Source organism: Malania oleifera, chromosome 6 (assembly GCF_029873635.1).
Source record: "Malania oleifera isolate guangnan ecotype guangnan chromosome 6, ASM2987363v1, whole genome shotgun sequence".
NCBI lineage: Eukaryota > Viridiplantae > Streptophyta > Magnoliopsida > Santalales > Ximeniaceae > Malania > Malania oleifera.
Genome location: NC_080422.1, coordinates 78,299,462 through 78,443,640, shown reverse-complemented (window position 1 = coordinate 78,443,640; position 144,179 = coordinate 78,299,462). Strand labels below are relative to the sequence as shown.

At 36.4% G+C, this 144,179-nt stretch overlaps 1 protein-coding gene and 1 non-coding gene across 13 annotated transcripts; both read right to left on the bottom strand.

The window, feature by feature from the left end:
* Positions 1-30,367: 30,367 nt before the first annotated feature.
* On the bottom strand, positions 30,368-117,916 carry LOC131157859 (uncharacterized). Of its 12 annotated transcripts, none has more exons than XM_058112279.1 (21): positions 117,840-117,901; positions 117,541-117,702; positions 111,908-112,239; positions 111,170-111,358; positions 110,828-110,911; positions 109,498-109,557; positions 106,960-107,004; positions 93,433-93,632; positions 84,663-84,922; positions 84,449-84,551; positions 76,337-76,463; positions 76,006-76,203; positions 75,710-75,799; positions 73,947-74,009; positions 73,448-73,522; positions 73,263-73,313; positions 69,796-69,873; positions 68,460-68,594; positions 67,867-67,974; positions 37,842-37,907; positions 32,318-32,520 (listed from the first exon to the last, which is right to left on the bottom strand). In XM_058112279.1, exons 3-21 carry the CDS (start codon positions 112,223-112,225, stop codon positions 32,452-32,454), a joined length of 2,319 nt encoding a protein of 772 aa, XP_057968262.1. In that variant the 5' UTR covers positions 112,226-112,239; positions 117,541-117,702; positions 117,840-117,901; the 3' UTR covers positions 32,318-32,451. The 12 variants fall into 12 exon arrangements, 10 of the variants coding, with proteins under 10 accessions (XP_057968255.1, XP_057968262.1, XP_057968263.1 ...); XM_058112280.1 differs by having other exon boundaries at positions 117,541-117,655; positions 117,802-117,876; XM_058112272.1 differs by adding an exon at positions 30,368-30,866 and having other exon boundaries at positions 32,438-32,520; positions 84,449-84,922; positions 117,541-117,879.
* Positions 117,917-129,924: 12,008 nt separating this feature from the next.
* LOC131158994 (small nucleolar RNA R71) lies at positions 129,925-130,030 on the bottom strand. The gene has a single exon (XR_009137609.1). It is a non-coding gene; the product is annotated as a small nucleolar RNA R71 (small nucleolar RNA).
* Positions 130,031-144,179: the final 14,149 nt, after the last annotated feature.

Here is a 144,179-nt window from a genome sequence, read left to right as displayed (position 1 = left end):
TGATTAATCGATCGCCAAGGGTGTCACTAGATGGGAGAGTTGTAGGAGATGCTCAGACAGGTTATGCGGTGGACCACTTTGGTTTGAGAATATTCGGAGGTCCAGTCATGCATGTTTATAGTGAGGTGAAATCTAATCTTGGTGTAATGTCTATACGACATATCTTTATGGGGTATAAGAAAGATAGGTTCAAGCTTTGTGATCTAATGGCAAATAGGGTGGTGATCGATGGATACATGCTTTTTGTTGTTAAAGTCATGGTGCAACGTACTCAGGTAGGTGAAGAGAAACGGCTATCGGAAAGCTACAACAATAACGTGCATGTTGTGCTGGTGGACTTAGAGACTTAGGGGAGAAGTGTAGGGAGCTTCAGCTCAAGAGACCAACAATATCATAGTATAAACTTGAACAGAAAGGAGATTATGATGCAGGTGGAGTTACAGACTCAGGGCAGAGATGGCATCGATCATAATGCAGGGAGTTCAAGCTCAGAAAACCAGCAGGATCACAATGGGCTCAGATGCACTATCAGGCCACCACCTAAGCATAAATTTGATGATCTAATGTCTTATGCATTCATTACTACTAGGAAGGATCCTACTAACTTTGAGGAGGTAGTGCATAGCCTAGAGAAGGGTAGGTATATAGGTGCCATGGTAGAGGAGATGGAGTTACTGTATAAGAATCAAATTGGGGGGGGGGGGTTAGTGGAGCTACTAGAGGGGGAGATGGAGATAGGATGCAAGTGGACAATTATTCTGTTGTTTTATGCAAGTAACAGACCAATTACTAGAAAGATTTTAACTGAGGTAAATCAATCAGAGACTCTGTTAAGAAAGGAATTTGACATGGAGGCTTTGGGTGTGACCAAAAGGATTCTTAGGTTGGAGATTCGCAAGTATAAAGCTACAGGGAGATTGGGATTATCTTAGGGTGGCTCTGTGGTCACAACCGCATGGAGATGGTGGTTATCTCAAGGTGGTACACTAGTAGCGAATCAATGTAAAATATCTGCCTCTCAATACTCAAAGATGGATAGTGATGAGTCCAATCTTGTTTTGATAATGACAAATCACTTGGTATTTGACCTGTGTACTTGAGTTTTTGAATAGAATTATGATTTAAAAGACACGAATGGTGAACTTATATGGAAGCCACGAGGAACCTAAAGTACATATCACTTGGTGCAATCCATGGAACTAGAGGGATGAAAGGATGATGAAGCAAGCTTCAAGTTCAAGATCTTCAATGAAGTGGGTATTTAGAATTGAATGTATTTACATATGTCATATGATATAACTCAAAGCTCAAATATACCCTAGACAGACCTTAGCACTGATGCATTTCATGAAAAATACATTTACATTAGTTCTAAGTTGAAAGAAATGTTTCGAGGTAAATTTTGGATGCCTCGTCAATGAACGTATGAAGGCCACTCGGCGACAAATGTTGTTGTCTTGTCGACGAAAAAATACCAAGAGCCCAAAAAGTTCAGACAATGCTCTCATTGACGAGCTCATGACCTCATCAACGAATGAGTGTTATACACTCGTCGACGAACTTACCCATTTGTTGACGAAAGTGATTTACATTTTAGCGTGGACACAAGTTGAAACTCTTATTTTTAAATAATCGAACAGCCAGGATTTAATCTAGGGCCGAGAACACTTATAAAAACAATCTCTAAACCCTAGAGCACCACCTTTTTGCCTATCTCTTGAGAGCCTTGAGCTTATTGCATCAATCTTTGGCATACCTTTAAGAAGCTTTGAACATATTGCTAAGAATTGTTGCCTGCACTACAAAGAAGTCACATTTGTCTAGGCATTCGCATATTCAAGATTTGACCAAATACACGCACAACTTCTGCTAAATCTGGTTTGATCTTTAGGTTTGGAAATATATTTAGTTGAACTTTCAAATTTTTTATTAATTAGTCATCTTCTCCATTATTCGTTTATTGAAAAATCTTTTTGGGAGCAAGAAACTAATTTTTCCATAGCTATTTATTTGAAAAATCTTATGGGAATAGTATTATAAAGTTTTGAATCCTTGTGATAATCAAAGTTATATTTTTATCCAAAGATATCTATCTTATTGATGCAAAAAGTATTTGAAAAATAGTGTCTTAAATCTTTTAAAAATATTCAAAGTTATATTCTTATTTAAGGATTTAATCTTACGAGTTATTTGATAGCAAGAACTTAGATCTGCTTAATATTCAAGGCTATTTTTTTTTAAAGATCTTATTGGTATTTTTGCATAAAGTGATTTGATTTCAAACCCTAAGTTCTCCAGAACATTTATTTATAAAAATTATTTTTGAGAGATATTGATAAAAAGGTAGATTGTTGAAGCATATCATTCTTCTTATGAAGATCATTTTATTACATACATACTGAGCTTCAAGTATTTATCATATGATTATGTGCTAGGATTTATCTTGTACTCACTATCTTCGTTAGAAGCATTTTGAGTTGTTGCAGAAATTGTAATCTTTATTTTATATACATGATTCGGGCTGTGTATACAAAATATAGTAGGATAGATATGCTGACTAGTGAATATGAAGCATTTAAAATGATTGCTAATGAGTTTATTGAATCGATGTACACTAGATTCACACACATCACGAATTCATTAAATGCTCTTGGTAAATCTTACCCTACTTATAAGTTGATCAGGAAAATCCTTGGGGGACTACCGCCAGTTTGGGAAGCTAAAGCTACTGCTATAGTGGAAGGAGGGAATCTGAAAGTGATGTCGGTTGATGAATTGATTGGTTCACTCATCACGCATGAGCTAGTAATAAACGAGAGGAAAAATGAGTAGAATAAAGAAAAGAGAGTTACAGCTATAAGGCATCATCTAGCAGCTCTAATGAAGGAAGTGACTCAGAATCAGAAGATGACATGGTCATGCTAACAAAGAAGTTTAGAAAGTTCTTAAAGAAGAATAAGAAGCTTAACAGAAAATTCTGAAACTCAAAATCAGAAAGAGGCGAGTCTAGCAAGAGGAAACAGAAGGAAGAGCCACCAACTTGTTACAACTGCCGAGAGGTTGGACACATCAAGCCTGAATGTCCTAAACTAATGAAAGTCTCAAAGAAAAAAGAAGAAGGCACTAAAAGTTGGTTGGGACACCCAAAGCACAAGCAGTTTTGACATTGAGTCCAGTGATGATCTAGTAGCCAATCTATGTCTAATGACACATGATGATATTAAGGTACAATCGTCTTTCTCGGCATCTTCTTATTATTCCAATGATTTCGAAAATGAAAATAGCATGTTTTCTTATAATGAACTGCAGCAAGAATACTTGTACACTCTTAAAATGCTTGAGAAGAAAATAAAGAAAATTTTGATTTGAAATGTTAAGTAAAAGAACTCTCAAAGCATATTGAAAAAACAGAATGAGTTCCATGCAATTGTGATAAAAGAAAAGGATTTAGAAATCGAGCAATTGGAAAAAAATTTGAAAGAAAATTCTAAAATTATTTATGAATTCACAGAGGGCCAGAGTAATTTTGAAAGACTTCTTGGGGCACCAAGAAATCACCTAGATAAAGAAGGACTTGGTTTTAATGGAAAGGAAAGTTTGAAACAAAAAGATCTTTACATTAGTTATTTTGTAAGAGAATCAAAAGCTTATGCTCTATCAAAAGACTCTTATAAATATACCACATGCTTTAAATGTAAAGGATGGATCATATAAAATTTGATTACCCTTTTAAGAAGATAGATGTTAAGATGAAAAAGGTATGGAGAATTAAAGGAGATTCAAGCACTAACCTCCATGGACCCAAGAAAAAATGGGTACCAAAAACAATTACTTAAATGTCTATTGCAGGTATGCTTGAGATCATCCCCCTCGAAAGATAGATGGTATATGGACAGCAGATGTTCATGTCATATGACTTGGGATAAAGCTAAAATTTGCATCCATCACACCAAAGGACGAAGGATTTGTCACTTTTGGGGATAATGCAAAAGGAAAGATCATAGGTGTAGGTAAAGTTGGTAATGATTCTTCACTCTTTATAGATGATGTTTTACTGGTTGATATTTTAAAACATAACTTATTAAGCATAAGTCAACTGTGCAATAAAGGTTATAAAGTATCTGTTAAACATGACAAGTGCATTGTTGGGCATAAAACTGGTAACAAAATTCTATTCACTGTTGTGCGTCATGAAAATGTATATACCACCAGCTTTGATAACTTAACTTCCTAACGTGTGACATGTTTCTCTTCTATGAATGAAATTAGTTGGATTTGGCATAAGAGACTAAGACACGCAAACATGGACTTAATATCTAAAGTAGTTAAGGGAGACTTAGTTAAGGGATTGCCTAAGACAAAATTCATGAAAGACAAAATCTGTGATGCATGTCAACTAGGAAAACAAGCAAGATCTAGTTTTAAGAAGAAGAAAATAATCTCTACTACTAGGCCACTCCAAATGTTATATTTAGATCTATTTGATCAAAACTCAATTCAAAGTTTAAGAGAAAAATCATACGCATTTGTTGTTATTGATGATTATTCTAGATTTACATGGGTACTATTTTTAGGTCACAAAAATGAAGCATGTGGACAATTTATTAAATTGTGCAAGAAAATTCAAAATGAAAAGGGATACACTATCACTAAAATCAGAAATGATAGGGGTAGAGAATTTAAAAATCAAGGTATGGAAGAATACTGTGATTCATTAAGAATATCTCATAATTTTTCAGCTACTAGAACACCGCAACAGAATAGTGTTGTTGAAAGAAAGAATAGGTATGTACAAGAAATGACCAGAACTATGCTTAACGAACATAAACTACCTAAGTACTTTTGGGCTGAGGCAATAAATACCACTTGTTATGTTCTAAATAGAGTCCTGATTAGACCATCTCTAATAATAAGACTCCATATGAATTATGGAATGGCCATATACCAAACATCTCATATTTCTATGTCTTTGGTTGCAAATGCTTTGTACTTAGAGACAATGAACATTTAGAAAAGTTTAATGTGAAATCTGACGAATTTTTTTTTTCTAGGATATGCCTTATATAGTAAAGCCTACAAGGTTTATAATAAATGAACCTTAACTGTTGTAGAATCCATTCACATTGTATTCAATGAATCTAATCCATTTGCTCAAAAGACTGATGAGGATGAATTTGAGATTAATAAGGAATTTGAAAAATTATCTATTGAAGATAATTCAAATAAGATTACTGAAGTTAAGGAAACATCCACTGAAGATATTCAAGTAGAAAAATAGATTAATGAACCACCTAGAGAATGGAAGTACATAAAGAATCATCCTATGGATCAAATTATAGGAGAACCATCTCGTGGAGTAACTACACGATCTTTAATTAGAAATATGATTAGTCATTTTGCCTTCTTATCACAAGAAGTACCAAAAAATGTGAGTGAAGCAATTGAGGATGAGTCATGGATTATATCTATACAAGAAGAATTAAATCATTTTGAGAGAAATAAAGTCTAGACATTAGTTCCTAAACCTGAGCATAAGACAGTCATTGGAACAAAATGGATATATAAGAACAAGAAAGATGAACATGGAGTAGTTGTTAGAAATAAGGCTAGACAAGTAGCTCAGGGATATAACCAGGAGGAAGTAATAGATTTTGAGGAAACCTTCACACCTGTAGCTAGAATGGAAGTCATTCAAATGCTGTAAGCTTATGCTACTTTTAAGGATTTCAAGCTGCATTAAATGGATGTCAAAAACGCATTTTTAAATGGCTACACAAGTGAAGAAGTATATGTAGAACAAACCTCGGGTTTTGAAAACCATAAGCATTCAAATCACGTTTATAGACTAACTAAAGCCTTGTATGGTTCGAAGCAAGCTCCTAGAGCTTGGTATGAAAGGTTAAGCAGTTTTCTATAAGAAAATGCATTTACTAGAGGAAAGATTGATACAACACTCTTCATAAAAGCTAAAAATGAAAATTTGCTCCTAGTACAAGCATACGTAGATGATATCATATTTGGAGCAAAAAATGAAGAGTTGTGCAATGATTTTACAAAGTGTATGCAAAAGGAATTTGAGATGAGCATAACAGGAGAACTTAACTTCTTCTTAGGACTTCAAATCAAACAAGGAAAACGTGGAATATTTATAAATCAATTGAAATATATTAGAGACTTGCTCAAAAGGTTTAATATGGAAGATGGTAAAATTCTAGGAACACCTATGAGCTCTTCTTTGAAATTAAACAAATACGAACAAGGTATACCAGTAGATGTCAAGCTCTATCGAGGGATGATTGGCAGCTTACTATATTTGACTGCCAGCAAGCTTGACATAATGTTTAGCGTATGTTTATATGCAAGATTTCAGGCTGCACCTAAAGAGTCCCATCTATTAGTTGTTAAAAGTATACTTAGATATCTGATTGGAACCATTGAAGTTAGATTATGGTATCCTAAGTATACCTCCTTTGTGATTATTAGCTATTTGGATGTTGATTTTGCCGATAGTAAAGTGGTTAGAAAAAGTACGAGCAGAACATGTCATTTCCTAGGACATTCATTAGTATCTTAGTTTTCAAAGAAGCAAAATTTAGTTGCACTATCCACAGTTGAGGCTGAATACATAGCCGCTGGAAGTTGTTGTGCTCAAACACTATACATGAAGCAACAACTTATGGATTTTGGATTACACTATGACATAGTTCTTATAAGATGCGACAATACTAGTGTAATAAACATCTCAAAGAATCCTATATCACATTCACGAACTAAACACATAGAAATAAGACATCATTTTCTTTGGGATCATGTGCAAAAAGGATATGTGACACTTGAATTTGTATGTACAAATGAACAATGGGTAGACATATTCACGAAAAACCACTTACAGAGGATAGGTTTATCCAAATTAGACGTGAACTAGTTCTAATGCATAGTCGAGAAGTTGCTTAGAATTACATTAGACTATCTAATTAAGGGGGAGCAACTTACATTAACATTAATATTTGGTTAAATATTTCACATTTGGCAAAAATTTTCTTACATTTGGTATTGAGTTTAAAGCAAGGTTATTGCATGTTAAATTTTTTTATACATGAAAAACGTTGATGCAAAGATATACATTAGAAAGGGGGAAAAGTAAATTACGTAACACAGTAAAATATTTTTTTTGATTGCTAAGATGAGATATATTTATGTCAGAACATTTTTTTTTATATGCCTTTTTGTTGATGCCAAAAAGGGGGAGAAATTTGTAAGCAAAAATGATAAAATGGTTTTTAGCAGAAGTTAGTGATTTTATGGGAGTACAGTATAGACATATATACTAGCAAAAATATTGTCTATTTTATGTCGTATATGAACTTTATTGTGTGTATTTTATATTGCTAAATTCTAAATTATGCATTATCTTAGGGGGAGCTTTGTTAGGCATAACCCATTTTTGCTCGTGTATTTGTCATCATCAAAAAGGGGGAGATTGTTGACTCTATGAGTCAAATCCTATTTTGATAATGATAAATCACTTGGTATTTGACCTCTGCAATTGAGTTTGTGAACAGGATTATGATTTAGAATGCATGAATGGTGAACTTGTATGGAAGCCACGAGGAACCTAACGTACATATCACTTGGCCCAATCCATGGAACTAGAGGGATGAAAGGATGATGCAGCAACCTTCAAGTTCAAGATCTTCAATGAAATGGGTATTTAGAATTGAATGTATTTACATATGTTATATGATATAACTCGAAGCTCAAATATACCCTCGACATACCTTAGGACTCATGCATTTCATGAAAAATACATTTACATTAGTTCTAAATTGAAAGAAATTTTTTGACGCAAATTTTAAAGATCTCGTTGATGAAACCAATGGCCTCATCGATGAACATATGAAGGCCACTCGGCGATGAATAGTGTTGTCTCATCGACGAACAAATACCGAGAACCCAAAAAGTTCAGACAATGCTCTTGTCAATGAATTCATGGCCTCGTCAATAAACGAGTGTCATACACTCGTTGACAAACTTACCCATTCGTCGATGAAGGTTAGGGCGCTGATTCACGTTTCAGCGCGGACACGGACTAAAACTCTTATTTTTAAATGATCAAATGGCCAAGATTTAATCTAGGGTCGAGAACACTTATAAAAACAATCTTTAAACCCTAGAACACACATTTTTGCCTATCTCTTGAGAGCCTTGAGCTTATTGCATCAATCTTTGGCATGCCTTTGAGAAGCTTTGAACATATTGCTAAGAATCGTTGCTTGCACTACAAAGAAGTCACATTTGTCTGGGCATTAGCATATTCAATATTTGAGCAAATACACGCACAACTTCTGCTGAATCTTGTTTGATCTTGAGGTTTGGAAAAATATTTTATTGAACTTTCAAATTTTTTATTAATCAGTCATCTTCTCCATTATTCGTTTATTGAAAAATATTTTTAGGAGCAAGAAACTAATTTTCCCATAGCTATTTATTTGGAAAATCTTTTGGAAATAGTATTCTAAAGTTTTGAAACCTTGTGATATTCAAAGTTATTTTTTTATCCAAAGAGATCTATCTTATTAGTACAAAAAGTATTTGAAAAATAATGTTTTAAATATTTGAAATATTCAAAGTTAATTTTTATTCAAGGATTTAATTTTACGAGTTATTTGATAGCAAGAACTTAGATCTGCATAATATTCAATACTATTTTTATAAGATCTTATTTGGTATTTTTGTATAAAGTGATTTGAACTCAAACCCTAAGTTCTCCAAAGCATTTATTTATAAAAATTATTTTTGAGAGATATTGATAAAAAAGGAAGATTTGTGAAGCATATCATTCTTCTTATAAAGATCATATTATTACATAAATACTGAGTTTCAAGTATTTATCATATGATTATATGCTTGAATTTATCTTGTACTCACTAGTTTGGTTAGAAGCATTTTGAATTGTTGCAGAAATTGTAATCTTTATTTTGTATACACAGTTTGGGCTATGAACCAGGATTGAGGAAGAAGCTACTTAGACTTCTCAACGGATGTTCGGCCAATCGGAAAATGGAAGGTACCGTTGGGTTCCTAACTTCACCACCGACATTTCTATTAGAGTGGATTTATCGTGGGAGCAGCATAGGCATCACTCCTGGGGAAAGGTATATTTCCTCTAAATCCTTAATTTCTCCTTAAATCTGCCATTAAATTGACAATCAGGCACCACCACGTGGTCTTAGCCGCGATTGTCGTCATTTTGGCCGGAGTATATTTCTAATTGGGGTTTTCTAGACCCCACTCTAAAGCGAGAGTGGAATTTGGAAAATTAGGTGAATTGGTTATATTTGAGGGTATAACTATTTATTTGGAATTTATGGCCCTAAGAAATATTAAAATAATATTTTATTTAGGATTAATTTAATAGAATTAGGATTTTTGATTCAGGACTAGGGTAAGCGCCGCAGGTATTTTTTAGGGTACCTATTGGCGTAATTCAAGAAACTAGGTAAGAGCGAAAATATATATTAAATCTAATTTTTATGAATTTAATGAAAAACAAATTGTGTTATATATACGTGTATATGTTTCGGTATGGATTTAAAATGCTAACCATTTAAATTATATTTTTTCGAGTTTAGGGCTGTTTATTGGATATGTATATGCGAAAATGGACTGATGAAAAATATTTTCAAGATAATTATGTAAGAAATGAAAGGTATTTTCAGTATATAAACATTAAATGTTGGTTGATTTATTTTACAGACAATTTATGAATTTTTATTACTAAATTGTGTGGCATGAGTAAATGTAAGTTCTGTGCAAATATATGTTAAATGTATGAGATACAGGTTAAGTAAGTAATTCATTGAGAATGAAGTATGATATGAACTATACTTCTTGTGTCTGTTAATGCAACCATGTAAATAGCTAAAAGATGTTGGGTAAAACAGCTGATAGATGTTGTGTAAAATAGCTGAAAGATGCTGGGTAAAACAACTGAAAGATCCTAAGTAAAACAACTGAAAGATGCTGGGTGTAACAACTGAAATATGCTGGGTATAACAACTGAAAGATGTTAGGTAAAACAATTGAAAAATGCTGGGTAAAACAAATGAAAGATGTTGAGTAAAACAGCTGAAAAATGGTAGGTAAAACAGTTGGAAGATGCTGGGTATGTAATGAAATGAAATGAAATGAAATGAAAAAAGAAATAAATGAAACGAAAATGAAGTGTGAAATGTAAACAATGTAAAATGGGAAAGATTCACTTAAAGTGAAATGAAATGAAATGTTAAAGTTATGAACATGAACATATGGGAATGGTTGAATAATGACAAAAAGAACAATGTATTGTGATACTAGAAGTATCTATGCTTGTAGAACATGTTACAATTGGGCGAGGCATACTCTTCGCCTGAGGGCTTGCTGAGAAAGGCAAGTGTGCTAGTAACTTCAGATATAACAGTAGCTGCATAATGTACTAGGGCAGAGGGAACCCACTTGTATGGGTGGGTATATTTTCCTATCCTTGGGGCCTTTGCTGGTAAACCTTTGTTTGAACTGTGTGAGTACGAGATCAATCTAATACTTGATGGTTTACTGAGTAAGGTGAGTGCCCTGGTATGCTTCAACAATGACCGTCGGGTTGCCAATGTATCAGAGTAGAGGGGTGCTACTTGTATGGGCGAGTAACCACCCCTATCCTTGGGTAATCTCGTGGGTTAAATTTTTTGCATGTGATTGATTAGGTTCAAAGAATGATTTCAGAAATTATGTTAACAATTTCCAAATGTTAAATAATATGTTGTTATATAAACTCATGTTAGTCACACACTGTTTTAATATATTGTTTCTTCCCTTACTGAGATGTGTCTCACCCGAATATGAATTTATCTTTTTCAGGATTTCCTCAAAATCGAGCTTAGAGAGCTCGAGGTCTCATAGCATTTTTGGGAAATAGAAAGAGAAAAGGATATTTTTTTTGTTAATTTTGAGATGTACATTTTATGTTTTATGTTTTATGTATTGAAGTGTTCATATAGATGAATAGTTATGAATACTGTTATTTGTGGATTATGTTTTCGAGACATGTATATATGTGATTATAGGGGGTGAATAGTTAATTTGGATTATGAATAAGGATAGTAAACTCTGGTATTATATTTGTGGAGATTATATTTATGTTTTTTACTATGTACATGATATTAGTATATGGATTATCAGGTAAATGAATGGATTAGCAGCACTCCGGGCCCACGTAGAGGGTCGGGGCATTACATGGCCGCTTTAGAAGTCAACCACACTTGGTCCCTCACTTCTCGTCCTCCTGGTAAGAAGTCTATTGGTTTTCGTTGGGTTTATAAAATCAAATGGTGCTCGTATGGCACTATCAAGCATTTCAAAGTCTGTTTGGTTGCGAAGGGTTACACACAACTTGAAGGTATATATTACCATGCCACTTTTCTCTCACTGCTAAAATGATTACTGTTCATTATTTATTGGCTTTAGCAGCTACCCACAATTGGTCTCTTCACCAACTTGATGTCAACAATGCTTTTCTTCTCTCCATGAAGAAATTTATGTCTCCACCTCCTGGTCTTCAACTTCAGAGGGAGAATCTAGTGTGTCGCCTTTACAAATCGTTATATGGCTTAAAGCAAGCTTCCTGAAAATGGTTTTCCAAGTTCTCTACATCTATCCAAACTATTGGATTTGTTCAATCCAAAGAAAATTACTCATTATTCGCATTTCGGAAAGGCAAATCTTTTACAACTTTGTTGATATATGTTGATGAGATTCTTATTACGGGCAATGATGTCAATGTCATATTAGCTCTCAAGAAATTTCTACATAGTCATTTTCAGATTAAAGATTTGGGTGATTTGAAGTATTCTTTGGGCATCAAAGTTTCTTGATCAAAGAAAGGTATTTCCATCTCACAACGAAAATATACTTTGGAAAATTTAAAAGATAGGAGATTTTTGGGTGCTAAACCTGTGAACTTTCCCATGGAGCAAAACATAAAGCAAGACCTCTTGGATTCAGGAGAATTGCTTAAAGATCGATCTCAGTATAGGCGAATTGTTGGATGCCTAATTTATTTTACTATTACTTAGCCAGATATCACCTATTCGGTCCATGTGTTAAGCAAGTTCATGCATGCACCATGCAAACCACACATGGAAGTTGTCTTGCGTGTGTTGCATTATTTGAAAAGCAGTCCAGGACAAGGCTTGTTTTTTCCTTCTCAGAATGATTTATCTTTGTGAGCTTTTTCTGATTCAGATTGGGCTTTTTTTCCAATATCTCGTAGATCCATACAGGTTAATGTGTTTTTCTAGATCTTCTTTTATTTCTTGGTGAACAAAGAGGCAAAAAATTTTATCCCTTTCCTCAGTAAAAGCCGACTATGGAGTCATGACAAGTACATGTTGTGAATTATCCTAGCTACGTTCATTATTGACAGATTTGAGAATATTGCATCTGAAGCCAGCATTGTTATATTGTGATAACACAACCGCCTTACATATAGCAATTAATCCCATTTTCCATGAAAGAACTAGACATATAGAGATGGATTCTCATTTTATTCGTGACAAAATACAAGATGATTCAATTGTAACCGAACATGTTGCTTCAATGAACCAGCTTGCGGATGTGTTCACTAAGCCATTGGAAAAAGAAAGATTTCTCAACTATGATGCACAAGTTGGGAGTTCTTGACATTCACTCTCCAACTTGAGGGGAGTGTTGAGAAGGTCAATGATATCTAGCCTATTTATTGACAAAATATCCATCCATTCATTGATAAATATATTGTATTAATTGTATATTTGTTTAGTTGTATTTTACACTTAGACTACATTAATAGATTAGCATGACTGAAAGAAATCTCTTATATAAAGCTACATCTCCCAATTCAATAAAATTATTCAAAGGCAAATATTTGTTTCCTTCTTTTACATAATATTGTGTGCTTCGTTTTATTGGAGGTAAACAATAGGAGAGCAGAAAACAGGAGGGCGAGCTGAAACAAGTGATGCAACATAGGAAACATTTTGAATGTGTAAATGTATGACTGTTAATTTTGTTTTATGTAGCATAGTATGTGTTCAGTTACGGGCATTAAATCAGGGGTTTAAATATGTTATTACAAATTTTGGGGTTAAGATTGCACAAGTTGGGAGGTATACTCTTACCATGTTGATTCAGTTGTGAGGACTGTTAATTATGCCAATATTTATTTTAGTTTCCATCTTCAATTTGTGGTTTTGAAAATACATATGAATTACTAATATGATTATGAATGCATATATCAGGATGTACAATTTGTTTCAAGTTGATTGTCGAGCTTTTTCATACTTATGATGGCATTTGATGAATTTAACATGTTTTGATTTTAACTAAGGATTTCCCCTTCTTTCATTTTTATTTTCTAGGGTGGGTGAGGGGCTAAGTAGTTGGGAGTTTTTCAAAGAAAGAATTTCTTTGGAACATCTGAAGATTTAACTGCTATGGTTGAGTGACTTGTTTACTCATATATTCCTAGAAACATGAGAAAATTTAAATTTTGCAGTTGTATTTATCATGTGTGTTGAGGATACTTCGCCTCAATCAAAGGCCTCCTATATGTGATATAGTTGACCATTAATGTTGGGGTTATCCCACATTGGTTGTGAAAGGAGCTAGTGGTCAGTTATTAAGTGTGAGAGAAAGTCTCACCCCATGAGCTAAGTTTTGGGGTTGAGAAGGCTCAAGACCACTCAACACTAGTATCAAAGCTGATGGTTCAACCTTCTCTCCGAGTTGCCGGGTACGTAGTGTTGCCGTTTGGAGCCCGATGTGTAAGGGGAGATTGTTGGAGTTATCTCACATCAGTTATGGAAGGGACTGGTGGTCAGTTATTAAGTGTGAGGGAAAGTCTCACCCCATGAGTTAACTTTTGGGGTTGAGAAGACCCAAAACGACCCAACAGTTAATTTTAGGAGATTGTCCCCATTAAATTTTGTATATTCTTTTCATTTCTATTGTAATCAAAGTTGATGTATACAAACTGTAAGTCATTATAAATAAAAAGTACTCACCACTCTAAACGTGTAGTGGTTTCATCAAACATTCTCATGGTAATTAGAGCCTACCTGGATTAAGATCCCTCGATGGCCTTCATGATCTCATCCAAGTCTTGTAGCGACTGGATGGTTTAAGACTTGTGTGTACCATTCATGATTATAATTATTATTTTTTGAAAAAAGAGTTATGATCTGTTAATCGGCCTACACTTTCAAAGTATGTATATATGTCCTTAATTCTTACATCTGCTTTCTAATTTGTTTTTATCTTCAGGAGCAATGGAAAAGTAACACTCCTGCTTCTAAGCGGAAGGAGAGGTCCCAGATTGAAGATGAGGAGGGTGGGCATGGTAAGAAGAGGAAGAGAAAAGTGGAAAGAGGAAAAGAAAGGGCAAGAACTCGGGTTCACATTATGAGACAGAGAATGAATGCAGAAGCTATGATGGAAGATCAGGAAGAAGTGGGAGATGAAGAAGTCAATATGAGCTATAGGGAGCCTTCTTAATCAGATGAATGATCGGGATGCTGGTGCTCAGGATGACGCTATCTTCTTGCAGTAGCCGGGCTGGAAAATTCAGATGTTGACGATGACATGGTAAGTTTCTTTGGCTGAAGATGCGTGTGTCTTAGGACTCCACATGTTTCAAAACAGGAACTCGTCCTTTCCATGGGGATTTGGGGAATGAATGGGTCTTTCAGAAGTAGCTGCATATACCTCTGAATCTTTAATGAACTAATAATCGAAGACTTCTACTTTATAGCAAGAACTTTTTAATAATATCAATTTATTATTATAAGCATATTAAAATAATTTCTATTATACGTATATTTTGCCCCCAAAAATATAATTTCCACCGGTTCTTTCCTAGGAATAATAAAATAACAATATTAGATTGTCGTTTCATCATCGTTTTCCAACTCCTGATCTGGTGTAACTTTGTTTTCTTACAGGGGTGATTGGCATTGCCTTTCTAACATCAATTTGTGAAGATTCCCCTTTTTTAGTGACGCCTTTGAAACTTGCTGGTGAAGTTGCTGGTGAAGGGTAACGCAACGGAAAAGGACATGGTTAGAACTTGATGTTGATGAGGCATTAGACAGGCCACAAGTGGCGAGTCCGATTAGGGAGAACTTCGCCGAGCTGCAAGAAAGTGATGGAGAAGCAGGGCAATAGGTACAAGCTGAATGGGGACGATGCTGCTACTGATGGTGATTGAGGTCAAATAATCCCCATGAATCCTTTCCAGTCCAACTATAGACAACTGCTTTCCCATTCCCTCTGTTTTTCCCCTCCTTTCTTTCATCGAGAGAGGGGAAGGGGGAAGAAGTACGTCTGGTAAGAAAAATTGTAAATCTTTTCCACATATTGATGAATAGAAACTTACAGTTACATTATGTTTGCGGGCTTTACTGTAGTCTGAGAATATCAAAATTTTGAAGCCTTAAACTTGGAAACATTGTTCAGTGATGCTGTTTGCACTTCTCTAAGTCCTGTTATACGTAACCTAATTTATTCTTTCTTATTTTGAATTCACTTCAATGAGAGCAACTTTCACGCCCATTATGTGTAATGTTGACTATGGTCAGTGTGGAGCCTTCGTTGATTCTCCCATCGTAGAGTTTTAAGGAATACAGTTGTTCTACGTATGCATGGCACTTGACACATAATTCCAAAAAATTAGCGTTGGAATGACTTTCAAAATTAGACCAAATTGTTGAATTATGGCTTATTCTAGAAGCCTACCATTGCCATTGAAGTCTTCAATGGTGAGCTATTTTTTCTAAGGTAGGTGATGAGTGGTTGTAATAGAGGTATTTCCTAACCTATATAAACCCATCATCTCCATTTGTAATTTCATCCCCAAAATTGCCTACTTCTCTCTTAGGCACATTCTCTCTTCCCTCTCTCATTTTGTAATATTTCTACAATAGAGAAATATTGATTGATAGTGCCCGAGGACATAGGCACAATTAGCCGAACCTCGTTAATTCTGGTGTTCTTCCTTTTATCTATTCAATAGTTAACTTTTGTCGGGTATAGTTGTAGTAATATATTGTGTTAATTACATGTCTAAGGAAAATTCTGTTTAGGAAAGAGGGATTTAAGCGGTCCGTTGTGACCCCCCACTTTCCTGAGAATTTACTTGGTATAATTTTGTACAATTATTCACTCTCTATTTACCTGTACAATTGTAACTGTGGCAAAGTTAGGTGGATCAATCTCAAGTTTCACAACAATTGGTATCAGAGCCAAGGTTATTCTTAGTATGCTTTGTGGTTGCAGCTTAGTCTGATCTTCCACATCAGAAAAGTTTTCCTTGGGCTATTGGCATTCCGCATCGGCAGCCATTGAATAGCATTTATGGAAGAGATGGCAGATAGTGCAAAAGCATCCACATCAAACTCGTCTATTTTGGCAAGAACTACTGTGACAAATGCCAGATTTGCAGTGGAGACTTTCAAAATTAGACCAAATTGTTGAATTATGGCTTATTCTAGAAGCCTACCATTGCCATTGAAGTCTTCAATGGTGGGCTATTTTTTCTAAGGTAGGTGATGAGTGGTTGTAATAGAGGTATTTCCTAACCTATATAAACCCATCACCTCCATTTGTAATCTCATCCCCAAAATTGCCTACTTCTCTCTTAGGCACATTCTCTCTTCCCTCTCTCATTTTGTAATATTTCTACAATAGAGAAATATTGATTGATAGTGCCCGAGGACGTAGGCACAATTAGCCGAACCTCGTTAATTCTGGTGTTCTTCCTTTTATCTATTCAATAGTTAACTTTTGTCGGGTATAGTTGTAGTAATATATTGTGTTAATTACATGTCTAAGGAAAATTCTGTCTAGGAAAGAGGGATTTAAGCGGTCCATTGTGACCCCCCACTTTCCTGGGAATTTACCTGGTGTAATTTTGTACAATTATTCACTCTCTATTTACCTGTACAATTGTAACTGTGGTAAAGTTAGGTGGAACAATCTCAAGTTTCACAACAATTGGTATCAGAGCCAAGGTTATTCTTAGTATGCTTTGTGGTTGCAGCTTAGTCTGATCTTCCACATCAGAAAAGTTTTCCTTGGGCTATTGGCATTCCGCATCGGCAGCCATTGAATAGCATTTATGGAAGAGATGGCAGATAGTGCAAAAGCATCCACATCAAACTCGTTTATTTTGGCAAGAACTACTGTGACAAATGCCAGATTTGCAGTGGGGATTTTTGACGGCACCGGTCATTTTGGTATGTGGCAAAGTAAGGTTCTAGATGCTCTCTTTCAGCAAGGTCTAGACATTGCCATTGAAGAAGAGAAACCAGAAGATATTGAGAAGAAAGAATGGGGGACCATCAATCGATTAGCATGTGGTACAATTGGATCGTGTCTTTCAAGAGAGCAGAAGTATGCATTCTGTAAGGAAACTTCTGCAAACAAGTTGTGGAAGGCACTGGAGGAAAAGTTTTTGAAGAAAAGCTCTCAGAACAAACTCCATATGAAGAAGAGACTATTTCGCTTCACTTATGTCTCGGGTACCACTATGAATGATCATATCACCAACTTTAATAGGTTGGTTACTGATCTAGTTAATCTGGATGAGACTTTTAAAGATGAAGACCTGGCTTTGATGTTGTTGGGATCCCTTCCTGAAGAGTTTGAGTTTCTTGAAACTACTCTACTCCATGGAAAGGATAAAGTGTCTCTTGGCGAGGTTTGTGCTGCTTTGTACAACTATGAATTGAGGAAGAATGACAAGCTTGAAAGCACAAGTGGAGCCAACTAGGCTCTAGTAGTTCGAGGCTGTTCACAAAGCCAGAATAGTAGAAAGAAAGAGACATCCAAGTCAAGGTTCAGACCAAACAAAGATGAATGTGCCTTTTTTCGGGAAAAGGGACACTGGAAGAAAGACTGTCCGAAACTAAAGAATAAAGGCAAACCTGATAAAGGAAAGGCCATCTCAAATGTGGCTGAGTGCGAAGATGGGAGCTCAGATCTTTCGCTTGCTGTTAGGCCATCAACTAGTTCTTCAAGTATATGGCTACTAGATTCTGGGTGTAGCCATCATATGTGTCCCAATCGGGATTGGTTCTTTGATTTTAAAGAACTAGAAGGTGGAGTCATCTACACAGCAAATGATGTCCCTCTTACCACACATGGGATTGGTTAAGTCCGCTTGAGGAATCAAGATGGATCAATCAAAATATTGACGGACGTTAGATATGTACCAAGTTTGATGAAGAATCTTATTTCTGTGGGAACCCTAGAATCAAAGGGATTCAAAGTAACAGCAGAAAACGGAGTCATGAAGATCATATCTGGTGCACTTGTGGTAATCAAGGGAATTCGGAAGAACAATAACTTGTATCACTATCAAGGTCGTATAGTTATTGGGACGGCAGCAACAGTTTCTTCTGATGATAAAGAAATAGAAGCAACTAAGTTATGGCATATACGCTTGGGGCATGCAGGTGAAAAATCCTTGGGACTTCTTACAAATCAAGGATTATTAAAGGGAGCAAAGACCTGCAAATTAGATTTCTGTGAACATTGCATCAAAGGGAAGCAAACAAGAGTGAAATTTGGTACTGCAATCCATAATACCAAGGGTATTTTGGATTATGTTCACTCTGATGTGTGGGGACCTTCCAAGACAACTTCACTGGGAGGAAAACACTACTATGTGACCTTTGTTGATGATTTTTCTCGAAGAGTATGGGTGTATACTATGAAAACTAAGGATGAAGTGTTAGGAGTCTTTCTCAGATGGAAAAATATGGTGGAAACTCAAACAAGCAGAAGGATCAAGCGCCTCCGTACAGATAATGGTGGAGAATATAGAAGTGATCCATTTCTTAAAGTTTACGAAGATGAAGGTATTATACGACACTTCACAGTGAGAAGTACACCACAACAGAATGGAGTGGCAGAACGTATGAATCAAACATAGTTGGAGAAGGTTCGGTGTATGTTATCCAATGCTGGGTTGGGTAGAGAATTTTGGGCTGAGGCTGTAACATATGCCTGCCACCTCATCAACCGCCTACCATCTACTTCTATTTGTGGTAAAACACCATTGGAGAAATGGTTTGGAATGCCTGCTACAGATTATGATTCCTTACATGTATTCGGTTCCACTGCCTACTATCATGTCAAGGAATCAAAGTTGGATCCGAGGGCTAAGAAAGCAATCTTTATGGGAATCACCTCTGGAGTAAAGGGATATCGTCTTTGGTGTCCAGAGAGAAAGAAAATAATCTTTAGCAGGGATGTTACCTTTAATGAATCCACTTTTTTAAAGGTGACAACAGAAAGTGTTGAGCAAAAAGATGGTGCTCCAAAACAAGTGGAGTTTGATAGAAGAATTGTTTACCCAGAAAATGAAGACTCTCCTATGGTAGAAGAAGAGTCGCCTGTAGAAGAGGTTTCAACCCAAGAACCTCCACAGCAACATGAATCTATTGCATTGAGTAAGCCAAAGAGAAAAATTAGAAAGCCTGCTCGCTTTGTTGACATGGTGGCTTACGCATCTCCAATTGCAAACGATGATACTCCTGTTACTTACAATGAAGCAATCCAAAGTTCGGAAGAAGAAAAGTGGAGGGAAGCCATGAATGAAGAAATGCAATCCCTTCATAAGAATCGAACATGGAAGCTTGTTAGTCTTCCGAAGGGAAAGAAGGCAATTGGGTGTAAATGGGTATATACAAAGAAAGATGGATTTCCTGACAAGAATAGTGTTCGCTACAAAGCAAGGTTGGTGGCTAAAGGCTATGCACAAACGGAGGGAATTGATTACAATGAGGTATTTTCTCTAGTAGTAAAACATTCCTCCATTAGAATCTTATTGGCTTTGGTAGCAAAATTGGATATGGAACTAGTTCAATTAGATGTAAAAACTGCATTTTTACATGGAGACTTGGAAGAGGAAATCTACATGACTCAGCCAGGAGGTTTCAAAGTTGCTGGAAAAGAAAATATGGTATGCAAACTTGAAAAATCGTTGTATGGATTAAAGCAATCCCCAAGGCAGTGGTACAAACGATTTGACAAGTTTATGATGGGGCAAAAGTACAGAAGAAGCAAATATGATCACTGTGTGTATTTTTGCAAGTTACAAGATAGATCTTTCATATATCTTCTTCTTTATGTTGATGATATATTGATAGCCTCCAAGAGTCAGACAGAAATTGACAAACTAAAGGCTCGGTTGAATAGGGAGTTTGAGATGAAGGATCTAGGCAAAGCAAAGAGAATTCTCGGTATGGAGATAAGTAGAGAAAGGAAATTGGGGAGGCTTTGTTTGACTCAAAAACAATATTTGAGAAAAGTACTGAAGCGTTTTGGTATGGATGAGAAGTCAAAACCTGTTAGTACTCCGCTTGCTCCTCATTTCAAGCTGAATGCATCTATGTCTCCAAAAACTGAAACAGAACGAGAATACATGTCAAAAGTACCGTATTCAAGTGCTGTTGGTAGCTTGATGTATGCCATGGTGTGTACAAGGCCCGATATTTCACAAGCCGTTGGAGTTGTGAGCAGGTATATGCATAATCCTGGAAAGGAACACTGGCAAGCTGTGAAATGGATTCTACGATACATTTTGTATACGGTAGATGTTTGACTAATGTTTGAGCAGGATAAGCAAGATGATCATAGTATTGTTGGATACTGTGATTCCGACTACACTGGTGATTTGGATAAGCATCGGTCAACTACTGGCTATGTTTTTACTCTTACAAAAGCGCCAGTTAGTTGGAGGTCTACCTTACAGTCAACAGTTGCTTTGTCTACTACGGAGGCAGAGTATATAGCAGTCACAGAGGCTGTGAAGGAGGCAATTTGGCTTCAAGGATTGATGAAAGATTTGGGAATTGAATAGAAGCACATCAAGGTGCATTGTGATAGCCAAAGTGCTATCCATCTAGCAAAGAACCAAGTCTACCATTCAAGGACAAAGCACATCGACGTTCGATATCATTTTGTTCAAGAAATTCTGGAAGAAGGTGGAGTAGTAATCCAGAAGATTCGAACCACTGAGAATCCTATTGATATGATGACAAAAGTGGTAACTGTGGTCAAGTTTCAACATTGCTTGAACTTGATCAATATTGTTAAAAATTGAAAGATTTGCGCTACAAGCGCGTTTGAAGACATTATGGAATCTATGAGAGATGTTAAGAGATGGAATTTCGCCAAGGTGGAGATTTGTTGAATTATGGCTTATTCTAGAAGCCTACCATTGCCATTGAAGTCTTCAATGGTGGGCTATTTTTTCTAAGGTAGGTGATGAGTGGTTGTAATAGAGGTATTTTCTAACCTATATAAACCCATCACCTCCATTTGTAATCTCATCCCCAAAATTGCCTACTTCTCTCTTAGGCACATTCTCTCTTCCCTCTCTCATTTTGTAAGATTTCTACAATAGAGAAATATTGATTGATAGTGTCCGAGGACGTAGGCAGAATTAGCCGAACCTCGTTAATTCTGGTGTTCTTCCTTTTATCTATTCAATAGTTAACTTTTGTCGGGTATAGTTGTAGTAATATATTATGTTAATTACATGTCTAAGGAAAATTCTGTCTAGAAAAGAGGGATTTAAGTGGTCTGTTGTGACCCCCCACTTCCCTAGGAATTTACCTAGTGTAATTTTGTACAATTATTCACTCTCTATTTACCTGTACAATTGTAACTGTGGTAAAGTTAGGTGGAACAATCTCAAGTTTCACAACACAAATTTATGGCAAATGATCAACATCATGAATGATTATGATTATATCTGCTTCCCATCGGCTGGCTATCTCGGGGTAAAGGGCAAACTCAGTACAGTAAGATGAGTTGCGGGGGAAAGAAGTAATTTTAAAAAAAAAATTAATTTCCATTTAAAATGCATTGCTCGCAGATGGATAAAGGAGGATGCAGTTTTGAGTGAGGGTTTCTTGAGCTAATCATCTAAGAGTGTTGGCTCACTCCGGCTAAGGATGCATCATTGATCAGCGGGGATGGAACCAACAAAGAACCAATAAAAGATGCAACTTTGGTTACCGGGGATATTTTGTACATTAATATACTAGCGATATATATTAGCTATTGTTGGAAAAAATATTATATATGAACTAATTCCCACAAATAAATCAATGGAGTAATGCAAATAATAAATAAAAATGAGACACACAAAATTTAACGTAATTTCCTCAAATGTTGAGGTACATCCACGGGGCACGGCGTCCAAATCCACTATCATCAACATGTTGTACAAAGTGTGGATACAAAAGGTATAAACCTTACAAATATACAAGAGAGTATAAATAAATATAGTAAGATGGAAATGTCTCATCTAATATTCTGAACAAAGGTCCAAAAAACCAACCAAAAGACCACAATAAAAGAAATCCCAATATGATGTAAATAACACACACAGAGAGCTGGAGTAGAGTAGAACAGTAGCCTGCAGTAGAGAAGACGACTTGTACTAGCTGTAGACGTGGGCGAGAGGAGCTGTGAGGCATTTCTGTCAGTGGAAAAAACAGAGAGTGGAGAGGGCTACTTGTTGTGTTGTACTCAAAATGCTTAGGCGGGGAGAAGGAAGATGAAGAGGCTGCCTCAAGCGTGAGGCTTGGGCTGCTGAGCGTGAGCTGATTTTTTTTTTTTTTTGGAGTTCCGGAACATGGCTACACTAGGAAGCCAACAATAAAGTAATAAAAGTGGAACAACATTCAAGTCTTGGTCCCCACAAGGAGGGAAACCAGCAAATCTCCCCCTCCCGACTTATGGGGACGATTCCACCAATCCAGCCAAAACTCGACACTTCACATATTTGTCTCTAGACAATGCTTTTGTCATCATATTCAAACCATTATCATCAGTGTGAATTTTGTCAAACTGCAATAATTTCTTAGCCAACACATCCCGAATCCAATTATATCTAACATCAATATGTTTTGACTTTGAATGGAAGATAGAATTTTTGCTCAAATGAATTGCACTTTGGCTATCACAATAAAGAACATACATTTCTTGTTCCATGCCCAACTCTTTCAAGAATCTCTTCAACCAAAGCAATTCTTTGCAAGCTTCCGTAATGGCAATAAACTCGGCTTCCGTAGTAGATAGAGCAACACATTTCTATAATTTAGATTGTCATGCCGCAGCTCCCCCTACAAAAGTAATCAAATAACCCGAAGTGGATTTTTTAGAATTAACATCATCGGCCATGTTGGCATCCGTGAATCCATGGAGCGTAGATTTACCATTTCCAAAGCACAAACACACCTTTGAAGTGCCTCTAAGGTATCAGAGAATCCTTTTTACCACTAACCAATGCTTCTTTCCTGGATTAGAGAGAAGCCAACTAACAACTCCAACAGCGTGAGCATTGTAATTCCTCACATTATAGTGAATAATGAGTGTCATTTACTTTATTCTTATTTGATAAATTGTTGTTTCTCATCCATATTGGTTGTGTGTTGTTAAGGCTTGGTGATTTGTTGCAAGTTTACATCTTCCGCTTAGTGTGTGTGTATCCTATACTCAATTAATATCACAACAAATTGGTATCAGAGTGATTGTTGTTATGACATCGGGATCGTCTTCTGCAAGATTTGACGTTGTCAAATTTGATGGAATCGGAAACTTTGGTTTGTGGTAGAGGAGAGTAAAGGATATTCTTGTGCAACAGGGAATGCAACATGGAGAAAATTGGAAGCAAAGGTCGTTTCTACAATACGCTTGTGTTTGGCCGATGAATTTCTCAATCATGTGATAGAGGAGGATTCTCCGGCGGCTGTATGGCGAAAGCTTGAAAGTCGGTATATGTCTAAATCCTTGTTGAACAAACTTTTTCCTAAGTAAAGATCGTATTTGCTTAAGATGGTTGAGGGTTCGGATTTGAACCAACATATCAACACTTTTAATCAAATTGTGAGTGATTTGGCATGTGTTGATGTAACGTTCGAGGAGGAAGATAAAGTATTAATGTTATTAAATTCCCTTCCTACGTCTCAAACTTCTGAAAATTTGGTTACAACTCTTACATGGGGCAAAGATAATCTGAATTTGGGAGAAGTGACAAGTGCATTGCTTGGGTTTCATCAAAGGATGGTGATTAGCAATGAAGCTTCACAAGGTGAAGGACTTGTTGTAAAAGGTAATCAAGAACATGGGAGATGTAAGTCCTAAGGAAAATCTCAGTTGCAATCTGGGAAGAAGAAGAAGAAGGATGTGAAATGCTTTAAGTGTGGTGAAATCGGGCATATAAGGTTGGAATGTATGGAGTGGAAGAAAGAGAATTCTGAAAATTAGCAAAGTTCTTCAAAATCTACGTGTGTAGTTGAAAGAGATTCAGGATGCAGTGATGGAGATATACTATGTATTTCATCGAGTGCGGAGTTCCTCACAAAAGACTCTTTGATTCTAGATATCAAATGCTCTTATCATATGACAACAAACAGAAAATGGTTTGACACCTACAGGTCAATAAATACTTGTTGTGTTTCGATGGGAAATAATATTTCATGCAAAATACTTGGTATTGGAGATATAAAAATAAAAGCATATGATGGTGTTGTAAGATCTACATATGATGTAAGGCATGTGGAGGGTCTAGGAAAAAGTGTTATTTCATTGGGTATTTTAGACTGTAACGAGTATAGTTACGATTATGAAAAAGGAGAAATGAAGGTCTGTGAAGGCGATTCGATAGTGATAAAAGGAGAAAAGATAGAGGGAAATATCTATGTACTGCAGGGTGTTACGGTTGTAGGTGGAGATGTAGTCATTGAATCTGAATCAATTACTTCGTGGTATATGCAGTTGAAGCATATGGGTGACTACATATATTCAGATGTTTGGGAATCGATGATGATAGCATCAAAGGAGAGACATATATATTTTGTGAGTTTATCACGAAGGTTCTTGGTATACTTCATGCAGTGGCTGAGGTGGAGAATTAGACCGGGGAGAGAAATCCTTATGTTAGACATTGGGGACTGAGTATGCTGGTTTTGTTCAAGAAGTTTTGTGAGCAAGGCAAGTTATATGCAGAACTTGCAAGGTACTTCTTGATAAAGTTAGTCAGTATGGTGCATTTCTCATATGATCGATCGCCAAAAGTATCACTAGATGGGAAAGTTGCAAGTGAATTGTGGGCATATTTTTGTAGTAGACTACTTGGTTGTGAGTGAATGCCCACTGGTGCACTATTCTAGTGATGGAGGATCTAGGCTCGGTGTTTTGTCCAGATAGTACCTCTTTCTTTATTCACTAAGGAGGGTGCAAGCTGGGTGATCCTATGGCAAACAAAGGGGTGATCGAGGGCATGACTTTTTTGTTGATGAAGTCATGGGGCAACATACTCAAGTAAAGGAAGAGAAACAGAAATGCCAGAAAACTGAAGCAGTAGCAGCAGCAATCATGTTATTCAAGTGGAGTTAGGGACTCAAGGTAGAAATGCAGGGAGTTCTAACTCAGGTTAACAATATCATGGATTAAATGGGGTTGTGATGCAGGTGGTGCAAAAAACTCAAGGCAGAGATAGCATTGGTCATATTGTAGGGAGTTTCAGCTCGAGAGACCCACAGAATCACGGTAAGCTCATGTGCACTATCAGACCACCACTCAGGTGTGTGAGATGGTGAGGCTTCCAATATGGAACAGGGTAATAAGATGCAATGGAGTGATATGTCTGTTATGTATGAATGACATGTTATTGGCTGAAAATGCTTTAACTAAGGCTTTAATCAGTTAGGCACTTTATTGAAAGGTTTTGATATGAATGTGTTTGGGTACAACCAAGATGGGTCTTGGTTTGTTAATTCACTTGGACAAAGCTGCAGGGAGATTGCTATTATCTCATAGTGGCTTTGTGTACAGAATCGTAAGGAGACTTCGTTTTTTGTTTCAAAGGGGTTCTATGGAGAATTGTTGTGAAATGTCTACCGCTCGGTACCCAAGGAAGGGTTGTGATGTCCGGGATATGTCAAAGGTCCTCCATGATTGTGTAAATGGGGTGTTTAAGCAGGCAGCAAAGTGGACCATCAGTTGTGAGATTTTTTGAAGACTATGCAAGGGGCTTTGGTGATATAAGGCTTGCAGCAGTGTTTGTTTACTATTGTTGGAAGGCTTTGTTTGAAGCCTAGGGTGAAGTCTTCAGGTGATGAATCTACAACTGCATCGGGGTTGATGGTAGAAGTTGAAGTTGTCATCAGTAAGCTCAAGCGGTATTGCTTGGACTTGGTATTTGTCTCTAAGTGTTAGAAGGGAGACATAACCCAACCAAGCGATTCAAGTTCAAGGTGGAGCAGTTCATATGTTTTTCAGTATTCTTCTAAGGGAGCGTATAATCGCCATGGTGGAGATTATTGTTTATGGTGTGACTCTTATACTTGGAGTTTCATAAACAAGAGAAGGAAGAAGAACATGGAGGGCCAGTGCAACAGGCACTCATCGACGAGTGCCCTGAGCTCGTCGACGAGTAAATACCGAGAGTCAGAATTTCTAGAAATTGAAGACTCGTCAACGAGAGTATAGACACGTCGATGAGTGGTCTTCTTCGTATCGTTGACAAATCCCTGTACTCGTCGACGAATGTCGCCAAGGCCGTGAAGAGAAATTAAAAATTTGAATTTGGACGTTATGGTAGTTGGGTATTTGGAGGGAAACCTCCGAGAAACTTCTATTTATGTATTTCTGAATGTATTTTGTTTATAGAAAACTTTGTAAGACTAGTGTATTGTTTTTCTTCACATTATAGTGAATATTGAGTGTTGTTTGCTTTATTCTTGTGTGATAAATTGTTGTTTCTCATCCATATTGGTTGTGTGTTGTTGAGGCTTAGTGATTTGTTGCAAGTTTACATCTTTCGCTAAGTGTGTGTGTATCCTATACTCAATCCATATCACAACATCTTCCTTGTCCTTCTCACTTGTAGGACTTTGTTTTGTACTAAGCTTGAAGTGACTAAAAAGTGGGCAACCAACGGGTTTTGCTTTATCCTTATTGAACCTCTCAAGCACTTTTTCAATGTACCATTCTTGAGACAACTAAATTTTCCCTTTTTCACGATCACGAACAATTCTCATGCCAAGAATTTGCTTTGTCGGTCCCAAGTCTTTCATAGCAAAAGACTTACTCAATTCCAACTTCAACTTGTCAATCTTGGAGGAGTCTTGTCCTACAATAAGCATATCATCAACATAAAGTAAGAGAATAATATAAGTACCATTCGAAAATTTTTTTCACAAACACACAATCATCAAAAGAGGTTTTTGAGTAACCATGATCAATCATGAAAGAATCAAATTTCTTGTACCATCTTCATGGTGTTTGCTTCAACCCATACAAACTTTTCTTTAATTTGCACACTAAATTTTCTTTCCCTTTTTGTTTGAAGCCTTCCGGTTGTTCCATGTAAAATTCATTTTCAAAGTCACCATGTAAGAAAGCGGTTTTCAAATCTAATTGCTTAACTTCTAAATTCATGTATGTTGTCATGCCAAGAACAACACGAATAGATGACATCTTCACAACCGATGAGAATATTTCATCAAAGTCAATTCCCTTTTTCTGACCAAAGCCTTTTACCACAAGTCTAGCCTTGTACCAAAGATTATTTCCATCATTTTTCAACCTAAACACCCATTTGTTTTTCAAAACTTTCTTTCCAAGAGGAAGTTTAACCAAATCATAAGTGTGATTGTCAACTATGGAATTCATTTCCTCTTGCATAGCCTCCATCCATTCAACTTTGTTTTCATGGTTCATGGCTTCTTGATAGCTTTCAGGCTCCCCTTGATCTGTTAGAGTAATATAGTCACTTGATGGTTATTTAGTTGAAGGTCTTGGTTGTCTTGAAGATCTTCTCAATGGAGCTTGCTCTTGAACTTGTTGCTCCCCATCATTTTCATCTTCAACATCACTAGGAATTTCATCATTTCCAACATCTTCAAGAGGTGGAAGAACATCTTCCATATTTTCATCATATGCCAAAGGTGGAGAAGGTGACTCTAAGTTAACAAAATCATTCACATTAGATTGTGGTTGCTCAACCGTGCCAAAATTTTCAATTGTTTGATCTTCAAAAAATACAACATCTCGGCTTCTAACAATTTTCTTTTCAACCGGATCCCACAATCTATATCCAAATTCATCATGCCCATAGCCAAGAAAAATACATTGCATTGTCTTTTCATCAAGTTTGGATTTTTCATTTTTTCGATTGTCAACAAATGTACGACAGCCAAATACCTTCAAGTGATCATAAGTGACATCCTTACGTTTCCAAATTTGTTCAGGAACTTCACCAAGTAAAGGAGTTGAAGGAGACAAATTAATCAAGTCCACTGTCGTCCTCATTGCTTCACCTCAAAATGATTTTGGAAACTTCACATGAGAGAACATACATCTCATTCTCTCCAATATGGTGCAATTCATCCTTTCGGCAATTCCATTTTGTTGAGGGGTTTTCTTGACGATCTTTTGATGTCTAATGACTTGACTATAACAATATGCATCAAATGGGCCAATGTGCTCTCTACCATTATTCGAGCGCACACATTTCACCTTCTTTACAGTCTCTCTTTCAACTTTAACCTGAAAATGCTTAAACAAATCTAAAACTTTTCAAAGTGTAAGCTCAAACTTTTCTTGAATAATCATCAATAAAAGTAACAAAATAAAGAGCACCACCATGAGATTTAACTTTCAACGGACCATATACATCGGAATGTATCAAATCTAGAATATTAGATTTCTTTAGTAACAAACTTTGTATAAAAGGGAGCTCTATGTTGCTTACCGGCCAAACAATGAACACAAGCTTTAAGAGGAGTACCTTTCATCCCGGGTAAGAGCTTCTTTTTTAACAAAAACTGCATTCCTTTTTCACTCATATGCCCAAGTCGCTTATGCCACAAATCAGTGGAAGAGTAACTCTCAATTGCATTCACAACACTATTACCAATTTTATCTTACATCATATAGAGTGTGCCAGTCTTGTTGCCTTTAGCCACCACCAAATTACCCTTTGTGAGCTTCCACTTTTCATCACCAAAATGGTTGTCAAACCCTTCATCATCAAGCTTTCCAGTAGATATCAAATTTAACCGAATGTCGGGTACATGTCTCACATCTTTGAGCACCAATTGCATCCCATATTTGTTTCAAAACAAACATTACTTATGCCAACAAATTTTGACAAACCTTCATTTCCCATCCGAACAACTCCATAATTTTCTTTGGAATAAGAAGTGAAGAAATCTTTTCGAGAAGTGACATGGAATGATGCATCAGAATTAATAGCCCAATCAGTCTCTTGACTTGTCAAATTAATACAACTTTCATCACAAATAACCATAAGATCAGCATCAAATGCAATTAAAGTTGTGTCTTCATGCTTTTTCTCAAAAAAAATTTCTTTGTTTTGCTCCTTGAATTTCAATTTTTTTACACTCCCGCTTCATATGCCCCTTTTTATGACAATAGTGGCACTCAATATCTCTTTTCAAAACAGAGCTGGACCGGCCTTTTGATTTATCATTGCGGTGAGAATATCTGCTTTTGCTTCTGCCACTTCTTCGGTTTTCTGTCACAAGTGCCTCTGAATGAGAAGAGCCAATTGATTTTCTTCTAATTTCTTCATTTAACAAGTTGCTAATTACTTGGTTCATAGTAACAATTTCACCACGAGCCGAATTACTTACTGTCACAACCAAAGTCTCCCAACTTTCTGAAAAAGAGTTAAAAAGCATTAAGGCCTGCAATTCATCATCAAAAACTATTTTCATAGTAGCAAGCTAATTGATAATATTTTTCATCTTATTCAAATGCTCGGTAATAAGACCACCATCTTTACATTTCAAATTCACCAATTTTTGAAAAAGAAAAAGTTTTATTTGTAGCTAACTTTCTATCACAAAGACCTAATTTTTTCCACAATTCATGTGCCAAAGTTTCAACATAAACATGATGAAAAAACACTATCATCAATCCATTGTCAGATGATCCCAACAGTTTTCTATTAAGTCTATTTCACTCATCATTACTCATGTCTTTAGGCTTTCAACTATCACCCTCAATAGGTCCATCCAAATATTTGCAAAATAAAAGGTCTTGCATTTTTGTTTCTAAGTTACCCAATTGCTTCCATTAAAACTAATCATACAGCCAACACTACCATCCATGATTTATACAAATTTAATGAGTACAAATAACACGGCCCTAATACCACTTGTTGGGAAAAATATTATATATGAACTAATTCCCACAAGTAAATCAATGAAGTAATACAAATAATAAATAAAAATGAGACACAAAATTTAACGTGATTCCCTCAAATGTTGAGATACATCCACGGGGCACGATGGTCCAAATTCACTACCACTAAAATGTTGTATAAAGTGAATACAAAAGGCATAAGTCTTACAAATACACAAGAGTATATAAACAAATATAGTAAGATGGAAATGTCTCACCAAATATTCTGAATAAAGCTCCAAAGAACCAACAAAAAGACCAAAATAAAAGAAATCCCAATATGTTGTAAATAACACATATACACACACACAAAGCAGGAGTAGAGTAGAACAACAGCCCGCAACAGAGAAGAAGACCCGCACTAGCTGCAGACATGGGCGAGAGGAGCTGTGAGGCATTTCTATTAGTGGAAAAAACACAGAGTGGAGAGGGCTGCTTGCTGTGGTGTACTCAAAATGCTTAGGCGGGGAAAAGGAAGATGAAGAGGCTGCTGCCTTAGGCGTCCGGCTTGGGCTGCTGCGCGTGAGCTGATTTTTTTTTTCTGAAGCTCCAGAACACAACTACATTCGAAAGCCAACAATAAAGTAATAAAAGTTTAACATTCAAGTCTTGGACCCACAAGGAGGGAAACCCAACAGTTATATATTAATATCTAATAATTTATATAAAAAGCTTTCAACTATCCAAAACTTGAATTGGTTTTTTTTTCTTTTTCTTTTTTGGTCATTCTACAAGAATTAGAACTCAACAATGAAATTCCTGTTTATTCAATTTATATGGTGGAATGTTTTTAAGTTATGTTGGAAGTTAATTTGAAGTTTTAAAATTTATATATATTAGCAGAGCATCCCTTTAATAGATTATAATGTAAGATCACAATGTTAATAAACAGATATATTGTTAAAATTCAACGAAATAAAAATAGAAATGTTGCGACTTAAAAGGATATCATCAGCTATACATTTTTTTATTTGTCATTTTCTATCATTGAAAATGTTCTTGACTTGCAATTGTGTGCTTACTAATATTCAAATTTTTATCCCCATCCTCAAAAGTATGTCTCTCAAAGAAAGCAAACCCTCCTTCCCTCAATACAGCAAGGGGCAAGCGAATTTAACTGATCCCTTTATCTTGTTTCAAAAAATGTTATTAGCATGTGGAAAAAAAAATATATACGAGGAAGGTTTGTATTCGAGCAGGGATGATCTCTCTCTCTCTCTCTCTCTCTCTCTCTCTCTCTCTCGATCAAAAGGAAGTTCTGGAGATTTCTACCCTAGCCTAGCAAGTGCTGAAGGCTTAAGTAAAGAATCTCCATAGTGGTTCCATGAACCCTTTGCGAGATTGGATTTTTTTCAGTTGAATTGCCATAAATGCGAACAAATCAAAAAGTTAGACGGATAGAGCAGATGATCAAATCTGCAGCTTGCTCCATAATTTTATAAAAAAATTTATTTAAATTTGAAGTTTAATTTAATTTGCTTATATATATATAAGAGAATTTACGGAGTTATAAGCAACTTTGGGAGTAAATTTGTACTAGGCTGCCGCTACTCTAATTAACTGTTTCGATAACATTTTAGGAACCAGTGTGCAACCAACCCTTCACCTGCAGAAGCTCAAGCAGCAGTTTTAGGTTATATTTGGTTCCCAAATAAACTATTATTTATTATAAAATATAATATAATAAAAAAAATTTGAAAGAAAACAACTATTCTTTATACATTTCTTATTGAATCATCCAACATGTCGAAAATTATATATATACATATATATACACATTCTCATAGTAAAATTTACAAATAACCATTCCCTGTTATGATTTCAACTATTGTTATTCTGTATGGTAACAAATTTTTGTACTACTTGTAACTAATTCATTATAGCCAATCTATTCTTACAAATAGCATTCCGCAAACCAAATATGACCTTATTTTTAAAGGCCATACATTAGAAGTCCAAACTCGGAGCAAAGATATGCAAAGGAAAAACAGAGCAACATAGATCACATTAAAAAAAAAAAAATTAACTTATATTAATGTTTTAATTCAACATAAATTACAGCACTATCATTTCATGAAACAACTGGATCGTACATTTAAAAGCCACCTTGTATGGCAACACTATTCTTTACCTTGTATGGCAACACTATTCTTTCTGGAAGAAGGAGAGAACAAGATCTGTATGTACAGAGAAGAGTTGCGTGTCCACAAAAAGCTGCTCGCCAAAAATACAGAGAGAAAATAAATCAATAAATACATCGCTTTGCCTATTCAAATTGAATTGAAATCGCATCAGGAGAGAAGGGTCGAATGCAATTGTTTTCATCTATTCCAAAAATCAGGCAGAAATGTAATTTATTACGTGTGCACATTAGGTCCAAAAAGAACAAACTTGTACCGAAGTGTTGTGTGATAGGTCTCCCCCTCTATAACACATGACAAATATATCACAACGATCATAATACCCTCATTAATTCTTGGTTGCTAACATAGCTAATAATATAATAACTAAAAATACTTCCCTAAAGCAATAATATTTCCTCTTATCTTGTTACAAATTGATTAAAACCAAAGCATTCCCTAAAGCTTTAGTGACTAGATCAGGTATTTGCATTTCATGAGTGCTTTCAATAAGTTTCTGCAGAACTTTCTTGTGGTAAAATCACATTCAACTTCGGTATGTGCTTTACTCTCCCGTGGAAGACTGGGTTGGAGGCAATGTGAATGACACACAACTTCTTAGGGCTGAAACAAAGAAAAACCAGGTTCTTCAATATGTACTTCTAGCCAAAACAATTCACATGTGGCGTGTGTTATGTTCGTAAATAGATTTGGGTTAGTAGATATCCCATTTTGACGGGAATAGGAGCAAATATGGATGCTCTTCAACGGATTAGGGAGCAGTAGTTGGGATGAATGCAGATTCAGATCAATAAGTGGGAATGTATTTTCCTGCCCCGAATTAGCCCCACCATAAATGTGGCTACGCTTAACTGAAACCCACCCGGAATCTGCCTTAAATATAAATACATAAACAAATAAATATCTGTATTTGTGTGTGTAAATAGAGTATTTTCATTCAATCGCTTATAGTTGCTGCATATATTATTTTTATTTTATTTTACATTATTTTACTAGAAAGGTTATGTTTTATAAGAAGTTACTTTATTTTAATAATATAAAGACCAAAATTGTGTTTTTTTTTTTCAAAATTTTATAAGTTCTTTTATAGTTGGTAGGGCTGATTGAGAATGCCGACGTATTGAGGATGCAGATGGAAATAATGCTCCAAGAGTCCAAGACGGGTAGGGGTAGTAGGCAGGACAAATCATTCTTGGCTGGGCAGATTTGGATTCTGCCCCCTTCTGCTCTAAATCCACCTCATTGACATCCCTAATATTTAGACTCAGCACTCAAATGCAGCACAATGGTTTGTTTCTTACTACTCTTTCAAGATTTTAGGTTACCACCAACAAACACAATGCTCCGTTCTGGATTACTTGTCAGAGGGCAATCTAGCCCAATTTACATCCATATGTTCTAAGTGTGACTTCAGTTCTGAAAAAAGAGGCCTCAGTTATCACAATATACGAATGACAGTATTCCATTGGCTTGTTAGGGGAGAAGTCTAGGAACTGGCTCAAACACAAAACTTCTTGTGAAATATGTCCAGCTGTTTTGACTGTGAGGTAGTTTAACTTCCCAACAAATTTTTGCTATCCTTAGGTCCGTTGTTACCCACATTTTGGAAATAATCTGAAGGTGTATCAGCAGGTTTGGAACCCAACAGCCTAGTCTCATCTAAAATCTCCGTAAAATGTATGAATACTACTATACCCAAGTAGCATTTTAACGGACCCAAATATTTAGTCAAAAGCTATCTGAAGAAACCACTTCATACACTGGATACTTCAATTATCATTACCAGTAATCACAACGCTATCTACATACACAAATCAGCAAAATTCTAAGAACAGTAGTATGGCTACAGAATATTGAGTGATCTGCTGTTGAACCAATCAAACCATGCTTTCATGGAGTTCTACAAACCATATAAGGATTTCTAGACAACACAACTCCTCATGAACGGCAAACCACGTGGTTGCAGCATATACCTCTTGAAGATCTCCATGTAGGAAAACATCCTTCATATTTTACTGATGGAAAAGCCAACGACATTGGTGACTAAGGATATGAACAAATGAATAAAGGCAAGTTTGTCGAGTAGGGAAAATGTGTGAGAATAATCCAAACCATGCACCTGACTATATCCTTCAGCAACAAAATGGGCCTTTTGAGCCACGGAACCATTGATCTTCACAGTATGCACCCAACGACAACAACCAGCTACCAAGTGTCATTATCCTTCAAAGCACACCTCCTCAAACATTGCAATCCTCCACCTAGAATGAGATAAGGCTTTAGAGACAAGTTTAGAGACAAGCTTTAGATAAGTACTAACAAAATAGTAATATCAGGCAGCAAGATATTATAGAAAAAAGAAATTTAAGATTGGATATTGGGTGTAGCTGTGTTTACCTTTCTGGACACTGGACAGCAATAGAAAGATGAACATCTTGGAAAACTGGATCATCAAATGAGGAAACCAAAGGCATAGTAGTAGAAGCTAGAAGCTCTCCTCCCTTATCACTATTTTGGGTACACCTGCACAACTAGACTCTAAACCAGATGATGTAGGAGGATGATTGGGTAGAATATGGAATGTTAAGTAGAGGAAAACACTCATCAAGGTCAGCAAGGCTCAACAACTCAAAATAGTATCTTGTAGACTCAAAGAAGGAAACATTAGGTGGCATAAGTGATACAGGTAGGACTATAATAGCGATAAAAGATAAATTTGAAAGGATCCAACTTATCCACCCTTAGGGTTAAGAACAAGGGACACACTTGAATATATGAAAAGGAAACAAGAATAAAGTAAGCATTCAAGAAGAGAAGGAATATGGCATTTTACCCCAAGAACAGAGGACGGGATTCTATTAATAAAGAGATCAATCATGAGCACAAGATCACTTCAAAATACTTTAGGATATTCACTTGATACAGTAGGGTATGAGCAACTTCAGGGATACATCAATTTTTGCTCTCTACTACTTTATTTTGTTTGGGAGGGTACGCACAAGATGGCAGATGAATCATGCCAGACTCAATCTTTATCTTAGAACAAAAGGCACAAGGGCCAAGTTATCCTTTAGTTGGACTAACATGAAAGGGCTCATAAAAGTGACAAAATATCAAAAACCCAACTTTGACGCACCATATCAGAATGGAGTAACATGAAAGGGCTCATTGCCCATTTATTGGCTCAAGCAAACAAAACACAATGGTGCTTTCCTGACAAAACTCACACTTAAGACTAGACACGACTCAAAGCAGGAAACAACAATTTTAACTCGTCCACAAAAAATGACCAAGACAACAATGGATTTGAAGCAGTGTATTAGAATCAGTGCAGGAATTAGACAGATCACAACTCAAAAGTAGAAAAATCTTGCCACCCTCACGTTTTCTGCCAAATTTTTTCCTTGTTTTCAAATCCTAAATAACAACAGAATGAGGGAGGAATGTTGAAAAGATTCATGAATTTTGTGATCTAGCCAACTAATATAAGAATAAAGGAAAATTTAGAAATATGTGAAATTGAAGAAACAGAAAAAGGGGGAGTAGGATTTACTGTCCTCATTCCCTTAATGATAGTAATGGACCCATCTTAAAGGGTAACACTAGGTAAACTTTCAGAAAACTGGAGGTTGGAAAAGAAATTGGTCATACCTATCATGTCATTAGCATAACTCATTGACTTGTGGGAGAAATATTGGACAAACAAGCTGTAGGGTTACCTATATGAGAAAGAGATGCACAGCAAGCTTACTATGATTCCTAATACAAACTTAAAAAGTCTTCCCCTGAACATATACAAATGCTCCCCATTTGTGTAACATAAGCAATCTTCTTGGAGTTGGGAGATCAAAACATTAAAAATCAAGGATATAGGAATGGATGCTGGAAGAAGCATGAAAGATGGGAGCATAAACATCAACGAAAGATGTTAGTTTTACACTACTAAGAATCTAAGATTAGAATGCTTCGACCTTGGGTCTCAAATCCGCTAGGACCCAAAGGATTGTCGTCTCCACTTTTGCATCTAATGAACATTGGTTGTTGCCATGATGTTGAGTTACTCGTGGATGCGCTTCTTCTCTGCAAGGTTCCCTGTGACACTATGTCTCCCTATTGTAATTGAAAATAAGAGACTGTACATACAAGTAATATTATTGGAATGAGTTTGACATAATCCCAAATTTCCTCGGTACATCCAAATATATGCACACCCATGCAATATGAGATTCCATAAAGTTCCAGAACAGGGAGACGATCAACCCAGTTTCCAAGTCCATACTTCTCTCCTTCTGTCATTGGGAACAAGTGTTTAGATTTGCCTAGGCTTCAAATAGATGATGGTTTCAAACCTCAACACATTATGTAAGACAGTGATGAAGGAAACATAATTTGGGATTCATGGACTCCATCCTAGCACTCACAAACAAAACTAGTAAGGAACAAGGTTCACAACTGGAATAACCATGAACAAGGTGAACAACTGGAAAAACCATGAACAAGTCATAAACAAACTTGAACAACACTGAGGAATTCACCCAGCACTGACATACAACTAACAGACAACAGTACCAAACACTAACAAGGTGTTGTAAGTAAACGACCATAAAAGGTTAGATCTTTGAACAAAAAACATGACCTAACACTACAGAGATTATGGATTATAAAAGGATCCAAGCCATGTGGGAACAGATTGGGGCAAAAACAAGGCTTAACAAAGCCTCGCACTGGCACGTCGAACCAGGCCAGTCCGTGCCTTCAACTGACACCTGAGGACACGTGGATGGGTCCCAGTGATGAAATTAGTTGGCAATGTCTGTAGGTAACTGTAAGGTTGGTTTTGCAAACTCTGAAGAGATTCTAATGGTTCTGAACCAGCATCCGGGATTTTCCCTAGAATTGTTTCAGACCTTTGGAGATGTGGACAACCATCCTATAGTGGCAGAGATGCATATGATAATGAGGTTTAGGGCTTCATTTGGCAATGGCTGCAAACTTAGGGCTTAGGACTTGGGATGATGCTCTGATACTAAATTAAAGGGTTGTCTAAATTGGAAGACAGGATCATAGCAATAGGCCTCCCCTCTATTTATTACGTATGCCAAGCACGTTACAGTGACCATTATACCTTCACTAACTCTTTAGGAAGAACAGTTAAAATACTAAATTAACAATAATCCAAATTTTCTTATATATAACATCCTAAAACAAAAAGAAAAGAAAATAAGAGGCCCATAAAAGCTATCATCATCTAAATACGTTACATGTCAGGTGATGCAACATAGACAATTAGGCCACAATTATTGCCAAAATTGACAAATGCACGATAGTAGTATATATGACTCATACTAAACATAAAACTAGTTGCATATCATGTTAGATGCTGAGAAAATACACCTTCATAAATGGTCGATCACGACTAGGGAATGATTCAATGAAGCTCTCCTTCAAAAGCAGTGATACCTGAAGTAGAAGAAAGGTGTCAAATATAATGTTTGTCAGTTTGTAATATAGAAAGATTGTACAACATACATCTGGTGCACATGTTCATGCATTTCAGTTTACTCCTCAATAGGAGTAGTGAAATTAATATTCTGCTTGCTGTGGAGGAAAAGAATAAGGAAGAGAAATTTCATTCCTAAATAGAAAAAAAAGGACGGCTACTTCACTAAACCATTGTAATGGAAGACCAACAAAGAAGAACTTTATATGCATATATTGTAACAACAGCTTTAGGAATTAAGATTTGTATTTTAGTTCGAAAAATTTTGGTCATTTTCGAAGTTAATTTCGGGTTATTTTGTGTATTTTAAGTACCCTGGGGTTATTTAGTACATTTGTTTTAATTGTAATGCTAGGTGTACAAGTATACTAAATAGTTATTTTAATTGTAATGCTGACTGCACAGTCCTGTCCCTTTCTCTCCTTCCTCCTCCTCCCTTCTTCCTTCTATTTCTTCTCCTCTTTCCCTTTCTCTCCCTTAATTCCATCACTCTATTTCTGTTTCTATACAGTCCTGCACCAATTTGGTATCAAAGAAAACTCCAATCACCCAGTCTTCTGTAATCATGTGTAACTGATCCACTATCACTTTCCTAACTCCTCCAATCATTCTTGAAAATTAGAACCACTTCAATTCACTTCCACTGCGGCTAACATTGTTTCAAACCAGGAAAAATTTCAAAAACTTAAGCAAAGAAATTCAGGAATATTGAAAAAAAATCAAAGTGATATTCATCAACCAGCCACTCAATTTCAAACACATGTTCCCGACTTCATCTTTTGACATCTCCAGCACCATGAACAAAAAAACCCCAAGAAATGCCTTCAACGACAATAACAACAAAACCAAGCCTCAAGTCCCACTAGGTGAGATCGGCAACATGAATCCTTTTCCGCCAATTTATGCGATCATGGACAATTTATTTTGAAAAATTCAAGGCTACTAAATCCTTACTATCTCATTCCAAATTATTTTAGGTCTACTCCTACCCCTTCTACCACCCCTCACAATAATTAACTCATTCTTCCTCACTAGCGCACTATCAGGCCTACGTTGTAGGTGCCCAAACCATTTGAGTCACCCCTCTCTTAGTTATGCCTAACTTACTACTAATATGTTCATTTTTTAATTTATCTTTCAATGTTATACCATTTATCCATCTAAGCATTCTCATCTCGGCAACTTTCACTTTTTGGATATGTTGTTTCTTAATTACCCAACATTTTGATCCATATAGCATAGTTGGTCTTATAGCCGTCCTATAAAACTTTGCTTTTAATTTTAAGGGTATTCTATGATCACAAAGCACACTTGAAGCACTTCTCCATTTTACTCAACCTGCTTTAACTTTATGCATTACATCCTCTTCAATCTCTCCTTCATCTTGCATAACAGACCCAAGGTATTGAAATCTACAAGCGTCATTTATTTCTACATCATCAAGTTTAACTTTGTCTCCAATATTCCTTCTACTATTATTGAAATTACATTTAATATATGCTGGCCTAACAAGGCTTAATCTCATTTTGATGATAAAAATCAAGGTTACTTAACATGTCTATGCAAGTTTGATTTTTAGGACTTAAGTGATCTTATGATTTCAAGTGGACATACTTGAAGAATCTGAATGGAAAATTACACTTAAGGCAATGAGACATGATAAACATGAAGGTTCAAGTCATGTGAGACAAGAAGCTCGTTGAAGCAGTGCATAAAGCTCAGAAGACATATTGGAAGCTTCACAACATGAAGACTTAGACATTAAGAAAGGAAAATCATATGAAAGTCTCATGTAAGTACTTCAAAACTCAATATTGATTAATTGAAGCTCCTAGGAAATGTCATTACCTGATTTTATCCATGAAAATATTTTCTCAAAGTCCAAAATGAGTTCTCAAATATATGAATTAAGTTTGGAACCAAAAATCATTGAAAAACAAGTTTGCTGAAAGGACAGGCGACTGATGATAAATCATCAGGCGACTGTGGTGCTTCTGTGTTTGAAAATATTTAAACTGAATAGGCACAGGAGACTGACCTATCGAGCACAATCGACTGACCTCATTATGACTTTCAGAATACGCTGATTTAAAAGGAGCACAGGTGACTGACCCTTCGGGGACAGGGGACTGATGCTAGTGTTTAAACGTTAAACAGCGCTGATCTTATTTCCAAATCTTACGTGAATGGCTTCCAAATTAAGAGAAAATTCAAGAGAAAGTTTTTGAAACCCTAGTGCTCTATTTAAACATATTATTCTCGCACATTAGGGTAATGAACACGAATTGAAAAGCAACGACATGCACAACTCTCTTGTATTCTCTTTGCTGAAAGGCTACTGCTGTGTTCTTGATTCTTTCACTTGGAAAAGACTGATTTGATCTTCAAAACTCACATCTTTCAATCAGTTCTAGTGATATACTTCGAGCTTCAACTTTCATATTGTTTTTGAAGTATTGTTTTTGAATCTAATGTGTACTAATCTGCTTGTTTAAGGAGTTTTTTCTTGTACAAGCAAGTATTTGCTGTTTCTTGTATTTTTGACGGTTCAGGGGATTGAATCATTGCCTAGAGGGAGTGGATTCTCATTAGAGAGGCGAACTCCACCTTTGAGGGAGAGAGGGTGTAACTTCACCTGGTAACAAAGTTGGTAAAGGAAATCCTCGCAGCGTGTTGCTGGAGGCAAGGACGTAGGCTACGGCCGAACCTTGTAAAAACAACAGTGTTCAGCTTCCTCTTCCCTACTCTTTTTATTTTCTGCAAGTTATAAACTGTGTGCATGATTTTATTATTATAAGAACTTGCTGAATATTATCTCATGCTCAATATTAAATCTTATTGAATAATTGAGGTTGAGCTAAATATTTGAAAATCTGTTGAAAAGAGGAATCTTGTTAAATATAGTGAACTTGCTGAACATATTTTGTTTGAGATCAAATATATATCAGTTGTATGAGCGAAGCATTCATTTGACCATTCAAACAGGTTTACAACTTTGAGTTTGAAAATAAATAATTTGAGGATTAACTTGTTTGTGAACATATTTTCTGAATAAAGTATATGTGTTGAAGCTAAACAAGCATTTTACAAAATCTATTTTGAAAGAAAATACATGTGCTGAAAGTTAGATCTTAATATTGATTTGTATTAAGGCATAAATCAATCACTGAATTTATTCTTGAGTACATTATTGTGAGTCTTCTTAAATTAAGCTGAAAGTTATAATACGAACAAGTGCTCAACTGAATGTGTTATCTCATATTGTAAATTCAATTTGTATATCCATATTCATATCTAACGGCTTGTTATTAACATAGTTCTGATTGCTGTATATATATTGGAAGGTTGAATAGTTAAGGGTTGAAGTATTTAAAATTCCGCGAATAAATTTTAAATAACCCAATTCAGCCCCCTCTTGGGAATACATCCTTATTTTAATATATTCTGTCTTATTTCTACTTATCCTAAAGCCTCTAGATTCTAAAGATTCTCTCCATAATTCTAACTTAGCCTCTACTATATTCCTAGTTTCATCAATCAACACAATATTATCTGCAAACAACATACACCATGTAACCTCATTTTAGACACTCCCAGTAAGTTGATCCATCACCAAAGCAAAAAGGTAAGGGCTCAAAGCAGATCCTTGATATACACCTATTGTGATTGGAAATTCTTTAGCCTCTCCACCTATAGTCCTTACTCTAGTCATTACTTTATCGTACACATCCTTAATGACATCAGTATACCTATTACATACACCTTTTTTTCTAAAACCCACCATAGAACTTCCCTAGATACGCTATCATACGCTTTCTGATGAGTGGCATAAATTAGAATAATTTATCACTTTTTAACATTAAACTTTGGCCTCATTTAATTTATTTTACTATGATTGAATTCTCTATGACTCTGAAATTTGTGATTGAGGATGGGATTGAGAAAAATTTTCAAAAATTTCTTTTATGTCAAGCTGAGTTTTGTGGGTACTTTGATTTAAATCTTTGTCCTTGAACATAATTGTGCACATAGTCATTTTTTTTTCTCTATTCCATTTTTATTATAAAGAGAATGAGTAGAATTGATTGGGTTAGAAGAGTTCAATCTTGCTTTGCTCTATAATCCGTTGATAAATCCTTGAGGCAAAATCCTAGTTGCTACCAAATATTAGAGAAATGATTTAGGCAAACTTTTTTTTTTTTTTTTTTGGGTCATAACCAAAACAAGCTTTCCTAGTCGTCCTGATTATCATGCCATCATTGCATGGTGTATTTCCATAGTCAACCCCCTTGAGCCTTATGTTACATAAGCCTTCATTTGTTCTTTTAGCTACGTAAACCATTCCCTTCTAAGCCTGAAAAACCATGAATTTACCTTTACATTTTAAGAAAATACTTTGGTGGAAATTTACATTTAAAGAGTAATTTTCTTAAAAGAGAGAGAGAGAGAGAGAGAGAGAGAGAGAAGCTTAATAAGTATGGATCACTTCAGATTTTGTTAAAGGTGTACTTGATATTACTTCATTGGTTACAACAATAATATTGTCATCAGTATGAGCATATTGTCGAGAGAGAGAGTTATGGTTTGAATTCTAGGGATATCTTTTTGATTGTTCTTTCCACCAAGTATTTTTCCCAATTTTTTTTAATTTTCCTTATCCATTTCTTTCGTAGCCCTCACCTAATGGCCTATCATTACAACCTTGATTAAAGACCTTTCGATCTCTGATTTTGGCGTTTGACTATATTAGAGGAGAGGATTTCTGAAAATTGGACTTATGGGGTTAAGTTTTGAGAGAATTCTTCTGGTTTCAATTGTTCTACTGTTATATGAATTTGCTGGTGGTTTGGAGTTAAATTGACTATATCACACATACACTCAAGGTCTTAGCCTTAGGTTGAAGTAAACACTTAACTCTTACTTGACAAATAGCTAAATGTTGATTGATTTTCTTGTCATCTTTGATGTTAAAAGAATAAGATACTAGTGATGAAATCTAAATTCAGATCATGGCTTGGTGAGTGATGATACTACTCTGTGGGGTCTAGTTAATATTGTCTATAATGGTCTTTTATTTTTTATTTTTTTGTTTGAGGACAAACAAAGTTTTAAGTTTGGGGGTTGATGAGTAGCATAACTTAGAATAATTTATCACTTCTTAACTTTAAACTTTGGCCTCATTTTATTTATTTTTGCCGATTCTAGGTCTCACTACGGTCATTTAATTTTATCGCAGATTTGAAGAGAAGAAAGAAGATTTTTTTTTTTAAACATGAAGATAGGCCATGCACATGGGAAAACCCTAGACTTTGAAATTGGGAGGCCGTGTACAAGCTTTTGGAGGAGGCTAAGGGCTTCAAAAATAAAAGCATGCATGTGAACAATGCCATGCAACAAGAGAGGATGCGCTGGGTATTTCTTTTCCTGAAGGGCCGAACTGAACAAGAGAAAGTGAGAGATGTCAGGTGTGGGCTTTGGAATTTAAAAGAGAGATGGGCCTGTGTGTTTGTGCGGAGCCAATTTGAAGAAAAAAAAAAAAAAAAGGTGAGGTCAGGTCTTGATATGACCCGGCCATGCAAGGAAAGGGGGCTGCGCTGGGTAAAAGGTGAGGCTAGGGAATTCAATTAAAATGGCTGGGGACATTTTGGGAAAAAAGGGTTTTGTTTTTGGTTTCTTTTGAAAAAGGGCTTAGAAGGGTTTTAAAAGGAGGTGGCAGGGCCTCTTTTCTGGAGGGCTTTGAGAGGCGGCGCTGAACAGAAGAGAAACACGCACAGGGGCTGGCTGCACAGAAATAAAAATATAATAATCACTGGAACAGTAGGCAGGGGGTTTGGGCAGCAGTTCTTCAGAGATTCTTGAAGCACGAACATAGCAGGCTTCAGCCGGGACTCTATTGATTTTTCTTCCACTCCCATGAGAAAAGAAAATATGGTGAATTCGTTAATGTGGGATTTTATTTTCAGCATGAACTAATTTTCTTATTTCTAGGCAAACGATGTAATCTGGTTTCAAGCTATGCTTTCTTTTCTATGCTAATTTGAAGTAATTTTCTTCTATGTTTGTTTGATTTATTCTGAGCTTATTCCTTTTAATTAACTGGTCATTAATTAAATGATTTTGATCTTGTTATTTGCTACCAAAAGGGGAAATTATATGATAGATATTGGATATTTCAGCATAGGTAAATATAGAGATCGAAAGACTTGTATGAACCTATGTAGTATTAAAATTGTGGGTCTTAAGGCATTATTGCTTTATTAATTTGCATACTCTAATGTTAAATAATGAACAAGAATAGTTTCCAATTGACTATCGAAAGAGGCTTTTGGGAAGAATTGGAGATTTGCTAACAAACAGAGATAATGAAATATTATTAGTTAGATGAGTAAAGCATAGTGAGAGACTAGGTGAAATCGATTTCCTAAAAGTTTTCTTTCTCATTAATTTGATACTTGGCAAATAGTTTTATTTTCCTTTGAATATTTTCTCTAAAGTGATTTTATTTCAATTTGCACTCACAAAAATGTTAATTTATTTTCTAAATAAAGTCAAGATTAGTATAATTTTGGTACTTGGCAAAAGTAAGTCACCAATCTCTGAGGACAATACTCTTCTCATCACTTTACTATAAAACTACGATACTGTGCACTTGCAGGTTTGCACCGATCGTTTTCTCTAAATCAATAAATATCATATGCAAATCTCTCTTATTTTCCCTGAACTTTTCCATTAATCTTCTTGAAAGATGTATAACTTTTGTAGTAGATCTCCCAAGCATAAAACCAAATTAATTTTCTAAGACCTTCGTTTCTATCCTTCACCTTTGTTCAACTACCATTTCCCACAGTTTCATCATATGACTCATAAGTTTAATTCCACGATAGTTACTATAATTTTGAATGTCTCCTTTATTTTCGTATATAGGTATTAAAGTGCTTTTCATCAATTCATTTGGCATTTTCTTGTTTTTATAATTGTATTAAATAAATTAGTTAACCATATAATTCCATTATCACCTAAGCATTTACAAACTTCAATTGGAATGTTATCCAGTCCTATAAATTTCCCATTTTTTATTTTTTTTTAGTGCAAACTTAATTTCATTCACTCTAATCTTGTGAATAAATCTCATATTTTTAGTCTTTTCCTAATTTTTCAATTCTAAAGTTTAAGTTTTCTATTTGGTTTTCATTAAATAGCTTACTAAAGTGACTTCATCATTTTCTTTATGTCTTCTTCTTTAGCCAAGACAATATCATCCTCAATTTTTATACATTTTACATTACCTAAGTACTTACTTTTTCTTTCTAGCTCTAGAATGTTTAAATATATCTCTTTCCCCTTCTTTTGAATCTAACCTATCATACAAATTATCAAATGATCTATGTTTAGCTTCACTAACACCCTTCTTTGTATCTTTTCTCGCCTCTATACTTTTCAAAGTTATCCATTTTTTTTACATTTTTGCCATGTTTTGCATCAAATTATTTTTTGTCTTTACAGCCTTTTGAACATCTTGATCCAACCAACAACTTTCTTTGCTATTTGAGAATCTTCCTCTTGGCTCACCTAAAATCTTTTTTGCTATTTTTTTTAATAAAGCTAGCTATCCTACTCCAAAGAGTGTTCGTATCTACACCATCCTCTATAATCCAATCACCATCTTTGATCATTTTATCTTTAAATTTTATTATATTTTCTCCCTTTAGGTTTCACCATCTAGTTCTCTAACACTGATTTATTTTATCTTTTCTCTTCCATTTTTTGAATACATATATCTAACACTAAAACTCTATCTTCTGTGGTTAAGCTTTCACCTAGGACAACTTTACAATCCATACATGATAAACGATCTACCCTCCTAGTTAAGAAAAAATCTATTTGGCTTTTATTTTGTCCACTTTTGAATGTTATTAAGTGTTTTTCTCTCTTCTTAAAGCAAGTGTTGATTGTAATAAAAGCGTATGACATAGAGAAGTCTAAGATCATCTCTCCAAGCTCATTTTGTCTTCATATCCATATCCTCCATATATCATCTCATAATCTTTACTATCCCTTCCAATGTGTCCATTAAAATTTGCTTCTATGAATATTTTCTAAGTCTCTGATATACCTTGTATAATACTATCCATATCTTCCCAAAATTGTCTCTTAAGATTTTCTGATAAGTCTACTCGAGGAGCATAAGCACTAATGAAATTTATTATCTCTTGGCGTAAGACCATCTTTATTTTTATTATTTTATATCCTGCTTTATTTACATCTACAACACTATCTTTCAAGTTTTTGTCTACAATAATTCGTGCCTCATTCTTATGTTTTTCTTTTCCATTGTAACAAAGTTTAAATCCTTATTAATCAATTTCTCTAGCTTTCTCCCCCATCCACTTAGTTTCTTTAAGGCAAATTATTTTATATATATTTTCTTCTAATCATTGTGTCCACAATTTCCATATTTTTAATCCATAAGTGTCCCTATATTCCAAGTTGCTAATCAAATCCTAGTTTCCTGAACTAACTTCTTTACCTACCCACATCCAGAATGATGCGGGAACCCTCGCATATTTGACAACGTACTCGGGCGCCAACACGTCGTGTCGCTTCGCGGCAACAACCTAACCCAACCTCGCCTACTTTTCGCTACACCTAGGTGGTATAAGTGCAATGCATCACTCATAGGGGCGCCGCAGCGAATATTTGGTAAGGATTCATATCATAGTGATTTTACAAATTTTACGCTAGTTGTCAGCTACCTAACGCAACCCTCCTTTACTCGGGCTTGGGACCAACTCTGTAAAAATATTAGGACATTAAGTGCATCAAAGGCGGAGTTCAAGAACGGCCTTCCCTACCCCTTAAAACTTCCTCGCCACTTCACAAGACTTGTGGCGCCACACAACACCAGAAAGGTTCTTGGCCAATACCTCTTTAAAATCCCCAACCTCCTTGTCTTTTATCTTCACACTACCACCACAACTGGACACATGCCAAAAGTCCATCACTAATCGGAAAATTTTTGCTAGAAGTCCATTGTCAGCAACCCCCGTGCATCACATGCCAGCAACATGAATGGGAAATTATACTAAGTTTGCAACTTCCAAATCTGCGAAAAAAAAAATGTCCAGCTATGATAGTCAGTGTAAGGACCTTTTGGACTACCAACACCCCATTTTAGGCCCAATGGAGTTTTCTTGGGCAAGAATATGAAGTGCAATATTTGAATATTCTTGTAAGACTACATAGTCAGTGTAAGGACCTTTTGATGACCTTACACTACTTGGGCTCTAGAAATTTGTTTAATGTACTTACCTAATTGGTGCTAGTTTGAATTCACATTGGCCAATATTTGCACTCCATTGGAAAAAGAAAAACAAAATTGAAGAGTCAATTCCACGTGTCTACTTCCCGCCTAGTTCAACAATTGATAAAATTTGGGAGTCCTAAATGTGATGGTTGTTCAAGTCCTCATTTTTTCTTATAGATTGGGTGTTGTATTGATATGGATTGTATGACCAATAAAGTGTCTACTTTGCAAATTAAATCTTCTTGGTTTGGCAACACTATTGAAAAAATTATAGAAGGGGCAAAAAATTTATCTTGGAGAATTATCCGTTAGGATCGTTACCATTTCATCTAAAATGAGATTTATTTTAAGAAAGAAAAATGCCCCAAATAAGAATAGGGAGGAACTAGTGGACCAACTTGTTAGCCCCAAGGTTTCATTGCCTAATTTTGATGAAAACAAACTATTTAAGATCAAATTATTTTGAGGTTAAGTGTGACAAATAGGAGACAAATTAATACAAGTTTGAAGGAATCTCCAAGGACTCAAGATTTCCCAAAGCTCGAAGAACTTTCAAGATCTCTTTTCTACTTTATTTGATTGTAATTTTGGGCAAATTTGAATTGTAATTGTATGTAAATATATTAAGAATTTGAATGAGTTTGGCACAAAACAAATAAATCAAGAAAGAGAGAGAAAATAGACAGAACTAGGCTTTGCAGTATGGGGCTCAACTAGCCCACAAAGGGTGGTCAACTGGTTCAAGTAGAAGCCGGAGGCAATCAATTGGCCCCTTAAGGCGGTCACCGAAACTAGTCAGCCCTATCCTTCACATCAATGGTTCATTAACCACTCAAACAACTAGTAAGCAATCAACCGGTCTTAGTAAACAGTCGACCAACCTGACCAAAAAACATGCATAACTGCCACAAAATGCTAGTTTTTTGTGTCTAGTTATATATATGGCCTATAAAGCAAAATGCACAGCAACAAGACATCTCTCTCTCATAAAGTGGAAGGTTAAAGTGCTCTTCTCCCTCAAAAACTTTGTTGTAACATGACTCTCTTATCTTGTTGAGAGTAATTCTTGTTGTGAGCTTACATTTGTGAATCTTTCCTCTTGAGGAATTTCTCTTTTACTCATTCAATCACATTGTATTGGATTCCTTGCCTCCAAAGAAAGCAAGGGTTGTAAGGCTTGTGTTTCCAGTGGAACCTCAAGGTGGGTTGGACCTTGAGTGAGTGAATGTAGGCTTGAGGAAACCGAACCACTATAAAAGAATTTGGAATTTCTTTTCCCCATCTCTTTAACTTTTGAGTATCACATTGATTGCTTGTATGTATTAATCTTGTGCAAATTAAAATTAATTTTTTAGGTAACCCAACTCACCCCCTTCTTGGTTTGCCTTTAGGCCACCAATTAGTATCAAGAGCAAATGTTCTAGTTTTTTAGACTTAACTGTCTTAAAGTTAATCCATAACAACCGTTAATGTTGGTGTTGAGAGCCGTTAGAACACCATTTTTTGGATGGGACTGATTTTGCTTATAGAAATATCAAATGAATATTTTCCTAAACTCCCTTAAATTTGAAATATGGGATGTTGTCCAAGATGGGTACACTCACCCAACCAATGTGAAGAATGGAGAAGTCAAACCAAAACCTAGAAATAGGTGGGATGAAGATGAGAAACACATACATCAATTAAATGCTAAAGCCATGAACATACTTCATTGTGCAATTGACCGTGGTGAATTTAATCGAGTTATAAGATGCACCTCCATAAAGCAAATTGGCACACTCCATGTAACATAGTAGGGACATCTAGAGTTAAACTATCTAGAATAATATGCTTGTAACTGAATATGAAATGTTTGAAATGAAGCATGATGAGAAAATAAATTATATGTTTACTAGGTCTACAAACATCATCAACGCTTTGAATTCTCTTGGCAAGAATTACACTAATTTCGAACTTGTGCAAAAAATACTTAGGTGGTTGCCAAAAGAATGAGAGGCCAAGACGATTGCGATCGTGGAATAAAAAAATCTACAAGTACTCCCACTTGAGGAATTGCCTAGGTCTCTACTTACACAAGAAATGGAAATGAATAGAACAGTGAAAACGAAAGACATGAGCAAGACCCTTGCACTCTCCTCTACACAAAACATGGAGGAAGATGATGATAGTGATGAGGGCATTGCACTCATCACTAGGAAGTTCAAAATATTCATTAAGAAGAAGAAGGATGAAAGGAAGGGTGAAACAAGCAAGAAGCACCCAATCACTAGTTATGAGTGCAAGAAACTGGGTCACATTCAAATTGCCCAACTCTAAAAAAGGACAAGAGAAGGTTTAAGTAAAAGGCCTTCAACGCAATTTGGGAAGGTAGTGACCATGATCTGCACTCTGATTCCGACGTTGCAAATCTCTGCCTCATGGCCATTGAAGACAAAGAGGAGGTAGTTTTCTCACACTATTGATCAACCTTTGTATAATGAATTATTTGATACCCTCAATGAAATGCATGATGATTTAGAGACCTGAAGCACCAAATATGAGCTTAAGAGAAATTGACCTTTTTTTTCTAATGAAAATGAATTCCTTACAAAATAAAAAACTAAGGATTTGAAAGTCAAATTTTCATCTAGCTCTCCTACAAATGAATTGAAGGAAAATGAAAATTTGAAAAGAAGGTTGAAGACCTCAACCAAACTCTTGCAAGATTTACCCAAGGAGAATCTAAATAATATTTTAGGTAGCCAAAGATGTGGTTTTAATAAAGCTGGGATTGGGTACAAAAGTGAGACAATACAAAAATTTTACAAAAACTATTTTGTTCAAACAACTCAATCAACAAGCCCTTTTATTAAATGTAACTTTTATGGAAGAAAGGTCCACTATTCTTATTCTTGCTCAATCAAGAAAAATCAAAATCATGGTGTAAAGAAAATTTGGGTGTCCAAGGGAACCAAACCCATTCAATGTCATAATTCATGTGTTTGGACTTCTAAGCCTAACCACACTAACATTCATGGACCCAAGAAAATGGGGTACCAAAAGTCATTGGCTGATTGTGTTGTGTGGGTTTGCTTGAAGTCAATATCAACTCAAGCAAATTGTTCTTGGATGGCGGATGCTCTAGATACATGACCAAAGACTACTCTATGTTCCTCTCACTTAACAAAAAGGATGGAGCAAGCGTCACTTGTGGGGACAATGGAAAAGGTACCATCATAGGCATTTGAACTATCGGTGTGAACAACTCACTTATTATTGATGATGTGCTTCTTGTTAGATGATTAAAGCATAACTTATTAAGAATTAGCCAACTATGTGACAAAGGTTATCTTCTTGTGTTTGATTTGGATTGTTTTAGAATTGTGAACAAAATGAATAATCAAACCATCTTTATCGCAAAAAGAGAAGAAAGTGTATGTGCTTGATTTGAATAAATTGCTTGATCAAAATGTTAAATGTCTTTGCTTTGTGAATAATGATGGTAGTGGCATCATAGACTAGGTCATTGTAGCATGTATACTCTTATCTAAACATTTGAGAAAAGACTGAGTAACTGGAATTCCTAATCTTAAATTTTAAAAATATAAATTGTGAACCATGCCAAAAGGGAATACAAATTAAATTTTCGAGTAAAATAATATCGTGCATACTTCTAGACTCTTACAATTTTTGCATATGAATTTGTTTAGACCGAATTGCTAGTTTAGGTGGCAAATCATATGCCTTTGTAATTATTGATGATTATTCTTGTTTTTCCTTGCTAATAAGATTGATTGTTGCTTAACTTTAGAACTTTTTTTAAATTAGTTCATAAACGAAAAAGGTTTTCAAATTACTAATATAAGAAGTGATCACGGAAGTGAATTTGATAATGTTGAATTTGAAGTTTTATGTAATGAAAATGGATAAAAATATAACTTTTCGACACCTAGGACACCTCAAAAAAATAGAGTAGTTGAAATAAAAAATACAACATTACAAGAAATGGCTAGAATAATGTTAAATGGACACAATTTACCTCAATATTTTTGGGCCAAAGTCGTAAACACATCTTGTGATATTTTAAACAAAGCACTAATTAGACGAATCATCAAGAAAACACCTTATGAATTTTTGCATGATATAAAACCCACTATAAATACTTTAATTCTTTGGATGCAAATTTTTTATCTTAAATACAAAAGGCAATCTTAGTAAATTTTATGCAAAAGCAGATAAAGGAATCTTCTTAGGATATTCATCAACTAGTGAAGCATATAAAGTGTTCAACAAAAATAACTTTAATAGTTGAAGAATCAATACATGTTAACTTTGATGAAAACGTGTCCACCGTTTCCGCCAATTTTGATGATGAAGAAGAAATTGAAAATGAACAAGAAAATTCTAATGAACCGGCTAATAGTAGGCAATGAACCAACTAATAAAGCCTCGACTCAAAATTATCTAACCAAAGCTTGGAAATATGCCTCAAATCACCTTAAAGATCAAATAATTGGAGATCCATCATTAGGAATTAAAACTAGATCAAGTTTGCATAACTTTGTAAATAACATGACTTTTTATCTCAAATTGAACCCAAAAACATAAAAATATGTTATAATTAATGAAAGTTGGATAATGACTATGCAAGAGGAATTAAATCAATTTGAAAGAAACCAAGTTTGGAATCTTGTTGAAAGACCTAATGATCATTTGGTAATTGGAACAAAATAGGTTTATAGAAACAAAATTGACGAATCCAAAATTGTAGTAACAAATAAAACTAAACTTATTGCCCAAGGTTTCAAGAAGGAATTGACTATGATGAAACTTTTGCTCCGGTTACTAGATTAGAGGGTATTCATATGCTACTTGCTTTTGATAGTTTTTTTAATGGATTTATTGAGGAAGAGGTACATACGTCCCGATTTTGAAAACAAAAAAAATTTCAATTCATGTTTTCAAATCCCTAAAGCCTTATATGGTTTAAGGCAAGCTCCTAGAGCTTGGTACGAAAGTTTTTGCAACTTTTTTACTGAAAGCAGTTTTAAAATGGGGAAAGTTGATACAACATTGTTCTTAAGACTAAAGATAATGACATGCTTCTTGTGCAAATTTATGTGGATGATATTATCTTTCGTGCTTTTAATGAACTCTTGCTTAAAGAATTTGCAAAATAAATGCAGGATGAGCTTGAGATGAGAATGAAGGGAGAGCTCACCTTCTTCCTCAAACTCCAAATAAAGGATACGAAAGATGGAATCTTGATTAACCAAACCAAGTATATCAAGGAACTACTAAAGAGGTTTGGCATGGAGGAAGCAAAGGAGATAGGCACTTCTATGAGTACCTCAACCAATCTCGACAAGGACGAGCCAAGTCTAAGGTAGATATCAAACAATATAAAGGTATGATTGGTAGTCTTCTTTACTTAACAGCAAGTAGACCAAATATAATGTTTAGCATTTGCACGTGTGCTCGGATTTTAGCTAATCCTAAAGAATTACACCTAGTTGTCGTAAAATGTATTTTTAGATACCTTGTTAGAACTTAAAACTTAGGAATTTGGCATTCAAAATGCACTTCTTTTGAACTATTAAGTTATTCAGATGCTGATTTTGCTGATTACAAAATGGACCACAAAAGTACTAGTGGGACTTGTCACTTCCTAGGACACTTGTAACTTGGTTTAGTAAGAAATAAAATTCTATAGAACTTTCCACAGTGGAAGTTGAGTATATAGCAATTGGAAGTAGTGTTACAAAAACTCTTTGGATGAAACAAACACTACTTGATTTTGGATTGAAATTTGATTGTGTGTCTATCATGTGCGATAATACTATCGAAGTATTGTGTAAATGGCCGAATGATTTGGCCTTAAGAGTTTCGTATATTATACTAGGACTTTACAAGAATGTTATACATGGAAAGTAAATAAGGTCGAGCATGATTCTAGCCCTATACATGTAAACTATAATCTGTCAAGCCCTATACATGTAAACCAAATATATGCTAACTGTACAAAATAAAGAATTGAAAAATAAGGAAATAATTGTGGGCTAAAGTAAGGAAAGAAATCTTTTGCTTTGTTGTTTGTTGTTCTGTTGACAGCCCCTCTCAAATTGATGTGGATTGATCAACAAGCATCAATTTGCTACTTAGGAAGCAATGTTGATGACGAGAGAGAGCCTTCGTGAAGATATCCGCACTTTGTAATTCAGTGGAAATGTGTGGAATAGTGATAACACGAACTTCAAATGCTTCACGGATAGAGTGACAATTGACTTCAATATGCTTCGGGCGCTCATGATAGACGCCGTAATCAATATAGCATTCGTATTATCGACATGTAGAGGTGTAGGATCGGTCTCAGAAAAATCTAGCTCAGCAAGCAAACTTCAAAGCCAAATAATTTCAAAAACAAGCAAGAGATATCGCCTGGTATTCAAATTCCATCGATGACTTAGAAACTTTGTCTTGCTTCTTACTCTTCCAAGAGATCAATGCATCACCTAGGAACACACACCAACCAGTGGTGGAGCGACGTGTATCTGCACAACCAACCCAATCAGCATCGCTATAGGCAGCAAGGCAAGTAGAATTTCCTACAGAGAAGAATAAACCATGGGCAGAAGTGCCCTGAACATAGCGTATGATCCTACGGACAGCAGCCAAATGAAGATGACGAGGAGTCTGAAGAAGCTAGTTGACTTGCTGTACAGCAAAATAAATTTCTGGTCTAGTAATGGCGAGATAGACAAGACTACCCACCAACTTCCAGTATAAACTGGAATTAACAAGTAAGTCACCCTCCTCTTTGTGAAGCTTGACATTTAATTCCATGGGAGTATCAATAGAAGTACCCTTCTGAAGGCCAAATGTGGCCACCAAGTCACTAGCATACTTATGTTGATTGAGTGAAATACCTGAGGGACTACAATTCACCTCAAGACCAAGAAAATATGTGAGAGACCCAAGATCTTTCACATGAAAGGTCTGAGAGATAGTCTTGAGCTGAGCAAGTAAAGCAGAATTGGAACCAGTAATCACAATATCATCAACATAAACCAAAAGAACAACAATACCCATGTTTGATTTTCGAAGAAACAATGAAGTGTCATGCTTGCTCTGCTTGAATGAAAATTGTAATAAAGTGGTGTGGAATTTATCAAACCAGGCCCTTGGAGCTTGTTTGAGACCATAAAGAGAGCGACGAAGCTTACAGACATATGAAGTCAAAGAGGGAAACAAGCTCGGGGGTGGCTTCATATAAATACACTCTTCAAGATCCCTATGAAGAAAAGCATTCTTGACATCCATTTGATGTAGTGGCCAATCACTAGAAGCAACAATAGCCAGAATCTTAACAATAGTCATCTTATCCACGGGAGCAAAGGTCTCTTCATAATTGACACCATATTCCTAATTATTCCCAAGTGCAACAAGGCGAGTTTTGTAACGATTAGACTTCCATCAGATCGGACCTTGACTGAGTAAACCCATTTACAACCCAAAGGAACAATGGTGGGAGGACAAGGCTCAATGTCCCAGGTGTGATTGACCTCTAGAGCAACGGAAATTTCTTCTTGCATAGCTTGTCACCAACAATCATGCTTGGCAGCGTGTGAGAAGGATGTGGGAATATCTAAATTGGACAATGCAGCAGTAAGAGCTAAAACAGAATTGCCAGAACTTGAAGAGGGAACCCATACCTATCCGGGGTATAGACACTCGAGAAGAGCGGTGTACCAAAGGCTCTAGAGGTGCTGCAACTGACTGAATATGGAGTGTGGTAGGATCAAATATTGGATGAGCTACCGGAAGAGACTTTGGGCGAGAGCGTCACGTATACACAATACCTGGTTTAAAACGAGAACTGCTCCTCAAAGAAGGGGAGAATCACGGTAGAAGAGGAGGGTACAGAGGACACAGAAAAGAAATGTTGATTTTCAAAGAAAATAATATTCCTAGAAATACGTGTACAATGTAATGTAGGATCATAGCAAACAAATCTATTTTGACACACACTATATCCCAAGAATACACATTGAACATATTGATCAGATAATTTATGTCGCTCATGAGGAGGTAAATGAACAAAACATACACAACCAAAGGTACAGAGGTTATCGTAACTAGGTTGCTTAGCAAATAAGCGGAAATAGGGAGACTCCATGAGTAGGACTTGAGAAGGTAAACAATTAATCAAGTAGAAATTTTTAGAGCCTTAACCCAAAACAAGGATGGAACAGAGGATTCCAGCAAGAGAGTACGTACCACATCTAGGAGATGATGATTTTTCTGTTCGGCTACTCCATTCTGTTGGGGAGTAGCACGACATGAACGTTGATGAATAATAACTTTAGAAGCCAAAAATGCCTGAAACTCAGTAGACACATATTCACCACTAGAATTTGTACGTAATATCTTAATAATAGCAGAATATTGATTGTCAACATATGCTAAAAACTCACTGAATGTACGAAAAACCTTAGATTTAGAGTGAAGAAGTAGGCCCAAGTAAATCTGCTATGATCATCAATGAAAGTCACATAGTATTTAAATTTTTCATATGAACTAAACGGAGAAGGTCCCCAAACATCACTATAGATAAGATCAAAGCACTGAGAAGCTCTACTAGCATGCAAAGGAAAAGGAAGAGTTTTGCTTTTATCAAGTTTGCAAGAGGCACACTCAAGAGATAAAGAAGAACGTTCTTTATTACCAAGTAAACTAGAGTTCAATACATGAGATAAGATCTGAGTATTGGGATGGCCTAAATGACGATGCCACACCATACTAAGATTTGAAACATTATTACAAGCAAAAGACTTAATAGAAGAAACTGGAGAACGTGCTGGAACAAGCAAAAGTAGTGGAAACAATCGCCCCACTTTAGGTCCCTTCGCGATTGGCTCCCCCGTTACCTGGTCCTACACAACACAACCATTACCATAAAAATTAACAGCACAATTGTTATCAACTAATTGACCAATAGAAATAAGATTCGTGGAAAGCTGAGGAGGAAGAAACACATCAGTGAACTTAGAAGAGGTGTCCGATAGCAACTATTGGCAAAGAACTGCCATTCGCAATCTAAATAGCATATTGACTAGCGTAGGGCCGAACATGACACGGGGAAGTGGGATTATTCAACATGTGATTAGAGGCACCCGAGTCCACATACTAGAGTTTAGTAGAGAATTGTTACCTTGGAGACCCATTGCTAATAATGCCGAAATTAGCATCTGTTGCACCATTCTAAGTATGTAGTAATTCGCTGTAGGAGGTGCAGGAACAGAGGAGACACCTAAAGAAAAGCCAAGGGCGACAAAAGTCACTGTGGGGGGTACGCAAACAGAAGTTTGTAATGCCTAGGCCTAATTATTCTGCAGGCGGATACGACAGTCTTTGATAATGTGACCCTTCTTCTTGCAATAAGAATAGAATTTCTTGGAACAATTAGTAGCGATATGCCCAAATTCTTTGCAGCAAAAACACTGCAACGTGCTAGAATGTGCAGGTGGTCCTCGTTGTTGAGCAGCATAAGCCACAGGGACAAACCCTAAACTACCATGAGATTGTGTCAGAGTAACTTGAGTACTAAGTCGTTGTTCTTCACGAACTTACCAAAACAAACATTAAGAGAAGGAACAGGAGAGCGATTCAGCAGAGAGGAGCGAACAGATTCATACTCGGGGCAGAGTTTCATAAGAAACTGATCACGACGACTAGTCTCGTGAAGACGTTGAATAATGGGAAGAGAGGCAACAGGAACATCCGCAGTAACCAGATCAGAATATTCGTTCCAAAGAGTCAGAAACCCCGAATAATAGTCTTGGATGGAACGATTGTCATGTTGAAACATGGCAATCGCATGCTCTAACTGAAAATGATGGGCACCATTATCTTGATGATATATTGTTTTTAAATAAGTCCACACGGATTGAGCGGTGCGATAAGGTTGCAAATTGGGGACAATATGTGGCACAACCGGGCCAAGAAGCCAAGACATAATCCAAGCTTCAAGCACAGCCCATGAAGGACAAGCCGCTGAATCCTTGGCACCAAGCATAGCCCATGAAGGACAAGCCACTGACTCCTTGGAATTATCAGGATTGGGTGCACAATTCGTGCCATCAATATGACCCCAAAGGTCTTTTCCTTTCGGGAAAAATTCAAATTGAAAAGCCCATGTAGAATAATTGTTGCCCGTAAACTTGGCACACACAGGTGCGTAGTCCATGCTAAATAAAGGAGAAAATCGAGAAGCCCAAAAAAACAGCCTTCGCCAAAAGAAAAAGACCACTAGAAAATCTAAAAGCCCAAAAAAATAAACAATGCAGGTACAAAGAAAACCTAGAACAACCTGCCTTCCTGCACTTAAAAAAATAAATCTTGAACCAAGAAACCTGCTGTGCCGAGAATCACAAGGACAAAAACCTGTTGTGCTGAGATAGAGAAGTATCAGAAACAGTAACAGAAAGCTATTGCTTGCTTGCCGAGAGTCACAAACAGCAACAGAAAATTGTTGCCTGCTTGCCGAAAATCACAAGGACAGAAACCTGCTGTGTGCCGAGACAGAGAAGCACAAGAAACGGCAACAGAAAGTTGTTGCCTACACTAAAATAAATGGCAAACCAGAAAACCTGCTGTGCCGACAGCCACTCAGCCACAGAAGTACTGGAAGAACAGAGAACAAAAAATTCCAGAAGAGAAAAAAAAAAAAACCCACAACAGCCACGAAACCGAGAAGACAAAAAAAAATTCGAAGGGGAAAAAAAAACTTAGCAGTCAGCTGGCTCTGATACCATGTCAAAGTATTGTGTGAATGGCCGAATGATTTGGCCTTGAGTTCTGTATATTATATATAGACTTTACAAGAAAGCTATATATGGAAAGTAAATAAGGTCTAGCATGATTCTAGCCCTATACATGTTAACTAAATATATGCTAACTGTACAAAATATTGAATTGAAAAATAAAGAAATAATTGTGGGCTGAAGTAAGGAAATAAATCTTTTGCTTTGTTGTTTGCTGTTCCATTGACAAATACTAGTGCAATTAATTTGACCAAGAATCTTATTAAACATTCAAGAACTAAACACATTGAAATTAGACATAATTTCATAAGAGACCATGTACAAAAAGGAGAAATTGAACTATTTTTTGTACCCACTGGTTTTTATATTTTTATTTGGTATTTAGTCCTAATCCCAAACCCAAACCCCCCCCCCCCCTTTTCTCTAAATTTTTTGGCAAAATTTCAAGTGGCAAAGGGGGCAGTCAACCAGCCTATAGGACGCAGTCAATTGGCCTAGGTAGAAGCCTCAGAGGGTCGCAGTGCGTCAGCTCTAAAACCCTCAAAAACTCTTTTCTTCTTCTCATTTCTTTCCTTCTCTCACTCAGAACTACTCCCCACTCTTCGTCTCCCTTCAATCCACAACCCCAAACCCTCATTTTAGCCTAGATCCATCCATTCAAAAGCTTCCTCTTCATTTTCACTGGTTGATTTTCTCATTTCATGGCTTGTACAAGCAACACCGCTCGTGGACCACGGTACAAGATGCTAGCAAGGAAGAATGCCCCTCAATTTACCATGTGATCCCTTGCTCATCTAACTCTTTCCCAACTTGTTACTCTTAATATCCTTTCTTTATTCTCTAATATTGGTTGGAAATTTCTTAAGCCTTTCCAAGAGGGCTAGTGAGTCTTTGATTTTAGGATTCTATCAAAAATAAGTTGATAATCTAGATCATCAATCCATGACCTCTAGGGTCCAAGGTACCTCCCTCTACCATGACTAGTCCATTATCTCTCGCTTTCTAAATGTTGCAGATTTCAGAATTTTGTATTACCACTCATCTCACGAAGGGTTCACCGATCCTACCCCCCCTCGTGATGTTGTCTATGCCCGTCTTGCCTATAAGTCTATCGATTTAAGACCCTAAGAGCATGTCACTGCTAAAATCATTGCTCACAATGTCATCCCCAGAAGAGGGCATTTCAATACTGTGACTTGATTTCAAGTTGAAATCCTATATGTTCTTGTCAATGGTATCCATCTTCACTAGGGCATATTAAATGTTTCCAACCCTCCCCTAGTATCATCCTTTGCTTGCCTTATGACATGTTTTTGACCAGTTTTTTTCATTCTCACCAAGTGCATGAGATTGAGTACTTTCCCAAAGTACCCAATGGTCTTGATTTTGCGACGGCTACCTGCATGCACCTAGATCACCCCATACCTCCTAACAACCCTATTGATGGTAAGGATTCTGATGAAAAGGCTGGTGATCATGATGATAGTGACGATACCCCAGCACCCTAAGCAGATTTGGATGATTTGAACAATTGCATAAAAGAGTTGGTGATTGAGCAGATGCATATTCGAGAGGAGATGCAAACTATGAGCACATCCATTCACCAGGAGATGGTTGAGCACATGGAGTAGATTTTTGAAGACGAATAATATCATTTCTATTAAATCATGTATTTCCTCTCGCATCACTACACACCTCCTCCACTACCCTCAATGAGATTTGTGTTTTTGGTTGTTTTTGTTTTATCTTGGTATTGTAATATCTTTTGGGCATCTTTTCTTTCTTATGTGACTAGATTCACATTTATTGACTTGGTTATGTATGTTATTGCTCTTTCCTCCCTCCTTTTGATGTTGAAAAGGGGGGAGAGATATTGAAAAATGTAAGTTTGTGACAAGGCTAGTATATGTTGATTTGGATATATTGTGGGATGATGAATTGCAACTTAAACTGTATGTTGATCGACTTGTGAATGAGTTCTTGAAATGAATTATGACACTGCTTGAGTTGAGATTTGTGCATAAGTATGATGGATTGTTGTGCCTTGTGGTCGTAGCACCCTAATGAATGTTAAGCAATACTAAAATTTTTTTTGTGGTTTGATGAATATGGATTGCTACATTTTTAAGCTGAAACTCTGCCAAATTTTTTGTAAATGGATATGCATGTATGTAGGGGGGGAGACTTCGCCCCCATTTTTCAAGGAGTTTGTTATCATCAAAAAGGGGGAGATTGTTAAACCCAAGATTTTATGGCCTAATTTTGATGATAACAAACTACTTAATATCTAATTACTCTGAGCTTAGGTATGACAAATAGGAGATAAATTAATACAAGCTTGAAGAAATCTCTAAGGACTTAGAATTTGCCAAAGCTTGAAGAACTTCCGAGACCTCTTTCCTACTTTATTTGATTGCAATTTTGAGCAAATTTGAATTGCAATTATATATAAATATGTTAAGAATTTGATTGAGTTTGGCGCAAAACAACTAAACCAAGAAAGAAAAAGAGAGAAAAGAGACCAAACCAGGCTTTGCAGTCTAAGGCAATCAACTAGTCCACAGGGGCCGGTCAATCGGTCTACTCTATTATTGGCCTCAATAGTTCATTTTCCAGTCAAACGGCTAGTAAGCGGTCAACCAATGTCAAAAAGCCGCCGACCGCCCAGACTAGAAAAGATACATAACTGCCATAAAACAGCTAGTTTTTTGTGTCTTGGTATATAAATGGCCTATAAAGCAAAATGCACAAAAACAATACATATCTCTCTCATATTATGAAAGGCTAAAGTGCTCTTCTCTCTCAAAAACTCTATTGTGCTTGAAATACTCTCTTGTGCCATAACTCTTTCATCTTCTTGAAAGTAATTCTTGTTGTGAGCTTACATTTATGAATCTTCACTCTTGAAAAATTTCTCTTTTACTCATTCAATCACATTGTATTGGAGTCCTTGCCTCTGAAGAAAGGCTTGTGTTTCTAGTGGAATCTCAAGGCGGGTTAGACCTTGAGAGAGTGGGTGTAGACTTGAGGAAGTCAAATTACTATAAGAGAGTTTGCAATTTCTTCTCTCTATCGCTTTAATTTTTGTGTTTTTGCATTGATTGTTTGTGTGTATTAATTTAGTGCAAATTAAAATTAAATTTTTAAGTAACCCTATTTCCCCCCACCCCCCCCCACCCCCCCCCCCCCTCTTTTTTTTTACCATCTTGGGTTGCCTTTGGGCCATCACAACTATGCAATCTTAGGTCAAATTATGTTAGTGGCACTGATTATTACCTTAAATTTAGAAATCTCATGTATGGGTACGTTCTTCGTGAGGAACCTAAGGTGGTGATTATGCTATAAAAAAATTTTGAAATGAAATAAGAAAGTTGGCTACTTTGGAAAACCTAAAACATTCACCCACTCTATTTGAGACTTACCAAAGTGTTTGGACGCTGGGAGATTTCTCTAGCTACCCACCCATAACCCCACTTCCAATGTTAAGAGTTTGATCAACCTAGACCAACTTCTAAGTAGTCAAGAGGTGACCAAAATCACACTCAAGATGTTCAAGAAAAAAACTCATTGTTGAGGATATATAAGTAGATGCAAATTGTTGCATAATTGAGTCTCACAACTACGTAAATGAATTGAATATTACTAACACAAAATATTTGATTGCTCAATGGACATGACACATCTTCTTATCAAGATAAGGCCTTAGGATTTGTATTTAATGACCCTATATATTGTTGGTGCTTCTAGGTTAGAGATGAGATTTGACTTGTCAACAAACTTGATTGTCAAGGTTTGTGTCACGGTACGACTATTTTCACACCGTTGTGAAAGGGTCATGGGACGCTAGCTAAAGCACTCTTGTTTAACTAGCCAGCCTATCGTTTACCAACATTCATCCACGAAACACTTTCATTAGCATTCAATCAAATGGCAGCGAAAACAGTAAGCATTCATGAAAGCAGTGGCAAGCAAGCAGTAAACATTGAATCTAAGCAATTCATTAACACCACCTCCGTTGACAATGTGTGTTTAGCAAGGGAGGCAAGTAGGCTAAACACGTTGATAAAGCTAGTGAGTTTACAATGACTGATGAACATTCACCCTCCCCTAAAGAGCTTTCTAGGCCATTCCCACTCTAGCACTAGGAAACATCAAGGTGAACGAGGAGTCATACTGCCTTATTTGGCATACAAAGACACTACTAGCAGAAAATAACCCTACACTAGTATTTATATGATGGAAACCCATCCCAAGCACACTTCAACTTTGTCCACGAATGGTTTCATATCTTCGGCAAAAATCCAGCTGATTTCTTTGTCATCAAGGCATTTCTACTTCACTAGGAACTTCTGCCGCTTCTTCCTTGAGGATATGAACTTTCTGTCTGCAAGGATCTCTTCAACTTCATGTATGTCACGTTGCACTGTCTTCAACTCTGCTCTGTTGGGCTGACTTCTGCTCAGGTCATTGGTGTCGGCGTTGAACAGCTTGAGGCAGCTGACATGAAACTGCAGTCTTCTCCCCTAATCTGCCCACTTCTTCATCTGCTTAGAAGCTTTCTCCAGATAGGCTTAGGCAAACTCTACAATCTGTCTCCATTCTCTGGTGAAGATGTACGCCCTGGGACTCTTTCGTCTGTACGACTCGCCCACTATGTGAGGTAATAGTGGCTGCTGGCTTGTAACAAACTCAAAAGGGCTCTTGTTGGTTGTTGAGCTCCTTTGGGCATTGCCACAGAACGGAGCCACATCAAGTAGTTGCACGTCATTCTCCTGGTTGTCGTTAACAAAATGGTGCAAGTACTCTTCTAGTAGCTCTCTGAATCTCTTCATTTGCCCGTCTGTCTGGCAGTGATAACTCAAAGAGATGTCAAGATGTGATCTGAATATCCTGAAAAATTCGGTCAAGAAGTTGTCAGTGAACATTAAGTCTCGGTCACAAACAATAACTTGGGGAACACCCCAATGTTTCACAACAGTCACAAGGAACAATTGTGTCATCTCCTTTGCCAAACTGTACTTTGGTGCGGCCATGAAAGTACCATACATTTTCCGCTCCCCCTTGTGTTGTTGGCAAGTGAGACAAGTTCTAGTATAATAAACCACATCATCCCGCGATTGCGGCAAACAATACCTCCCCAGTAATCTGTCATTGGAGTCATTCTCTGCGAATACCCCTCAACGAACTTCCTGCAATATCTAGTAAGGCCAAGAAAGGAACGCAACTCCTTCACTGTCGTGGGGATCTACCGTTCTTGAATCATCCTTACCTTCTCCATACCCCTCCGAATACGACCTTGTTCAACCACATGACCAAGGAATTTGTTGCTCTACTGAGCAAAAGAGAACTTCCCTTCCTTCACATACAAAGTATTTCCCCTCACCCTGTCGAACACCTTCCGTAGATGCTCTTCATGTTTCCTTTGAAACAACATCGATGCTTCCAACGGTGCTTTGGAAGGGCGAACACATCCCGCTTTCAATTTATCAAGCTATTTCCCAAACTCTACTATATTTGGAGGCAGCATCCAACATGACCCTTTAGTAGGTGGTTTCACTCCTGACAACAATTCGATCTCATGCTCCACAGTCCGTCGTGAAGGCAAATTGTGAGGTAGCTTATCCGGCTTCACCTCCTTGTTCTCATCCAACACAGCTTGGATGGTCATAGGCACTAGCTCTTGGCCTACTTCTTTGTCTACCACCACCGTGGCTAGACGTGTCTGCTCACCCTGCCCCAATCCCTCATTGAGTTGTATGGCTGCAAGGGACTTCCCGTCGTCTCTTTTCATTGCAAAGACTTGCACCATGCACGAGTGATCTCCAATTAGACATAGGAAACCAGCCGAAGGCATCAACACTGCCCTCGTCCCCCTTAGGAATTCCATTCCTGAAATGACTAGAAAGTCATCCAATGGCACCGCTGTGAAATTCACATGACCTTCCCACTGTCCAAGCTTCACAGTAACTTGCTTGGCTACTCCCAGATTAGGCTGGGCTATAAAATTAACTGTTTTCATGCGTCCTGTATCCTTTTCTAAGGATAAGTTGAGTCTCCATGCTTCCAACTGTGAAACAAAATTATGAGTAGCTCCCGTATCCACCATAGCGTGGGTACTCTTCTCATTTATCCTCAAGTCCACAAACATTAACCTTTTTGCTCATGTAACTTTCGGTATTTTTTCCTGCTTTTCCAATGCGCTCACTAGCCGCACTGAACCCACCCTTGGGGCATTTTCCTTTCCTCCTCACTTTCCACCACTTGTCCCAAAGTGGAAGCTTGTAAGGCATTGAGTAATCCCTTGTGTTGACACTCACTCACTCTGTGAGGTCCTCCACACAAGTAGCACGAAATTTTACTCTTCCCCTTTCCACTAGGTGTGTTGAACCCTTGAGACGACGAAACTTCCTTTGAGGTTGATGATTTAGAGTCGGCTCCCCCACTCTTGGGTTTGCCTTTCTTGAAGGACTTTCCACTGTTTCCCTCCCCGCCACAACTGTTTGGACGAAGCGGTATCATCACCAGTGTAGTCAGTCAAGCATTCTACAGCAGCTTGTGCAGTTGACAAGTCTTGGACCCTTTGCCTATGAAGTTTAGTTCTTGCCCATGGTTTCATCCCCTCTAGAAAATAGAACTTGTCCTTCTCTGACATATCCCGAATATCCAACATCAAAGCAGAAAATTGTTTCACATATTCCTAGATTGACCCCGTATGCTTGAAATCTCTCAGTTTTCTCCTTGCATTATACTCAACATTCTCAGGAAAGAATTGGGCCTTAAGCTCTCTCTTCAAGTCTGCTCAACTATCGATTACATAGCTTCCATTTTCAATTTCTTTGTACTTGGTGCACCACCACAGTTTGGCATCACCAACCAAGTACATGGTTGCAGTATCCACTTTTGCCTTTTTTGAGGCCATCCTCACAGCGCGAAAGTACTGCTCCACATCAAACAAGAAGTTCTCTAACTCCTTGGCATCACGGGCACCCCCATACGTCCTGGGTTCTAGTACCTTGGTCTTGCTAACTCCCGGAGGGTTGGAATTCCCCATAGCAAGAACCATCAGATTCACCTTTGCGTCCAGATCAACCATCCGCGACTGCAAAGTTTCAACTGTATGGCGAAAGTCCTCTGACATGTTGCCTATCAAATCAGCTTGATGTTTTTGTGATCCCATCACTTCATCAACAAGTTCTCTCATCTGAGCCACCTACGCGGCCATAGTGTTGGTTGTTGCCTCAACCTGTGCTTCCAGCACGCTGATCCTCTCAGCATTGTTTGGTGCCATGGTCACTTACCAAAGCTTTCCAAATCCCACAACGAAGATAACTGAATTCTTGTAGCAACTGAGCCTTGGCTCTAATACCAAGTGTCATGGTCCAACTATTTTCACACCTTTGTGAAAGAGCCATGGGGCACTAGCTAAAGCACTCTTGTTTAACTAGCCAGCCCATCATTTACCAACATTCATCCACGAAACACTTTCATTAGCATTCAATCAAATGGCAGCGAAAATATTAAGCATTCATGAAAGCAGTGGCAAGCAAGCAGTAAACATTGAATCTACGCAATCATTAACAACACCTCCGTTGACAATATGTGTTTAGCGAGGGAGGCAAGTAGGCTAAACACGTTGACAAAAGCTAATGAGTTTTACAATGACAGATGAACACTCACCCTCCCCTAAAGAACTTTCTAGGTCATTCCCCCTCTAGCACTAGGAAACATCAAAGTGACCGAGGAGTCAAACTGCCTTATTTGGCATACAAAGACACTACTAGCAAAAAATAACCCTACACTAGTATTTACATGATAGAAACCTATCCCAAGCACACGAGACAAGCAGTCACAAGTAAGCATAATGCCCAAAACAAGCTTAGCTCGTGACAGTTTGCAATGAACTTCAAGATCAATTGCCAACTACTAAGGTAGATGTTTGTCAAGTTCCTCAACCTCAATTTTCCATTTCTAACCCAAAGATTGAGCAAGCAACAATCAATTGCTCCATGGTTTGTTGAAAATTCTTTAATCATGGATCTTACTGTTGAAAATCCACTCTCCTACGACTAGTAAATATGTGTGCCCCCATACCTAGCATCTTCTTCCTTCACATATTTAACCAAACATAGCCAAACATTTTCCATCATTCTAGAATATGGACCAAATGCACATTTGCTTGAGTTCCCAAAAGATTTAGATATTAAGTTGATTTCTCGTTTCGAGGAATTGTTATTTATCAAAGTACGTTGGGTCTTTCTATGTCACTTGCAAGTTGGAGGATTTTTACATACTTCCCCAAGGTGATTGATGATGCCAAGAAATTCAGGCCATCTCTTGATTTTCCTATATGTTCAAATTTATTCTAAGTTTCTAACCATTTTAGAAAGTCAAGTTTCCTCTAACAAGAAGAATTTAATGGAGGACCACCAATAGAGAATTTTAGATGCCTGTTGTAGCCATAGATTAGATAGGATTCTTATTTTATTTTTGGAAAATTTTGATTATTTTTGGGACTTTTCCATTTTAGTGTTTTTTTTTTTTTTTTTTTTTTTTATCATTTCTATCCAATGAAGAAGCATGTTATGAGTCTAACAATGTGTTTGCTTATTTTGCTAATTATGTGTTCCTTTTGTCAAACTTTTCAAAACTAAAAACTAGAATTTATGAATTTTTAATTGTTTTGACAACATACCAATATAACACTTTAATATTTAGAATAGAATTTTATGGATTATATTTTTAAGTAAAATTAAAAATAAGCAACCATGTGAAAATTTAAAATTAGTTAAAATAAAATACCCATAAAATTTATAAAAATCTTTTTAAAAAATAGAAGTCATTCAAAAATTGTTTTTTACCATTTTTTAATTGTAATGTACAATAAGATTCTTGTTGAAGAAGGTGAATGCAAATATATAATAACTAATAAAAGAATTATAATAATTAATATTTTTATGATAATATTTTTAAACTTATATTTTCTATTTTTATTATTTTAATCATATTTTTAATTGTTATTTGATTCAAGGGCGAAAACGAACATAAGTTCATCTAGGTTTTCAATTTGCTATAGCTTTGAAAATATTAACCAAACAAGTTGCTCGTTTTTACTTTTTAGTTCTTTTTTCTCATTTTCAGTTTTCTAGTTTTCATTTCCATAACTTTAGACGGTGATACCAAATGCCTCCATAAGTTTAGTTGATTTAGGATTATTTGTGTATTTGAAGTACTATAGAGTTATTCGCAATTATTTGTGCAGCCCTCCCCCCACCTCTACTTCTTCCTCTTCTCTTCCCCCTTTCTCTCCATTATTTCTCTGTGTCTATATCTATACCAATCCAGCACCATGCTGCCTCTATTTTTCTTTCTTTCTAAAAAATAAGGAAAAAGAGTAAACTTTTAAAGCACCTGTAATCATGAAAAAAATTCAGTTAAATTTTCCATTTAAAAATACACACGGGCATTTTCAAATATAAACATAAAATCTCCATGCAACTACCCAGTCCATGAGGTGCTATTTTTCAGCGGTTGTCATGGTGCATGTGTTTAAGAGAATTTTGTGGCCAAATCAGTTGTTTAAATACATAGTGCAGAAAAAAAGGCAGCTGTAGCCAAGTCTTTCAGTTCAATACACAGTGCAGAAAAGTGGCAGTATCTAAACCAGAGTTAATTGCCAAATTTATGTCACAATATCTCACATTTCTCCCTGCCACATTTGTCATTTTTCTGGGAAACTTGGCTGCTTAAAAGGAAAAAACAGAGCAATTTGCATTCAGCAATGTCGATAACAATTATTAGATAAGGAACGCAAACCTTGTCATCATTAGACTGAACATTTGTGATTGTGTGAGAACGCAAGTTAGAGCAGAGAGAATCCAAATAGGATCTTAGCACAGCTAGGAAATCCTTGGCTGCATCGATCTACACATAATACATTACAAATTTTAAACAATTTATTAGCTGTTAGAATACCACTCTACCTAAAAGTTTAAGCTGTTAGGTTGTGGGTCAATAATGTATATCAAGCTTTAACACTCCCCCGCACATGCAGGCCAACAGCACGTGGGGAGATAAACAAACGATAAATAACACCCATTACAGGGAATACAATAATTTTTAAGCACTACACAATAAATGCAAGACTAGAACCCAGGACCTCTTGTTAACCAGCTCAACTACCATGTTAGAATACCACTTTACCTAAAAGCTTAAGCTAACCAACAATATATATCAAGCTTTAACATTATCTATTGAAATTGATAGTGCCATATCGTTGCTAAACAATTTCAATGTTACGTTAGGGAAGGAAACATGATTTGAATCATCATGCATAGTAAAACAAACAGGATAAACCATTTTAGCTTTTAAAAAAATAAAAATAAAAACGATGGAACACAAATGCATACCTGAACATTAGTGCATTCATAAATAGGCCTTTTTCTCCCCAAGTAACTCTCTCCCACAAGCTTTGCATGATAAGGGCTCAAGGATAAAAATAACTCCTTTTGCTGAGGTAGTTGTGGTAATGCTGGTGACTTAACCTAGTTCCTCATGCAACATGCAAAGAATCAGACTTCTTGGCTTCAAGATGTTAACTATTAACACACAAGAATAATGGGTCCCACATAAAAACAATACACACAGACATGTAAATGAAGAAATAAAGGAAAATTCTAGATGTGAATAAGCAACTAAAAACAAATGACATACAACAAAAATTAAGCTATAGTGATTGAACATAGCATTTTTTTTCTTCCTTTTTCTTCTCTAAACAAGTTCACAAACTTTTAGAGAATTGAGCATGGCTTGGCCTTTCATACTTGCAACTACTCTTTTCCTTTTTTCTGTTTGTATCTGTGCGTGTGCACAAATTACCTTTTCCAAGGGGGAAGAAGGAATAGGTTTAGTAGTCCCACATCGCCCAGTGTGAGGTATTGTTAGCAGGATCTAGGGTTCAAGCTCCCTCCGTGAGTTAGGCTCACATGGAGTGAGTATAGTTTCGCCTTCTATCCCTACAACAACACCAATTCCACCCATTCCATTTCCCCTTCTTCCATGCATATGTATCACCTTTCCTAGCTAGACTAAAAAATCTAAGGACCCTCTTCATCCAGTGGTCCATGTTGGCTGGATATAAAGTTTCAGTTCAGCTCCCACCAGGAGCTAGGTAATTTTGGACAAGTAGTATGGGTTGGCTTTCCACTCTTTCAGCTACCCTGATTCTACTCGTGTTCTCCTCACCTCATGTGCATGTATTACCTTGCCTGGGCTAAAAGGAAAAATAGTTTGCATAGATTTTGGCACTAGCATCAGTTCACAAGCACTCAATTATCAGACCATTTATGGCATACAAATCATAATTATTTTTTTAGATTGAAAATAAATATTATTTAGACAAAAGAAGTAAATGGAATGGAGGAAAGATACCTAACTATAATAAACAAAACATGAGAGACGATAACTAAATAAAATTACTAGCATTACAAAGCACTTCAATCTCTTAGTAAGCTATACCAATTATATGAAAAACATAAAAAATTTAGTATGAATTTTTCAATCATCTGCCTTGCTAACAACCATGGTTTAAAAACGAAGAAAATACATAAGCATCATCTGCTTTACTGGAGCACATTTTATTGCATCACAGCAGAAGATTTAGCACAAGCATGCTTTTCTTTACAACTAGTTCACATTTTATTACATCACAACAGAAAGAAACACCCAAATGCTAGTAATAGACACCTGATTTTTGTTAGCATCAACCAGTATGACATTTGTTAACTTTGACTGCACCTCAGTAGTTTTGTTCTTTACACCAACCTACAAATGAGAAGTCAAGAAAATGTGAGTAATTTTAGTAAGAAATAGAAGAAAATGATTTAAAAATTATTAATGAAGATGGTAATGCGAAAGCTGCGTTTCAGTTTATACTCTCCCTTATAGGGACCATGGATTTTCCAACAGCAAAAACAAACCATTTTAATAATTTCAAAGCGATAAACATGATATTGTTTTCTTGTGTAATAACCAGAGTCGGACTGAGTATTCTACATTTACAGAAAGTAAATATTAACGTGTAACAATACTGGTTTGTCCTTTTAATCTGTGTGACTTGGCAAAGGAAAGATTTTAATTTATGAATTTGTGCTCTAGTGTCCATGGTGGGTGTGTTTGGATAGAAAAGAATTCAAGAATTTTTCTTGGTAAAAAACCCTCCAGTGGCGTTTGCTTTGGGACAGGGTGGTCTTTTATGCTTCTCTTTAGGCATCAGCAGCTGTTGCTTTTCCAGGAGTTCCATTGTATCACATTCTGAGTGACTGGCGATCTTTGTTATTGTTGAATAATTGGGTAAAATGGGAGATCCTAACCTTAATGATAGGTCTCTCCTCTCTTTTATAATATATGTCAAATACAGTCCAATGACCATACCCTTACTAACTCGCACTTACTAACATTACTCTAGACATACTAATAATGCTAAATGACTAGAATAACCATTAATACTCCCCCTCAAGCTGAGCATAAATAACATATGCTTCTAGCTTGTTACAAATGAATTTAACACAAGCACCTCCCAAGGATTTAGTGAATAAATCAGCAAGCTGCAAATCAAACTTTACATGAGTTATTGTAATGAGCTTCTGCACAAGCTTCTTCTGAACAAAATGACAATCAACTTCAATGTGCTTTGTCCGCTCATGGTAGATCGGGTTGGAGGCAATATGAATAGCAACTTGATTATCACACATAAACTCCATTGGTTGAGAATGTGGAAAACCCAATTCTTCCAACACATTCTTCAACCAGACAAGTTGACATGTAATGTAAGCCATGGCCCTATACTCTAACTCAACACTTGACCTGGTCACCACAGTTTGTTTCTTACCATTCCAAGAAGCCAAATTAACACCAACAAAGATATAGTATCCAATTGCGGATCTTCTATCAAAAGGTGACCCAACCCAATCTAAATATGTATATCGCTAAATATGACTATGACCCTGATCCTGATATAAGAGACCTCTTCCAAGTGCACCTTTGAGATATCTCAAGATGCGAATTACAACGTCCTAGTGATTTGTTCTTAGAGAATCAAGAAACTGATTCACAACACTTGTTGCGAAGACATGTCCGATCGAGTGACTATAAGGTCATTCAACTTCCCAACAAGTCTCCAATACCATCTGGGTCAGGCAACAAAACACCCATATGTGGCAGACTAGCACTAACTTATTGTTGGGATCCATAAGTGTATCAACAGGTTTAGATCTTTGACCAAAAAAACATGACCAACTCGATATTTTTGTCTCTGTAAGGACTTACAGAATTCTAGAAGAAGTCGGAGGCAAAATTTTCCAGAAAAAAAAAAAAAAAAAAAACTTCACACGCCTGCACATGGGGATGTGCCCTGCCTATGATTGGCTGGCACATGGGGGCGCATGAGTAGCCCTCCGGCATGAAATTTCACCCATCTACATATCAAGGGTTATATGAATGTCTATGGTGTTGGCTTTGTGAAATATGGAACGGTTACTGAGAATCTGAAGAACGCAGCACTGTCCAAGAAATTTCCAGCGGATGCAGTGTTTTTTGGACTCCTAGGTTTGTTTCTATCCTCTAAAGGTTTGGCTGATCCTCCAATAACAGCAGATTTGCATAGGATGATCAAGTTAAGGGTTTGGTTTGGCAGTAGGGTTTAGGTCGAACCTGGCTCTAATACCATGTTGAATAATTGGGTAAAAAAAATGGAAGACCCTAACCACAACAATTAGTCTCTCCCTCTATTTATTATATATGTCAAGTACATACAAAAACCAAGGTCTTAAATTTCCAGGAAATTGTTGAAATTTGCATCAAAATTTTTGATTTCCATGACCCTCGAAATCAAAATGGCAGTTGTTTTCTGGCTTGCATAATTTCCACCAAAATCTAAAAGAATCATCCGAAATTTATTGAAATCTTGAAATATTAGCAAAACTTGTCAAAATTTTGACTTTGAAATGAAATTTCTTCAGAATTCCAATGAGAGAATTAGGAGTGAAATGAAATTTCTCTCTAAATTTATTTTATTTATTTTTATCAAAACAAAAGATTATTACAAGTGCTATTGAAATTATATGAAAAAATAAACTTACAACAACATTTTATTTATCCACTTATGTCAAAATTATCATTATTTGTGTAATAAGTAATATTTAAATGATTTATGAACTTCATTTTTCTTATCTAAGTATGTTTAATGCACATTATATTACAAAGACCTTTGATACACATACTATATTATAACTTTTCCACCCTATACACAACATAGATCTATTTAACTTGTAATACATTAGCCTTAAAACTTACATTATTATGTCCGTTAACCATTTTTAAAGTTTCACAAAGAATTCCATGATTTACTACTGGTTTCCGTTATTTTTTTCAAATCGGAATCAAAATTGACATTGAAATCAAATTTTTTGTGAAAATTTCTGTACTTTTGGAGCTTCAAAATTTGAGTCAAAATCAAAATTTAAAACCTTGCCAATAACCATAATACCCTTACCAACTCACACTTATTAACATAACTCTAGCACATACTAATAGTGCTAAATGACTAGAATAACCATTGCCAGTTGCACTAATTTTTTTGGGACTCTTGGTATGTTCATTTGTACTTCTCTTCTTCCATTTAGCATGGATTTCTCGTCCTCTGCTTTGTACATTCTTTCCCCTCCAATAAACTTTCTTATTCTTACAAAAAAAAAATATTGCTAAGAATGCTTGCAAAGGAAATAATCAATTGTGCAACAGACTCATGGTCCATTTAATAAATAATAACACAAAAGCACACATAATGACAATATAAGCTCTTTTAATAAACAGAATGCTGCAAAACTGAACGGGCAGAACCAACTACATGCTTGAACTGCATCCCATCAGAAAACAGTAGATTAAAAAAATGACAAGCTGCAAGGAAAATCTACTTATTGTTTAACATTCTAAAATAGCATAGGACTCTTGGTAGAAGTAGAAATTTGGTAAAGCATGGTGTAATAGGTTAGTACGCAGTCAGTATCTTGTCAGTAGCAATTTTAGGACACTGCTACCTGTGCAAAAATCCCCTCGTAAAAAATCCAAGCACTCTTAAATCCATTACAAGTAAATTCTATGTGTCAAGGACAAGGAGATGAGATACATGACTGCCTGCAAGTTGGAAAACTCACTATGTAAGGGACAGGTGCATCCAAAAAGTCCAGCATGTCATTTGGTAAAACCTGGAAGCATACATGTTTAGTCAATGAATATAGCAATTTGCAAGCCAAAAGAAAAGTTAAGGTAGTAACATTTGTATCGTACACTAACTGTTCCCAAGAAGTTGACTCTCCTACAGAACAGGAGTGATTCATACCGGCATTAAGAGGCTCTGCCACTGATAGGGGCGGATCAGAGGAATGACAGACAAAACAGAAGCAGATAATATGCCCTGTACAGAAAAAGTAGGACATACAAAACAGTTGTGAAAGTTTAGTGTCTTTGTATTGAGGCAATAATAAATAATACAAATGAAAAAATTTCAATGATTCAACAATTTAATAAAGTGCATCTAAGTCTAAAAAACCAAACAAAAAAATGACATTATCAGTCAACTCAGCCGAGCCTGATTCAAACCCAACTAAATCCTTGAGACAGAAAAATTAAGCGCAACATTACAACCTATCCAAATGAACAACATAACAGGACAAAGCACTAAAGCAGTGGATGTATGCTGATTGGCTTGCAAACTTTGTTTATGAAGAATGCATCCAAGCTATGCTTTGAACAACCCCATTACCACAAACTAAGAACTTATATAAAGCATAACATTTGTCTACATAAGACCGTGATCAACATGACAAAGAGAGGAGTACCAAATTAGAACAAACAACCACAACTTGCTTCTCCAGAAGTGCTGCAGCAAACAATGTTAACACCTGGAAACAGCAAGAAAATCAACAACCAAAATTAGTCTTCTCAAAGACCTTTCAGGCCAGAAAAAGATACGTCCAAAGTTCAAACTCCCATAGGCTAACCATAATTGACTCCAAGAAACAACCATGTATCAAACCATATCAATACAAATGTAATGTATGAAATTAAATAAATCCAAATAACAATGACATGTAAGCTTTCAACTCATTTGGCAAGTGAAAAACTTGGGACCATTTGGCCTCAGTGTCATAAACCATGAAGAAGAAAACCGAAAAACAAAAACTAAAAACCAGAAGCAAAAACTAAAAACTGAAAACCAACAACTTATTTGTTTATTATTTATAGAACTAAATTAAAACCTTGATTAAACAAATGCTAATTTTCGTCTTTGAATCAAACAACAATTAAAAAATATGATTAAAATAATAAAAGTATAAAGTAATATAAATTAAAAGTATTATAATAAAAATAAAAATTATTATAATTATTTTACTCTATTATTATATTTCAAAATTCACTTTATAAGAACAATCAATTGTATATGACAATTGATATATAGTAAAAAAAATATTTTGTAAAAAATGGCTTTTGTATTTTTAAGTTTTCTCAAACTTTATGAGCAGTTTTATTCTAGTTATATTTTAAATTCACATGATCATTTTATCTTAATTTTAATAAAAAGTACGAATAAAATGAATGATTTAATAAAAAATTTATTTCTAGATACGAAAAATATTCCAGAAACAGGTTACCAAAACAACTAAAAACCATAAATCTTGTTTTCAATTTTTTTCGCAAACAATTGAAAACCATCAATAGAAATAAAAAACCAGCAACATAAGCTAACGCATTTTCATAATCTGCTTCTTCACTGTCCAAAAACAAAAACAGAAAACGAAAAAAAGAAATGATACCAAATAGTTTCCTTTTTCTCTCTTCACTACAAGGGAAAAAAAAAAAGTACCCGACACCACACGAATCACTAATTCACATAACTAGCATTCCAGCTTCGTCAATCCAAATGCCTTTTGAGTTATGATCAAATCACAAATTGGGTCCTTCAATCAGTGTCATGACATGGCAATCCATGAAACTGAAAGGTCACTGGTGTTCAAGTTTATTGATCAGGCCCTAGATACTAAAGTTGATACCAATTCTTAGGCAAAAGAAGGTTATCTAGACCTGATAATAGAGTCTAATTGATCCCAAGGGTACATTAAAAAAATAAATAAATAAGACTTCCAAGCAACAATAAATTCCATGTAAGCATCCACGGGGCCCCAACTAAAATCTTGAATAACACCAGTCTAAATTGATTAATCTTAAATAATGAATCCGGTTTCAGCTTATGTGAAATTTTAAACTACATCGGGTTTAAAATTCAACTAGTGCAAATTTTTTCCCTGGAAATCTAGAAGTAAAAACTCAATATTTGGAACACCAAGGTCTAAGTTTCACCATAATTGTTACTGTACAAAGAAAAATGTATTCCATCCATTGTCATCAACTTTGCACCTATAGACACGGTGAAACTAAATGTCAGCAATTACAATTACAGGTGAAAATTTTTTATGTGCCCAGTGTCACTACACCAAGCATCTTCACCTCTTTAGAGTAGAGGATAAACAACTTTAGACATGTAAAAAATAAATAAATAAAATAAAATAAAAGCTAAAATCTCAATACTAGGGCCATGCCTTACATGCTCAAGTCGCAAAGAGCCACATATGCATGCAACAGCCCATACAGATAAAGCAGTCGCCTCTTCCTCTGCTAAGAGTGCACTGTATGCCTGAAAAAATTCAACAGCAATAACATGAACTGCTGGCTATCTTGTGAATAAAGAAAATAAAAATATAAAAATAAGATAGCTTGGGAAATTTTAAAAAACAAAAAAAAAAAAAAACAGCTGCATTTTCAAGAAGAAATATTTTAGGACAAAAAAAAAGTTTAAAGGAATGGTTTAGTTTATCATTCAAAACTATCATCATTGGCTACCTCTGCTAATTCCAAACTTGTACTGCATGACTTCAAATCAATTGTTGACCCAGCAATGTGAAGAATTGTTTCATCAGGCCTATGGAATTCCAGATGGTGCAGGTGTTCCAAAGGGTGGAATGCAAGTGTAGAACCCCTTTTAGGACAATGTAACTGGTAATACTCACATATTATCTGTAAGGATCCGTAATTGTTTGCCTGAATCCAGAAAAAATAAATGCATAGATACATTAATGAATAAAATGGCAAGAAAAGACTTCAAGAACACAAGAATGCAGGGAAAGATAACAAACATGAATATAGGAATATGAAAGTCAGAAAAGCTTCGGACCTTAGCCCATTCAAGAATATCACTGTGGTCAGTTGAATCTTCCTGTCCAGAGAATGATGCCTCTTCTGTCTCTGTTTCATCAATATCACTTCTAAAATTCCGATCATCACTCAGAGAACCCTGGAAACTGTATAAAACAAACTACATGAAACATTACAGTATCCTATGGTTGACAATTCGATATGAGAAAATTTTTGTATTCTTTTTTTTTTGGAAATTTTTGAAAATGTTGTCTGCATCAAAATAACAGGTTGATAAAGTACAATATACAAACACATTATGTTTCAAATATACAAAGTACAAATAATGAAAATCATTTTATGGACAAATTATCCCATCTTCTGAAAATTAGGACAAATCATCCTCATGTGTATAAACCTTCTTTCACTCTAAATGGCTACAATGAATCAGGTTTAGTACAATTGCTACAAGTAACTGCATGAATAATTCCAGCCACAAGAATTACAGTCATAATTAAAGAACCACGAACTTCAGCAACTGGAGAGAAGTCTAAACCAGCCAGTCTGTTCTTTTAAAGAATAAAAGATATGTTTGTTTAAATTCTCTCCAAGAACTTCAGCTACCAGAGGAAAGTCTACAACCAGCCAATTCGTTCTTTTGAAGAATAAAAGATATGTTTGTTTAAATTCTCTCCAATAGTTATAGTAGAATTATTAGATATCTGTCAGCCTTTAGTAGAGGCTGATCCTTATGAGATTTACAGCTAACAAATCAGGTGATTTGTTAGCTAATTTTGGTTCCACGATCCTAGGGGATTTGGGTAGAATGTTACCCAATTTTGTAGATAGTCTTTGCTATTTTACTGCTTTCCATTTTAAATAGGATATTCTATTTTCAGTAGGTTGTAAATATCCCTACTAATTAGATGAAAATGATCATCTATTTAAAGGGAATGTAATCTTTTTCATAAGTTAGTGGAATAATCAGTTTTCTTTTCTACATTTCAACATGGTATCAGAGCATCCTCTGAACCCTAATCTTCCCATATGACCAAATATAGTATGGCCACCAGGAGACGCGACTCCACCTCTTCAGTCTCAGACGTCACCACCAATCACGAAGCCATGGTCTCAGGCAACAGCAAGGAGCAACTAGAATTATTGCAGAAAATGTTCAGCCAATCTTCAGCAGCCCCTACTACTATGGTTGGTACCAGTTCTTTGGCACATAAAGGTAATTTTTTAAGTGCTCTTAATGTTAAAAAGGAGAAGTTAGGTCCATGGATTATAGACTCAGGAGCATCGGACCATATGACGGGAGATAGAAAAAAAAATTCTACTTATAGTCCCTGTTATGAAAATTTAACAGTAAAGATAGCAGATGGTTCACTCTCAAAGGTGGTTGGTACAGGTTCTGTTAAAATTTCAGAGAACCTAATACTAACTCAGTTCTATTAGTGCCAAATTTGGATTGCAATTTGCTGTCTATTAGTAAACTCACTCGGCATCTCAATTGTGTTACTAAATTTTTCCCAAATATGTGTGAATTTCAGGTCTTGGATTCGGGGAACACGATTGGCAGTGCTAAGATGTGTTTGGGGCTCTATCTTCTCGAGGTTAATGATCCTCCTCAAGGAACAACTCACAAATTTGATTGTTTAGTGTCTAGAGGTCAAAGTTATTTTTTTGTCATTCGTTCTAATAATGATAGTGCAATTCTGTTGCGGCCCTATAGGTTGGGAGACATCCAAATTTCTTGTATCTCGAGAAACTCTTTCCTTCATTATTCAATAATAAAAATCCAAATGGTTTTCAATGTAAGATGTGTCAATTTTCAAAACATGTTCGCAACTCTTATCCCAACCGACCCTACAAAGCATCCCAACCCTTATCAATGATTCATAGTGATGTGTGGGGGCCATCAAGGATCAAGAATATTACTGGATCTCGCTGGTTAATTTCTTTTATAGATGATCACATTAGACTTACCTCGATATTCCTCATGAAAGAAAAGTCAGAGGCAGGTCAAATTTTCAAAAATTTTAACACTGTGATCCAAACACAATTCCAAGCAAAAATACAAATTGTGAAAACTGATAATGCCAAAGAATATTTCAAGTCAAGGTATAATACACCAAAGTTCTTGTATCGACACTCCTCAGCAAAATGGAATTGGCAAAAGAAAAAACCAGCACCTACTAGATGTTGCCCGCTCCCTTATGTTCTCTACACATGTACCCAAACACTTTTGGGGTGAAGCCATTCTCACTATAGCCTACCTCATAAACAGGATGCCCTCTCGCGTTCTCAAATTCCAAACTCCCTGTCAAACTCTACTTCAGTCCTTTCCCAATACTCGACTCATCTCCACTATTCCCTTTATAGTATTCGGGTGCTTAGCTTTTGTTCACGTTCGTAGTCAACACTGGGGTAAACTTAATCCTAGAGCCCTTAAGTGCATTTTTCTTGGGTCCTCTGCAAACCAAAAGGGTTATAAATGCTATTCACCAGCTACTAAAAGATATTATCACTCCATGGATGTCACCTTTTTTTAGCAACAACTGTATTACCCCAAATCTGAAATTCAGGGGGAGATTACACAGGAATTCCAACTTTGGGATACCAGCTACTAAAAGATATTATCACTCCATGGATGTCACCTTTTTTTAGCAACAACTTCATTACCCCAAATCTGAAATTCAGGGGGAGATTACATCGGAATTTCAGCTTTGGGATATTGAAGAGTTATCTCACCTTCTTCTGATTTTGGCCCTTCTCACCTATCACAAATTTCTAAATCTATTCCAACTACTGGCTCCATTTCTCCTTTACATCCCTTCTTAGAATCTCTCGTGAAACATCAGCATCTGGACACTATTCAACCAACAAAAAATGATGAGTTGACTACCTATTCATAGAGAAGGAACCAAAAGGAGATAGAACAGCAAGCATCCCTTGAGCAAATTCAAGAGTTTGATCCGAGCCCTAGATCAAGTGAAAATCCACCAGGTAAATCTGATCCCGAGACTTCTCATAATGAGTTAACTTATGATGATAGTGATTGTCCTATTGCCGTGAGAAAAGGTGTGAGATCATGCACAAAACACCCAATATACACTTTTGTGTCATATAAGGGGTTGTCATCGAATTTTAGATCTTTTGTTGCCAACCTCGACAAAATCCAGGATCCTAATAACATACAAGAGGCTCTCGGTACACCTCAATGGAAATCTGCTGTCTGGGAAGAAATCAGTGCACTAGAAAAGAATGGAACATGGGAGATCATAGAATTACCAACTAGAAAACATCCAGTAGGTTGCAAATGGATATTCACTGTGAAATACAATGAATATGGAAGTGTTAACCAATTCAAAGCTCGGCTGGTAGCAAAGGGATTCACTCAATCATATGGAATCGACTACGAAGAGACATTTGCCCCTGTAGCCAAGTTAAATACAATGTGGGTCCTCTTATCTTTGACAGCAAATTTAGACTGGCTTTTTCACCAACTAGATGTCAAGAATGCCATCCTCAATGGAGACCTAGCTAAAGAAGTCTACATGGAAAATCCTCCTAGATTTAAGAAACAAGCTACACACAACAAAGTCTGCAAACTCAGAAGATCTTTATATGGGCTCAAGCAATCCCCAAGAGCCTGGTTTGAGAGATTCACAAAGGTAGTCAAGAGGTATGGCTATCCTCAATGTCAATCAGATCATACACTATTACTCTCCTGAAGGAAAATTTTCTATCCTTATTGTATATGTGGACAACATCATTCTAACGGGAGATTATGAGGAGGAAATGAGAAGTCTCAAAAGTCTTCCAGCTAAATAATTCGAAATCAAGGACCTTGGGAATCTCAAATACTTCCGAGGCATGGAAGTGGCACGGTCAAGGACGGGAATCTTTGTCTCCCAAAGGTAATATGTTCTAGATCTTTTGAAAGAGACTGGATGCTCATATGCAAACCAGCAGATACTTCTATGGATTCAACAACCAAACTAGGAGCCAAGGAAGATAGTGCACCAATGAATAAAGGCAAATATCAAAGACTAGTTGGAAAACTTATATATTTGTCTCACACCCGACCTGATATTGGCTTCTCTATCAGTAGTCAGTACGGTGAGTCAATTCATGAACCCCAATCAAGAACATATGGATGCAGTTTATAGAATCCTACGATATCTGAAGCTAACACCAAGTAAAGGATTATTTTTTGGGAAGAATCAAAGAAGAGATATTGAAGTATTCAATGATGCAGATTGGGCAAGATCAATACATGATCGAAGGTCAACTTCTGTGTACTGCACATATGTGTGGGGAAACCTAGTTACATGGCAAAGTAAGAAGCAATCAGTTGTGTCAAGCAGCAGTGCAGAAGCTGAATTCAGGGCAATGGCACACGGCATATGCGAAGGAACATGGCTAAGAAGACTTCTAAAGGAATTAAAGATTTCACGTGAAAAACCCATGAAGATGTTCTGTGACAATCAGACAGCCATCAGCATTGCAAAGAACCCAATGCATCATGATAGAACAAAACACGTGGAGATTGATCGACATTTCATAAAATAAAAAATAGAGGAAGGAATAATCAAGATGTTGTATGTGCCTACATGTCTCCAAATAGCTGATATCCTTACCAGACTCTACCAAGAAATAATTTTGATGATCTGAGTTCCAAGCTGGCCCTAATCAATATTTACAGCCCAACTTGAGGGGGAGTGTAGAATTATTAGATATCTATCAACCTTTATTAGAGGCTGATCTTTAGGAGATTTACAGCTAAAAAATCAGTTGATTTGTAAGCTAATTTTTTTTCCACGATCCTAGGGGATTTGGGTAGCATTCTGTAGATAGTCTTTCCTATTTTACTGCTTTCCATTTTAAATAGGATATTCTATTTTCAGTAGGTTGTAAATATCCCTAGTAATTAGATGAGAATTATCATCTATTTAAAGGGAATGTAATCTTTTTCATAAGTTAGTGGAATATTCAGTTTTCTTTCCCACATTTCAACAGTTATATTTGTAAAAACCACACAACCTATATTGCACCTAGTTCTTAATGCTGATAATCAGACTGAAGCAGTCATTCATCAAGGAATATTGCTTTGTGAGACAATTATATACAAATTAAGGAAGAATATAAAAAATATTCTTCAGTTCACATTTTCAGTTGAAGGAGAACTTTAAGGTGCACAATGAAAATTCTCACAGAACTACAGTAAATACCAATCAGGCCAAGTAGAAAAGATCAGTAACTAGAAATGCAGTGAGATAGTCTAGGCTCATGCTGCATTTTTAAGCACCATTTATTCATCCATTGAAGTTCTTTTGTTTGTGTTTGGGTGCAGGGACTCCAAGCTTTGGATTTGAATGCCATGCAATACGCAATTGTGTGGATTCATCATTTAATTTCACATTATTCCCATCTATGGCTCCAAACTCTATGCTCTCAAATGCCAAGTTAGAATAGTTCATTGACATCACTTTTTTTATTTTTTATTTTTCCCTGGAATAATCATTCACATGCTACTGTAAATAAGTATATTGCTGCGCAAATAAAATAAGATAATTTATTCATTTAATACAATTTAACATTTTCCTCTAGAATTCAATCTGACACGCACACAAAAATATCGTTCAAAACTTTTAACATTAAGAAGTAATCTATTATCACTGATACATTTTATAAATATCATGTTACTATAAAAGGTCATATTTTAAGTTGAGCATAAGGCATTTTTATAAGAAATTTCAAGTATTAGTACTTTAAACTATGATAAACCTCATACAACAAAGTACTGTTGAATAATTTATAAAACATATAGGCTACACTAATAATTACACTAACAGTTCAAATAAAACAAAATAATACAGCCATCTCATCAATTCAAAAATTATATATAAACAATAGCATACAACACAATTCCTGTACTTAAACACACAAGCGTAAAAATTTTAAATACTAAATAACAAAATAATTAAAAAACAATTGAAAATTTTTCTACATAGTGAGAATATTAGTTCTATCTACTCAAATATGAAGAAAAAATTGATTTTTTTTAAAAAAAAAAAAGTTAAATTTTTATTTCTACCTTACCATCAATTAAATTTGAAGGGTATTTTAATATTACACAATTTAACTATTTATTTTCATGTAGCCCAGATTTTCTGTATTGTAGTTAATTATGACTTTTAGTTTCTGCCATCTAATAAAACACATCCATTTATAAGATATAATAGTACAAACATTTTACTTGATATGTTTTAATTACAACCTCATATGCAATGCAAGTGATAAATTTCCTAGTCTACCAATATGTGGTGGAAAAGGAATTCCAAAGTTTAAATTCAATGTAACTCATTGGATGTATTGTAAAAGATAATAATTGAAATCAAAGATCAAGACTCAACTGTTAAAGGATGTCGAAAATAACAAGGTGAAAAGCTAAGATTAAATATTTCAGGCACAATATAGGTCATATTAAACCATCACTAAGTGCCAAAAAATCATACCAAGCCTTAACACTTCCACTTTTGAGCTAAAAGCTTCAGCTAGCAGGTTGTGCACCAAGAGTGTATATCAAGCTTTAACATTTTCAATAAGTTATGTATTCAAATCCTTTGAGAAACTCACTAAGTTAATGGTCCAAAATTATTAAATTCTTTACCTACACAATGTCCAAAGGGAAAACTATCTAGTGATGATTGCACTTGATATGCAGTTGCAACATTGTATATTAAGCTTTAACATTTTCAGTTGACTATGTATTCATTCTATTAAGAAAGTTTTCATTAACTAACTGGACCAAAAACAGCCAGTCGAATTGGATCTCAGCCTACACAATGTCCACGGTGAAACCATCTACTGATGATTGCACTTTATTATATGCGCCTTTGTCCAACTTCTGCCCTGGAGCAACGGTCCCCAGTCTACAACATTTTTGCCCAGCACACATGGCCTCATGCATTGCTGATTTAGAACAATGCTGTAACTGCTTCTTCAGAACCTGTGTCCAAATTACCTATGCCCCAACATCTCATATAAATGGGCTATAGATGTGTAAATCCCCTTTCCTATTGCAGAGCTAGAAGCTCCAAATAATAGTTATAACTTATAACCCACTGCACCTTTGTCCAACTTCTTCCGTTGAGCAACTGTTCCCAGGGTACAACAATTTGCCCAGCACGCGTGACCTCATGCATTGCTGATCTAGAGCAATGCTGTAACTGCTTGTTCAGAACCTATAATAATAGTTATAACTTATAACCCACTGCACCTTTGGCCAACTTCTGCCCTTGAGCAATTGTTTCCAGTGAACAACAATTTTGCCCAGCACGCGTGACCTCATGCATTGCTGTTCTAGAACAATGCTGTAACTGCTTGCTCAGAACCTATGTCCAAAATTATATATGCCCCAACATCTCATGTAAATGGTTCATAGATGTGCAGATCCCCTTTCCTATTGCAGAGCTAGAAGCTCCAAATAATAGTTATTAACGTATAACCCACTGTCAGCTGTTGACCTTCCTGGCTAACACAAGCACCAATGTCATATTCATGGCTACAAAGCCTGATGCCATCATTCACATGGCCTTAGAGCAGCATTGCAAACTTGTAACCAAATCCACAAGATAAGTGACTCAAGTCATATAAAAAACTTCATGTGCTATTGAGGCATTCTAGCATCATCATATAATTTCTGCGCAGTTTCATTTTTTTTTCCTTCCCCCCCCCCCCCCCCCGCCCGGGTGTGGGGGATGGGATCATATAATATTAAAAACCTTTAAGCTTAGGGACAGAAAATTTCCTCTTTGAAAAATCTACTTCAAATTACAGTATCCTCCCACTAGTATGAAACATAAAAAATTTTCCTTAATATTTGATGAAATGAAGCCAAAAAACACACATGCTTACACACACCCTGCCAATATGAATCAATAAAAAAGACTTAATATTGATGAAAAATGAAGCAAAAAACACAAATAGTCTAATATTAATGCCAGGAATCCAGGGAATCCATACATTAATAGTAGGAATCCCCAAGAGAGTCCAGTGGACCACATTTCGATTTTTCCTAATCAAAGAAATCATTGACCAAGAGAGATTTTCTACTCTAAAAAAGAGAACTGCAACGGTATACCTTGAAGAAGAATCTGAGCTTTCAGACTGGTAATAGCGCAGAAATGGCAAAACAGCATCCGGTATGCGCCTTTCTGCTGTTTGCTTGTTTGTCCGGAAATCATCTGCGTAGGCATCACTTGCTTCAGAGACGTGTATTGCAACTCCAGAATCAGTTTCAGATTTTAGCATCTCTGTTTCAGAATCGACTAAAACAACAGATTTATCACTGGCACCTTTGCTCAGCAAACCAATGTCTCTCTCACATGTTTGATGCTCTACAGGACTTCCATCATCCATGAGTTCAGAATTCCTTAAATTCAATTGTGATGTCTCAGCTACTCCATTTGGCTTGTCCTCTGCAGTTCTTTGTGCTGGTGAGACACCTTCAGACTCATCTTCCAAATCTTCTTCCTTTTGATTCCCATCTGGTGCTTCCAAATCTAAAACACCAATACCTTTTGTCAACCGTTCCAGCCTTTCTTCAGTGAAGATGCTACAGGGAAATGGTAAAGGTCAAGATGAGAAACAATATCAAAAGATATATTTTTTAGTTGTGTCAGACAGCAGACAATATTGCCAAAGAAACTAATAATATAATCTCCTCCTCCTCTTCCTCCATCAAAGCATCTATACAGGGATGGCAGACCCAAACACCCAGGAATTATATTCATAGTATGTCCAGTCACCAAGAACTGGAGGAAAAGGATGGAAAATTCACCATACGAACTCCTGCTTAAAATCCTTAGAATTTTTTATTCATCAACAGAAAATACTCACTGCATACAACTGAACAGACTGAGATTTTAATTTTTTCTTATATATAAAAATAAGAAATAAACCAAAAAAAAAAAAAAAAACGAGCATAAGAAATACTCCTCAGAAAATAAACAAACTAAAAGAAATAAAAAGCAAAAGAGAACTGCCCGCCAGTCATGCTGTAAATCTGGAACAAAAATACTCTTAAAACAACAGCAGCAAAAGCCCACAACCAGGCCAGATACTGAATTGTATCCCAAAGCAACAGCAAAGACATCTTCTTTCCTGTGAATATACATACATTCCATTCCAGCCAAATCCCCCAAAAAACAGCTAAAAAAACCCACACCTCCCCAATGCCAAACCATCTCTCAGAAAAAGAGATAGCCGAAAGATCCTCCAATGACTACGGATACACCCAATTCTCTCCAAAAAGAAAACCAAAAAAATTATTCCACACCCTCGACAAGAAAGAGCAATGAAGAAACAAGGTGAGAAACAGAAACTGAACTATCAAACATAAGCAACATACAGCTGGAGATAAAGCCTCAAAAGACCTCCTACTCTATAACAGTTTGTTAGTGTTAATTCTATTAAGAACTACTAAACAAATAAAACCCTTAATTTTAGAGGAAAGTTTGGCCTTTCAAATGATACAATATATTGACCTTATAGGTCACACCCGGTTTTGATAATGACAAATACTCTAATATTTAATAGCTTTCAAATTTGTGTGCAGGTTTATATTAGCAAATCAATTGATGGCACACGAAGTAAAGCCTGAAGACCTTGAAGATTATTTCTTGTTGTAATTATTTGGGTCTGTAATAATTTATATCAATCTGTAATAATCTCTGCATGTCATGCATGTAGGTTTTATAAGCTCAACATGACCGTAAATTGACCATAGGGACCGAATGACCTTAGGGCACCAACGCCAGATTTTTTTGGTGTTCTCATAGGCCCTAGAATAACTCTAGGTCCCAACACTCATGCACATATATCATACAAAATTCAGGAGTGTTAAAAATGAATTAAATTGAACATTATAGGGAAGTTTAAGAGAGCTCGGGCGATCGAACCCCAGGAGTTCAAAACTTCTCGGGTGCCCGAACTGTTGAAAAGTCAACAGTTGACCTAAGTTCTCGGGCAACCGAACCATTTTATGCATATCTTCCATGGGTGCCCGAGCCCTCTGAAAGGGACCCCACACCAACTCGGGCTGCCGAGGAAATCTGTTCAAAACAGGCCCGGGCGACCAAACCTCTATGTTCGGGCAACTGACCCACTAACCGGGCACCCAAACCTACAAATAAATGTTTCTGACTTTTGTTCGGGCTGCCGAACTATTTTTAAAGGTTTTTTTAAATGAGTCTGGTCGGGCGACCGAACCTCGGTTCAGCCACCCAAACCTTCTCGGGTTAAAATTATTTTACCCGAGGTAAACACGGGTTAATTTGGGTTAATACTTCCTAAGCATTTTAGAACTTTTTTAATAATTCCCTATGGTTCCTAAACGGTTATAATTTTACGCTAACCTATAATATGAGTTCATTTGTGTGGATTAGGGGGTGATTAGCAGAAAATCATTAACAAAAATCCCCTCTATTTCAAAATCCTATTCTTGCCCAAATACTCTCATATCTACATTCCCTTGATACATTTTAGTATTGTGAGAGCATATTGGTTGTGCTAGTGTATATTAGGCATTGCTAATACTTCCATTGTTCTTGTGTGATTGATTGATTTTGGGGGGAGTTTAGTTAAGTTTATCCCACAGATTTCAATATTATAAATTTTGTATTGGGATAAACTAACAAGCTTGGAGATTTTTGCATTGTCATTACAAGATTCCCTTAGCTTTGATTTTTTTTGTGCAAAAACATTTTCTACAAGCTATAATATTTTTCAAACTACTTGAGCTTATTACATTGAAGGAAAATATTTTGAGTTAGTTTGAATATTTGATTAAGCATCTTTGAAACACTGATTGAACATTGAGATTTGATATTAACTTGTTTCAAAGATACAACTTGTTTAGAACACTCATGAACATTATTGTGATCATATCTTGTTGAGTGTTATTTGCACATATATTCACGTCACTGAGCTTACATTACCTATACTGTTGATGTGTATGTGATTACTTATATTGGGTACATATCTGCTTTACATGAAAGCATAATCACTGTATCAGCCTTATTGTGAACATTCTGTTGTATTCCAGGCGTGGGCCTAAAAAGGGAGACTAGCCTTGTTGAATAGTCCCAGACTGACTTAAACCCGGTTAGAAAAGCTAGGTGCGCCATCCTGATAAGGCGTCTTGGTTGAGGTCAGCCCCTCGAATTGACCTGATTGTAACCGGTGTTGCTCCACTCGTTAAGTGAGCGTTAGTAGAATCCTTGTGCTGGTGTGGCCAAGCCAAGGCGGGGACGTAGGCACAGTTGGCCGAACCCCGATAACATATTGTGCGTGTTCTTTATATTTCCGCAAATTTATTTTCCACACTTTTATTTTCAGCACATGTATGTTGTATGCTTGATTCATTATATGTAGTACATGTGTTGTTTGGGTTTATAATTAAATAGAAAGACCCTAGGTTTGTGTAATGCTGCTGCTAGATTGGCTGACCTAAGGACAAATTTTTTAAATACCCAATTCACCCCCCCCCCCTCTTGGGAATATACCAAAGCTAACACAATAAAACTGTAAATAGATGTTTATATGTGTCACGAGCTCAAAAATAGATTTACAGAATACTCCCCCAAAAAAGCAAGGATCCATGGCCAATAGTAGCCCCGCCCGCACCCCCCACCCCCCCCGCGCGCGCGCGCGCGGAAGGACAACTACCCTCCAACAAACATAATAAGGATGTAAGCCCCAACACCTTCGTATCGTTAAGAGACCTATGAAAATGAAAGTCCCAAGAAAAACCACCCCCAATTGAATGGGAGGAGGAAATGGGTTCCTGTTCAAAGAGGACAACCCATATGAATGAGGAAAATGAAGAATCACCCTCCCAAATGTCTTCCCAAAACCGAGTGTAGAACCTGTCACCCAAAATAAATTTAGTATAAAGGGCCTGACATTAGCATCCCACCCATTTCCCAGCAAGCCAAATTTACTTCAATAATTTTGTTTCAAAAGTACTCTCAAAATCTAGAATAAAGTTACATGTGGAGCACAGAAGTTCATTTTCCTCCATTTCTTCTGCAGCAACCATATAGGGCATAATTCCATATCTAACATTAAAAATAAAGACAATAAAAATAATAGGAAGACTAGGAAGCTTGTTTGCAGGGTTCTTTTTGCTGTGTTGGTGTAATTTTTTATTCCAACTAACTCAGGAACTTTGTTTCAGCATATCTTGTCCAATCAGTTGATTAAGCAACCTATATTGTTCTATTTAGAAATACTGACCCATATTAACTTATAAAGTTTTTCATTTTAATATATCAAATACACAAACTTTATTTTCAGAATAACAACAACCAAGCCTTAAGTCCAGCAAGATGGATCAGCTACATGAATCCTCTTCCGCCATTCTGCACAATCCAAGGCAATGTCCTCCAAAAGTTGGAGGGCTGTTAAATGCTTCTATCCCAATGCACAGCCCTCCCCCTCCTATTACCATTAATAGCCCATCCTTTCCTCATTGGTACATTATTTGGCCTGTGTTTCAAGTGCCCAAATCATTGTAACCACTCTTCAAACTAACTTCCAAAAGCGCTATACCTAGCTTACAATGGCTGTGTTCATTCCTTCCCTTAACTCATGAAGTTATGCCATTCATCCACTTCAGCATTCTCGTTTCAGCAAATTTTACTTTTTAGTTATGTTGTTTCTAAGTTGATAAATATTACAATCCATATAGCATACCTAGTCTAATAGGTACCCTCTAAAACTTTCCTTTTATTTGAACACTATTACAAGATCACCCAACACACCCAAAGAACTTTCCATTTCACCCAACCTGCTTTAACTCTATGCATTACATTCTCTTCAATTTCTCATTCAGCTTGCATAAAAGATCCAATTTATCAAAATCTACTAGTGCTAAGAATTTCTTGACAATCAAGTCTAATATTTTCACCAATATGACCCTTTTTTGGGATAGAAAAGGAAACTTTAATTGTTCAAAAGAAGAGACAGTTACAAAAGAGAACAATAAATCCTTCCTCAAGAGAAAAAAGAAATAAAACTATATCAACATAATAAAGCACCCTAGTCTCTTCACATCTTGAAAAACAGCAATCCTCAAAACAGCCTGAGCTATAAGCCCAAAGAGAGGCCAAGTACCGAACCCTATCCCAAAGAAGTCCCACTGATCTTGTACTAGAAAATATATATTCTAGCATTTGTTTCTAGCCAAATTCCATCTTAGCACAGCAATAAATAGCCCATCTCCACAACCTTTTAACATGCTTGCCCTTCCCAAAACCAGCCAAAGAAATAGTCAAAAGATCTTACACCCACTTTGGAAAAACCCACATTTTACCAAGCACCCTAAAAAGAGTATTCCACAAGTTCCAAGAAAAAGAACAAATAAATAAAAAAATGTGACTCATCCTCTGAACTATTTCCACACATGAGACACATTTCCAGCAGCAGAGCTTTAGAGAGCCTCCTATTCTGTAGCGGATTATTGGTTTTAATTCTATTAGGGGCCACTAACCAAACAAATGCATTTATCTTAAAAGGAACTTTAGCCTCCCAAATGCCCCAGTAAAGAAAAAAAACCTCAGTGACCTTAGTGAGATAAGAGAAGATTCACACAAATCTCCTGAAGAATCCAAAGACCAAACTCTACCATCACTCCTTCTGGAGATGTGGCAAACCTTCAGAAAATGATTAAAGAAGAACCCTCCAGTAAGTAAAGAAGACAGCTCCTCCACCTCCCTAACATTCAAAACCTTCTAAAATTAAAGTCCCAAGAAAAGGAGTCCTTCTCAACAATAAGAAATAAAGAAATCACAATATTATGATGGGAAGAAATACAATACAAACAAGCAAAGTAAGAAGATAATGATGCCCTCCCCACCCCCCCAAAAAATAAAAAATAAAAAAACAACCCAACCATCTTCCTAAAACTAGGGAATGAACCTCCAAGATCTCTTTGAAGATCTTCTAACACCCAAATTAGCATCACACCCATTATTTTGTAAACCATATTTACTTTTTATTACTATGGTGCAGAAGAGAATTCAGCACCAAGGGAAACCTCCACAACCATTTAGCCAACAAGAAAAAAAATTTTTAGACACCAAAATACCAAGACCCAACCCAGATCTTCCATTGACCAACACACCACCTCTCACCTAACCAAATGATCTCTCTTCTCCCCTACACCCGACGAAATAAAAATCCTCATAATCCTCTCTAGTTTTTATACTAACCCTCTTGGAATCCTAAAAGGAGAGAAAAAATACCACAAAATAGCAGAAAGGCTGGTCAGAATGAGAGTAATTCTACCACCTAAATAAAACAAAGCTCCTTTCCAACCATCCAACCGCTTAACTACATCAGACAACACCGCCCAAAAGAATAATGAACAAAGCTCACCTTCCAAAGGAACTCCTAAATAGATCAAAAGCAACTGCAAAAACACCAATCTCAGCTAGGAAGGTCAGCTCCGAAACCCTCACAGGACCAAAAAAATTAACCATCCCAACACCCTCTTCCCCAAATTAATTCTAAGATCAGAGACCCTCTCAAAAATCTGGATAGTAATGAGAATGTTAACAAAAGAATCAACATGATCATCTAAGGAAATAATATGAGACACTACAGCCACCTCCTTACCCACCTTAATACCCCTCACAAGCCACAACCCCCCTATCTACAGCTCTATGTACATTCATGTATTTCATTCTACCCATCTTAAAACCTCTAGATTGTAAAGCTTCTCTCTGTAATTCCAGCTTAGATTCAACTTAACCTCTAGTTTCATTGATCAAAACAATATCATCTACAAAAATAGCAAACATCATGGAACCTCATTTTGGATATTCACAGTTAAATTCATCAATCTCTAAAAGCAAAAGGACAAGGACTCGTTAGTAGACTCTTGATGTGCATTCACATGATTGGTAATATTCCCTAAACCCTCCAGTGTATACTCCTCACATTAGTCATTACCCTATCATACACATCCAAAATGATAACTATTACCTACTACATGCTCCCTTTCTTTTTAGGGTCACTCGGAACTCAAACCCTGGTCGAACCCCTCAAACCCCCCTGGGGCAGCCCCAAACTGGAGGCAGAGGCTCACACCCAAGCATGCTCCCGATAGTAGAGAATTTGCTCACATCAATGTCATCCCATGTGGAATTGAACTGAAGATCTTCTATTACTAGGATACTTGCATATCGCCCATGTACACTGAGCCAACCCCTAGGGGTGGCTACCTTTTATGTATCCTTTCATACGCTTTGTCTAGGTCAATAAAAAGCTAGTCAATCTTCTTAATAAACATAGCTTTTGCAATTGCTCTCCCAAGCATCTTAAGTTCTAAAATTATTTAGAAATCCAATGTTCAATGTCAAATTATACAATACTGCACATGCACATGTATTCATTTTATTCATCCAACCATAGTAATCAAAGGCACAATGCACACTAAGGTGCAGAGGGTGCCAAGAGACTAGATGTCAAACACAGGACGAAGGGCCTCACAATGTTAAGGTGCACACTTATTAAATTATCTGTAAAATTCCCTAAATAATGTATTCTTGATTGCAAGCACATTAGCATAGCCCGCCTAGGTCAATACCTAGGCAGACCCTTTTTGTTCCACTGAATCATAAATAAATCATAGATACATTGTGATATTTTACACCATTGAATGGAACCCTTTGTCCCAGCCATTGTAGAACACGTGTATTCCCATTTGATCTAATCCTTACCTTACTGTCTTCTGATTAATATTTGAATTTTAAAATATCAAAATTTTTCAGTACTGGAACAAATGAAAAAAAAAAATTCAATAATATGCAGTTTCAAGCCATAAATTCAAAACTCCACAAAATAGCAAAATAAGCAGCAGCAAACCAAAAAATGAAGCAAACACAGCAGCAGAGCAGCGCTAACCAAAAACAGGAAACATCACTCAGTGTTCATGCCAGATCCAGATAAGAGAAGCAGAAATGGCAAGCAAAGAAATGCTTCCAGATAAAATCCAGTTTCCAAATAAAATAGAAAAGAAAGAGGAAAAAAAAAGCATTAGAAGGGGGCCCAGAGCAGCTCTGAAAGAGCAGTCCAGAAGATGATGAAAACAAGATGGCTAATAGCAGCAGAGCAGAAATTTCAGGAAAAGGAGCATAAATTGCAAAAACAAAAACAAAACAAAACAAAACAAAACAAAAACAAAAACAAAAACAAAAATAAAAAAATAAAAAAGGAAAAAAGGATAGCAAGAGGGAAGAAAAGAGAGAAGAGGACTGACTGAAAGCAGCACAGCAGGCCCAAAGAAGAGGAAGAAAGAAAAAGTCTGAGAGCAGCAGAGCAGAAATGCCAGGACAAAGTCGCAGAAATTTCATAAAAACAGAAAAATAAAATAAAGAAGAAATAAAAAGGGGGTCTCCGCATTTGGTTGATCAAGAAGAAGAAAGAAGAAAGAGAGAAAAAAGAGCAGTTGATCAAGAAGAAGGAAAAGAAGACCAATTTGGCCTTCAATCAGAGCTTGAGAGTTAGCCTTGGGAATCTAGGATTGGCCTTTGATCGGAACAGCTCTGCCTGTATCATGAGATGTTGAGACTTTTTTTTTTTTTCTCGAGCAATTGCTGACTTGCTGAGAGTTGGACATTAGATACAAGATAAAATAACATAATATCTCATGTTTTTCGCCTTTTTCTTATAATCACACACACTAATCAGATGGATGAGATTAAAACATGAGAAATAAAATAAAGAATAATGTAAACAAGCAGAAAGAGCGCCAAACTGTGCCATGCACCTTGGTGCAACTGTTGAAGGTCACCTTGCCTCAAACTCTATGAGGTGGAAGCATCATCATTGCAGTGCACACCCCAGGTGGGCCTTTGACTACTATGTCACCAACATAAGCAAAAGAATTTCTCCACCATCTTTTCCCCCATTGAATATCATTACACAACTCAGTTGCAAAAAGTGTATCATTACACAGCTCAGTTGCAAAAACTACATGCATCATTTATTCAAAAACCATGTACAGTAACACTGCTACAATCTACTTATATTTTCTAGTCGAAGGAAGGAATAACAAACCTATTCAATATGCCAAAATGCAATTCAAAGAATGGAAGCCTTGACAGAATGCAATAACACCGGCGTGTTGTTAAGATATAACGGCTCAAAGAGGAGTGAATAGGCTGTTTATCTGATATCATGGAAATCAATCTGGATGGCTTCTGAACTAATTCTTCCACTAACACACAGCATCCATACAAAGTTGAATTGTCAGCAACCTACAAACAGATATTATGTGAGAAATGGTCATCCAGGAAGGCAAAAAAAAAAAAGTTAAAAGAAACATTAGGCTAATCAAAACAAATTCACAATGTCCTCAAGTAACAGTTGAAACAGCACAATTTTAAATGGAAGCATTTTTTTACAAAACAAGGATCGAATAGATTTTTCGTTGGTTCAAAGGATAAAATTGAAGAAATTCATAAGCCTAAGGACAGCCCCCTAAAATCAGCTCAGGAAATATATATCTCTTAGCCAGGGTCCTAAAATTTTCAATTTCAATTAAAATTTCAAGGCTTCAAAAGTACAAAAAATTTTATTTCAATTTCAATTCCGTTTTTAAAAAATAATGAAAACTATCAATATGGCATGGAATTCTTTTGTGAAACTATATATTATCAAAGCTTGATAAGCATTGGTAACCCACAATTTGACAACTTAAGCATTTGGGTGAAGTAGTAATCTCACATGGTATCAGGGCTATGGATGCCATGAGGTCCTACATTCCAGTCTTGCTGCACAGGTGGTTAAAAATTACTCTATTGCCTTTAACAGGTGTTACTTATCGATTGTTTATCTCACTGCGCACAATTAGACTGCGCAGGTGGGGGTGTATTAAAGCTTGATATACATTGTTAGCCCCCAGCCTAACAGCTTAAGGGGTCATTCGGTATCACTGCCAAACTTTATGGGGGGAAAAAAAAAACCAAAAAGGAAACTAAAAACCAAAAGAGAAACTAAAAACTAAAAAAAAAAACAAACAACCTATTTGGTTAATATTTGTGAAAGTAAAACAAATTTAAAACTTAATTAAAAAATTATCATTGTCGTTTTAAATATGATTAAATAATAAAAGTGCAAAATAATACAAATTAAAAATACTATATTAAAAATAATAACTATTATAATTATTTTACTTAATTGCTATACTTTCAAAAGTCACTTTATAGTAACAATATTATGGTACATGAAGATTGAAAAATAAATAAATAAATATATATATATATATTGTAATTGGATTTTCTTTTTTATTTTTTGAAATTTATGTGGATTTTTATTTTAATTATGTTTAAATTCATATGATCATTTTATTTAAATTTTAATTAAAAAAGTGTATAAAATGAATTATTTGATCCAAAAAATTATTTTTGGAAATTAAAATTTTTGGCAACAAGTTGTAAAAACAACTGAAAATCGTAAAAGCTGGTCCTTCAAGGGTCATGGGTTTCAAGAGTCCTATGGACATACTTTCCACATTTTACCCAGACCTAACGACTACAAACAACCTTGTTCCTAGAATTTTTAGGTGTGTGTCATTTGTCCATGTTCATAGTCACAACAAGGGGAAATTAGATCCAAGGGCTCTAAAATGTGTCTTTGTGGGCTATTCTTCGACTCAAAAAGGATATAAGTGTTACCACCCTCCGTCAAATAAATTTTGTGTCTCGGTGGATGTTACATTCAATGAACAAGAGTCTTATTTCACTAATCCTTATCTTCAGGGTGAGAATTCAACTAGGGAAGATAAGGAAGATTTTTTGCTTGATTTTCCATCAATTCCTATGTCTAAAACCTTGAACCCTATACCTGTACCTCCTTGTTCATCTTGTTCCAACCATGTATCTGAGAGTTCTTCTAAACCTGTGCCTGAAACACCAAATGAACCCAAAAAAAAGACCGATTCTACTCCTAAAAATACCATATTTGGCAAGGTGTTCACAAGAAGGAAGATGGCTGTTCCTAAACCAATGCAGGTCCAAGAGTCCAACTCAGATCGTTTGAATGAGGTAACAATTTTTAATCATCCATTGCAAGATGAAACTGAATCCAAGGACTTAAATTTCGATTTCGACTCAAATTTTGAAGCTCTAAAAGTACTGAAATTTCGACTGAAATTTCGATTTCGATGTCGATTTCGATTTGAAAAAATAACGGAAACTAGTAGTAAAGCATGGAATTCTTTGTGAAACTTTAGAAATGGTTAACAAACATAAAAAATATAAGTTTTAAGACTAATATATTACAAATTAAATACATCTATGTTTTGTATGAGGTGGAAAAGTTGTACAATAGCATGTGTATCAAACGTGTTTGCAAGATAATGTACATTAAACATATTCAATTAATGCAAATGAAATTCATAAATCATTTAAATATTATTTTTTATACAAAATAATTTAGACATGAATGGTTAAATAAAATATTACTAAAAGTTTATTTTTTTCATATAATTTCAAAAGCACTTGTGATAACCTTTTGTTTCAATAAAATAAATTAAAAGAGAAATTTCACTTCACTCTCAAGGTTTCGATAAATTTCAACCAATTTCGCTAAAATTTCGAGGTTTTGATAAATTTTGGATGATTTGTTGAGATTTCGACGAAAATTATGCAAGATGGAAATCGATTACCATTTTGATTTCGAAGGTGACGGAAATCAGAAATTTCGACAGAAATTTCAACAGTTTCGTGGAAATTTAAGACCATGACTAAATCTCATGTTGATAATGATGATCAGGACCTTCCAATTGCCATTAGGATAGGAACTCGAAAATGCACAAAGCAACCATTGTACCCTCTTGCACATTTTTTGTCGTTTAAGAAATTTTCACCATTCCATAGAGCCTTTCTTGTAAGCCTAAATACCATCACCATTCCTACCACATTATCTGAGGCTTTGTCCAATGGAAAATGGAGACAAGCTATGAATGTGGAGATGGAGGCGTTGGAAAAGAACAAGACTTGGGAGTTGGTGAAGTTACCGACAGGAAAGAAACCGATGGGCTGTAAGTGGGTATATACGGTGAAGTATAGGGCAAATGGGTCGATTGAGAGATACAAGGCGCGATTGGTAGCCAAGGGGTATACTCAAACCTATGGGATTGATTATTTAGAGACCTTTGCTCCTGTTGCAAAGATGAACACGGTTAGAGTATTATTATCACTAGCAGCTAATTATGGTTGGGAGTTGCAAAAATTTGATGTCAAGAACGCTTTCTTAAATGGGGAACTAGAGGAAGAGATTTATATGCAGGTTCTACCGGGATATGGGAAGAATTTGGCTGCTCACACACTGTGTAAATTGAAAAAGGCACCATATGGCCTTAAGCAATCACCACGAGCATGGTTTGGGAGATTTGCAAGAGTTATGTTGGCTATGGGATACAAACAAAGTCAAGGGGATCACACATTGTTCATTAAACACTCTACTTCAAGGGGAGTTACAGTCCTCCTAGTGTATGTTGATGACATAATAGTGATAGGAGATGATGCTAAGGAAAAACAGGTCTTGAGTCAATATTTGGCTAAAGAGTTTGAGATTAAAGCGTTAAGGAGATTGAAGTATTTTCTCGAATTGATAGGCAGGGAATTTTTAGCTCTCAACAGAAGTATGTCATAGATCTTCTCAAGGAAACTAGCAAGACAGCATGCAAACCAGCAAGTACTCCCATGGATTCTAATCTTAAACTTGGAAAAGCTGAGGAGGATGTCGTAATAGACAGAGAAATGCATCAACGCCTAGTAGGAAGACTCATTTATTTGTCTCACACACGACCAAATATAACATATGCAATGAGTGTGATTAGTCAGTTTATGCATAGCCCGAAGGAAGTTCATTTACAAGCAACCCATAAAGTACTACAGTATCTCAAGGGAACACCAGGGAAAAGTATCATGTTCAGAAGAAATGGAGGATTGATACTTAAGGCATACACTGATGCTGATTATGCTGGATCAATTGTTGATAGAAAATCAACCTCAGGATATTGCACCTTTCTCAGTGGGAATCTTGTGACATGGAGAAGTAAAAAACAAAGTGTGGTAGCTCGGTCGAGCGCAGAGGCTGAATTCCGGGCAATGGCCTAAGGTGTGTGTGAACTACTTTGGCTGAAGATCATCCTTGAAGATTTGAAGACTAAGTGGGATGGCCCTATGAGACTTTATTGTGACAACAAATCTGCAATCAGCATAGCTCATAACCCAGTACAACATGACTGAACGAAGCACATTGAAGTTGACAGACACTTTATCAAAGAAAAGTTGGAGAGTGGATTGATTTGTACACCTTACATGTCTACACATGGTCAACTTGCTATTGTTCTTACCAAAGTATTAAGTAGCTCCATTTTCCATACTATTGATCAACATAAATAGAGTTCCAATCTAATCCCTCTATCATTGGCCTAAAATGATCCTCCTCCGAATACAAGTTCTGAAAGAAATTTTTGATAACAGAAGCACTAAGACCTTGATTATTAGAAAAAATCTCGTCCCCCACATCTAGCTCCCTAATCAAATTCTTACTTCTTTTACAATTACCTAGTCTATGAAAGAAAGAAAAGTTGCAGTCACCTTCCTTTACCCATTTGAATTTGGTCTTGTATCTCCAACTCTTCATTTCCTAAAATATCACCTCTTCTAGCTCGTTTTTAAGGTAAACTCTCCTAATCTCCTCACTATCCGAAAGATTACAACCCTGCTCCTTCCTACCCAATGAAGTTAACTCGCTCAAGATGTTAGATTTTCTAATTATGATGTCACCAAACACTTCCTTATTCCAAACTTTCAACTTTTCCTTCAATCCTTTCAACTTTCTCATGAAACAGAAACCACCCCAACCCCTTCCCCAATCCTCTCCCCAAGAGTCCCTAACCAAAGGCTTGAAGGCGGCATGATCTAGCCACATATTCTCAAATCTAAAAGGCATAGGATCCCGGGACACCTTACAAGATTCCAATAGGATTGGAAAATGGTCAGACGTAGTCCTAGGAAGAATACAATGAGCGTTCCCCAAGGGAAATATCTTTTAAACCAAAATCCCTAATGAGCAAATAAAAATTTTGCATACTACTTGTTACTCTACCACCCCCTTTCTTCTCAGTGAGGAATCTCACTACATTAAAATCACCTCCCATAATCCACCTAGGGGAGCAGAAGCCAAAAACATAATACAATTCCTCCCAAAAAGACTCATGTAAGTTGGTCTAGTAGGCCCATACATAAAGGAAACCCACCATTGACCCCTCCCTCGCACTTCGAATAACACGGATAGGGGAAAAAAACCGGAGAAAGTGTCCAACTTGGAAATATTTTGAGAATCCCACATAACTAGGATGCCATCAAAAGCACCATGCAAGGGTAAGAACTCCCACTCCCTACCACAGCGCCCCCATAAACTCCTAACAACCCCCCACCCTCAATCAACCTCTTCCAATTTAGTCTCCTAGATATAGACAATATCCGAAGAGTATTTGTCCAAGACTTCCTTTATCAAACTCCTCTTCCCAAACCCCCCTAGACCTCTTACATTCCAACTAACAAGCTTCATAGTTTAACTCGCTTATCCCTCTTGCCAACCACTTCACTGCACTTGTAATTAATAGAAGAAACTAGATTTTTAAGCTCTTTCTAAACTTTCCTTTTCCTTCTTTCAGAAGTCCTAAGACTAAGGCCCACCTTCGCTGAATTTCCAACATGATCTAAAAGCGCCAACCCTAGATCCTCAAGAGCTTTAAGTAGGTCTATATTGTCTCTCTCACCACCCTCACAACTAAACTCACAACCCTTCCTCCTATTAGAGTTCTCCTTAGGGCATAAATTTTTAGAAGAAAAAATTGGTAAGGTGGGAATAGGTAGAATAGATTTGCTAATTCTAGGTGAGCCAAGGTCCTCCAAAAGAATATCACCCTTCCCAAAAGAATCCCCCCCACCAGCAACACAAGAAGGATTAGTAGGATTACCCATAGGAGAAAAAACGAAACCAAGGCCAGTATTCGAAAGCACAAGCCCCTCAAAGCTTAAGACTTTCATGTGATCAAAGCTGTAATTAATGAGATTTATACCCGCTTATGTGTTTTCGAGAGGCAGTTGAAGGCAATCACTATCCAACTGCAATGATATCGCTACCGAATTGACACCCTTAGGCAACTTTTTCCCTTTACTTTCTTTATTGAACCTTACTGATTAACCCAAGTAGATAATATTATTCTCTAGGGTAGCCTCTCGCCTCACCACTCCTTACCTAGCAACCAGGAGTCTCTGATTTATCCAAAGTTTTCAACTAAGAAGAGCCCATGCACACGTCTTCAAATTCCAAAATTTGTTCCAAAAGCAAAGCATTATTATCCTCTAACTAGTCTTCCAAATCAATATCGACGTCCTGCAAAATACACCTCTATTCAGCCTCACAAAGTTGTATTCGGTTTTCCACAACTTTTTGAAGGATCTCATTTTTTTAACTAGTTCTTCTATATCTGAAGGTTCCATATTATTTGTTGCTATCCTCTCTCCTTGAAGTGAGAGGTCAACAACAAGTCTTACCTTTTCTTGTGATGCTATTTATGAATCCCCCATGATTGGCGAATGGATGCAATGTTCCAACTTGTTGATCAATGGTGCCTTGGACAAATTAGAATCAAATTTACCTCCTGGATTCTTCCTCGAATTAGAATTTTCCTTCTCCACACACCCTAGGCCCACAGATCCAGCCCACTTAGAATTTTTTAGACCTATTGAGAAAACAGGCTTCAATACTAGACCTCCCAGCTCACAATGAGTGACGTAAAGTTGTTTATCCACTTTCACAATTTTCGACCTACTAATTGAACCAATTATTTTGGGTAGGGTAATCAGGATTGTCCATCAGGATTCGCCTGAGCAATTCCTTATTGACTCATTCTTAGCTCCATTCTTTACAACCTCTGCATAGCTTAGTTCGTCGGGTAATCCCTTCAGTGTCCTATCCATTCCATTTCTCTACTCTATATCAGTTGAACCCATGGTCTTAAATACAAAATTGTTGAAATTTCTATCGAAATTTCTTCTTACAGTTATCCTCGAAATTGATATGGTAGCCAATTTCCATTTTACATAATTTCCATCAAAATTTCAACAACTCATCCAAAATTTATCAAGATCTCGAAATATTAGCAAACCTTGCTGATATTTTAACCAGACAACGATATTTCCTCGAAATTGAAATGATAGATTTAGGAGCAAAGTGAAATTTTTCTTAATTTATTTTATTTTTTTATTGAAACAAAGAGATTATTACAATGGCTTTTGAAATTATATGAAAAAAATAAACTTACAAGTTACAACAACATTTTTTATCTAACCATTCATATCTAAATTATCATTATTTATATAATAAATAATATTTAAATTATTTAGGAATTTAATTTGTATTAACAGAATATGTTTAATGCACATTATCTTACAAATATGTTTGATACACAAATTATATTACAATTTCTCCACCTCATACACAACAAAGATGTATCTAACTTGTAATATATTAGTCCTAAAACATATATTGTTACATCTATTATCCATTTATAAAGTTTCATAAAATAATTCCACGTTTTAATACTGATTTCCATTATTTTTTCAAATCAAAATCAAAATTGACATCAAAATCAAAATTTCTGTCAAAATTTCCAAACTTTTGGAGCTTTGAAATTTGAGTTGAAATCAAAATTTAAATACTTGGTTGAACTGCACTGTCTACACTCCATGCCCAGGAATTTTCGGTGGTTCCTTTTCAAGCATTCTTCATCCCCTTTAAACAATCTGCAAAAACTCCACCAACCTAAAGCCCCTGCCCTCTGGAATTCTCAGAGAGAATCTACCCCCTGAATACAGTAATTTCTCAACTACTATCATCCTTTGGAATTTGTTTGACGTAAAACCGACGATCAGCAAACCTCCTAGGAATTTCATCTACTAAATCTACGGGAATTTAGTATTATGCACCCAAAATTCCAACATCTGTTCCTAGAAACAGCAGACCTCATTATTTAACAAAACCCAGCGAGATGTCTTCCTTCCTGCCTTCTCCAAGATTCCAAGGGCTCTTGAATCCAGAATCCATTCAAAAAAAAAAAAAAAATAGTTTTCTATCTATTGAGATGGATTTTGGTATCATGGGATCTTCCATGCTTACTCTATACCTTCTTCCTCAACCCTCAGATTCTAAGGGGTTCAAATAAGCGAAAGAAAGCACTAGAACTGATCACCAAAAGCTAGGACTTCTGGGATGTAAGTCCTGCTTCCAGCAAAAGAGGGCTGCTTCGAAAGGGAGAGCTTCGATTCTGATATGCAGCAATGGAAAGGAGTAGCAGTGGTGGAGTAGTTATCGTCACGAGAGGGAATAGGTCGCAAACAGAAGAGGAGATTAACTACAGCTAATCTGCAGCGAAGAAGAAGAGTCGCAATGGTGTATAGGTCATCATCGCGAGAGATAACAAGGTATGAGATTCGCGATGGTGGAACAAAGGCTCTTTCAGAGGCTTTGGTTCTAGTGTCAATGAGACAGAATTGTTCGCCGACTAGATGCTGGGAGGAAGAGTCACCGGAACGAGGATTTGTCATTGTTCGAATCACAAGAACTAGGGTTTGTCATCGTTCAAGTCACCGTAGTATTAAGAATTAGCCCCCGTTTGGGAGCACTTAAAAAAAAGTGCTTATAGCACTTATCACTTAAAAATAAGCACTTTTACAACCAAAACAAAAAGAAGGCGGCATTTGGCTTGCAGTACAACAAACACTTATTGCAATAAGTGCTTTTTCAGAACCACTTTTTTAAGAACTATTTAAGTGAATTTTAATAAGCAATCTAAGTTAACTTTTTGGTCACTTATAAGTGACACTATTCATAGGCGGGGTCGATTTTGTAAGTATAAGAAAATTTAGTGGCTATTTTATAATTTAAAATATATATATATTAAAAGATAATCATATATTATTTTTTTATGTATTTATAACATAGATGGAGAAACTAGAGAATTTCCAATTACCATAGGTGTACATCAAGGATCTGCTTTGAGTCCTTATCTTTTTGCTTTAGTGATGGACCAATTGACTAAGAGTAATCAACAGAAGGTTCCATGGTGTATGTTGTTTGTAGATGATATTGAATTAATTGACGAAACTAGGGACGGAGTAGAGGCTAAGTTAGAATTATGGAGAGAAGCTTTGAAATCTAGAGGCTTTAGCATAAGTAGAAATAAAACAAAATATATGAAATGTAATTTTAGTAATGATAGGAGGAATATTGGAGACAAAGTTAAACTTGATGATGAAGAAATAAATAGCCCTTGTAGATTTTGATACCTTGAATTTGTTATGCAAGCTAAAGGAGAAATTGAAGATGATGTAATGCATAGAGTTAAAGCAGGTTGGGTAAAATAGAGAAGTACTTCAAGTGTGCTATGTGATCGTAGAATACCCTTAAAATTGAAAGGGAAGTTTTATAGGACAGCTATAAGACCAGCTATGCTATATGGATCGGAATGTTGGGCGACGAAGAAACATAATATCCAAAAAGTAAAAATTGCCGAGATGAGAATGCTTAGATGGATGAGTGGTATAACATTGAAAGATAAATTAAGGAATGAACATATTCATGATAAGTTAGGTGTAGCTCCTATAGACGATAAGATAAGGGAGGGACAACTCAGATGATATGGACACTTGCAACGTAGGCCACATAGTGCACCTGTGAGGAAGAGTGACTTAGTTACTATAGGGGGCAGTAGAAAGGGTAGGGGTAGACCTAAAATAACTTGAGAGGAGATAGTGAGTAAGGATTTAATATCTTTAAATCTATGAAAAGAAATGGTCCATGATCGCATAAATTGGCGGAAAAAGATTCATATAGCCAACCTCACTTAATGGGACTAAGGCTTGGTTTTCTTCTTCTTGTTGTTGTATTTATAATATATATTAATTAATTAATGAAACATAATTCAATTCTAAAATGAAAAAGAAAAACCATCTATTAATTTAAACTAATATTAAAATTAAAAACACTAATTTAATTAATAATATTGAAGTGTTAAAGCCATCTCCAAAAACGTGCAAATGTTGGAAAATTAAATCAATTAACTAAAGTTTTGACGAGTGTCGGACCATGCTGAGTGTCAATGTCTTACGACACTCAGAAGTTCTTGAATAAATTTGAAACAGTCCACTTACACATTCTAGGAAGTGCAGAGCTACAGTCCTTTGTTGATGTTTATTCAGGTGTGCTTTGCACATCCTGCACTCAAACTTCAGGTTCTCCTACTCCCAGCATTCCCAAATATGACAGAGAGATAAGATATACCTTCATCACCTGGAGTGCTTCAGGTACACAGTTTAGTAGCAGTAGAGTGGTAGAGACGTGCATGGTAGAGGTCTAGGAATCACTGACACTCCTAAGAGGCCAGTGTGTCAATATCCAACGTGTCGGACACCGACACATGCACGACAGCTGTATACATGTCCAACACACGTCTGAAATTAATTTCGTGTTTTTACTTTTGGATAAAAATTCTGTGGCATTGCTTCCTTTCTCGGTTTATCCAAAACCAATTAAAAAAAAAAGCAGAGGCATGTGAAGACTCTATGGCCTAGCAGAGCCTCCCATTGTTCCGAACTTCATTTCAATTTCAAAGCCCTAGGGCAAGCCTCTTCCTGGCTTCCTGCTGCTTCGTCGGACCCCCCAGCCTCAAACTCTCAAAAGACGAAGGCTCTTCCTACTTCATTTGACTTCGAGCCAAGAAGGAAGTCCACTGACTCTCACTCAGTTCCCTTCCCCTCTCTCTCTCTCTCTCTCTCTGCCAGACTGCAAGTTCGCCAGTTTATAGCAAAAGAAATTTCATTAGTAGGGAAAGAACTGACAGGAGGAAGCATACTAATCTTCAAATAAAAATCTGGGACAAACCATAAAAAATAACTAAGAACAACAAAAGAGAAAATCATCAAACCAGCAAGTTCTCCAATCTCTTTGTAAATCCAGAAAACTAATGCCCCTAAAAATTTCAAACTCAACACACCACAAAGAAGCCAGATACTGAATCTTTCCCACACCCAGTGCCCAGCTTAACTTCTTCCCAGGAAGACTGCCTCAGCAGTTTGCCATATGCCACTGCCCACAAAAATATTCCCCCCCCCCCCCCCCCTCTTCTTTTGCCATTGCTAATGGTGTAGCACTGAATTTGTTCCTCTCCCCTAAACAGTTGGAGAGGCGCGACCGCATCAAGATCAGAGGAAGAATTACAAGGTTTTACAATATCAAGAGCCTCAACAGGCATCTTTACTCGTTGTCTAGCCTAGGAAGGTAAACCTCTTCTTGTGGACATTGGGTTATAGATTCTGCAGTCACTAACCAGATAACAAGTATACCTAGTCTCTTTTCTAACTTCCAATATTTTGATGTATTACCTTAAATTTGCACCACCACTAGCGAGAGGACAGTAAATCCTGCAACTTTTGTTTCTCTATCCTACCATCTTTATATTCCTAAATTTCCCTTTATTATTGAAAAAGAAGATTTTGTGTGGCCTGAGTTGGACTAGTCAACAAGAAGGGTTTGGTTCGACATCAGTGGATCAGGTTATAATAAAAAAACTCAGCTTATGCAGGTTTAGGCTGGGCTTTGTTATTATAAGAAAGAAAGGAATAAAGTTCAAAACTTCAAATAAGGGAAATAACCTAATGCAGGTTAGAGATTTGGGAAATATCGCATTCAATGCATGCAAATCGCATATCCCAGATCCACAAATCTGTGATGGTGGAGATGTGCAGCAGGCAGCTTGTGCTACTGCAACTATTGCTGATGGAGCTTCAATGACAATGGTGCTTTGGTTGTGGCCCATGATTGACAGGAAAGGAAATTTCACTGGATGATTTGGGAGATGTTCAGCAAGAAAGATCTGCTAGTTGGGCTTCCTCTCAATGATAAAGATGGCACTGACCTAGTTTTACTTCTGACGCAGCAGTAGCAGCAGCAGTTTCTTTTTCCTTCTTTTTTTTGCGAGGTTTATTTCCCCAGTGTTTTGCTGCTTGTTTCTTCTCCTCAATTCTTGTAGTGGCAACTAGCAGCAATAGTCTATCTTTTTCTCTTCCCACAGTGATACTGGTGCAGGATTGGGGCTCCCTGGATGGGGTCATCAAGCAGAGAAAAGGTGGGGGAAAAAAATAGTTGCCAGGGTTTAGGGTTAAGTTGCTGTGGGTGGTGCCTATATATCTCTCTTACAATGAGTGCTGTAAGTCAGTTCCTTGATTCTCCACGATGTTACATATTATTCATATCTTGAGATAGATCAAAAGTGTGCCTAGAAGAGGCTTCTTGTATCAAGATTGAAGTCATACTGATGTTCCCATATATGCAGATGCAGATTAGAACAGATAAACCTTCAACAAAAGATCCATAATCAGATACTATTTTTTTGCTAGTAGCAATTTGGCATCTTAAAAGGGTAAAAAGAAAACTCTGGTTGCACGATCAAGCGCAAAGTCTGAGAATAGAGACATGCTCATACTATCTGTGAATTGATCTAGTTCAAGAAAATGTTAGAGGAGTCTGCAAGCTATAAAGTTGATGCATGATAATCAAGTTATTGCTCATATTGCTTCAAACCCAGTTTTTCTTAAGAGTGGAATACATTGATGAAGTACAGCCTGTGGATAATTCTAGGCAATCAAATTCCTCCACTCTTCTTCCTTCTCCTCCTTCCCTTCTCCTCCATCTCTTTCTCCCTGTTCTGTTCTGTTTCCAACTCTGTTCTGTCCTTCAGCAGTTTCTCCCTTTTTCTGCCTTCCTTCTTCTTCTCTTCTCCTGTTTCTCCCCCTCAATTCTCTCTCTTTCTGTCTATTGCTGTCCTACATCACACATCTGAAGTTGATTGTGATCACTTTGTTCAAGAAATGTTTGTGCAGAATCTGCATATCAATTGGCTGATTTGTTTACTAAACCATTAGGCCGTGCCCAGGTTAAGTTTGTCTCTAACAAGTTTGGAGCATATGATACACTGTAGCTTGACGGTTGTCACAACATTGTGTTAGTAATCGTACTACCGCACTTTTCTATTTACATGAGATATAATACAAATAGAACGCGAGATTTAACCATGGACTAGATTCTTCAACTATCAAAAAAATTTCCATGGTTGCAATACAATAGCCAGACAATAATCATAACTTTCATCCAAAAAAAGTGAGAATCACAACCATTCTATCAACAAAGCTCCATTGAACAACATGAATATAAACTTTATTTCATAAAACATGGTCTTTGAGGGTTACAATTAGTAAAAGTATTCTACTGCACATATGATTCAAACCTCCGCATAATTCAGTGATATTTTTATATCATATAAAGGCAGGGAGAAACCCATCAATTTAAGAGTTCAGAAAACCATTCCCACCCTCTCGCCTCAAAAAAACTACTAAATAGTTCACAGGTCAAAAAGAAAAAATTCAGGTGGCGATAATATTAAACTAGAGCTATAGCAGGCATGCAATGAAACAAAAAACTAATAATATGTAATTCACACATTACCTGCAACCGAAACACAAAGGACAGATCGCCTTGCTTAAGGTGCTCCTGCAAAATCAGCAGCATTTCAACTGACATCACAGTGTGACATTATAAGCAATCAAAACTAAATAATTAAACGTTAATTTTTCATTTTTATCTAGAAAACTAATAATATGCATCAGTTTTCAAGGAGAGTATAAAATTGAAAATTTAAATGAAAGGAAGTCTGATTTTATCTACAAAACCAATATCATTAATTAGAAATCATGTCATTATGAAATGAATTTGATTTGGCGAAATCTGATGAACTGGTGGACTAATGGAACAGCGCCACCTAATCAATGCCAGGCCACAAGCCCTAAAACACCACATGACAAGGGGAGATTCAGATGAAAAAAGGAGAAAGGGGAAAAAGATAAAAGGATAAAGAGGGAAAATCAGATGCCAGTGTGACGCTGGACAGCATCAAGGATCTGCAGCCATGAGAAATAGACGGGAGGAGATGAGAAGAAGGCAGAGAGAATAAAGGAGAGAAGAGATACAAAGTGGAAATCACACATTCACATTCAAATTCAAATTCATCAACTACTACTCCTAAATGGCTTTCACGCACTATTTATAAGAAAGCCAGAATACATGAAATTACACAAATACCCCTAAAATTAGATGAAATTACACACATCCCTGTTAAATACAAAAATATTACACCCCCAAATGCACATAATGCTATACTAATTAAACTAAACACATAATAAAATATTAACTAGACCCACAATCCTTGTACCAATTCTTTTGAATTATTATCCAACAAGTATCTACCCATGGCCTTGCTTATTATCCTACACCAGTGTTAATAGCTGTGCTTGCTGGCGACAGCTGGGGCGATGATTTCCCCCTCATGCTTGTGCCATCTCACTATTTTGACTCTCTCAAAATCAACTTCTGAAATTTGAAAACAAACAAGAAGAATAATAGGAAGCCAAAAAAGAAGGAAAATAAAAAGAAAACAAAAGAATGGACAGCTGTCAATTGTGTAATCACCCTCCAATTTCTCAGTGCAACAAGAATGAGATGCAGCAGAGGACTTGGTTGCTTCAAGTGCTGGGTTCTCCCAGAATTTTCTCTCTAATAAGCTCAAAAGACCCTCGCACTACGTGAAAAACTTGTAATCATAATAATGGCCATTAATTAGAATGAGAAAAAAGAAGAAGAACGAGAGGAAAGGTAAATATAGGCACTGGTAGCCTTGATGAACAGTGCAGCCAAGTCCTTGTTGCATTCCCTAAAAAGATGAAGTCTAATGTGAATAGGGATCCCTCCTCTCAACAGTGAATGTTTTTCCCCAAAAGGAAAGGCATTACCGAGGGCCAAATTTTGATTTTCAAATCAGGTAATCACCAGGTGCTATCAGGAGCTGTTAACTTTATTTGGCAGTAGTTTGGGGTGTGATGGGTTATGCTGGATAGCATGAGATCCCCTTTACAGCGGTGGGACAAGGGACATTCCCAGTGCGAAAAAGAAGACGTGGAGATTGGCCACTCTTCGCCTTCTCCATTGCACTGGAAAGAAAGGACTGGCAGACATTCAATGGGGAAGAGATGCTAGTTCAGCAACTGAAAAATTAGCTACTTAAAGAGTTTGTTTTTGGGGGATACCACCCTTCCAATCTGGACCTTTTACCCCAGACTGAGTTTTTTTTTCCTTTTTATTCTTTTGATAGCTTCCCATTTCTTGTCAGTGGCTGTGACCTCCTTGGCACCCTTTGATGCGTGCCTACTCATTAAAATTAAAATGATGCCGACACAAAAGTGAGAAGGGCCTAAACAGATAAGAAGGAAACATATATAAAGATAAACAAAAAAATAAATAAGAAAACTCAAACAAAAGGTTTTGAGATAATAAAAAAAATAACACAATTTTTATTTTCAAAAAATAGTTTCATTCTTTTGTTTCCTTATTTTGGTTTGAAATCTTAAAAGTAGAATGAAGATAAATACAAGAAAAACCAAAAAGAAGAGCACTTAGTGAATAAAATTATCAGAATACAGCAGTGAAATAAGATAGCAAGCTTCAAGTTGCTAAATTAAAATATGTAATACAATGTCCCATTTAGTGCCTTATCTTTCAGGCATCTGGTACTGAAGAAAGTAAACCGTGATTCCCACCAGCATAAAACCTTCAGGCAGATGAGAATCTTTAAACCTTTTGATCTTATGATTATCTTCCACTGGGAACTCAAAAGCTCACGATTTAATCGGCACTAACTAAAACAAAAAAATTTCCTTTTCATTTGCCTGGTCATAAGGATAGTAAATCGAGCCAGCATGGAAAACCCCAAGGTTTAGTTTAAATCAGTAAAAAGTTAAAATAATTGAGTGATGCACCATAAAGGCATCTGCAATAAAGCAGGACGAAACTCACAGAAGATTTCTAGGAATGTTACACAAACAACATAAGTGAAAAATTACATTAAAAACGTATAAACATGAGAATTCAACCATACACTAGTAAAGAATTTTTTGCAAAACAAAGTGATGGGAAATAAGGTTCAATAACTACCTGGCCAAGAAGTATTTCGCTTATTTCACTCATGGAAGGAGTTCTTTCAACAGCTTGAACCTGATTCCACAAATCCACAACTAATAAGTTTAAGACATAAGGATTATGCCCATCCTGAGTAACAGCAGCACATATAAATGAACACATTAAAAATACATATATAAAATATAATTTTATGTATATATATATATATATATATAGAAAAAAAAACATGTATGGTTAAACAACTCACTCAGATGAGTTAAGTACACGAGCAGGTATTTGACTGTCCAGAATAGGCACAAACACAGGCCGTTTCCATATAAGACCTCAAACAATATATCTTTGTTCTACACTATTGGGACCGAACTCACAATGACACAACTTTTGGCCATGGTAAATTTGGCATAATATGCACACTAACCACAGGTATAATTTCAAAATTTCCTGCTAACATTTGCTAAATTTCCATATAAAACCTAATTTCCTTGAGGGGAAGATATCTCCGTTGAGTCCATTCTCCTGCAAGAAACCTTTTGGCTGTTCTTGCCGATTTGCCCAGGATATCACATTTTTAAAATAATTTTCAAAATTAGGACATAGACAAAGTTATTAACTATGGACTTGCACATGGGATAATTATAACTCAAGGCCATATATATATACATATATACACGCAGACACGCACGCACGCACGCACACACACGCACACACACACACACATATATATATATATGTATATGCATGCTTTTTTTTCTTTTTTTGCATATAAATCTGTGGATATCACCACATAGTTCATTTTTGCCAATATTCATAAAAAAATATAACTACAAAAATGTCATACAAGGGACCACAAAATTTCTTATCCTAAATACCTCTCTTCTTGGATAGACAATGCTCCCATTAAGGTGCCATTTAGATTGCATTTGCAAACATGGATTTGGATTTGTGTGGAATTAAACAAAACTCAGCACAATTTTGTATTGCATTTTATCCAAATCCGCACAAATACAAATCCAAGATTTGAAATCCAATGTCCAATCCAAAACACAGGGCTAAGGTTTTTCTACTACCAAATTATGCATCCATGGCTTGACTTAGGCATATCAGGAAGAACAATTTAAGAATTATACATGTAGGTAAACCTTTCAAAGCTCAAAACAGATTTTAATTGGTCACGCAAGGCTTTTTTTATACTAGGTTATCAGCTGAATAAATTCAATTACTAGTAGCATCTTATGAATCCACAAACACCAAAATACAACCATATGGGAAAAAAATAATTGGAACCCTATTTTTCAAAGCACACACTATAGATGAAAGCAAAAGAACCATGCGATGGACATCCCACCTCTACGCCCCCAGGAAAGCAAAATGAAAGAAGATCCTTGTATTTAAGTGGGAGCTGTTTTTCAGGAGGGTAGACAAATAAGACCTGAAAGTAGAAAAAGAAACATCACCAGCAAATATTCCTAAGTCTTAAACAAAAAATGGTCAAACTTTTCATTTTGGTGCATAGGGAGGCCTAGTGGGCTAAGCTACAACAATGGTTTGCAGCCAATCCCACTAATGCACCCCCGCACCGATCTCAAGGTTTGAAGCTGAGACCTCCAACATGCAAGTCACATCTCAAACTATTGGGGTGTCGCATAAGGAACAAACATATTTAAACTTTGTATCCATAAATCATCACCTGAGGTTCAAGGTTAGGTTCTACACGAGATTGGTGCTGACTGCTAAGCACATTGCGAAATTTCCCAGAACCTTCAGACTTTCTTGCAAAGAACTGCTTTTGAAGAGCTTGAATATCACAGTTAGGATGAAGTCCAACAACTACCATGCTCTCAAAAAGCCTAGATGATACTTTTAATGACCTGTGATCCTGTTAATTTAAATGACAGAAGTACTCACATACCATGAAACAAGACCAAAAATAATCATTTTCAGAAGCAAAGTTATCAAATAAAATACATGAACAAATAAAATTCTACGTATCCAATAAAAGCTCCAGAAAACCCACAGTAAAGTAAAAAAGTAATCATCCTTGCAAGCAGAGTAATCATGGAAAAGAGGCGAACAAAGAAAGTTCAGCATAAGCAGAGAGATTTCTGAGCATCCATGGTGAACTAAATCAGGTGTCATGAATCAACATAAAAGATGGCTCACCAAATTTTAACTACAAAAAACACTAGCAATAAATGAGAAACTCCATCCTAAAGTAAGTTATACATGTAAACCAATAAAAATGAAGAAAGATAAAACATTTTCAAAAAATTTGATGGAGAAACTATCTAGTTAGCTTGAATGATAAATGCTTCCTACACAAACATGTAAGCAAAAAATCAAATGAAGTACAATAAAATAAAATAGGATCCCCGTGCCCAAGAATATACACAGATTATTTAAAAGATGAAAATTCAAAGCAGCATACCAAGGATTGCAACTGAAATCTTGCCCATTGACGCTTCCATTGGCGCTTTTGGCTAGTTAGAATTTCTGGATTATAATTTCCACTTTTCACTTCAGGAGGATGTGAGAAGCCTTTCAGTACTCTGGTTACTTGGCGCTGTAGTTTTTTGAGTTGGTTTGTGTTATCATCTTTGGATGAAAATACCACAGATGGTCGTGTTGTATGGACAGTGGCGGCAGCAGCTGCTGCAGCAGCAACAGCTCTTGCAACATCTTCTGTTGTTTGCATGAAAAATGAAGCACTCCATCCAGGGCTACCTGACTCTTCATTCTTAGTCATACTATATTCTACTCCTGAAAATACATGCATTTTTTTGTTTGATAAACCAAAAAAATATTAAGAGAAGAAAAATATACAAAGAGGACCCAACATACTCTGATCTAACAATACAACAAAAGGGAACCAAAAAAGAAAAAAGAAGAAAGCAGCATCATCACAAGATAAATTCTTCATTTGTAGTTGTATATGCAATATAAACAGAAAACCAATTTCAGGATACAGGAATCTTATTTGGGACCTACTACATCTGATAAAGCATCAACGGGTACAAAAGCACCAAGCTCAGAAACTTCCTAAAGCAGCCAACACCCAGAACAAGAAGGGAATAAAATTGTTATACAGACACCTCAATATGTATGAAGTCTATGACATTGACATGAGTATCGTATGCGATCAGTGTGGAACACAAGTGATCTCAGATAGTTAAACCAGCCTCAGCATTCGCAATATTTATGAGGAATGAACTCTTCATTCACTAGAAGATCCCTAAAATAATTCATAATCCGTTCATCTGCTATCTTATGACCTAGGAGAATGATGAATATGTTCAAATAAATACCAAAGTTTAACATGCTTTGCTGCATTATTTTACCCCAAGAAAAGGAGAAAAAATTCAAATGCTTCATCATATTTTCTGTACACATAGGTGCACGCATGCATCCACACACACAACTCTGGTGATGCTGGATTCTCTAGAATAATTAGCTTCTGAGTAAATTTCAGAAAAGCATGGAATATTGAAAGTAATATATAAATCATAAATCATAAAATCAAATGTTAGTTCGATACAGATGGATCATAACATAGAGATAGTAAAGTCAAGGACAATGTTGAACACATTCAAATATCAAAACAAAATCAGGCCAGTTTCAGACTAGGTTGGTCCAAAAGAGCCTACGACACCCATCCAATAACAGTCAGGTTGAACTTTACTTGCCTGAAACCAATTTGAGTATCAAATTAGACCACCTAGAAACATTTCATTTAAGGGGTTCATGAATCTAATTCAGATTTTTCCCACTTCAGTGTTAAAAAATATGATGCATCTTTCATTATTTGAATAGAAATATGAAATCACCTGCATGCATTATCATTGAAGACTTAACAATGAAATCTCAAACTTCTCAGCCAAAATCATATGGCATTTAACTAAAACAAATCAGGCAAAGTACGCAACAAGAAGGTCAAAAATATGTCCAAATCAAGCCAAATATGACCAAGTTTGATGGTTGTCCAATAACAATTCAATACTCATATGCACGACAATTTTTTGAATTTTTTTTATAAAACAAATCAACATTTGATTTACCAGAGCTCAGATAAGCTGCTCCATCAATAATTAAATTGTACCACAGAAAGAGACATAGAAGATAGTACTAAATCATCATCATTGATCAAAAATAGAATAATCATGATTCAGAAAGTTTATAATTTCCAATTTCATCTACTTTTTTGGTAAAGAACTGCTCCGGACAGACTGGATCCTATGAATCATATACAGAAATGTCCAACTAGCTAAAGACTAAATCATCAACCATGTAACTAAACTCAAAATTGGTACAACCAAGCATATCAAACAAGCTATACAAATTCCATACCACCAAACCATCATCCACTGAATCTGACGTCAAGGTTAAACTAGACCCTATTATATTATTTTTTGAAAATGAAAAAACTAAGATGAAGTCTAATGCCATGGTTTTGTCGTTTGCATTCTTTATATGTGCATTATTTGGATATGATAGTCATGACAGGATTTTTATCCATCATTCTTAAATGGAAACAAAAATGATAGCTGGGAATAAAGTAGTGAATAAAGTCGTCCAGCACTCAGGATCGTGATCCAGATCCCAAGAAAATACCCAATCATCTCCACATGCATATTTTAGTTGAGATCATTTTATGACTATGATATTTGGAAAACCATCAATAAATCATAGTCACTCTTATAGCTATAAGCTATACTATAACATTTTCCCTACCATGTTCTAAAAGCACATCCAACCCTCTCCAATTCTATAAGCAACAACCTCATCAAAATCTTCCTTCGATGTGAATAATCAAGAGAAGATACAAAAAATATTTTGTGAAAATACATACCTTAAAAATGCACCATCTCTATCTTACTGCTATTAAAATTAATTTCTTTACTGGGTGAACTTATAACTAGCATGTCTCGAATACTCCAAGTTACATTTCTGTATCTTAAAAGAGAGAAAAAAATAAGTACAATGAGTGGAGGACAAGGTATCCTGGTGAAAAACAGCTAAAACAATTACAATAATGCTGCCTTCAAATCACTTTAAAGGTTGGGTATTGGCATGCCACAAAAAAGAAAAACCAGACTAATGAGCCCATAGAGAAGCCAAAAAAACCTACTCCTATCCCATAACAAATGAGGAGAGGTTGTGCAAGCCTTAAAATTTCTTGTACTTTTATCTCCAAAGGATCCTTGGTAGCAAAGACCACACGCCAATAAAACTCTTCATTTTCTAGCCTTTCCAGAGCCCCTATATCCCTACCAAGAAATCAACCACAAATTGAGGCACCACCCATGCTTCACCAGAGCAAGAAAAAAGAGCACTCTGCATATGGTTTGCCACCCGACAAAGAAGAAAAAATTTGTTTGGTCAGATTCACAAAACATCATGCAAATATCAAGACTAAGGGTCTTCAGGGTTTTCAAGCGTACAACAAATCATATGTATTAATCCTGGTGGAAGTCACAATCCATATGAAAGTCCGACTATTAGAGGGAATCCAAATGATATGGCTCAAAGGAAAAAAGATATTACAAGAAGTTATTTTAAATAGATGAAGGGAGAAAAGACATGGAAGAAACAAACCCAAAGAATCCCCCACCTAGACCCTCACATCACTCCTATTGAAGGGGGCAAAGAGATCAAAAGCACTAAGAAAGATAGTGAGCTCATCAGCCTCTCTTCCATTCAAATTCTTAAAGAAATGGAAGTCCCGAGAAAGAGAGTATCTCCTGAAAAAAAAGAAAGAGTTGATTTGTGCACTTTCAAAGTGAAGAAAACTTAAAAGGGAAGGAGAATCGATCTCTCCAACAAAACCTCACCCACACACGCATCCTCCATAAAAGTTGAATCCATGTTGTCATTACCCACTATATACCGGGTAAGAGAAGAGCAAAGCAAGCAACTTGGGAAGCAAACTGCCAAGGGTTGATGTGAGAAACAATATCACTTCTCTAGTATCCCCACCCATTTCGATGAACTCTGCGCTTACTTCTAATCGCCATATTCCATAGAAATTTAAAGGAAACCTCCAAAATCGAGATATGTTTTAAGATACTACATTACCAAGCCCCAACCCCTCCTTCAAACTTAGGTCCAGTCACCACATCCCAACTAACAAGAGGGTCCCATTTATTCTCCCTGAATACCAGACCAAAGAATATCATGCATTGGGCTCTCTAGCACTCTAGCTAGACTCGTGGGAGCTCTAAAATGAGATGAGAAATCTATGGGCATGTTAGAAAGGGAAGCATTAATGAGTGTGAAACCCCAAGAAAACTCCAATCACTTAACCATCCTCTCAACCATTGGATCCCAAAAAATAAGCCACAAAATTAGGTATGCTCCCTAGAGGTAAACCTAAATAGGACAGCGGCCAAGCTACAAAAATGCAACAAAATGAAGCCTTAAAGCCCTATGAATTACCAAAGCCCAAAATTAATGTCAGCCCCCATCCCATCCCCGGACATATTGATCTTTAATCCCAAAATCATCTTCCTCAACAATTTTATGTGTGTGCGTGTGTGAATCAATGATCAACTTAACCTGAGAATAGAAGTATAAATGCTTTGGAGTGTCCACACCCATAGTTCCCATAAATCTTTCCATTTTTCATTTTCTAAACGGTATTGAATATTAGTCCAAACGGATTTTTAACAGATCTGCCACCATTGATTAGCTGGATTCATTTGATAAGGCAGAAGATGTGTCCCAGCAGAAAATAGGAAAAACGAGAAAAAAAAAATAGTATTTCTCCAATTTTTCTTTGTTTGTTCAAAGAAAAATAACTTTCTTGTGGAAGTTGTTTCCTGTTCTGACATAAAAGATATATTTCACTATAATATACTTTTCTCTTTTATATATAGTACACCAGAAAATAAAAATGGGGAAATGTTCTTTAGAAAAAATATTTCCCCACCCAAATGAACCATATATCTTTATTCTTTGTTAACATTGTCACTGTAGAAGTTTATTTGAAGAAATATGGCAGCAATCTTATAAGTTACTAAGAACTACACAAATGAAGAGATCAACATCCACCTCTCTCTTACACTCTCTCTCTTACAAGTACACAAGCAATGAGAAACCACAAGAGCTGTTGAAAAACAGTTAAAGGTTCATATTTAACAATTTCTACGCTGAAAAACTCTTGAGGATCTGTTTCCTAAATTAACTTGAAGTTCAGCGTGCAGGCATCCATAGGCAGCATATTTCTTTGTCTTCCAAAACACAAACTCAATGACTTGCAAATAACAAGACCAGCCCTCCGTCCTCCAATTGCAGAAAAAAAAAAACAAAAGCCACTTTAAGTTTGGGAGAGGCTTGGATTTGGATTTATGTGGATTTTGAAGAAATGTAATATAAAATTGTACTAAGTTTTGTCCAAATCCACAAAAATTCAAATTCAAGACCCGAAATCCATGCTCCCAAACAGTAACTCAAAGAAGTTCCCAAACTCATCTACCATCACATCCATCTCCAAAAATAATAATAAAAAGAGTGATTAACTAACGGGAAGAATCATGGGGAATTAAGTTGTGAACTGACATGAGCTAGTGGATTCATCCTTCCGGAAAAAAAAAATTTAAATGAAACAAGAAAAAAAAAAGTTACGTTTTCCTGACCTCTTCCAATAAGCTGTCAGTTACACAAGCTTAACATTAATTGTTTTTCAAAAAAAAAAAAGAGGGGGGGGGGGGGGGAGGGGTGGCATGAGAAAATATCAAAAAAAAAAAAAAACAAAGTACATAACTTTACTGATAATTTATTCAACCCCCCCAGAAAAAAAAAATCCGATTCAAGCATAAAATGCCAATCATCTGAAAAAGTGATGACAAGTAATAATAATTCAAAGCAGAAAAAGGGTGGGGAAAGCATTAGAATCAAGTAAAGTAGAATTGAATTAGCATCCCTGTTCTTTGCACACACTTGACCATCGATTATATTAGCATCGAACAACAAACAAACAAACAAATCACACACAACAGCTACGCTCTGTGATCAAACCCAAAACGTCCCTCGAAATAAAACAAAAAAAATAAAAAATAAACTCACCTTCAGATTAAAAACCACAAAGGAGTCAGAACCACGACAAACCAAGAGAGAGAGAGAGAGAAAGAGTTCAGGCAGCCATGAGAGAGAACCAAAGGAGGTTCTTCCTGAGAAAGCTCTGCTCGGGAGGAGACAGAGAGGGATCAGGGACGAAGCGGAAATTATCTAAATTGATGGAATAAATAGTTAATTAATTGAAGATTAATTAAATTAATCAAAAAGGGGAATGGAAATGTAAATGTAAATGGAAATGGAAATGAAAACCCTCGCGTCTGCCTGTGCCGCCGAACGGATGATCATACCTAACCATTTTTAAAAAGGGATTTATCCCCCCTTCCTTCCGTTTTCCCTTTTTCCGTTTTCTTTTTTTATTTTTATTACTGGAGTCTCGTTGAGTACAGGCGACAAAAAGCATCCGAAGCCTCCCTTTTTTCTGATTTTCTACTTCGACCCCTCTTTTTTGCTTATTTATGTATTTTGCACTTTCGGCCCGCAACGGATGCGCGCGGCGGGCGTTGCGGTGCGCGGGCGGGGGCGACGGAATGCGTTACGGGAAAGCGAGGGTTTTGTTGCTTCCCATTGCAAATTAATTAAAACGCTTGAGAATTGGATTTTACTTATTTTAAAAAAATAATAATAAGAGAGACGTCCAACTTGGTCAAATGTTTTATTAGTCAACTATATTTAAATACTTTTCTTTCTCTGTTTTTTTTCAATTAGTTTTTATGAGTGGGTGAGGGGGGCCTTAATTTCCACCAACTCACTCCATGGATGAGAAGAAAAAGTTTTAATTATCCAAAAAAGAAAAAGAAAAAGAAAAGGAGAGAAAGATTTGGAAAATTAAAAATAAAAATAGTAACGATGTGCTCGTAAATAAAATTATTTTTTTTATAAATTTTTTATGCTTTCAATATAATGATGGGTATTTTTATATTATTTTATGTAAACTATATGAAAGTCACATGGCGATGGTTCGACCTAAATAATAGAATTGAAAGCAGAGCGTCGCCCTATTAATACAAAATGTCAAATTGTGTTGTATTGCTCAAATAACTGAAAGGATATTATGCTTAAGTCTTTACTCGATTGTTATATTATCATGACATACAACTGAAATTATCTTATTATAGAGGCAAAAAGTAGTACGTGTTCAAATTTAAATTTGAACAAGCCACTATTTTTAAGTATAAAGATAATTGTGACTTATATTTAAATTCAAATGTTGTAAGAGATTTAAATTAGGTGATGAATATAAAAAATTTAAGAGAATCCCATATTCTTTATTTTTAGGACTCAAATAATATTGTACAGTGAAGAAAAACAGACCTCTTAAAGTCATTTTTATTTCTTCTTTAGCTTCTCTATTATCTCTTATCCTATATCTGCTCTTATCTCTTTCTTTCTCCTAACCTTACCCATCTAAAATGGGCAGCTTAAGTTCCCATTTTACTTTTTACCTCTCATTTGACTCTTATTTAAAAGAGATTTATTTTCTAATAAATGGGAATTTACAAATTTACAAATTGATTGGTAAAATTTAGTTTTGACCTAGACTTTGCTCTCGGTGAATTGTATAAACTTCAAAAAAAAATTTTATAATGATGTTATTTATTTTATTTTGTAGGAGGAATTATGTCTAGATTTCTATTTCCATGACTAGTGCATGTTTTGCTTTTTATCTTGTTGAATTACACAAATCTTGAAAAGATTTTATAATATAGTTTTTTTATTTTTAAGTGATAAGAGGGATTACCTTTAAATGTTTTTTTCTTTTCATAATTAGCATGCACTTTGTCTAATCTTTGTAAATCTGTAGTAATGTTATAATTAAAAATTTTAGCTGCACGCATGCACTAAGTGCATACTCCATGGCTTTTTCTAAAATTTTATATTTATTTTGAGGAGATAATTGTAGTGAAAAGTAATAGGAGTTGAAAGGTATATAAATTTGATTAGAAGAATAGTTATGATTAATTACAAGGATATTTTACAGATAATTATGTTTGGTTATAGGAGTGTTTTTGCAATTATGGTCGTTATAGGGGCATTTTGAATAGTTTAAACTTCAAACCAAGAAAGAGTAATACCCTTTTTAATATAGGAGGTAAGTATAACTATAGCTATAATAATTTAGGGATAACAATAGACTTTGCTAGCAAAATAAATAAATGTCAAAAGGTTTTTCATTTTTAACAATACTATGAATACTACTACTATTATAGTCTAATGGTTGTGGGGAGATTGTCTATAAACCAATTATAGTCTTTAATAAGTAAATTGTTGTATAGATTTTTTTACATATTATTTTCATTTCACATATAAAAAATTGTAATTACAAATATAAGCTTGACCAAAACTGATGAGATGCTAGAATTGGTATTTGTGGAAGCGTTGTCCACCACGATTTGACTGCTTTACTTACTTCTCGAAAGAGGGTTACAAGAAAGTGCTTGAGAACAAGAGTGCCAGATAGGTCAATGAAATCTTCTATCATCGGAAAAGTGGTTCCTAGCCTTAGGCGGCGTTTATTCAAACAAAGGGAATCGTTAATCCTCCTAGTCCCTTTGACAAAGATTCCCCATAGAACGATGGAAATGGCCAATGGGGGATAGCTCATGGAGCTAGGAAGCCTACTCCAAAGATTATAGGGCCAAGGCGCAAAACTCAATCTACACTAGGGTTAGTAAGGCGGCTTTGCGAGAATCTCATCACTGGCAAAAGAAATAATAACTACCCACACATCAGTGGCTTGCCTTCTCTTTGTCTACGCGCTCCGGTCCCTCAAGCATTGAAAGAACATTGGGAGTGTGGAACTCTATTTTGCCCACATAGCCTACCTAGTTGTAGGTCACATGACCAACTTGGGGGCTGACTGGGCTTTTTCCTTGATCAAAGCATATCAGCCCACCTTCTTGTTATCCAAAAGTTGGTCGAATCGGGCGGGCCCCCACCCCAGAACGTCGAATGAAATAGGTGGCTGGGTTGGGTTCTCTTTCTACAACCCTTTTGATATGATAGGCCCACCCCCCCCCCCCCCTTTCCCCCTATCCCTTATGTTTAGGAGCATGAGGGGTCACCTGGGCTACGAATTTTCAGTTGGTTGATTCACGAAATCACCTCCTGAGAAAAAAAAAAAAAAGGTCCTCGGTCCCGACCCACAAATGAATAGGAAGCGGGGTGAGGGTCTTTCATTAAAAAGGGGAAAAAAAAAAGAGGGGTGGAGTCCATATCGAGTGCCGATACTCGATTTGTTGCTGGCTTTGAGGAGTTCAGGTCAATTACAGTAGATTGAACCTCTACGTCCGCTCGAGTTGATCGGAACTCAAAGCGATAAGAACGAAAGGGTTGGTGTGGCCACAGCTACAACTATTGGTGTTTGTCCCTCATCCGATGATGCTGGGGACCCATCGACTTTCTCCCCCATTGGCTCGGGACGCTCGTAAGGTGCTTATTACAGGGGTATGGATACAACCCTTCATAGCACCTAAACTACGCTTTTTATAAAGTCAAAGGCAAGTTTAAATCAATATTCAATCTAGAAGAGAACCTGTTGGAGACATACACAAATGGAGGATAAGGTTTTTATTCTAGCCCTTATTAGCACCCTGTCGATTGATGCCCCTACGTCCACCAAGAGAATCTTTAAGAAACAAGTGTTTCCACGACTCTACCACCCAGTCAATTATGTTCCATTGAATCCCCCTTTCATGGCCACATATCTTTCCGGCTAAGGAATGGGAAATCTTTCTCCTATTACATGAATCAAATTATCATTTCATCCAGGAAAAGCCATCTTCTTATTGGAACTTTCCATATCCGGTTCATCCTTCGGAACCATATCACATCCCAGATATGATGAAATAGGATGAATTGAGACGGTATTTTGTAAATACGTAATTATCTTATTCAGTGTAGTAAATTGATGTAGAAAGCCAATGACACTAGGTTCTTCCTTATGAGTCTCATTTCTTACTTAGAAATGGGTCTCACTCCATCCATAAAAGGTCGATACGGCCTTTAATTCCCTTGTTTCGTGGTGGCATAACCCCCCCCCCCACAAGCACTCCTCGGCTCAGGGGGGACCAGAAAACTAAAGGTGTTTTCCCCCCTTCGTCGGCCCTTGTCGCCTTCCTTCCAATTGACCGAGCCTAATTCTAATTGTTTTGTTCCGAATCAAAGATATCCACGGGTACAAGATCCTTATGAATTCGCTATATGGTAGATTGGCATTAACCCTAAAAGCAGAACAACCAAGGTCTGTGATGAAGATCGATACAAAAGGAATATCTTAAGATAAGAAATTAAGCAGATTCCATAGACTAAGAAAGTAGTGGCTTCCTTAGCATACTGAGCCTTCCTATTCTAGATAACAGAGAGCGAGTATGACAAACAGAGCATGTGGAGCGAGCCATGTAGGGGAAAGCCAATAGAAAGATTTGATTCTGACTTCATAGAGTTGCTGCTGCAGTTGCCTACGCATAGGGCCGTCCCCCACTCCCGTCCCAGGGTGCTAAGGGGCTTTTGTTTTTGGAACAGACGACAGTGTCTTGCTAATCCATTCTTAAAGTTCCTGAGCAATTCATGTCACCATTGACCTTGAGATTAAGCCCAAGGTCGAGTCGTCCGCATATCTGACTATGGAGGCTTTACTAATAGAATAGAAAGGGTTTTTTCATCAGGGTGCGCAGGGGGCGGGCCTCGGCCCTTTCACAAAAGAGCAAAAGTTCCTGTTGTCATGATAGGGAGGGAGCATTCTCCTATTTGCTTCAAAGAAAAGGGACCATAGGGCTATCTCCCTAAATGAAGTATTACCCTATTGAGACTAGATCCTCCAGTTCTTTTCTCATATATTGATAAAGAAGGGATAAGGTCAAGGATAAGATGTCAGAATGAATTCCAATAGTATAGTATGGAACAAGTATAGTTGAAGAAAGGATATAGAGTGCTAGGAACCAATGGGGGATCAAGTGATAACGACAAGGTATCTTTGAAACGTAGTCTATGCTACTGAGATGTGTAGGATGCCAAATAGGCAAAAGCTATCATGGAAGAAGTGCATGAAGATGAAGGGATATACGGGACTCATGCGAATGGACATATGTTAGTTGGGCCTCATCCCATTCCCCCAATCCTCTTTCACGAAGATGTAATTGTACCCTTTGAATAAAATCCCTTTCTTTCCTCACGGAGAAAAAACCCAATATCCTCAGTTGAGGGTCACTTCACTTGTTTTAGAGAAAAAGAAGATTAGCTCTTTCTAGGCTTTTAGGAAAGAGAGGGGATAGAAACCAGGAAAAAGAGAAGATTCTGCCAGAAATTAGTTTGGATGACTTACAATCAGCCCCTGCCAAGATGGAGGATGTGAAAGCAGATGTCCACCAGCTAGGAGAAAGAAATGAACTCAAATTTTGGGAAGGACGTCTCAAAGCTTGGGAGGAGGAGGAACGGCAAGTAAAGGATAGAGCCTTGCAAAGTCTTCTCCTTCATAAGAAGATCTAGAAATTGGGGTGGAAAACCTGGGAATTGTTACTCGTTCCCTTGACACCATTTCTACCACTCCTTTGTCATAAGCTTATTCAGGAAGGCCAAACAACACTAAATCTAAAAGAAAGCGAAACACCTTCATTGCCCTACTCGCATAGGCACAACAACACCAGGGTCGAAGTCCACCATTCCCCACTAATTTCAAAGTCATTGATCATTCGTTTGTTTGTATTTTCAAGGGGGAATACCGCTTTAATAGACGCCTATCCCATTAGAAGACGGGGTCGCTCTGCTTCGTAAACAAGGTTCGTTTTGTACTTGAGGAGGGTTCGTGTCTATACGTGTAGTGTGGTGGTTGGGCCTACCCACCCTATTTGTTCCATGATCTATGGGTCTACTGGAGCTACCCACTTCGATCAATTAGCCAAGATTTTGATCAGATACGAAATCACTAGAACCTCATACCCCTATAATAATGGTAAAGTAAGGGGTGGCCCCAAAGAGAAATTGACCGGTGGTGGCTGGTTGAAGCTCCTGTAGGTAGCCACTCCCTTCTCAGGGAACCGTACGTGTTCTTCACTCTTTTCCACATACACCGGGAGAAAAGGTTACGATAGCAAGCCCTTCCCCAGTCAGCAAACCTCTAGGAAAAGCGGGCGGCGGTCAACCATCCACTCTCAAGATCCATATTTATCAATCAATCTCCGCGTCCTACCAGTTCACTAAGTAGACTCACTTTACTGAGGGGCAACAAAGGCTGGACGAAGGGGCTTTTATTATAACCATCCATTACCTTCTATTCGAATTCACAAAGAGAAAAAAAACCATCGCTACTTCCATAAATGAGTCCTTTCCAACCATTGGTTCTTCCTTTTCTCTTTACTTTACTAAACTCATGCACGCCACACTAAACTGGTCCAGACAAGGGGTTCTGAATCTAGACGCGTGGAGCCACTATATACGCAACTACCTTCTCGTCTAATGAGGATTTCAGTACCACGAGTCCCTTGGTCGTTGTGTGGGTGGACTCGATTTCTTCCGATTTAAAGCAATCCGTGCTGGGCTATGGGGGGTCTCCTAGCAAAAAAATTATCGGAATATAATGAACATGTCGAGACAAAAGAAAAACCAATCTCATGCAATATGTAGGTAGGGGATCCCTCTATACATATAAAAGTGTTTTATGGCATGATATGATCACCTAGCCATAGCCGCATATCAGCTGTGCTCTGGGAATTTCTTATATAGAATAGATCCGCCCTTTAGTCTTTAGTGAGGACACCTCCCCGGTTCTCAATGCAAATATCATATTGACTTTCTCTCGCCCTACTACAACCTTCCAACTGTGTCGGGTTGCATGCTGGAAGCGTTTTTAATGCGGTTGCCGATTTGTTCGAAGACATCTTTATTTAAGGAGGAGGCTTCGTCGTCCGGCTCCTCATAAATGATGTTAGGATCGGCTGGCTCATCCTTAGAATCCGAAAATAATGTTAGCCATGCAAATCTTTGAAAGATAAGATTGTCTCCTTTTCCAGTAATGTGAGGCATGAAACTGGTAACAGTGAGAGGTTAACTTCGATTTTGGGAGGATCTTTGAGCTATTCCCCTACCTCTTTATGTTTTTCCCGATTTTGTTATTACTAAGTTTAATTTATTTTTCAATCATAAAAATTTGACTCCACAAAATTTGCATTTTTCTAGAAATCTAAATGTGAAAGAGATGGACAATCATACTTTCTTGTTGAATGTTTTCTTCGAGTAATAGGTTGGTCTTGAACTCTTCCAAGAACTTCTATTATGCATTTGGTACATCAAAATGTAATGAATTGAGCATAATGAAATAGAATTTTGTTTGATAAAAAATCAAGAACATTTTAAGTAATGGTGTGAATTTACATAGGTAGATCATGGATTGGTTGTAAATGAACTCATTTTGTAAATTTTCATCAAAATTGTAAGGATAAGGATAATTAGAATCGTAGAAATTGTAGAAGGATGGATAAAATAGGGAGATGAAAATACTTAGATTAGGAAATGTAAGGAGAGATAGAAAAGGAATAGATTAAGGGGAGAAGAAAGTGAAAGAGACACAGAAAAAGAGATAAGAGGGATAAAAGACACTAAGGCATTTTTAACTCTAGGATATTGCATTTTGTTTGTTGAATTAGGTTGGAGATCCCCCTTAGAATAACCATTACACTTATTTCTATCGTATTTGGGTCAAACTACATTAATTCTACTGTTGTAAGTACAAATTCAAAATTTAAATTTGAATAATAGAAGACATTTCTAGAACATTTAAAACCTAATCATAAATTAGGATTGTTCCATATCATTAAAGGTCTAGTTTGTTATAATTAATATGTTTGCCTAATGCTTATCCACTGTGTCACCTAATGATAGATGAATTTCGCCTGATCACTTACGCAACCATCATCGCCTAATGACTGCAAGGTCTCTATCATCTAAATGGCTACTTACAACTTTTGTAACACCTGGACGATAAGTGTTTCCATCCCTTAGGCGATTTGTGCTTCACCTACAATATTTGTCTAAAGCCTCTTCTAGGTAATACTACACTTAGTCACTAGGGTGACTAGAAAACACTTGATTCATGGGTGACCTCTTTTTTTAGGCAACTATCTTAGAGAATGATCACCATCATGTTCTGAAATGGTGCACACATATGTCATAATCAATGCATCCCACGGTTGTTCCATTTAGTTACTTATAACACTTATAAATAAGCATGTGTAAATTGCGACCTCAATTTTAGCCGATTACACATTGTTATACCTTTTCCTTTCTTAGGCAATTCGTACTTGAAATATTCTTGGTCCTTTCCCTATTAGAGTTAGCATAAGGCAACAAATCACATGTTTAAGTGGTACATTAACCTTGTTAATTGCCTAAAAAGGTAATATTTTATGACTTACATAAGCAACCTTCTGCTCAGTCATTAGAATAGCTAGGCAATTTTCTTGAGGCGATCTTTTTCACTTAATCACTTACTTGTACGCTATTGCTTGGTTTCCAAATAGGGTTAAATGATCTTCCCTAACTACCTACTATCTTGTCTAATTGCACGACAGATTCTTCACAATACGAAGGTTAATTTCCTAGCATTCTTCATTTTGCCTTGCTTGATTTAAATCTTCGCATCTATTATGCTTTCAGTTGCGATTGCCAATATGCAAGCTTTAGAATCTATGAAAGCATTCCTTTGCTTTGATCCACCAGAGGAAAGAGGTCATCCCTTCAACATTAACTAATTTTTTGAAGGTAAAGTTGGAGTAGGCAATTTTGAGATTATCCTCAACCCTCTCTGTAAGGTTTATGTCTACCTAATGAAGTGAAAATAGAATATCTCCTTACTAAGGCTCTTGTGACTAAAGTGATGTGCACCAAATTTCCTTTGATTAGTAGGTGGATCACCAAACTGAACTATCAGAAATGGTGCAATCCCAAAAGGGCGGTTGAATTGGTTGTTTTAAGAAATTAAGCAAATATTCAAACAACTTTCAACTTAGTTTATGCTTGTATTTTAAGTATGTAAATGCAATTAATAATCTCAACAAATATATTAATTATAGATTTGTGGAAATTAAAGAGTTTAGGGAAGAGAAAGAAAAATCAAATTTTTACAAGGTTTGACGATTCCTGCCTACGTCCTTGCCTCAAGAAAAACCATTTGAGCATTTCACTATCCTCTCCTTCAATAAGTGGAGCAATCTCATCCCTTCACTAGGCGGAGATGCCTTTACAATCCTTCCTTCACTAGGCAGAGATGCCTTTACAATCCTTCTTTCACTAGGCAGAGACGCCTTTACAATCCTCTGCATCGAGACGCTCACCAATCTCTGTCAAGGCTGCCCTGTCGACTAACTCAACAAAGTCTTGGATCCACAGTACCACTACCTGCTTGAATATACTCCGCCTCAAGCCTCTCTCAAACTGCCTCGCCTTCTTCACTTCAGGAACAATGTATGGGGCAAAACGAGAGAGCTCGATGAAACGCGCCGCATACTGCTGGAAGGATAGCTGTCCCTACTTTAGGCTCAGGAACTTTTTTACTTTAGCCTCCCTGACAGTAGCTGGAAAATTTCTATCGCAGAACAATTCTTTAAACCGGTCTCATGTCATTGCTATCAGAGTCACCCTCTGCTACTCCAGCAGTCTCACCGCAGTCCACCACCTCTTGGCCTCTCCTGTTAGTCTATAGGTGGCAAAGAGGATCCTCTGTTTCTCAGTACACTGCAAGACAGCCAAGACTTTCTCAGTCTCCTGCATCCAGTTGTCAGTGGCTGCAAGATCAACTCCACCTGAGAACGCCGGAGGGTTCATCTTCATAAACTTTTCTATAGTGTACCCATGGCTTGCAGATGGGCCACCCTGCTCCCTCGAGCTCCTAGCGATCTCAGTCATAACCTATTGAGCCATGCTACGTAATACCGCGTTAGAGTCGGTCCTAGCTGCACCCGAAGGCCCTGCTCCATCACTGCCACTTGCATGGGCACTACTGCCTCCTAGATCCATCCTGAAACAACAAACGCAACTCAGAAATCCAATTCTCATAATTTACCCACCTATCCTCACCACTTATCTCAACATTTCTAACTCATTTCTAATCCCCAATCCTACATTCTAGGAATACAACCCGACAATAGCTTGCTATGGTTTTCCTGAAATCGTCACCCTAGGAAAACACAGAAACTACCACGGAAGTCCTGCCTCTAGACTGTAGAACAAAATCTCAAATCATTTCCTAAACTTTGGTATTGTTTCCGCCGCATTCTCAAGTCTACAGAACCTAGCAACCTAGGCTCTGATACCAAACCGTGACGACCTGCTTAATGTCCACATTTTTTTATACAATAAATAAAATATCACAAATTTCAGCAGATCATAATCCACCTGGACCCGTGGGTACCAGGGATACATCAGAATATATAACGGAAGCCTAAGCAGTAGAAAACATACAATCACATTATCATGAATACGAAAATATCCATCGCAACACCATAAATATCAGAGTCACTGTATCCACTGTATTTCAGTATATACATCCCAAAAACAAGATCTAGGAACACTTCCCACAAAGTCCAACTATCCCTACAAAACTTACCCTTTAAAGAGGGCAAACAAACTTACCCTTGAAAAGTTTATAAAATTTTGGGGTGAGACACCTCTCAGTAAGGGAAATAAACTAATACCAATGTGTGACAACATGAGTATTCCCTGTTATACATATACCATACACAACATATTCAGTAACTGTTTTGTCAAATCTGGGAAAACATATATATCATCAAAATATGGTAGAACATACTACATTTTCATAAACATATTTCATCTCATATAATAATAATACAAAAACATTCCTGGTAGGTTAGTTGGCTGTTGTCATGTATTACCCCCACATGACAGGGTTGTGTGGCCCGAATACGGGACCTGACAATAGTTGCCCGACCACTGCCAAGTCAAAAGTACAGTCTGTAAGTTTGATGGGTCTGCCAGACCTGATCCGTACACCAAGGATGCTCACACACTTCTTAAAAACAACATTGACCATCCAATCTCACACCACTCCGTACAGCGGTGTTAACACAAATATCATGATCATGAAGACCATGGACACATAGCAACGATACCGTGCAAGTGCTAGCCTAGACCAAGCCAACCAGGTTCTGATATCATATAATATATACTGAAACTGTGATACATGGATATTTCATATCATTAATTATCAGATCAATCATATCATTTTGCATATATACGTATATCATGAAAAATCATCTGCCTGTACACCGGTATTTCACATTTTACCATAGCTCAGCCCATACGTCGGCAAATCATATCATAGCACAGCCCTTACACTGGCAAATCACATCCGTAGCTCGGCTCGTATGCCAGTAAATCATGTACATAACTCAGATCGTACGCTGGAAAATCACATCCATAGCACGACCCGTACGCCTGCAAAATATATCCATAGTTCAGCCCGTACGCTGGCAAATCATACACATAGCACGCCCCGCACGCCCGCAAAACATATAAAAATATCAGCCCATACGCCGATTTTGTTGACAAATTTCAGGCCCTGAAATAACCCTCTCGGTAACTCCTCGTCGACGAGACACGTGTCCCCGTTGATGATCCCAATAACGAGGACTTACTAGGACCCCCTTTTACAATTTTCTTTTTCTCCCTCTTTTATTATTTAAATACCATAATTCTTTGGGTCTCTACAATTGTAGTGGCGACTTTCACACTATTACACTTTAAAAAGCACCCACATTCTTATTTAGTTAGGACCTCAATAGTAGGTAGCCATTTCCAGCACATAAATGTACAATGGTAGTTTTCACACTATTACACTTTAAAAGGCACTCACTTTCTTATTTAATTAGGACCCCAGTAATAAACTTAAAGTCAGTGTCGAGTCGTCTAAACTTAAAGTCTTGGCTGAATGCAATTCGGTTCCCCACCTTTCAAAATCAAGAACCCTAAGCTCCCCGCCAACCTATGGTGGAGGAGCAACCTATTTAGCCCCTTAGAGACTACTTCACACCCAACACATACACTTCGCCATCTTGTATCTGATTTCCAAATGTTGAGGCAGCTCAATTTGAAATTAATACTTCCATCTTCTCGATGCTTCCTAATTTCTATGGGAATTCGACTGAAAATCCTTACAAGCATCTTGATGAATTTCTTAAAATCTGTTCCACCATTCAAATATCTAATTTTGGTGATGAAGCCCTCCAATTGAGGCTTTTCCCGTTCTCTCTGAAGGACAATGCCAAATGTTGGCTGAATTCCTTAAAACGAACTCAGTGACCAACTAGGCCACCATGTAACATGAATTATTAAAGTAATACTTCCCTATTAAGAAGACTAACCAGCCGAGGAAGGTCATCACTAGTTTCTCACAATTGGATGAGGAACTATGTTTCGAGACATGGGAGCGCTTTAAAGACCTCTTGCGCAAATGCCCACATCACCAAGTCCCTAGGTGGCAATTAGTTCAGATCTTCTATGAAGGATTAGTTAAGCAAGACCGGTCTATGGTAGATGCATCTTGTGGTGGTACTTTCCTCACAAAACACGAGAGTGAGGCCTGGGCTCTCTTCGACAACCTCACAAAAAATTCTTAGCTGCATTGACTCTCTCTAAAATGAGCAGTACAAAGGCTATCCTAAGTATATGAGTTCTGTTAGCCCAAACACCAGATCATTTCCTCAGGGAATGTAGATTAATTTCAATCTCGCATTAAAACAGAAAGGAGAAAATAAAAAAAAAACATTTACTGAAGAAAGTTCATATTCATATTGCTAGGTTTTTGAGAGTTTGTAATGAAATTAAAACAAAGCGAAACCTAAACTAAAAACATAACATGCATAAATAACAAATCAACTATAATGAAATTAAACGAATCAAACAATTATGCCAACCTAATGTAACCAGTATAATCCATTCAATGACTCATTCAACCATTCAAATAAACAATAACAAAATTAAACAAGCAAAATAATCAACTCTTTAAGCATTCATATAATAGACTATGAAAGAAGACTTCATTAATCTTATAAAGACATCAACAATTAAATAAACTTACTCCACAATGTCTTAAACAAAAATAAACTAAACTCAAACAAAGGCTTAAACAAAAATAAACTAAATTTAAACAAAGTCTTAAACAAAAATAAACTAAACTTAAACTTCAACAATGTCATAAACAAAAATACACTCAACCAAATGCTTAAACAAAATAAATCCACATTAAAATGAGCTTAAATGAAAATCATTCCAAAAATAATAAGTTCCAACAAGCATTCAAATGACATTGAAGTTAAACAAAATAATTAAATAAAGAAACGAGAGAGAGAGAGAGAGAGAGAGAGAGAGAGAGAGAGAGAGAGAGAGAGAGAGAGAGAGAGAGAGAGAGATGGCAGAAAGTGAGGAGGCCATCTTCAATTTCTTTGGTGGTTTGCGCACATACCACACAAAGCTGCTGCTCCTTCCTCCTTTCCTCTTTTTCTTCTTTCTTTTCTTCTCGTGTTCAGCGCCGCACGATAGCCTATTGTCCCCTTTGGTACCTCTTTTCTATTTCCAAAACCCTATATATCTTCCACAGCCCTACGATCCACCTCCCTTATCCAGCGAATGGCCCTACACTATAGCCCCTAAGCACGCCTCTTTCTTCGATTACATGGCCAACGCAAATGCATGGGGCCTCTCCTTTTTGTATTCTGCTGCTAAAACCCTTCCAAACGCTATCCTAAAAGCAGTGCACACCAGCCCCTATGTGATTGGCCGAGACTCCCCTAATCAAAGCCCTATTTGGCTCTTTTTCTTTCTAGGCCTACGACCTCTTCTTTTTTTCTTTTAAGCTCATGGGCTTCCTTTTCCTTGAATGCATGGCCCATGCAAATGCATGGCCCATGCAATTGCATGGGCCTTACATGTCGCTCTCTTCTCAATTTCATATGCATCTTTATTTATTCTTTAATTCCCAAAATGCCCTGTAATAATTAAATACAAAAATTCGTAATTTAAGGCAGGTATAGGATAAAAAATTTAAATATTATAAATTTAGCTTAATATTGAAATATTGGACGTAATTAGGCATTTAAGCAAAATTGAACTATTTAATTAACGCTTTTTAAACACCTAATTACGCAACTTTGACACGTAATCTGTAACGCCCCGAACCCTTAAACCCGGGTCCGATGCGTTATACCTAATAATATCCTGATAAATCATATTCCATAACATACGCAGTGGAAAACATAAATCATAATCTCCATAAACATAGTTCTATAATACCAACATTTCATAATACCAGAGTTTACTAATACTAACTATAATCCAAAAATAAATATTCTATCACCTGCATTTCCACAAATACACAACTCCGAAACATTCCAGTATTTTCACAACCATTACTTACTCATCATCTTTAAAACATAAAGACATAAAACATAAACATATACATCCCCAAAATAGTATCAACATATACCCTATTTCTTTTATAGTCCTCAAAAATGCTAAAATACTCTCAAACTCCCTAAGCCTGACCTCGAGGATGTCCTGAAAAAAAAAACAGTCATATTGGGGTGAGATACATCTCAGTAAGGGAAGAAATACATATATTAAAACAGCGTGTGACTAACATGAGGTATATAGATATCATTTTAATACATTTGCAGATCATTACATAACATTGAAAACGTTTTCTGAACCTAATCAAACACATACAAAGATTTAGCCCATGAGATTACCCAAGGATAGGGGTGATTACCTGCCTATACAAGTAGCACCCCTCTGCTTTGATACATAAGTAACCCTATGGTCACGACTAAAGTATACCAAGGCACTCACCTTACTCAGTAAGCCCTCAAGTGTTAACTTAATCTCGTACTCATGCATTCAGCAATAGTTTACTGGCAAAGGCCCTAAGGATAGGAAAATCTACCCGCCCATACAAATAGGTTCCCTCTGCCCTAGTACGTTATGCAGCTACTGCCACATCTGAAGCTACTACTACACTTGCCTTTCTCAGCAAGCCCTCAGGTGAAGAGTTCGTCTCGCCCAATCGTAACATGTTTTACATACATAAATACTTCTAATAACATAGTACCTTATTCCTTTATGTTATTATTCATTCATACACATCTGTTCGTGTTCATATCTTAAACATTGCATTTCATTTCGCTTTAAGTGACTTTTTTCCATTTACTTCGTTCACATTTGTCATATCATTTCATGGTCATTCCATTGTCATTTCATTGCATAACATTTTCATTTCATTCCTTCGTATTACAACTACTCTTTAGCCATAATTTGTTAGTCCACATAGAAATGCGCTAGAATCTGCTACAGTTAGTCCACATAGAAATGCGCTGGAATCTACTAACATGGCTGTCTTTCAGCTGTCTTACATTTACATGATTGCATTTAACATACACAAGCAACATAGTCCATATCATATTTTATTCATAAAGCTTTACTTACTTAACCTGCATCTCGTACATTTAACATATATTCACACAGAATCTCATGCCAGACAATTTAGCAATAAAATTTATATAAATATTCCTATAAAATAGGTCAAACCACATTTAACATTTATATGCTAAAAATATATTTCATTTCTTACATTAATTCCTTAGAAAATTCCTTTCACTTTCATTCATTTACTTTCACATATACATAGTTATATAAACAATCCTAGGCTCAGAAAGCATAAATTTCATGGCTGGCATTTTAAACCCACATAAAAACATACATACATAAATAACACATAATCCTTTTTAATTCATAAAAAACTTGATTTAATACATAAATTTTCCCCTTACCTGATTTCTTATCAACGCTTGTAGGATCCCCGAACTGATACCCACAACGTTCACTTGGACCCTGAATCCAAAAATTCTGACTTAATTAAAATAAATTCCAACTAACTCAAATCTTGAGAAAAATACCTATTTACTACTGCCTATGCTCCAAATAATATTATTCATAAGGAAATCCCAAAATAATTCACTTACCCTGATTTTGGGATGTTCCCCAAACCCCTCAATCCAACGATTGGCTTCTAAAGCCTTACAGAGAATGATCCTACGAACCCCATGGTGGTTCCAGATCGTCAAACTGGGTCAAGTCTGGCCCGAAATCGAAGAGAGAAGACTGGAGGACCATTCTTAGAGAGAGAGAGAGAGAGGAGAGAGATTTCGTAAATTTCTCGTTGAAAATGAAGAACTCACTATTTATAGACATGTGGATTCGTCGACGTGGCACTATAGAGACTTCGTCGATGAGAAGATACCTTCATCGATGAAATTCAGAGTTCCAAGATATACTCTCTCGTGATTCCTTCGTCGACGAGAAACTGAGTTCATCGACGATCTTTAGAAGGACACTCGTCGATGAGGACATGACATTTTGTCGACGAGGCCTACTGTCCCTTCTAAAAATCCTTCATTTTCTTTTATAATCCATTAATCCATTCCATTTATTATATTTTCTAATTATTTTAAATTCCAGGTCAATACATAATCACACCCCCCAACTAAAGTTTTGCAAGTCTTTAACAAATATCATGAATGCATCATACCAAAGGAGTAGCAACTATAATTCCAATACTTTTGAAAATTACACGCCATGAAATATGCTTATTGAGTTTAGGAACATAGGAAATAGGTTAATCCAAGTTAAGTTTCAACTAAAATATTTATACACCATTTAGTAAATTGGTCAAGATAATGGAATGTAACAAAGCTTGCATGCATGAGAAAGGCTAGAACTCCAAGATTGACTACCAATAGACATTACTAGTTTCAACCACAATAGTTAATCTAAGAAAACTACATGGTCTTACTCTAAGCTAAGGAGGCTGATGCCAAAGCCCATACATGGTCAGACTTCTAGGGAGCCGAGAAGACCCTAATTCCATACACACAACTGATCATGGTCATCCTGATGCACTTGAAGATCAACCTGGGAGATCTAGATGTGCATACCCCCATTGGCGAGGTTACCACAAAGAGGACATGGCCCCAGAGCCTGCAGTTGGTCGCCACGGCTCGATAGAAGGTCAACAGATAGGCACCTTTTGAGGGAGTCCCGGGTTTAGAGTTCATCGTCCCAAATTTCTATCATGACCCCAAGGATGAGCCAACATGACGACCGGTGCCACCTCCTCACTGCGGAACGAAGAAGAAGAGACGGACTACTACCGAGCCCTTTACTTCAACAGTGGCACTGTTAGAGGTCGTTGCTCCAGTGACGGCTCCTTCTCCACCTTCCCCCACTCAGGTGCCATAGGCAGAAGACAATCTAAACTGCTTGCGATAGGATTCCCAAAATTTTACAGTGGCCATGCAGCATGAGTTGGTGGAGATGTGAGAAGAGATGCGTCAAGGTTTTCGAGCAATCATAGAGGTCCTCCGTACCAGCTACCCACATGCAGTAGCATCAATCAGCCTTCCAGGATTTGTTGCTGCGATGGAGTTGACTACAATCCCAGCTTCCACTCTAGCACCCTCTGCCTCTCCGCCCCGTTCCCCATCACCATAACCATCCCAACCACCTATCGAACTGCAGTGTACTCCACCGGCAAGCTCGGTGGTTATGACTAATATAGAAACTTCAAGCACAAGTGAGATGGCAACCTCAATGGAGAAAGTTGCAATGACCAAGGCCGAGTCCCCCACACATGCTGAGGAGGCAGTTCATGAGCCTAGCGCAGAGCACCCTCGTGAGCCCACCTCCTTGCCATCATCTCTGGTTGTTGCCTCAGAGCCTCCAGAGGAGGAGAGTGTTGGCCTAACATGGCTTTTGAATCATATTTTGATGATAAAAAATCAAGGGTATTTAATATGTTTTGGTTAAAGTGATGAGGTTTTAAGAATCAAGTATATGAGTTCAAGATTAAGTGATTACAAGACTTATTGAAAGATTACATTCCAAGGACAAGTTGAAATATGAAAGCTTAAAGAGTATGAAAGCATGGATTCAAGGATGATTTGATGAAAGCTTAAAAGAGTATTGAAGCTCAAAGTTAAGATGGACTCAATAAAAGACAAACATGAAACTTCGAGCTTAGAACGTTTTTAAGTCTTAAGAAAGCCTTTATGTAAGTACTTTATTCAAAAGTCAAAATAGATTCTTTGAAACTTATTAGGATAAATCATTGACTTAGAGACCATATTTTGAAAAACCACGAAAAATATTTTCAAGAGTCTCAAAGTGTTTTGACAAGTATAAAAGACCACAAAAAGATTTTGGAAACAAATTGAAAACAGGTTTTTGAATTGTCCAGGTGATTGACCCTCACTAGACCAATTAACTAAACATTTCTGCAGAATAAATTTGGGCAGAAGGTAGAGGCCCAGTCGACTGACCCTGGCGAGCCCAGTCGACTGATTCTACACTAAATTTGAAATTTCATTGATTTTAAAAGTCCAGGCGACTGACCCCTTGAGTCCAGTCAACTGACCCCTCAAAAATTCAAATTTTTAAAAGTAATGTGAAGTTTCCAAAATTGAGTTTTTGAATTCTAAATGTTATGAAAACTAGGGAAACACTCCAAGTCACTTGAGGAACACAAAATACACTTTTGAAACTCTATAAATACCCCCAAAGACAGGATTTTAGACACAAGGAATTAAAATCTACAAAAAAGTCTTATTGCTTACAATCTTCAAAAGCTCTCTTGCTTACATACTTGCTAAAGTCTCTACTGAGTCTTGCTGATATTTTCTCACCGATCTTTATGCACAAATTCTGAATCTTTCAATCAAAGAAAGAAGATCACAATGATAGATTTCTAAAGCTTCAAATTCTTTATATTTGATATTTTGATTTAAGGTATATAGTTGTACTTTAAACGTGTACTAATCAGCTCTTGTTGAGAGTGTCTTTGAATACCAAATTCTCTTGTTATTTTGTTGATGGTTCAAGATTGTTAGATTGTTGAATCGTTGAACTGAGCGTGGGGCATCGCTTGGTGAGGAGAACTCTATCCTATTGAAGGAGCGTTGTAAAAGGTTTGCTCCACCGGTAAAGGAGTGGTATAGTGGAATCCTTAGGTGTGCTGCCTGAGGCGAGGACGTAGGCGAGGATAGCCGAACCTCATAAACTCTCAGTGTCACTGTCTTCCCTACTCTCTTTAATTTTCTGCACACTTAAACTGCATGGATTGGATATTAAATTACTGAAAATTAATTTGCTTTTGGGAATTGTGGAAATCAAAAGGGAGTACGTTGGTTGATCAATACATATTGTGGAAACCATAAGGGAGTACGTTTACCCAAGACTCATTAATTTGTTAATTGATAGATACCAAAGCTCATTAATATTGAAAGTAGTTTATTTGATTTCTGAGCTTTGGAAGCTTGATTGAATTCTTTATTTCTTTTCATATTGAAATCTAGCTTATCTTGTTGAGTGGGTTGTCATATTCAAAAGTTGAATCTTGAAAGCATTGCTAGAATTGATATATTGTCTCATATTGTGAAGCTCATCTTGGTTAATTGAATTGGTTTATTGGGTGTTGATTTAAAGTGCTAGAACAAGTCTTGGAAAACCTACAAAGTACTCAACTTGTATTCTCATTCATAAAGATTTATAACTTAATTAATTCTCAACTGAACTTGTGATTAAAATTCAAATCAACTATACATATGGGATTGCTAAAATTAAAAAAAGAATTGAGAAAGAATTAATAAAAGAGGTTATAAAGAAATTTTTTAAAATCTTAATTCACCCCCCTCTTGGGAGTACATCTTCCTTTTCAATTGGTATCAGAGCAGGGTTATAGAAAATCTTAATTAGAAGCTATATAAAGATCTCTAAGGCACACATTGGTGTATCTCCTTTTTCTGAGGATCAATCCTCAACTAGACCCCCTATTTTCAGTGGTGTAAACTACACTTTTTGGAAACAAAAAATGAGAATCTATTTACAAACCATCGATTGGAAAGCATGGAAAATCGTCACATATGGTGACCACATCCCTACTAAAACTGTTCATGGCAAAGAAGTGCCTAAAGAAGAAAAAGAGATGATCGACAATGATTTTAAAATGCTGCAAGTAAACCTAAGTGTTGACCTTATAGGTCACACCCTGGTTTTGATAATGACAAATACAATTGTATTTAATAAATATCTAGTTTATGTGCAGGTTCATATTAGCATATCTTCAGTGGCACGTGAAAAGCTCAAAGACTTGAAGACAATTTCATACTCTTAATTGTAATAGTTTTTAAATGAATTTTTTCTGTAATAGTAATTAGGGTTTTCGGTTTGTAATAAGCTCACACACATCACATGCATGATTTAATTTGTAAGCTCAAACCGAACCATAGAAAGACCTTAGGGTGAACCTTCGGTCGACCGACACCGGACTTTTTCGGTGACTTCAAATTGGACCCCAAGTGACCTTAGGACACTCACCTTTGCACTTGTATGTAATAGGCACTTGAATAAGATTTATATGTTGCAAGAAGGAACCGAAATACACACTTGGTGCACTTTCGGTCGACCGGCTAAAACAATTCATTCTTGGCCTGGTCAACCGAAACCGGTCCGGGTCATCTGTTTGACCCAGGCCCGGTCGACCGAGCCCTTATAGGTCATTTGACCTCGGTCGACCTAACCTCCTGGGAGTAAACTCTTTGACCTCTCGGTCGACCAACCAGATTTGTACTCCAACTACCTGGTCGACCGAGGGGTCTTGGGAGAATTCCCAACGGCCTGGTCGACCGAGGCTTGTAGTTCAAAAAGGCCCCGATCGACCGAACCTCAGAAATTTGGCAAATCGCCCTCTCCGGTCGACCGAGCCACTCAGTTCAGAATTGCCCTGGTCGACCGAGCTACTTGAGTCCTGGTCAACCGAACCAGTTCTCGTCGACCGGACCTCTCGGGTTGGTCCTATTTTTACAGCGATTAATAATTTTTTAAACAGGGTTAAATTGTCTTAAGTGTAATTAAACTTTCCCAATAATCTCTAACAAGTCCCCAACGGTCAAAATTTTCAGAATGTCTATATATACTCCTTCATTTGGTAGATTAAGTAACGATTAACAAAAAGATTAAGAAATCCTTTCTCAAGCAAAAATTATTCTATCTTACTCCTTATTGCTTACATCTTTGAAAAACAACTCAAGCTTACCTTCTTCATCCATCCATATTATTTGTAAGTGTATTGAGTATTGTTATCTAGAGGTTTACTCTCCATATTGTTGCATAACTGAATCGATCTTTTGAGAGCATAACCTAAGTTTTCTTAGGAGGTTTTGCCAATAAGCCCACCCTAAGAAAGACTTGTGGTGACATCCCAAGTATTGCATTCTCATTGCAATATCTTAGGAAGTTCGTTTTTGTTTGGGGATTGCAAAAATACTTTCAAACATATTCGAATATCTTGTGGTGTTCATATTGATATATTTGTGAAAAGATATTCGTGTGTGTGATATATTAATCTTTGTGGTATTATTTATACAAGTATATATATCATTTTCCAAAAACAAAGATTATTTATTTTGCCATCTAAGCATATACACATTCATATGATTGACACATTCTATTGAGTGATATTATTGAGGCTTGTTTAATACTCTGTGTGAAAGTGTTTGATTGAACACTCTAAGATACACGGATTTTTATTGACACTCTCACGTACTCACTACATTGATAGAAAACATTTTTGAGAGTTAATCTGCTTAGACCACATTGAGCTTACATTATTAAATCATCTGTGGTGTTTGTATTTGTGCGCATTGGTGGTACAAATCTGCTTTACGTGAAAGCACTCTTGTATTGTACCTTGTGATTGTATATCTGAGAGATTCCAGGTGTGGCCTGAGGGGGCGGTAATCCAGCCCGGTAAGGATTGGTGTAAAGGTTGAGGTCAGCCCTGTGGTAATTTGACCTGGTTTGTATAGGTGCCGCTCCACCCGTTTAAGTGAGCAAGGTATTGTGATAATCCTTGTGCTGGTTAGCCAAGGCGGGGACGTAGGCAGTTGGCCGAACCTCGATAACATATCTGCGTGTTATCTTCTCTTTACTGCTTTCTGGTGCTTGAATGATTGTTTAAACTGCTTTATTTAATTTCTGGTATATTTACATTATTTGCACTAGATTGACCCTAGGCTCGTGAACATACTGCTGCTAGGAGGAATACCTAGAAGATAAAATTTAAAAATACCAATTCACCCCCCCTCTTGGGTTCACGGTAAAGCTAACACTAAGTGCAATGAATGCACTATATTGTGTTTTAGACGTAAATGAGTTTAATAGGGTCATGGCATGTAAATCAATCAAAGAAATATGAGACAAACTAGAGGTAACCTATAAAGGAACCATTGATGTTAGAGATAGTAGAATCGATATGCTCACAAGTGAGTATGAGGCATTTAGGATGAACGCGGATGAAAATATCACTAGCATGTATACTAGGTTTACTCATATAATAAACTCCTTAAATGCTTTAGGGAAAAATTACTTAACTTATGAAATGATTAAAAAAATCCTTAGAGGACTTCCTTTGATATGGAAACCTAAGGCCACAGCAATCACAGAAGAAAGAAACTTGAAAAATCCTTCTCTTGATGAATTGATTGGATCCTTTCTCATATATAAGATCGCAATAAATGAAAGAAATTCTAAAAACAACAAGAATAAGAAGTCAATAGCCCTTAAGGCTGCCAAAGAAAACTCTAGTGACAAAGACGAAGACAATGAATTAGATGATGATGAACTAGCCTTCATTACTAGAAGATTTGGAAAGTTTTTCAAAAAGAATAAGAAGTTCCCTTGGAAGTTTAAAGGATCAAAAGCTAATAAAGGAGAAACAAATAAAAAGGAAACCAAGAATGAACCTTCTACTTGTTATAATTGCAAAATGGTTAGACATATTAAACCTGATTGTCCATAGCTGAAGAAAGACAAGAAGAAGAAAAAGAAGGCAATGAAAGCTATATGGCATGATACAAGCTCAAGTGAATCGAAGAACAAATCAAGTGAACAAGAAGTGGCAAACATATACTTCATGGCTTACAATACTGAGGGAAACTCCTACTATAGTTCATCTGAAGAATCTAGTGATGAGCCATGTAGTGATTCATGTGATAGTATGCCTTCATACAAATAAATCCAGGCTGAATTATTTGCCTTACACAATTGGTTCATAAAAGTAACTAAAAGAAACATAGCCTTGAAAGAACAAAATGAAAAGCTAAAGAATCAACTAGAAACCTCAATATCTGTTGAAAAAGAAAAGGACACACATATTGATGATCTTATGAAGAAAATAATTGAGATGTCTCAAGATTTAGTTAAATTACAAGTGAATGGTGAAAGCAAGAAGAACTTAGAAATAAGTAATCTTAAAAGTAAAGTTGAAGACAAAGAAAAAATCATATACAATTTTACTAGAGGAAAAGAAAACTTTGAAAAAATGGTTGGACTTCAAAAAATGATTTTTGATAAAGAAGGAATTGGATTTAATGGAATTGAAAGCAAAAAGAAAAAGAACTTATACATGGGATAATTCTTAAAAGAATCAAAATACTATGCTAGTACATCCTCTACAAATATTTATGAACACACTACTTGCTTCTTGTGTAGAAAAAAAGGGCATATAAAATTTGATTGTCCACTTAAAAATAAGTATGTCAAAATCAAGAATGAATGGAAAGTTAATACTAAAAATAGACATGAATTAAAAAGGATTAAGAAGGTTTGGGTTCCAAAAGTAACACCATAAATCCTTCTTGTATGTATGCTTTAGGACCACTCCATCAAAAAACAAGTGGTACTTGGACAGCGGGTCTTCAAGACACATGACCGGGGATAAAAAAAAAAATTCACTACCCTAATGCAAAAATATGGAGGGTATGTCACCTTCGGCGACAACACTAAAGGTAAAATCATCGGAATTGTAAAAATAGGTAAAGAACCTTCATTAACTATAGATGATGTTTTGCTAGTAGAAGGGTTAAAACATAATATTTTAAGCATAAGCGAACTAAGTGATAAGGGGTTTCACATAATCTTTAAACAAGACAAATGCATAGTTGAAAAACTAGGAAAACATGAAGTTTTATTCACTACTTATAGAGTCAATAATGTATATTGTACAAACTTTGAAAATTTAATTTGTCAAGAAGTTACATGCTTAGCTGCCATGAATGAAGCCAACTGGCTTTGGCATAGAAGACTAGGACAAGAAAGCATGGAATTGTTATCAAACCTATCTAGAAAGAAGTTAGTCGAAGGTTTACCTAACACAAGATTCATAAAAGATAAAATTTGTGATGCTTGCCAACTTGGGAAGCAAATTAAGACAAGCTTTAAAAAGAAGAAACATATTTCTACTACTAGACCCTTAGAACTTATTCATTTAGACTTATTTGGTCCTACTAGAATACAAAGCATAGGAGGAAAGCAATATGCTTTTGTCATAGTTGATTACTACTCCAGGTTTACCCGAGTACTTTTTTTAGCCTCCAAAGATGAAGCTTGCAAAATGCTAATAAACTTATGCAAGAGACTTCAAAATAAAAAAGGATATGGCGTTTCAAACCTTAGGAGTGATCAAGGAAGAGAATTCAACAACAAAGAAGTTTAAAAATTTTGTTATGAACATGAAATCAATCATAATTTTTCAGCACCTAGAACTCCACACCAAAATGGAGTTTTTGAAAGAAACAATAGGTCCCTTCAAGAGATGGCTAGGACCATGTTAAATGAGCATAAGCTACCTAAGTATTTTTAGGCTAAAGTGGTAAATACCGTATGCTATGTGATAAATAGAGTATCCATAAGATCTAACCTAAACAAAACTTCCTATGAATTATGGAAAGGTAGAAGGCCTAACATATCTTACTTTCATGTATTTGGATGTAAGTGTTTTGTACTAAATGATAAAGATGATTTGGGGAAATTTCATACTAAATCTAATGAAGGAATATTCTTAGGATATGCATTAAAGAGTAAAGAATTTAGAATATTTAATAAAAGAACCCTTACAATTGTAGAATTTATGCATGTAACCTTTGATGAGGAAAATCCATTCACTAAAACAATAAATGTTGAAAAAGTTAAAGCTGATGCTACACAAAAACCAGAAGACCTAGAAATCATAGAAGTAAAAGAAGAGAAAATTGAATTAACTTCAAATGAAGATCCTACAGAAAATTCTGAATTACCTAAAGATTGGAAATTTGTAAGAGACCATCCAAAAGATCAAGTCATAAGAGAACCTTCACGATGTGTATCTACTAGATCTTCTTTGAAGAATATATGTAATCATTATGCATTCTTATCACAAGATGAACCCAAGAACATTGAGAAAACCTTAAGTTATGATTCATGGATAGTTTCTATGCAAGAAGAGTTAAATCAATTTGAGAGAAATAAAGTATGGAAATTAGTTCCTAGATCGGATGACCATTTAACAATTGGAACAAAGTGGGTATTTAGGAATAAGAAGGATCAAAATGGTATTGTGGTAAGAAATAAAGCTAGACTTGTGGCTCAAGGATATAACCAAGAAGAAAGAATAGACTACGATGAAAAATTTGCTCCTGTAGCTGGAATGGAAGCCATAAGAATGCTATTAGCCTATGCATCTCACAAGGAATTCAAACTTTATCAAATGGATGTGAAAAGTGCATTCCTAAATGGTTTTATAAATGAAGAAGTCTATGTGGCTCAACCTCTAGCTTTTGAGGATATTCATAACCCTGATTATGTGTTTAGATTAAAAAAAGCCTTATATGGGTTGAAACAAGCTCCTAGGACTTGATATGAGAGGTTGAGTGGATTCTTACTAGAAAAAGGATTTTCTAGAGGAAAGGTTGACATCACTTTTTTTTATAAAATCTAAGAAGGTAGACATGCTTATTATCCAAATTTATGTGGATAATATCATATTTGGTGCTACAAATAATGATTTATGTAAGGAATTTGCAAAATGTATGTAAAAGGAATTTGAAATGAGAATGATGGGCGAATTGACCTACTTCCTAGGACTACAAATTAAGCAAGCCAAGTATGGAATTTTCATAAATCAATCCAAGTATATAAAGGACATGCTTAAGAAGTTTGACATGGAAAGTAGCAAGCCTATAGAAACTCCAATGGGTACTTCCATAAGTCTTGATAAGGATGAAAAAGGAAAACCAGTTGATATGAAACACTACTGAGGTATGATAGGAAGTTTGTTATACTTGACAGCTAGTAGACCAGATATAATGTTTAGCGTGTGCATGTGTGCATGATTTCAGTCAGCTTCTAAGGAGTCTCATCAATAGCCTTAAAAAAGATATTAAGATAATAGGTACCATTGACTTAGGACTTTGGTATCCTAAGGACACTAGATTTGAGATGATTAGTTATTCAGATGCTGATTACGTTGGATGTAAGATGATAAAAAAAGTACAAGTGGTACGTGTCATTTTCTAGATTGATCTCTTGTATCTTGGTTCTCTAAGAAATAAAATTTCGTAACTTTATCTACTACTGAAGCTGAGTATGTGGCAACAGGTAGTTGTTGTGCACAAACACTTTATATGAAGCAACAATTAAAAGACTTTAATTCAGAATAGACTGCTATACCTATAAAGAGTGATAATACAAGTGCTATA

Bases quoted from the DNA above. Each gene is read 5' to 3' on its own strand.
- LOC131157859 (XM_058112273.1), bottom strand. From the start codon at position 112,225: ATGACTAAGAATGAAGAGTCAGGTAGCCCTGGATGGAGTGCTTCATTT. The intron at 67,975-68,459 runs GTATGCATTTGT...TATTATGTGTAG, and splicing joins ATGAATGCACTAATGTTCAG to ATCGATGCAGCCAAGGATTT. The intron at 32,521-37,841 runs GTGTATTTTCTC...TTTGGCGAGCAG, and splicing joins GTGATCGACCATTTATGAAG to CTTTTTGTGGACACGCAACT.